The 131,167-nt window shown below is 36.3% G+C and overlaps 4 protein-coding genes across 7 annotated transcripts; 3 read left to right on the top strand and 1 right to left on the bottom strand.

Moving 5' to 3' along the window:
* The first annotated feature begins 11,438 nt into the window (after nucleotides 1-11,438).
* Nucleotides 11,439-26,141, top strand: LOC120338976 (two pore channel protein 2-like). Its single transcript, XM_039407001.2, has 13 exons — nucleotides 11,439-11,984; nucleotides 12,375-12,590; nucleotides 15,748-15,919; nucleotides 16,593-16,753; nucleotides 17,355-17,469; nucleotides 18,633-18,763; nucleotides 19,737-19,930; nucleotides 21,702-21,887; nucleotides 22,477-22,618; nucleotides 22,939-23,195; nucleotides 23,383-23,492; nucleotides 24,003-24,181; nucleotides 24,330-26,141. Exons 1-13 carry the CDS (start codon nucleotides 11,545-11,547, stop codon nucleotides 24,481-24,483), a joined length of 2,457 nt encoding a protein of 818 aa, XP_039262935.2. The 5' UTR covers nucleotides 11,439-11,544; the 3' UTR covers nucleotides 24,484-26,141.
* A 13,765-nt stretch (nucleotides 26,142-39,906) lies between these two features.
* Nucleotides 39,907-44,462, top strand: LOC120338735 (mediator of RNA polymerase II transcription subunit 25-like). The gene has a single exon (XM_039406664.2). It carries the CDS (start codon nucleotides 40,009-40,011, stop codon nucleotides 43,120-43,122), a length of 3,114 nt encoding a protein of 1,037 aa, XP_039262598.2. The 5' UTR covers nucleotides 39,907-40,008; the 3' UTR covers nucleotides 43,123-44,462.
* Nucleotides 44,463-46,594: 2,132 nt separating this feature from the next.
* LOC120338736 (protein SPMIP1-like) lies at nucleotides 46,595-51,077 on the top strand. The gene is made up of 3 exons (XM_039406665.2): nucleotides 46,595-46,614; nucleotides 47,930-48,290; nucleotides 49,640-51,077. Exons 2-3 carry the CDS (start codon nucleotides 47,975-47,977, stop codon nucleotides 49,885-49,887), a joined length of 564 nt encoding a protein of 187 aa, XP_039262599.1. The 5' UTR covers nucleotides 46,595-46,614; nucleotides 47,930-47,974; the 3' UTR covers nucleotides 49,888-51,077.
* A 1,553-nt stretch (nucleotides 51,078-52,630) lies between these two features.
* Nucleotides 52,631-103,801, bottom strand: LOC120339380 (uncharacterized). Of its 4 annotated transcripts, none has more exons than XM_039407488.2 (52): nucleotides 103,724-103,801; nucleotides 103,282-103,414; nucleotides 102,747-102,937; nucleotides 101,141-101,256; nucleotides 100,570-100,688; nucleotides 99,977-100,065; nucleotides 99,671-99,849; nucleotides 99,000-99,135; nucleotides 98,343-98,497; nucleotides 97,160-97,394; nucleotides 96,171-96,363; nucleotides 95,901-96,059; nucleotides 95,314-95,493; nucleotides 90,452-90,594; nucleotides 89,739-89,907; nucleotides 88,431-88,813; nucleotides 87,784-87,875; nucleotides 87,332-87,535; nucleotides 86,241-86,440; nucleotides 85,046-85,165; nucleotides 84,007-84,163; nucleotides 82,894-83,025; nucleotides 80,981-81,122; nucleotides 79,871-80,008; nucleotides 77,828-77,975; nucleotides 77,172-77,370; nucleotides 76,561-76,751; nucleotides 75,772-75,951; nucleotides 75,142-75,388; nucleotides 74,255-74,414; nucleotides 73,591-73,719; nucleotides 72,171-72,252; nucleotides 71,647-71,760; nucleotides 70,694-70,867; nucleotides 69,658-69,801; nucleotides 69,094-69,270; nucleotides 68,283-68,445; nucleotides 67,486-67,661; nucleotides 66,523-66,743; nucleotides 65,724-65,884; nucleotides 64,890-65,023; nucleotides 63,488-63,677; nucleotides 62,872-63,008; nucleotides 61,871-61,979; nucleotides 61,277-61,414; nucleotides 60,260-60,330; nucleotides 59,755-59,940; nucleotides 58,897-59,001; nucleotides 57,656-57,814; nucleotides 56,774-56,970; nucleotides 56,096-56,210; nucleotides 52,631-53,812 (listed from the first exon to the last, which is right to left on the bottom strand). In XM_039407488.2, the coding sequence occupies exons 2-52, from the start codon at nucleotides 103,411-103,413 to the stop codon at nucleotides 53,555-53,557; spliced, it is 8,229 nt and encodes a 2,742-aa protein (XP_039263422.2). In that variant the 5' UTR covers nucleotide 103,414; nucleotides 103,724-103,801; the 3' UTR covers nucleotides 52,631-53,554. The 4 variants fall into 4 exon arrangements, with proteins under 4 accessions (XP_039263422.2, XP_039263421.2, XP_039263423.2 ...); XM_078115992.1 differs by lacking the exon at nucleotides 103,724-103,801 and adding an exon at nucleotides 55,043-55,097 and having other exon boundaries at nucleotides 53,681-53,812; nucleotides 103,282-103,506; XM_039407487.2 differs by lacking the exon at nucleotides 103,724-103,801 and having other exon boundaries at nucleotides 103,282-103,506.
* Nucleotides 103,802-131,167: the final 27,366 nt, after the last annotated feature.

The following is a 131,167-nucleotide window of genomic DNA, read 5'->3' as shown; positions in this document are numbered from 1 at the left end:
TGATTATCCATTAAGTTAAATTGCCGAATATTATTGTGTTAACATTATATAAGGTTTGAAACGCGAACTTTTCCCGGGTTGTGAGGATGTATATAATTAATCTAAAGTATATTCAATCAATTTTATTGTGATCGAATAAATTTTACATCAGATTTTGTCGAACGGTTTTATCTAAAAATCATCAGAGTGGCAGCATTTCGATTGAGCGGAGTCACTGTTAAGTACATCTAAATATTTGCCGAATTCGCAAAATACGGATCAAAACATAATTTAATCGGGCAGTTTACCACACGTTTTTATTTTTATGACGGCGGGTTGCAAGGGTATATAAGAGTGGTGAGGATTTTATTTTGTCGACGCAACCGCAGGTTAAATTGAAGACAATTAAATTAATAATTAGCTCGATTCAGAGCTATAATCAGGAATTCCATCGATCTGGAACCTAAAAAAAGGACGACTGGAAAAATGTCTGCATTGTGAGCAGAAATAGCTGGCTTTCCTATAGCATCCAGGTTAATGTCAAAATTACAGACGTCACAGTGTGCGAAGCACTCACCCTTCAAGCTTCGTTTAACCGTAAATATGGTCAAACACATAAGCGAAGACAAAGGCAAGATTTTTCATTCAAAATTTGTCATAACTGTGGACGTAAGCATGCCAATACTCGAGAAGTATGTCCTGCATTTAACAAACAATGCAGAGGTTGTGGAAAGATGAATCACTTTAAGAATGTATGCCGAAGTAGGCCTGCAAAACCGCAGCACCAATTTCATCGAAAATTTCGCAAACCTGTAAATAAAGACACAGAATGTCAAACACAAGAAAAGCAAAATCATGAAACGACAGATTTCGAAACATATATATGAAGTTGGCTCACTTGATGACAATACACAAGCAGTGTCAAAATTTTATGCCAAGTTACTAGTTCATGGAAAAGAGCTGAATTTGAAAGTAGATACAGAATCGTGTTGCAATGTTATGCCTCACCACTTATTCGAACGCATTTGCAACGAATGGATTGACAAACGAAATCCAGCAAAACTTGTCATCTATAGTGGAAACAATATTGATACATTAGGATTAGGCCACACTTTGATTAATTGCAATCATAATGGATTGGCATACAAATTGCAATTTCACATTATTGATCGAGAAGCGAAACCTCTCGTTGGTTGTGAAGATAGCATCAGGATAGGACTGATAAAAATGCATGATGTGCACGAGGTGAATTCAGAAAAGAGGATCACAAATACGTACCACTTGATGACAGAAGACTACATTAAACGTGAGTTCAATGATCCATTTGATGGGGAACTAGGAAAGTTACCAATTGAGTACAAAATCAAGCTCGATAAAACCGTTCGTCCTGTTGTTCGACCTCCGAGACGCATACCAGTTGCTCTCCAGTCGAAAGTTAAAAGTGAACTCGACAAAATGACCAAAATGGATGTTATCAGACCAATAACAAAGCCTACGGAATGGGTTTCTTCTATGTTGACTGTCAAAAAGAAAAATTCTGACGATATTCGAATTTTCATTGACCCAAGGATCTCAACCAAGCGATAAAGCGACAACATTATTATGAGAACAATAGAAGAAATAGCTGCACGCATACCAAATGCAAAATTTTTACAGTTCTAGACGCATCTAGTGGTTACTGGCAAATTCCCTTGCATGAAGATTCTTCATACCTGACCACGTTCAATAGTCCATATGGCCGCTACAGGTTTACGCGCATGCCATTTGGAATTGTTTCAGCCGCAGAAGTGTTCCAAAACACATTGTATCAATTGTTCAGTGATTAGTCATGTTATATCATTGTTGATAATATACTAATTTGTGGTCAAGATGTCGAAGAACATGATATAGATTTACATTAAGTTTTACAAAGAGCTCGCGAAATCAATTTGAAGTTGAAGCTGAAAATATGCAAGTTTAAAACAACAGAAATTTTATACATCGGTCATCTACTTAGTACTTACCAAGGATGGTTTAAAACCTGATCCTGAAAAAGTTCGTGCAGTAAAAGATATGCCAGAGCCTGATGGACCAAAAGCTCTTCAACATTTCATAAGCATGGTAATATAGGGAGAAAGATGGTGTTGAAGTTGTTGATGTGTCTTAGGGATAAAGACTATCACCCTATATATTTAAGTTCGATTCCCGCGTTATTGTTTTGACACGCGTTATGGAATGTGACTCCAATCTGGATTTCTTCAGACGATAATAAGCACACAGTGTTGATGCTAATCGTTGTTGTATATTATAGGAAGATGCACAATCCAAAACAGATAAAATAGAAACACACCTAACTCTTAACACAGTAAATCAGGAGTAAACCAAAACATATCACACTTAACGCAGTAAAACAGAAGTGAATCTAAACACAATATTATGCAGCCCTCTCGGCAAGCCATACGTCATCAAATTGGTCGATACAAGAAAGGCAGTACATGTAATCAGTAATCAGTGTTGCTACAATAAAATGACCTATTGTGGGAAATGGAACACACTATTAAAATGAAAGGGTTAAATACATTATAATTCATAGTTACACAATGCACATTCGCTACAGTAACATATTTGGGAAAACCCAAACTCACTCAGTTGTCTTAACCTTCACGCACGAGAAATGCTGCATAAAGATATTTTGTGGTCATGGGACACACTACAGAAACAAGCATACAATTAGATAAATACCAATAGTCACGGGACATTTGCAGAGTATATTATAAATATATTAAACTAAAAGCAATGCCCATAAATAACTGTAAAAAGAACAGAACGAAAGTTAGGAGCAATAGTAATATTCATGTACGCCCCTCCAAGTCTTTGCCTTAAAATTTAAATGAAGCTGCAAAGACTGATGAAAGTCAATGTCACTGGCGAATTGCTGTTTTCACCATTTATGGGGGCGTAGTTTTCTACGAGTTTTTCCAATATTTGTGGATTGGTTCAGTTCACTAAGTCCAGGGCGATTGTGTGGCATTATCGCTCTTAATGCCCTTGGGGTTCTGTTCATCTTCTTGGGTGTTGATTTTCGATGCATCATATTATCGAGTGAAGGCTCTAGAATAGGTTTAGTCATATGAGAACCAGGTGGACATTAAACATCGGATGGAGGTCTTTTAGGAACTGTTGGTTGTGCCAAAGTAGGAGGAGACACAACAGGTTGAGGAAGACTGTGGAAATTCTTCATCAATGGTGGTGCTGGTGTCGTTGGTCCGCATGTCATTTTCAGAACATCACGTATGATGAGGGGTTGATACTTTCTCAGAAACTTGCAATTTCTGAGAGTCACTCGTCCAGAGCCACCAACTCTGATAACATATTGGTCAAACTGGCACACTTCAATTACCACACCTGTTTTGTCCCATTTTAGGGAATGGAGTCCAGTTTGGTTTTGTATTCGGACATGATCACCTATGGTTAGTAGGTGTAATTGTCGTGTGTGTTCTGACAAACGCTCGACAGTAAGCATGTGGCGGTTTCTTAAAGCTTCTTCTCTGGCCGTTGAAGTTTCTTGCCATGTCTTATGGGGTATGTATATGCCAGGGTGTATCGGAATGAAGTCTCGTATGGGTCGGCCAAATATACACATAGCTGGGGAGAAACGTGTGTTTCTGTCAGGTGTGTTGCGGTATTGAAGCATAGACATCTGAAAGCAGTCAGTGTCCAATGATCCTTCTATATCAGTGTTGCCTGTGATCAGTCGTTTGACTGTCTTTACAGCTAGTTATCTCTGCGCGTGAGTTGCTATGTGGAAATGCATTGAAAGAAATCCTTTGTCGTACACCCCAGTTACGTAGAACTGTGGTGGTTTCTGAAGCAGTGAACTCAGGACCACCGGCTTAAGAAAGTTCATCGCTTATGCCGTATGTCACAAATGTTCTTCTAAATGAGGATATTAGGCCTTTCGCACCTCCTTGTGCTCTTTCGACAATGGGACAATTGCTGTATCGATCGATTGCTACCAGGTAATGGTTGCCCTTAAAGGTGAAAAAGTCTGCAGCAATACACTGAAAAGGGTACATTGGTTGTAAAGGTAGTGTCGGAGGGGCACTTGGCTGAGAGGGTGCCATTTGATTGCATGATGAGCAACGTGCACGAGTATTCATTACAGCAGCGAGTCCAGGCCAGAAAAATGGGGATTCTGCTCGAGCACACATAGTAGATGTCCCTTGGTTTGCTGAATGGAGTGATCGCAGTGTTCTTTCCCTCAAGCTTGGTAGATTGATGATCCGGTCGTTGTACGGACATACACCGTCAAATTCAGTGAGGCAATCTCCTGGTGGTAAGGCCTAATCTCAGCGATACGATCTGACGGACGCCCTGGAAATCCCTCTTGAATGGCATCAATGAGTTGACGCACAGTGGGATCACTGGCAGTTGCCATTCTAACATTGTCGCAAGTGATCGATTTGATGATTTCCGTTGGGGTTGAGGACTGGGTGCAGATGTGAGAACACTCTGGCTCGATTGTGCGAATCGATGCGAGTGCGGTGCTGTTATCGATGTCATCTGGAAGTTCAAGAGTGCTTGGGTCACTTACAGGATGGCGAGAAACAGAATCTGCAGCTGAGTTCCGTATTCCCGGGAGGTGCACAGCCTAAAATCTGTAGTCTGGGATTCGGTATGTCATCCAAACATCTATCACCTAAAATGACGAGTAACCAATGATCAACAGCGACAATGAGATTTGTGCATCCCAGGACGGAGTGCCGAGCTCTATTTAAAGCATCAACCACTGCAAGTGCCTCTCCTTCTACAGGCCAATAGCGTAACTCAGCACCTGATGTTAACCGAATGGCAACAAGAGTAACCTTCCATACCGTATTGCAGCAAGTTTGGCTGACAGGCAATCACAGTGTTTTTGCAGTAGCCAGAAGCCCATACCATCTTTACACCAATCAGTGACAAGGCAGGTTGTCCTCGTCTTGTCAAGTATTTCTACGCCCTTTCGGATTTCATCGACATCGATTTTAACTTTTGATTCTTCAAAAAGTGAATCAAGTTCATCAGTCCACTTGAACGGTGTGTCTGGTTTCAGTAGGTTGCAAAACGGTTGCACGTGTTTGGCAGATGCAAACGCAACCTGGTTGACCAACCCGAACCAGCTACGCATGCCGGTGATGTTCAGAGGGGTAGGAAAATCTGCTATGGCCTCAAGGGTTCTGTTGCAAGGACGAACCGTGTAGGGAGCAATTTCAAAGCCAGCGAAATCCACTGTTGGTGATGCAAATTTGAATTTGTTTGGATTTTGAACGATGCCATTGTGACCACATTTGTCAAGCCATTCTACTGATTGAAAAAAATGCTTCCTCAATTGAATCTGACCAAATCAGAGTGTCGTCAACATATTTCGTTTTCTTTGGTATGTCTGATACGATTTCATCAAACCTGCGACTGTATCCATTACCTGAAGCTATGTAGCCTTGAGGTGCAACACAGTATCGGTATCGACCCCTGGGGGTGATGAAAGTTGTGTAGTGTCGATTATCCGGATGGAGAGGTACTGCGTGGTAACCATTCCATGCATAAAAAACTGATTTTTGTGTGTTGGGTGGGCACGTGCCTGGTGAAAAGGTGCTTGAGTATGATGCGTTTCTCGGAGACAGTGTTTGTTCAATTTTTGAAGGTCAAAGAATTCAATTACGAATGTAGAACAACATTCGACGCAAACCCCTGGGGTTCAATGAAGCCGTTCCAGGGGTTTGACGAAAGTCCTCTGAAAGATTTGTAATATCGCGAAACCTTCTTATTATCCAGCCTACTAATAATGTAAAATTAGCTATAGTTCACCTCAGCTATTCAAACTCACATGTTTAAAATCTCATAATACTGTGTGTAGCTTTAGTGAACTTTTAACTGACTGTTACACCTTAGATTCGATTCCAGTTACAATTCACCGAAAACACATATCGTCACAGATGCCGTACGCCTTGGTGTAGACTGCTTTCTATTATTGCGCCATTTTGGTCTCTTTGCATGCTTATGGGCACAAAATGTCTTAGAACTTAAGCTGTAATAGCGTATAATTTTGGGCTAAATATTTGCGTGGCTGGGCCCATATTCACAGTCTACCAATAAAAATGTAACTCAAGTCAATGATAGGAACTAAGTGCACACAAATATAAAAGTGATAAATTTGTGGCAAAGAATAATTTATTGCACAGCTTTGCTTAAAATGTCTATGATATCTCTATCTTTGTAAAACGATAGACGATAGCCTTTACCCGCATTCCAATGCAGTTTGAATATTAAGAAACAATTGAATTGAGCTACTGACGTTTTTGAGGCGACACGGCATCTTTCGGATTTTGAAAGTTTTTTTCTGTTAAAATTTTTTATTTTATCAGTTTTTCGTCATTTCACCCACTAGACAACGAAAAGCATCTGCTTCCGCCAACATCATTGTGACAAAACAATTGGTATTTTTAGCTATTGTATCAGAGGACTGCATGCCGTTCAGTATCTGAGCATATAATCAGGTCGCTAGATTTTACAAAATTTATTTTTCTTTAAATTTGAGTCGCCTAAAAAGGTTGATCTAATGTTTTAAAGTAGGCTACACCACAATGATCCTTTCTATAACTTGCGCACAGTTAGCTTACCCTCATATAGTTCTCATTACGCTTTAGTTCTAACCGTTCATTACGATGGGATTCGACGGGGTCTTGTAAAATAGCGCAGGGGTTAGACAGGCTCGCAAGAGTTAAGAGCCACTGATCTAGTCTAGACTATATGGTTTTGGAAGATACTGTATACTGCGTGAACATTTCCCCAGACACGTCACAAACTGTAAAAATACCTGTTTCTGATGTATGTCCAACAGAAAGCTTCCATATGCAGGATCGAGCTAAGCTTGTCTGAGTATTTCTGCTATGTTCAATTTTATCTATTGCCCAATATAATGGATTTTTTCCTTCCTGTGATATTTTAAATGATTTTTCTGTTGTACATATTTTCGGTAATTTAACGATACCCCTGGGTTGTTGTAGAGATATGAACTCATTTTTGAGTTAAAATTGTCCGAAGCCTGTTAACGCTCGAAGAAAATCGTAGTAATATAAGTCTTTACATTATTTGAAAATCATTACTACGACATCTAATGGCAATTCCTTACGTCCGGGTTACAGATTTAATAACGTTTTTCATGGATTCACTTATACTATTTTTCACGGATCCACTTGAGAAAACAGCAAATTTTCCTGTTACCAAATTGCAAGCTTGGCCTTTGACTTCCGGTTGATCGTATGTGATCAAGTTTTTCGATGATTTCATTTTCACTTTCGGATTCAATAAGTTGTAGAACATCATCTTTCTTTACTCGTACATCATCTGCTGTCCTGATGTGAAGCCCATACTTTTATATCTCTGACAATGTGAGTTGTGCAGAAAATATTCTTTATTCTGGGTAAATGTGATTTCAAACTTTTTGTGAGGCCCTTTTCTCGATGTCAAACTAGTGGGATTGAACTTGTGTTTGATAGAGCAATAACCGAAAAAATATTTCGTAGAAAATTCAGATGAGTCTTTTGAAATTTTCATTCATGAATGAGAAAAGCTATAGGACAAATAGTATCAATAATAGAAATCCCCTAGTTGGAAGGTTGTATCATATGCTATAAGATGTGGTGAGCATGTTCGCTTTGTTAACAAACTGACAAGCATTTTGGTCAAATCTAAAATATCAGACGAGGCAAGATGAACATACAAGTCTGGATATACTGTTAACTGGCGGACGTAGTTCGTTGTATGTGTAGCATATTGTCGTAGACTGATTAATTCGTCCATCGTCAGTTTTCTTATTCTAGATTCCCGGTATTGAATGATTTTGCATTGTTTCCTATTACGTGGTCTACCAGTGGCCATTCTCTCCTGGCCTCTCCCACTCGATTCGGCTTGAAGAGTTTCATAATTTTTTTTAGCTTTAATGTTATGCTGCTCGTTCTGCCGAATGTTTGCCGTTATTGCTTTGGAGATAGGCAAGTAACTTCAAGTGAGGCAACGTACATTGCCGTGTCGCGTATCAACGTGTAAAGTACTACTTCCGATATTCTATAATGTATGAAATATATATATCAGTATTCGTTTTGCGAACCTGACTCAAGCAGCTATAAATCTCTCTATCAAAATCCTTAATTGTAAATTTTCCTTTTTGTTGTCGGATCCTTCAGTTTATAAAATATATCGCCGTGTAGCCTATATGTTCACATTTTTCAATATAAACCGATACTGGTGGCATACAAAATCGTTTTTACATTCTTTGTTTGGAGCTTAAAAAAAATCCATATCCACCTTTCAGTCTCATTTTCGGATTTTGCATTCATTTTCTCATTGCTTATTTCATTTTCTCATTATTGCAAATGATGTGTTTATGAATCAAATTCATTTTACCATTCTATGTTGTTCACTTTCTGTTACGTAGGGTCTATTGTTGCGTAACAGAAGAGCTGCAATTTCGTAGACTGCACTTTATTCATTTGCTGAACCATAGATTCTTGTCTCTGGCTGAACCGAGATTATCGAACATGGGTGATGTTTTAGCATTTTAAAGAAAAACCAGGCAGGGATAAGAAATAAAAGTTAACCTTTGCCTTTATTCATTAGGCCTACATGTTTATAAAACTCAAAAGGCATAAAGTACACATTAACGACGACAAATATATATTTTTTTTTTGAGGCAGCATAATTTTGTGTAGGTGCGCCGTGAGTTTCCCTGATAATTTAGCGTCGCACAATCCGCTGCCTTATGCTAAATTTGATCAATAAGAGCGAGTAACAATTCCGGATAAGAACCATGCCGTCGGTTGCCAGACATCGTAATTCATCATTTAGGCCTGAATAAACAAACATTGAGCCACGGCTGGACTTGTTATGCAGCAAAAAGCATTCACACCCATTAACCTGAGTAAACATGTGCTTGTTTTTGTTATTGAGTAGGCCTACTAAAAGTTGAGAATTAGCTGTGTCAATAAAATATTAAAAATGCATATTTCGAACTGTTTAGCATTACGTGAACAAGGGCCGCGAAAAATTTTAATTTATGAAAAGGGGCCGCGATCTCAAAAGTTTGGGAAGCCCTGGACTAGAGGACTTATTATAAGGGGAGGGCTTATATTAGAATCATTTTAAAAATCCAGGCTAGGTCTTATTTTCGGGAAAACACGGTATGTTCAATTGATCTCATTTTGGTTTTCATGTCTGCGTTTCCATTTTCCCTTTAACGAGTCTCGATGAAAAATTTCAGACATTCGAAATCGGAAAAATCACATTTTGATACATTATTCTGCCAAACCTTCAATTTCATTTTAAAAGACTCAAACTTGCTACTAGCTCCAAAAATATCACCTCTCCTCTCGATAATTTTAACTGATTTGTGATTTCAAATATTGCTGTTACATAAGACAATTTTGCAAGTCAAAAAATATCTTGAAAACTAGCAGCCATCCAAAGTTTTTCTTGGGTTAGAAGCATATCGTGTGATAGTGTGTACCATACAGCATTCGGTACGGTACACCCCTGGTTTATCCTATCGACGTGGTACACCCTCCAAACTTTTTGGTACACCCTGGGGTGTACTATACACCCGGTTGACGAGCACTGCTCTATATTAAACCCGACGCATCGTGTTAGTTCTGCAAGTGTCACTGTTAAGGATTTTCAGTATCTATCCACACAAATTACTGTAGTGTAGATACATTTCTCATTTAGTTCTAATATCCGTTTTATCATACTTGAGCCAAATATGAAACTGATTGGTATCGCCATATTATTGTATAAAACGTACATTCTGCTTAGAAATTTACGCGCTCTTGTCGACAGCTCTCTTCCACATCACCAGTAAAAAAAAATCGGCGTTACAGAAGTGTGTGTACCAATATCGAGGTAACTACTGTAACTTTGTTCGCCTACTTTACATCAATGTGTGTAAAGGGACTGAAGCCTGTGGGCAGGGGGCTTATTCACTTGGCTGACACAAACAGTCCCCGAACTCGTAATAGAACTAAAATAAGATACGGTAATTGAAATAAAATTATAGCCTAACCCTGACCTGGTACACACACTACGGAAGTACCAAAAAATCTCCCGTATTTCGCAATCGCAATATAATATTACGGAGTATAAAAGCGAGAACTTTTGTTGTGACGCGGTATTATCGAAATGAATCCCATTTCTTGATGCGCAGTTCTTACCACTTCATGGCAGCTCCTGCCACGATTGTACCGACTCTTGTCATGGTTTTATCGCGCTATTATCGCCTTTACCGGTATATTCACAAAGTCATGTACAATATTTTAGTTTATCGTGCGGAATTATATCTACTTAAATCTAACCCCAAATACATCAAAACTGTATTCACAAGAAAAGCGTTCCAACTTACCCAATATTTATTACCATCAGGGGCAGCCCTGCTATTACAATCACAGCCGACATGCCGTGGTAACGGCAGCAAAATTGGTGGTATTCGATTTGTAGCGGCTAAGCGGCCATGGTTTTGCGGCAGCTCTAGACGCCACAAAATACTTGAAACTGCACTTGCGTTTCTTCGATGTGACGCAAAGTGACTATAAAGACTTTATACTTATAGTCACTTTGGCTGTGACGTTAACTCTTTTATGACAAGTAAAACAAGTTTCTCTTACCGGTACCACTCTTTTGCAGCTGATAAATTTGCGAACATTTTAGCTAAATACGACAAGCACAGTTTGGAGTTAGTCAAAATTTTGATGATTGCTAAAAGTACCGTACCGTAGGTATAACTATAGCAGTACTGCAGTAGGGCAATTTTATAGGAAAACAAAAGCGATATTCTTGTGTGCATGCATACAGTTTGCGGTAGTGCAGTTTCGATGGCTTTTAAATTTTGCGAAACAAATTTCTGAATTTATATCTTAATTGATTCAAGAATCTTGCTGCACACTAACATAAATATATTTCTGTATAAGTATAAGTTTATTTCGACTCCATAATCAGCAATAGACGATAAAAAAATAGATAAAAGTAAAAGTAACTGATTATAGAATCGGGAAAGCGAACAAAACCTAGAGTACGGTAAGGTTTGAAACGTACAGATGTTAGATGGAAAGGTATTGATAAAAGAAGTAGTACGTGTTCGCTCACCCAAAAGTAAAAAAAAACTAATTAAGGCACGCACGCACACACACACACACACAATCATCGAGACATGATACTGTCGGAAGCGAAAAAAGCGAGACTTGAAAGTAAAAAGGAAGGAAAATATACAAACAAATAAAAAAAATGAATAAATTCTTTTGCCACACCAAATTAATAATTTTATGAGTAACGTTACGTCTGACCAATGTCAGACTTCTTCGAACATACATAGGCCTAGTTCATCAGCAGTTGCATGCATATTTAAACAATCAGTGTACTGGTGTAAAAGTATGGGAGTTACGCATGTTAAATAATCAATAAGCGATTGTATTCTAGGTTTTAACTTATTTAAGCCAAAGATGGTTTTCAATTTCATAATGCTGTAATGTAAAGAAACGTGTTGTTTTACTGCAAAATTGTTTAATGAAGTTGAACACAATGTCGACATCTGCCAAAATTGTAAATGGTAGAACTTCATCAAGTATGCCATTACTAAGTGCAGAAGAATCAAATGTTGACAATCAGAATCTCGAAGGATCTTCTAGTGTGAGTGGAAGCTCATTGAATAGTGATAATAATTCAGCTGGAGAAGATGCTTCCAGAAGTAGTCAAAGAACTGAAACTGAAAACAATGAAAAAGATCTTTCAATTTTACAAGGAGTTGTTTTACTTGAAGATGCAATTTATTATCGGAGTATTCATCACAGGATGGACGCCTTTTCGATTCGTTTGTATCGCTGGTACCATTCGTCTCCGGTGAAATGGTCAATTTATGCTGTTATATTTTTTCTTCTTTTTCTTGCATTTTTGGAAGAACCCTCTTCACTAGTTTGGTCAACTGATCCTCGACAGCAACTCACAAGGTGATAATTTTATGATGTCAAAAAGATATATATATAATTGTATATAGGCTACTATCAACATTTATACCTATAGATCTGTAGATCGACTTAATAATGTATCCTGAATCGAAAATTGTATATACAGATATTTGTTAATCAAAATAACACAACTTTTAATAACAAAGAATTCAAGTTGTTAGAACGTTCATATTTGCCACCACAAATTTTGCCTTGAATGCTGTTAACCCATAAAATTAATTTTTATTCATTTTATGCCCTAATCAGTTTTTTTATTTCTATGAGCGGATAATTCAACATCAAATGAATAATCACCGGCTAAAAAGTTGACATTTAATGCAATAAATTTTCGCTAAGACTTACTTTTGCTTATGTATTTTATATGTTTCATAGATACACATTTCCTGCTGGATTATTGGAAGGAGTTGAGTTTGCTTGTTTGTTAATGTTGCTGACATCAACGATTATACAATCTTATCTTGCTGCAGATATGCAAAACAAACGAGACTTCCCAAAGAAGCAGCCATGGTTAACAGGGAGTTTCATTGTGGTGTTTTTGGCGCTTACAGATATCATTATATCACTGGCTCTCGGAAATAATGTTTATAGGTAAGCAAAAATGCTTTACCGTGAATCGAATATTTGTATACATTTAAGATACTCTATTTCCCACTACATTTTAATTGTTTTAAATAGTTGGAATTAAAGTCCCACTATTCAACAGATGACAGTTTTATATTGGAACTTATAATAACTTCCTTCATTGCATTGCCCTTAGTGCAATGGAAAAATTTAGGTCATAAATTCAGTTTTTCGAATGCTATCATTTTGGTAATGATATAAAGTTCAGCCTTCAACAAAAAAGAAATAATATTCTTGATTTCATGAATATTATGATTTTGTTTGAAATGTGTATTAAAAATACTGATATTGAAATCCGATATATGTGCATAGAGTTGAAATAATTATGAGCTTTTATGTACTTATTCAATTAAGAAGCAAGAGCTGATGTTCAATTTCTTTGTTGTGTCCTTCTGTCTAATATAGCTGTGGTATAATATCAACTACGTGACTTACCGGTATTGTATTTGTTAGCAAACACAGCCTGTCATTTATTTACAATGTACAATCAGTGATTTAGATTCACAGTGGGCCTACATACAGATTATGCTTGATAAAAGTTTAATGTTTGTTAGCAGGGATGGCCATTTCCGAATACTAAACTATTCCGAATACATTCTAAAATAATGTTTTCGAATCTGGAATTCCGAATACATTCTAAAATCAAAAATAACACATTTTTGTTTTAGTTGATTAAAACCCAGTAAATTAGGAAATCAATTAGGCTTCAATAGAAATATCAGAATGAAGCCACAGACCAACAGTATATGTACACAAAGTTATTGATAGTTTATAGCAATTAATAAAAAATAATAGCAACTTGTGACACAGTCAGTTTATTAAATTTATTCACTTTGTACAAATGACCATATGAAAAGATAGCCAAGGAGTTGTCTGACGCTTTCTATCATTGGTACCATGATATTACGATAATAGTCGAGTCTCTTGACAAAAATACTACTTGTATTCAGATAATTGCCTTTAAAAATTCCAATATTTAAGCCTAGAGTATTCTACTACCTACCAGTATATTTGTATATAAATTTATGTGAACCATATTGTTATTATGTGTAACATATTGTTGTGTTTGGAGTTAGAAATAAATTAGTAGAGAATAGATGACCACCACTGCCAGCGCGCAGCCAGGATTTTCGAAATCGGAAATTCTCATTGCCGCCTGTAACACCCACCGCGATTCCGCGCTCGTTGAAAGGGCCGTCTTGTCAGCGTATAATGATCATTCTGTTACGTAAAATATTCAATCCATGACAAATACAAGATTCTAAAATATCTTTCGCGGTTGCTTCTTCTTAGTCAAAAAAAAAACATTTCTATTCGGTCCACGGCAATCTGTGACCTAAAATTACAAGAAAACTGCTTGATGTATTTAATTTTGATATGTATTTTTGCAATCTTGCCAACTCGTTATCGCCGTTAGAAAAATCTCAAATAATTATATAAAATCCTGTTAAGTGTAGAGAATAATTAATTTCATACAATGAATATACATATAAAGTTTAGCAGTAAATTAAAAGAACATATTCATCGCCGCGATTATGCCACCTGTTAAAAGAGTCGACTTTTACAACAAATAATATAACAACGAATATATATTTTTCTGTTGTGCAAAGTGATGAATTCGTGACCGACACGGGCATATTTAAAATATCTTTCTCTTATTAATTTAATTGTCTTCAATTTAACCTGCGGTTGCGTCGACAAAATAAAATCCTCACCACTCTTATATACCATTGCAATCCGCGGCCATAAAAATAAAAACGTGAGGTAAACTGTCCGATTAAATATTGTTTTTATCCGTATTTTGCGAATTCGGCAAATATTTAGATGTACTTGTTAACAGTGACTCCGCTCGATCGAAATGCTCAGAGTAAAATTTATTTCATCACAATAAAATTGATTGAATATACTTTAGATTAATTATATTATATACATCCTCACACCCAGGGAAAAAGTCGCGTTTCAAATCTTGTATCGTGTTAACCCGAAAATATTCGACGGCATATTAAAGTAATGGATAATCAGGCAAATCCCGCCCTCAATTAGTGACGATATGTTTCTAAACGCCGACCAAACATAACGTGTGCACACGAAATTTTGCGATTTTCACTGCCTGGAAAAGCGTTCTTTAAATTTTCGCGGGCCTCAATAAAACTTATGTTGTTTACGGTTTTATTTTCAGTATTTTAAATTGCCGCTTTTCAATCAAAAAGTTGCGTTGTCTTTAGAAACTCGCCGCCGATGAACGTATTTACCAGATTCACAATTCCGTGCGCGTACAAAAATAAAATAAATGTTATGGTTATCGTGGAACAAATTTGTGGAAAATTTTCGTTTTAGAGAAAATAACACAATCGTAAAGGCGTTTGCGGGCCTAAATAACAAGTTACGCTGATGAGTCATGAAAACAATCACAAGTTTCTATCGAGAATGTTTTCATTCAACGGAAACGTCTTGAAAGCGGCGTCGAAAATGTGTGACGTCACACAAATATCCGGTATTCTTATGAACGTGAATTCCGATATTCGAATGACGAGATATTCGAATACATTCGAATACTTTATTCGAATTGGCCATCCCTGTTTGTTAGTTCATGTTGTAATGATTGAACTTTGTGTCAAGTTTGCATCGGTTTATCCTTATTTTTTTCGCAACTGCCTCACTAATGATTCATTGCTCCATCCAGAAAACGTTTTGACATTCAGTTCTTAATAAATGATGAATAACATTGTCAAACCTTTCTTCACACACTTATGCAAAAATGAAATTTTTTTTTTCACTTGTAATGAATGTGGCCAAGACATCACTAAGAAAAATACTGCCCGCGAATTAATATGATTATTAGTGTTTGACAACAGATTTGTTCAAGTACCAAAACTTTTTTTGCCATGAGAAACAATGGTAATTTGTTATAATTTTAATTCTTTCTTATCCATTCCAAAATACCCAAAATATTAACAAAACGTGTACCTAAACAACAATAATTATTTTCAATGTGTTCATATACTTAATGGAATATAGAAATGCTAAAATGGAAACATAAATAAAATTCATGTAAATAAATATATTTATGTAAATATCTTTGCATAGTTGAAAAAAGTAACACCGAAATATTTTTTCTGTTTAGATGGAGATTTCGACGACTTTTACGTCCATATTTCTTGGCAGGAAGTTCAACAATGTTAAAAAAAACACTGAAATGCATACGAAACACATTGCCTGAAATAGCATCTGTTTTAACTTTGTTACTTTTACATGTTTACTTTTTTATGATGCTGGGAATGTTGTGCTTCCCAAGGGTGAGTATAATAGTAATCCATTTATTTCATCTGATTTTGATAATAAATCTTGGCAAAAGCATTTTTTCCATTAGAATAATACCAAATTCTGCGGGTTGTCTTATTTTGAATTGTTGGTGATTCTAAATTAGGCCCTCCAGAAGTGTGTGACTGTGTACCAATATGGATATAACTATTTCTGTTCGCCTACTTTACATCAAGTTGTGTAAAGGGACTGAAACCCATGGGCAAGGGGTGTATTCAGTTGGCTAACACAGACAATTCCCGAACTCCTAATAGAACTAAAATAAGGAAAATCGGAATAAAATTATGCCCTGACCCTAACCTGGTAAACACACTACAAGAGTACCCCAAATTACATACAATGAGAACTTAGTCGTAGTCATGAATGGCCAAAACCGAATAATTTAGTATTCCAAATATATTCTGGAATGGAAATGTTCCACAAGTGAAATTCTACAAGACTATTGTCTATCATAGAATAAAAAATGCTCAAAAAAGAAATCTTTAAATCAAAATTCTAAATTATTCCTAAAATTAATAATTGACTAAATTGAATATATAACCAATATCAAATGTATTCGAATATTTAATTCGTTTGGGACATTCCTGGTTTCACCTCATATTTATTTCACCACTAAGTTATTCAAACCTCTTGCATGTTATTCAACAGGGGGGTCACAGAAGTGTTGGGAATGAGACACACAGTGAATTAAACAATACAGAATGGAGGGAGTATTTTAGATCGATCGATACTGCATTCATGTCATTACTTGTGTTGTTAACAACAGCCAACAACCCAGATGTTATGATGCCGTCTTATTCAGATAACAGGTGGGTATGTATGATGTTATAACAAAAGTATTCTTACATCTCCCATATCGATTTGATTTTATAAGTACTGGTAATAAATATGGATTTCAGTTTTTATTCTTGTGGATTTCAAGGATGTTTGCCCTATATTGTATGTCATATTTTATGTAGGTATGGTTGGTGTTTTTATTCTTGTGGATTTCAAGGATGTTTGCCCTATATTGTATGTCATATTTTATGTAGGTATGGTTGGTGGTCATATTGAATAAATAGTAAAAATAAAAACATATAGGCTACTGTATTATGTTTGCAAATTGCAATGTATAAGAGCCTAATGTCAGTATGTGTAACCTAAGGTTGCCAAATTGGACATTGAAACAATAGTAAATAATTTTCCAAATTATTTTTAATCATTATTCTGAAGAGTTTGAATGTCTTGGAGGAAATAGTGTTTTTTTGTGTCATTTTCAATTTGATTTCCTCAGGTGTATATTTGGTAAAAATACAAGCCATCAAATTATGTTGAAAATTGATTTGTTATTCTGCAATTAATTCTGTGTTGATCACCGGTAACGCAACACTACTCTCAAATATTTAACATGAATAAATTTTTTATTTGCAGGCTTTATGCAATTTATTTTATTGTGTTCTCTCTTATTGGAACATATCTCATTTTCAATCTTCTTACTGCCGTTGTTTATAACCAATTCCGAGGGTATTTTCAGAACTCGATGCAGGTAAAGAACCTTAACCTTCTTTTGTTTTTTGTGACTGAATATTTTCCAGTAAATTTATCATAAATTTCCATGTCAGTATTTTGTGGTCACTAGTAGTAAGTAATATTAGGTACTTTTTTCTTCATTGTTAGATAAGATAAGTTTATTTTGACTTCATATCAGCATACAAGGTGATAAAATGATTGATAAAAAGAAATAAAAACTGATTATGAAATGAGGAGAGTAAACAAAACCTTGGATAAGGTTTAATAAAAATTACAGAATATAAGATGGAAGGTTTTGCCAAAAAGAAATGGTACTTGTTTACTTACCTATAATTATTGAATCAATTCACATGCACGTACATAACCACATGGCTGTAATGAAGTTAGAAAAAAAGAGAGAAGCTTTAGATAAATTTTATAGTAAATAAAACAAAAAAATAAGTAAAAAAGAAATTAGAATAAAAAAAATGGGAATTGTAATAAAAAATAAGAACTGTTTGTCACACCATTTTAATAATTTTATGAAATTTCCCAAATTGAATACAGATTTTGTAAATAAGATTGATCAGTATTTAATATACGGTAAATACAAAAAAAAAAGGTTCTGCGAAGCTGATTATAGTTGGAGTCAAATGCGAAATTACCTGAGAACTGCGTTCATGAATGAAGCAGTACTCATTTTGCTTGCACTATAATCCAATTTCTTACTCATGTGAGTGATTGATGATGCATCTGTGTTTTTTATGTGCCTTCCTGTGTTTCCTGGTTTTTGGTATTTTATAGTATTGAAAGCTCACAGGATATTATGTCTGAGCTTTTAACTGACGTTGACTTCTTTCTTGTTCCTGTTTAGGAACTTCACATTTTCATATGAAAATTTTTCGAAATTTTGTCATTTGCGCTTTTTTATTGAAACCTCCAACTTCTGTTAATGTAGGAAAACTAGGAAATGAATCGCCCTCCTTTTTCTTACGCTGGAAAAATTTATTTTAAAATTTTATTAATAGTATGTTTAGGACTAATTGTGTTTGAATAAATTGGTTTGATAGTCTGTGCCCTATAGAAGTCGCCATCAATCTATCTTTTCAATGTATTTGAATATTAGATTTATATTGGACATCCTTGTTAGAGAACTTGTTAAAAAGTTGACATTGAAATTTGAATATATTTATTTTTTAGTCAAGTCACTCAAGGCGGTGTGTTGCATTTTCTGCTGCTTATGTGGTGTTATCAGACAGTGAACTTCATGGAACAACAGACTCGGCAGAAGACGACGAACCTTCTACATTGATGGATCATGATAACATGAGGTAGGATTTTTTTTTTTCAATTTTTCGTGAATTCTGGAAATTGGGATTTTGAAGAAACTGTGACTGTTTTATACTTCTGTAGTACCAGGTTATGGTTAGGCCATGTTTTTTTTCCGATTTTCCTTTTTTTAGTTCTATTACAAGTTCGGGGACTGTCTGTGTTAGCCAAGTGCATATGTCCCCTGCACATAGGTTTCAGTCTGTTTACACAACTCTATGTAAAATAGGCGAACAAAATTAGTTATATCCATATTGGTCACATACTTCTGGAGCGTCATTTGTTTTTAATTGACCTATTCAAAATAAATATCAAATGACTTTAAATGTGGGTGGTGATATTATGATTAATGGCATTTATTAATGATTCACCACTGAAACGCAGTAGGTATTTTGCATTTTGAAAGTACAAAAAATTTATTCAAATTAGTTAGCTAGATTTATCTCTGGTATTTAAAAAATGTCGATTGTGATCGATAATGCTTAAAACTCACTTTTAAAATACCAGAATACACGTCCACCGATAACTTAGGTACATGCAGTTAAATGTCGGTCAAATATATTTCATTCATATTTAATAATTGTTTACATATTTTTTCTATAATTGTTCATGTTGTGGTTGTTTTTTATTTGACTTTTCCATAACATAAAATTTATTTGTGACCAATTTTCCTTTTTCCTTCGAATTTGTTTTAAACAAAGCAGCTAGCTATTGATTGATGCATTCTATCACTTGTTTTTTGATCTAATGATCATAATTTTCATTTTTTCAGTCATTTATACTTTTTGGAAATCTTAAAACCTATGTCATTTGGAACAGATGCCAAAGAGAACATAGGCTTTATGCATAACCTGCTAGATTACTGAAAGTTTGAGTTCCATCATAAAAAAACATGAGTACTATTCATTTTTGTAAGAGTAATTAAAAAAATTATGTTTTTTGTTTGCTCTAATAGAATAGTTCTTTGTTTTCCAGCACTGTAAGTATGACAAAGTTGAAGAAAGTTCTATCTCAAGTTTCAATGCGACCTGAACAACGCACAGCAGTTCATCACAATATATTGAATCTGGGTTCTGATTTAGAGAGAATTAATAAGGTTGATTTTCATCAAGTGTTCAGCAATATTGATTCTCTTGTAACTTCTGAAGTTTTACGAGTTGCATCAATGGGTAAATATAGTTTACGTTATTAAACTATATCGCCAAGGTTTGATATTTGGCTACTCCCGTAGTGTGTGTTCCAAGTTTGTTTAAATGTGTTCAAATCAATATATGTGAATCACTACTTTAATAATATTGAAATTTGCTAGATTATATGGATGACTTTGCGGTTTGATTATTCTCGAATTAAAATTTTCTTGCAACAAAATCATTATTGATACTTGTAGCGCGATGGCCTAGTGCAGGGGTCGGCAGCCTTTTGTCGCTCGCGGGCCAAAATTACGGGTTGCAAGTCTTGGCGTGTCGCACATATTTTTAAAAAGGTAATCCGATGGCCGATGAATCACAATTTATTCACACCAATCAGACTTGAAACTTGAAATTTTAAGCAGCGTGCGAAGACTGCGACAACTTGTGAACTCAAAAAAATTTACACTTTTTGTTGCATCAGGTTCATTGAACGAGTAATTGTGAATTATATGCTTGTTAGGTTATGATATAATTTAACCTACACATGTCTCACAATAAATTCTGTTACGTAAAGAATATAATCGTCACAATAGCCGTGCTGTTACTATAATTCAGTGAAGCGTCGTGAGCCGGATTATTTTACTCCGCGGGCCATAGGTTGCCGACCTCTAGCCTAGTGGCTAATGCAATCCCACGCCCACCATCTGCAATGCTTCAGGTAGGCAATTATGGCCTGGGCTTTTATCAAATTTAATCTTTAAAAATTTCTCCATTAGGGATGGGCAATATAGAATAATTTACTATTCTAGAATAGTTGAATCGAATCTAGAATACCGAATCCTATTCTATTTTCATACTTATTCAAATAGTAGGAATTTCCACATTGCTAGATTTTGATGTTGAAAATTGTAAATGTATTACTATAAATGTATTATTTATTTGGAAGTGTCCTGACCATTGGATTTCATTTGATACTAAACAGGCATTTTCCAAGACAATAAAATTTAAGAATATTACAATATTTTTTGCCTTCAATCGTTCCAAATGTATGTAATCTCTAAATACTGATATCCTAAATTATGACACGCTTTAAATACAAAACGTACGGTACGTTAAATACAAAGAAAGAAACGAAACGGCGTTAAATCATTTATTTATTAATGTTAGTCTGCCGAGTGTACTAAAACATACCCGCTGAGAATTAATTAGATGCAGGACCAGCGTGTGGCCACTGCAACTTATGCGGCGTTGTAAAATATTAAATTTAACCACTATCAATTGAAATCAACTTTTCATACTGTGCGAGAAAGACTCGTAAAACCAAGTTTCCTTAAACGATTTCGTACTTAGTTATTAGGTAATAACATCTAAAGAAGAATTCATTTCCTATGATTATTGTAAATATCATTATCTACCCAGACTTGGCCCTACTCAAACTCAATAAGCCACTATCTTTGCCAGATGCGGCAACTTTTTTAAAATTTATGTGCACTTAAATACTACAGACACTCGATCAAACGAGCGTCTATCTTGAACGATAAAAACCAACCAAAAATATGTAATCTTTTGAGAGTGAAAATTTTTTTTTTTGGGGCTTATTCAACAGTAGGTCCAGTCATTGCCATTGTTTTGAAATTACTTTTTGACGTAGGTCCAGTCATTGCCATTGCTTTGAAATTACTTATTGACAACTGATACCTTGCAATTTTTTATTGAATTTTGTAGCTCATTGTTCAGGCTTGATCTCTAACTATTTTTATTTCAAAATTCTACTTTGTTTGAATTCATTTTTCAAATAATTTTTCAACAGAAATGTCAGATAGAACATGTCGGAAAAGAGTTCAAGTTCTTGTTCTACATCCTGCATTCAATATTATTGGCAACATAATGGTCTTGTTAAATGCAATTCTGGTCACTGTCGAAATTGCAATTCATTATGAAATAGCCTTTCGAGAAGTTTTCAGTCGACTCAATGTAGTAAATTATATTTTTGCAGGTAATAATCTTTTCTGACCAATTCAGGAAGCATGAGTGGGAGGTTGGATATTTGTTTTTATATGGAATATTCAAGCTAGTAACCCATTCATATTTATTGTCACAATGGCGTAGTTTTTGGGAAGGGACGTCATTAGGCATTTTATAAAATCGGGAAATATTGCTGTGGTCATTGCTTGCTATATATAATTATAAAATGTAAATCATTGTCTCGGCGTTTGGCGCATCATGCTAAGCTTTAGGATGCTTGACATTTCACCTCTGATTACTGTGTGTGGGTTCGCTGGTTTGAATCCTGTGGGGATGATTATTTGCATGAGAATTTCTGGACAAATGATTGTTCACATAACCGCTGGTCGGTTATGTCTTCCTCCACCATCGAGACCATGCATCTGAAACGAATAATTGACTAACGCAAACTGATCCCATATCTGACATGGAATGGTAACTGGATGAGAGGCCGTAGTACGCCATATGATTAAGCTGTCTTATCATCTTTTCTCTCCCCGGAATAATTATGAAAATCCTATCCTATTGGTATTATGGTTATTTATGTGTTTTTTGATAACGGCTGAAATATTTCTTTACAGCATTTTATTTAGTTGAACAAACTTTGAAAGTAATTGCTCTTGGAAAAAGATATTTTTTGACTTTAAGTGATGTTTATGATGGAATGATCACAGTGGCTTTAATCATTGTTGAAACAATACAACTCGCAAGATATGGAGGAAAGTAAGTTGTACAATCATATATTTATGGTTTATAACGCAATAGCAGGAAAGAACACAGCACATTTGCTTTGTTACATCAATAATCAACATTATATATGTTGATCTTATTCCAGTATATCAAATGTTTATATCAAATTTTATACTAAAATTAATTAAATGGCTCAAAATAATTTTCAATTATCACATTTTATGTTTTTTCTATTTTGTGATAGTAACTCACTGGATTTGTAAATAACTATAGTCATAGCCTGCCCTATTTCCCACAACTTGATGCAGTAGAGAATTATGACAACAGATAGTTATTTTTTTTTCATTTTGCAGGCCCGATGCAATAATAGTTACTGGAATATCGTTATGGGATTTAGCAAGAATTATCAACATCTTGGTTATATTGAGGTTACTAAGAATCATTCCAAACTTCAAACCAATGGCTGTTGTTACAACAACTCTGCTTGAAATCATGAGAAATCTTTCCTCATTCGCTGGAGTTCTAGCAATCATTTATTATATATTTGCAATCATTGGAATGATATTTTTTGAAGGAAAAACTGATCCGCTGACACCACCTGCTGTTAACAGTGAGTTACTTCTTTTTTTAGTGAATATTCATGTAATTTATAACTGAAGAGGATTTTCTCATAAATCTCATTGCTCTGAATTTTTGTTCTGCTATTTCTTTTTTCTATTAAATACTTTGAAATATTTTGGCTTGTTGATAAGTTTGAAAAATAAGCATATTTAATGGCTGACAAATATATATTTCAGATTCAAATTCAACATTTCCTCATCTTGCCCAACCTGATCATTTCAAATGTGGAACGTTTGAACAGCTCCAATATTGGGCTAACAATTTTAATGACTTTGCCTCTTCATTGGTGAGTGAAATATTTTTTTATAGGACTTTAATAACAATTGTTACCAGAGCGGCAGATGTTGGTATAAATTTGTCAATTTCTGCATTTCATCTATTGTACCATAGTTCCATTGGAAATGCACCAAGTGGAGTAAAGAGAATATTATGATGTTGTAATCAACATATCCCCTTGTCCCGAACGAATGAGTAGGGGAGCTCCATATCACTTTTTCCAGGTGCGATTAGGTTCATGGAATCTAGTAGCCCCACAACACCAAAATGCTAGCAAACATCACTCGACTGTATGGCGCATCATGCTAAGCGTTAGGAATACGCTTGCCACCGCAATTCTAATTTCCCTGCGTGGGTTCGAATCCCAAGCAGGATGGTTATGTGCGAGAGGATGGCTGGACTCCTCGCAGTAGGGTGGTTCACGTAACCGCTGGTTTTCTATTATTTAAACTGTACATTTTGAAAATTTTTATGTTTATTGTGGTTGAAAAAAGTGAGTTTATGCTTAAATCATTTTCAGGTTGTTTTATGGGATGTTATGGTTGTCAATAACTGGGGTGTCTTTTTGGATATGTATACTCGTCGTGTCGGAGAATGGTCACAATTATATTTCATTATATGGTGGATTGTATCTGTTGTCATATCAGTCAATCTATTCATCGCTCTGATTTTGGATCATTTTATAGCGAAATGGGACAGGTAAGCAGCATACAACTTTTTTTTAAATAACGTTGGATAATATTAGAAAAACAAATCTTCAACATAACCATAGAGATAGTTAAGATATAAATATTTAATACGCAATATTACAGACATTTTTATTTATCTGTACTTCATCCATAATTAGGGTACATGAAGCTCATCACCTACAACGTCTTGGGAGACGGGGCACAGTGCAAGCTCTGTTCCTTTCAAGTATGCATGATCCTTCACCATCAGAAATAAACAAAGAACTATTGAAGCACCCATATTTAAGATGGCACGTTTCATCACCATCATGATAAAAATATGGCTGTTGTCACTAAACTGATTGCACTTGATAAGATAAAATCTCTTGTTGCTTATATGTATAGACTAAAAGCTTTTATTCATTTTGTCACTGTTACTTGTATTTTTATCACTCCATTTTAGATTTTATTGGGGAAAGTTTCATCTTTTTTGTGTGATTTTATTTACCTTCTTCGATATATAAAATCATTTTAGTCCATTTTTATCTATTAGTTAAAATCCTACTGTAAGCTCGAAACAGATCATGATAGTAGTAATTTCTTGAATTACATTGAAGATTGTTTGTAAAAAATTTCTGAATATTCGCTTGGGAGAAATATAATTATAAACAATTATATTTTCAGTGGTGTGGGAAACCACCAACCAAGTCAAACTTTTCATCTCAAGAGGCTTTCAATTTAAGTTATGCTATTTTAATTTCAATTTTAATAATCGAACTTTTGATGTGTGTTTCACCAAGTTTTCTCCATTACTAAACCGACTTTTTATGAAAAAGTATTATCTACTTTTTATCCTTTCTTCTGAACACTGCATTATTATTTCTTGCCACTGAAGTTTTGTAACACTTTGTCATATTTGTCAATGGTTTTGTTTGTAGGAATTTAAAATTGGTATTCAAGTTTTCATTAGAGTTTACTACATAAAATAATAGATTTTATTGGAAATACTTTTGACCAGTTTTGTTTTGTATATCTTTTTTCCTTTCTGAATTTAGCTTGTGATATGCTAACAAAAGCTTCCAGCATATGAAGTTTGAACTCAACAGCATAATTTGCCATTGTACATTTTGTTCTACATTGTCCATTTTCACTTTTATAATCAGGTGTTGACAAATCGCTAGTTCTACCTCTGGCCAAATATTGGTTTATTCACAAAAACCACAGTCACCGATGATAATTTTTCTAAATTGAACTGATCTCTATATAATTTTTTTTTGTTTTAATTTTATTTGCATATTAATTTAGCTTTGCCACTTGTCATGGAAATACTGTTATTTCTTTCAATTGTTCTTTTTTTGAGTGTGCCCCAAACAATTATCTCATACCATATATCAATAAGGCAAGAGTTATTCTGGTCAATACTGTTAACAAACTAGCTGTTTTGAATTTAACAAAAACTATGATTTTTGGAAATATCATCATGATTTGCTGTTGCTGCGTAACACAATACCATTGACGATTTTTCTGCAATAAATTTGCTTTGTAACTTCGCGGAGCAGCTTTATAAAAATGTGTTTCTTGACAATGTACTTGGTCTTATTTTTTTAGTCAATTATTGCATAACCACAAATTAATTAATGTATTGGCTGGTGCATTTACACTCCTAGTATGTCATTATTCACACCCCACTTTTTATCGGTTTCGCTATTTATGGCGACAATGACTACAGGAAGAAGTAATTTATTTCTATGTAATTGTGTTCTGTGTTTGCAGGTATATCAACATTTTGAGTTTTATGAAAACTTTATTGTAATATGACAAGATTTTACATCGTTTCATTCAGAACATATATTTGAAAAGTTATGAATAGAAGGTAATAGTTCAACTTCGTTGGTTTATCTTTTTATAATTTGTATGATTTTATTAGTTTTTATTGTCCTCTGAAACTGACATTTTGTTGTATGATAATTAAAGAGACTCAGAAATGGTGATCTCATTTTTATTCAAATTATAGTTGTTATGGTTATTAAAGCTCGTAAAGACTACTTTAATATGTTTTCCATGTTTACAATATTGGACGTGATTTCCACTGCATCCGAATCTATTTCGGTGGTAAATTCGCCACAAAACATGCTACCCACACCCTTTTCGTGAAACTTGGAAGCAGAAACCCGGTCTAGTATAGCACCACAAGTACTTCCAGTGGGCATAGCATAACGAAATATGTTTTTTCTAACCCCCACCTGACTATGCCATCCAAAAATTACGTCACCACGACGTCACCATCACGTCATAGGTCTTGCCAAAGTATAATTACGATCGCCCGAAATGCATCTGCGCCGCCGATAACGAACTCGCTAACGCCGACGATCTCTCTCCTATCGTGATTGTTGTGACGAGAAAACGAGAGAAATAGCTTGCTCGATTTCGGGTGATCGGGCTGCGCGTTTTTGACGACCATCCGCATACTTTGGTGGGCCTTATTACGCCACTGTGAATTTTTCGGTGACGTAGTCAGGTAGGGGTTAGGATTGACATATGCAAAAATTGTTGACCCAGGGCAACTTGAAGTGCATGTGGTACCAAACGATACCAGACCCGAGAAACAAACTAAAATTACAACACGATTGACAAAATTTATCATTTTGCATTTATCGGCAATGCCCCGGTTGTTTTTTCGGTATAATAAAAAATATTCGAAAAATACCTCAATATCGGTTGCACAGACTGTTTACACTAGCCATATTATCCCGACATGGTTCATTTTTCGCTCGCAAAGCCTTCGCCGAACGTCGACGGGGCGACGCCGATTTTGCCCCGGTTGCTCACTGTATATCGTATTCTCTCTTTTATCTTCCACTCGCCGCGTTTGTCTCGTTTGTTTTCTGTTTCTTTTACTAAATCATCGGGGCTAGCCCCGAAATTATGACGACACAATGCCGACGTTTCTTACAACAACGTGTTGACATATTCACGCATTCCTTCTCGTTCGTTTGTTGCTTAGAAAAGGCTGATGCCCAGACTCTTACAAAAATACTTAATCCTGAATACCTCAACCAAATTTTTCTTGAGTCAACCAATACTGACACTGAAGAATTCATCAACATAGACAGTGTTTTCATGTACAATAGCTCAAATCAGTATATTTGCTCCAGTGATGTCAATGACCTTAAATTCAATGATAGTCTAAAACTAAGTGGCTTCATGACTCTTTTAATCAATATCCGATCTTTAGCCTCCTTCAAAAACTACACAAAATTTGAAGCACTAGTAAATTCACTGAATTGTAAGCCACATGTAATTGCTATAAATGAAACATGGATTGTATCTGATACAAATGGCCACTTCAATGCATTGGATGGATATGTTTTCATCTCTAATAGTAGATCTCATCACCGAGGTGGTGGTGTTGGTCTGTACATTCGAAATGACCTGAAATACATTGTCCGTAAGGATCTCACTATCATGTGTGAGAAGGTTTTTGAATCCATATTTATTGACATATCATTAGAAAATAAAACAATAACCTGCGGTACTATATATAGATCACCACTAACTGATTAATTGAACAATGCTAACTTTAGACATCTTTTGTCCCAAGTTCTCTCAAAGATGAACAGGTCGAATTATAATTATATATTGGGTGATTTCAACTATAATCTTATTGATGAGTCCAATATGAATACCAGCCTATTTGTTGATATTATGCACAGTCTGGCCTATTATTCTCTGATAAACTGTCCCACCAGGATAACTTCAAGTTCTGCTACCTGTATAGACCACATCTGGACAAACGTATATGATAAAAAAATTAACAGTGCTGTTTTAGCAGAATGTATTTCTGATCATTTGCCAATTGTGCAATGCTCTCTCCCAGAAAAACAAATCCAAAACAGAATTGAAACACTTCGTCGCCAATTACTTCGTCCAACCATCCTTTTAAGTAAGCTCTATCACTATGGAATTAGAGGCGTCCCATTCAATTGGATCAGGAGCTACCTGCAAGACAGGAAACAAATTGTGCAATATGACAATTCATTCTCTACAAATATTTGTGTCATGAAGCACGGAGTTCCTCGGGGATCTTTACTTGGTCCATTATTTTTTCTACTTTCTAGCTTACATTAATGATATGTCCAGGTGTCTGAAATCCTCTGAGTCAATCATGTTTGCTGATGACACTGACTTGATTCTTCATGGGGAAAACCTTGAAGATCTGTTCACAGTTGCAAACTACGAACTAGCCAACATTCATAGCTGGATGTTAGTTAATAAATTATCTCTTAATGCTAACAAGACTAAATTTGTATTATTCCATCCAAGCAAGCATAAAAGTGTGAGTTGTACAAAACCACTGCTGCTCAATGGCAATGAAATTGAAAGAGTGAAAGAAATAAAATTTCTAGGAGTTATCTTCGATGAAAATCTGTCATGGAAATCACACACATTGCATGTTATTGGTAAAACAAAAAGAAACTTGGCAGTTGCTGCCAAAGTATCCCAGTGTGTTAATCAATCAGCTTTACTAGCAATGTTTCAATCATTACTACTCAGCCATATCCGATATTGTTGCTCAGTCTGGCTCCATGGTAATAAAACACTTATTTCAAAATTGCAAAGTATTCGTAATAATTTTTCAAGAATTCTTTTTAAGAAAGGTAAACGTGAAAGTGTAAACCATTTCTATAAAAAGCTAAATATACTCAAAGTTGAAGATATAATGAAATTTGTAGTATTATCATTAGTCCATGATTTCCATAACAATTCTTTGCCAAACTGCTTCGACGACATACTAACTAGAATGACTTCCAATCGAAGAAGTAGTTCCAACCTGTTCATACCTTTTATGAGTACATCTGTGAGCCAGCATGCCCTATGTTATACTGGGCCCAAGCTGTGGAATTCTATCCCCTTGAATTTGAAGACATTGAAATCCAAAAAATCTTTTCAGAAAAAAGTCAAGTCCTACTTGGTATCAAAATATTAAAATTTATTATTAGAATCACTGCTATATATTTTTCGTATGTAATTAGCTACAACTTCAAAAGAAAGACCATGACATAAATTGGGACACTCAGCACTTGCACATACTTATTGTTTTCATGAGAATGTTGAGCAGCCATAACATTGTTATTGTCTCTGAGATTGCTAATTTATTTTTGAACAAGCAGTTGAGCTCACTTCATCTGTTTTGCATTCTAGTTGGCCATTTATTTTGTTCTGTAGCATAAGACTTTCTTTGATATGGCTGTTCACATTCTGATATCTGCATGTGCTAGTTTCCTTTTCCTTCAATGTTGGGTTTCTGATATTCCACATGCGTGAACTTTGTTTTCTATTTGGGTGGTGTGATTACTTGTGAGGGTTGTAGACAGTAGAATTAAACTCATGTACCTAATATTGTAATTAGGTGACCAGTCGAGGTATATTTGGATTCTCCCCTATTGTTTCTGAGATTACTAATTAATTTTGAACAAGCAGTTGAGCTCTCTTCATCTGTTTTGCACTCTAGTTGGCCATTTATTTTGTTCTATAGCATAGGATTTTCCTTAATATGGCTGTTCACATTCTGATATCTGCATGCGCATGTTTCCTTTTTTTTCAATGTCGGGTTTCTGATATTCTGTTTGGGTGGTGTACGTGATTCTTTGTGAGGGTTGTAGACGGTATAATTTAACACCTGTACCTAATACTGTAATTGGGTGACCAGTCGAGGTATATTTGGATTCTCCCCTACATTTTAACTTGCTGTAGTACTATTTGCAATCATTGAATATTGTACTCGCAGATATATTTTTCGTTTTTCAGGAGTCATGATGATCAATTTAAATGCTATTTATGTCAACATGAAAGGTGTTTACATCAACAAAACTTGCAGACTAATGAATCATCCGTGATGAATTTGAACTGGCCGCAGGGATCAACAACCTCAATTAAAGTTACTTGCCTATAATCCATGACCCTAGAAACCTTATTTGAACCTTAAACACCATATATATTCCCTTAACCAATTTTCCTACCTCTGTATCATACCGCCCTAATTAATTTTAATTATGATTACCGGTACTGTTATTGATTAATAGTATTTAAAATAATTTGGACGTTATTTGGCTTGTTGTGTGCTTCTATTTGATGAGTGAAGCAGATCTAGCCCACCTCTTCATACATCCAACTTGGCAATTCTGATTGGGCAATTTGGCATTAGGTGACTCCAATTATAATCAGCTTGACGATATCTTTTGAGGAATACTTTTCTATCCACAATACATTACTCTTGTTGACTAATTCGGTATCCAATTTGGCAATCCTCATAAAATTATTAATTTGGTGTGGCAAAAGAATTTATTCATTTTTTTTATTTGTTTGTATATTTTCCTTCCTTTTTTACTTTCAAGGTTCGCTTTTTTCGCCTCCGACAGTATCATGTCTCGATGATTGTGTGTGTGTGTGTGTGCGTGCGTGCCTTAATTAGTTTTTTTTTTACTTTTGGGTGAGCGAACACGTACTACTTCTTTTATCAATACCTTTCCATCTAAAATCTGTACGTTTCAAACCTTACTCTAGGTTTTGTTCGCTTTCCCGATTCTATAACCAGTTACTTTTACTTTTATCTATTTTTTTATCGTCTATTGCTGATTATGGAGTCGAAATAAACTTATACTTGAAGAGTTGATAGTTTCCTCGCCTTCGTTTTTGTCGCTTGTTTCGCTATTTGAATCAGTTAGAGACCTTTAGTCCATTTGCTTTCGATTTTCCACATTCCTTTTGAGCTCCTCACTTCTTTCCGGCTTCGCATTTCCGTTTTCGCAGCATGACGCTGGAACAAAAATTAAAGGTACAACGTCTTGGGCCTTATCAACCAAAAAATTGTTCACTGGAACAATCCCATGATGGAGGAAAGCGTCGGCGTACATTCTGCGCAGAAACTTGGTTTAAAAAACACGAATGGTTGTGTTACAGCGAGGACAAAAATGCACTTTTTTGTTTTTATTGCCTACTTTTTGCTACCGCCCGTGACTCACGTTGGTGTAAATTTGGTTTTAGAGATCTTAAACATCTTTTCGAGCGTGCCAGGGATCATCAATCTTCTATGGAGCATCTGGACAATGCAGTAAAATACCGAACATTCGGAAATGTTAATATTGCAGCACAGTTGGATGAAGGACGCGCGGTTTCTATTCGTCGGCACAACCAAAACGTCGAGAAAAACCGCCATGTTCTCGGTTGATTGATAGATGTTTTGAAGTTAATTGGTTGTCACGAGCTGTCCCTCCGTGGGCACAATGAAGGGGCTGGCTCTTCTAATAGAGGGGTATTTTTGGATATGGTGGAATACACCGCATCCCTAGATACAGTATTGAGAGATCATCTTGATGCCGCAACTGTTTCGAAAGGGACATCTAAGGATATCCAAAATGATTTGCTCGACTCAATGTATAAAATTTATTTACAACATTTGGCTCTGGAAATTGAGAATTGCCAGTTCCTTTCGATTCAGTCTGACGAGACAACTGACATCACGTGCGTTTGCGAAATGTTTCGGGGTTTTCTTAATTTCGCCACTGGTAAAAAAAAACTATCTATTAAAACAGCGTTTCCCAAACATTTTTGGCCACGGAACACTTACGCTTTTTATCTCGCCTCGTCGAACACCAAAAATGAAAGGGTAAAATTGATAAAGAAAAATGATGTTATGCAGCGGTCCCAAAAGGTGCGCTACTACCGTATTAGTGCGCCGCGGCGAGTTGCCAAATGCGCCGCGAAAACTAACAAAATTGGGGTCTCATGTAGTTTCATACCTAACATACTTCTAGTGGGCGTAACATGACAATTTTTCACATATCAATCCTAACCCCCACCTGACTACACCATCAAAAAATTACGCCATTACGACGTCACAGTGACGTAATAGAGCCCTTCAAACTATACGAACTGCCATCCAAGACGCGCAAACGAGCACCCTTAATCGAACAGTTAGTTTTCTCGTCGCAACGATTCCAATAGGAGAGAGACCGATAACGTCAGTCAGTTCTTTATCGTCGGCGCCAGATTCAGATTCAGATAATTTATTGATAAAGCGCCAATGCCATTTCGGTCGATTGTGCGTATATTTGGCAAGCTCATGACGTGATTGTGATGTCGTAGTGATTTAATTTTTGGATGGCGTAATCAGATGGGGGTTAGGATTGACATATCAAAAAACTGTTATGCTACGTCGACTAAAAGTACGTTAGGTACGAAACTACACGAGACCCCAAAATTGTATTCAACATACCTAAAATATGATGATAAAAGAAGTCTGACCTTGGTCAGACGAAACGTTACAGAAACATAATTGTATTAGTGTGCAGCAAGACTCTTGAATCATTTAGGATTGTTATCTCTACTCTTGCTACAGCATCCTTGCAATATATGCTTACGGATCCATCGGCACAAAAGCATAGAAGAAGGATAAGTAGTTAGTCTCGCAGAAACCAAATAATCAGCGAATATTTTGCTGTGTATCCGAATCAATAAATTCATTTTACCTTTCTTTGTCGTTTCTTTCTTTACATTCTATTACGTAGTGTTTGCCTCTAATGTTACCTAACAATGGAGTTAGAAGTACTTGGTGCAATTTTGCGAGCTGGAGTTTGTTTATCTGCTGAATCGAGTTTAGCGAACATGAGTGATTTTTTCAACATTTCCAAGTAAAACCAGGCAGAGCTTGAGAAAGAAGAGAACTGACCCTTTGCCTTTGTCCGATTTAGGCCGACCGTGACGCGATATCGAACGGGCCAGTTGTGCGATAACTTCACAATCCCGAGATAGCTATGGCGACCAATTTAGTCGTAATTTTGGTCTCTTTCCCACGGAACACTTGGAAGATGCTCGCGGAACACAGTTTGGGAAACGCTGTATTAAAACATGCGGAGGTATCGTCGTAAAATGGCCTATTTTTCCCGCAAAGTTGCTGGTTTGAATGTAGGAATCCCAATGAATTTTTCTGTAAAAGCATGTTTGGTAGTAGCCTGCCACAAGGAAAATAAGTAAAAACAGACTGTACTACATTATAGGAAGATTGTGACAAAAAGAAAGAACGACACAGTCAAGTCTGTCAATGTATCGCCCGTAAAAATTGAAGACGAATGAGTATGTATCCGGCGATACCATGAATATGCCATCAATCAATAAACATGTGCCTAAACAAGGCTTCAGTGCGAATATCTATGTTCTGATACTCGGCTATTATTCATTCTGCTCCGTAATACAATACCCGTAAATTATGCTTAGAAGCTGTACAACCCCTTACTTCAACACTGCCAGATTCCTGCCGCCAGTTTACCATCTCGAGTGATAAGTTCTCGATCAACCGGGCTTGTTATGAATTAGTTGGCTGGTCAGCAAAGGCGTGCTTGGCGTTGAGCGCTTATCTCAGTCCACAGGGATGGTTTCAAATCGATTTGACCGATTTTATCAAATTGGGCCCCGCAACTTAAAGGGACCCCGCGCTAGTGGGGGTCTTTTTCTGTGTTATGAGGTACAAAATACTACTGAAAATGCAAAATAAAAAGTGCAATAATATTTCTCATAATATTAATTTGTTATTCATGGGAAATTCAGTAAATCATCGTTATGTCACCATTAGCAATTAAATTCTTCTGTTCTGCTTTATTCAAGAAATTCAGATTAATAATTTTGTACTGTTTTCTAAAAAAGATAAATATAATATAAAAAGGGCGCAAGTGTTTAGGTGCTAACCAGATAAGATCATTGGCGAAGGCAAAGAAAGCTAAAAATGAAAAGCAAAGAGGTTCTATCAATAAATTCCTTGTAACCCCATCTTTAAAGCGCTCAAGGATTGAAAATGAAAAAAATAACAATTCAGAAAATAATATAACCATGGATCCAAAAACAGTTGATCAATACAATTAGGACAAGAATAACAAATTGGAAAAGAATGACACAACTTTGAAAAAAAATGAAGACGATCTCAATTCATCACATCACGACATTCCCAAGACAGAAAGCATAATCATAACCGGATAAAGCCCAGACATCATACAATACAAACCTTAAATTTGTTTTATAGCAAGTATTAAATGACCATTTTTATTTGGTTTGTATGTATTTTTTTTATGAAATATAAACACCCATGAATTTTACTATTAAGATGATTGTATCGACACATAATTTTATTCTAGGATATAATTTACATATTCCTGCCTCCCGTCCGATCACCAGACCGCGTAGGGCATGGGATTAGTTAGCCAGATATCTGTTTCAGTTGCGTGGACTTGATGGTGGAGGAAGCCATAACCGACCAGCAGTCACGTGAACCACCCTATCAGTTCAATGTGAGCTATTTTCTTCCTAATACGAAAAGAAACAACAAAAAGTTTTACTGTTAAAAATGTTTGTCCAAATTATTACCTTTTCCCGCGAGTTTTTCTGAAAGCAATTGTACTCAAAATCCCTCCAACTTCAAGACAAATCGCTAGCAGCTATGTGACATTTATGGAGAAGCAACTGTTTCCCGTTTAATTAAAAATAACTAATTAAAATTAAACTGTGAAATCAACTCGATGAACAACGGAACACCATGGATTTAATGAAAATGCATAAGATTGATGATGCTGTTGTTAATGTATATATATACTTATTGGACACGTAGTGGACATAACGATCGTTTCAATATTATGTTGTTGTTGTTCTTGTTTTTGTTGTCCTTGTTGTTGTTCTTTGACACGTTTTTAAAAAGTCGCTTTTCTCTTCGAATACTGGACCAATTGCTTTGAAATTTTCAGTGGTTGAAGATAAAATTTTTCTCCAGAAGGCTATTACTTTTTTTTTCGCTATGACGTCATCAAAATTATTGCCATTGGGTGGCGCTACGTGTCCATATATTTGAGCATAGCTCTCTTGTTACTTATCTATTTTAATCGTTAAGTATGTTGATAGGTATTTGTCTGTCTGTCTGGCTGTTAGATGCACGCGATATCTCACGAAGACGTGGTTGAATCTGCTCCAAATTTTGCATGTGCATTCATCATATCTCGGACCAGAAGCTTATTAATTTTGGATTAATTATTCGTATAATTAGCAAGTTATTAATTAATTAGTGATGGGATACGCGGTGTCACTATAGAGTCATGAATTGAAACCGCAGTTTCGATCGATAAGTCTTCGGTCTCCGACCGATATTCTCGTCTTATTAAATATTTAATTATTGAAAATTCCACTTTGTTGGAACCATAAAAAAAAAACATACTCCAACGAAATATTGAAACCATACGAAATTGTTTGCAATCGTAGCCAATATTAAGTTCTGCGAGATTGTCAAATAAGAATTTCAGTTGAAGAGATTTTAGCATTCGAACGGTTAGGTATTAACCACGTTATAATGCTAACTATGTCGAAAAGCGCTCAAAAGTAACAGAAGTCCGGAGACAGGGAAGAAACATACATCCAAGGCGACGAAAACAAGAAGTATCGAATCGCACTTTCCAAAAAAGGAGTTCAACAGATACATACGGTGCTGTTTAGCAAGAAAAGTAAAATATGAATTACGTTGATGAGCGCACGATATTGCAACACAGCCAAAATGTTTTTTTTTCACATAACTTGCGAAGTCCCTCTAGCTAGTCTAGTAACCAAAAATGGTGTCATCATGAAACGTCAAGTGTTCTGAAAACCAATTATATTCATTTCGATTTCCTTATAATACTCGCTCAGGATTCATACCTGAAATGGTGATAGCACCTTGGCACCTACGTACATTTGCATCCGTTAACTGCACCCAGGACACTTGCACCTGAATACTTTTGTAGCCTACTCACCGACATTTGCACCCTTAAATTTCCACCTATTAGTTTTAGCACTTGCATATAGATTGCGCCCGTGGACATTTGCACTCACGAACATTTGCATTCATGGACGTATGCACGTACGGACATTTGTTCCCAGGTAGGCCTAAATTTTCATGAAAGGACATTTTTACCTAGGTACATTTGTACCCACGCTCATTTGTATCATGTACATTTACATACACATTTGCATCCATGGACGTTTGCACGTACGGACATTTGCTCCCAGGTAGGCCTACATTTCCATGAAAGGACATTTTTACCTACGTACATTTGTACCCAAGCTCATTTGTATCATGTACATCTTTACTCGCGAATATTTGCACCTGCAGTCATGTTAGCTCGCGAATAACCATGTTAGACAAACATCAATTACGAACTATAAATATATATTCGAAATGAAGACGGATTACAAATTTTGAGCATCCTGTATTCTCGGTGAGGGTCGTTACTCGCTACGTTTTAACAGTTATTGCGAGTTATAATCCTATCACACCCTTGTCGAATTTACCGGGCCAATGAAAACTGGTCGTAGTCTCGTCAGTGGTAAACCAATTGTAAAAGACAAGAGAAACGTGCTTCGAAAAAGAACAATAAATAAGAGAAAAACAGAGAGGGAGAAAATGACCTCGAGTTTATTTATATAGATTTATACAGAACAAGTTGTTTACCTCACTTTCCAACTCTTTGTGTTGTTGCCTCATAATGGTGTCTATTACCGATGCGAGTTGTTTTCCTCCAGTTTCAAGGGTTTGCTCGTTCTGAGTTAATGTATGGAAATCCAAACAATCATATTCGAGTTCTCTTTTTCTTTCAGCTCAAAGACACATGGAATTTAAACGAACTATAAAAACATATCAGTATTTTGACTCCATACCTATTCAGCAATCAGCATAACCATTGACATGTTTCATGTCATTGGCATAAGAGACGATAAAACTTTTGATAAAAGCAAAGAAATAAAAACTGATAACCAGCTCATTTAATTTTTTTTTTAAACATATTAAGGAGAACTCTGCGGCAGCCGGTACTGTTTGGTATATGTCACACACAACGTTTGTCTGAAGTTCCATTTTTGCTAGAAACACAACCTTGGCAGTTGGAACCACCATCAAATTTAAATCGGATCGTTTTATTGACTCCTACGTAACTAACATAGTAAGCCAAGTTAAATTTCACCATTCCGTTGTTTCATTGCGACGTCGTTTCCAGTACCCTGTAGGGGATTTCCTAGGTACGGTAGATGACGTTTTGAGGCAGTGTGGCTTAATTCTGGTATGTTGTTTCCGAACTGATGTGTTCCGCAATAATCGTCAAACCGCAGAGAGTATTAGAATCGTAGTCAGGGCTACATAGAGGATACTATTTGATAAATAATATTGATAATGTAGACTACTGTTGGTGATTCTTTTTGATATTATTTTATTCCCCTAATCTAATTATACTATACTTAAACTGTTGCCAGTATGCAGTAGTATTTAATACCGGTAATTGATGTAATCTGGATTACAATTTGATAATATTTTGGCATGTCTTTGATGAATGAAAAGGTTTAGCCCACCTCTTCATGCACACAACTTTGGTTGGGCAATTTGGTATTTGACTCCAATTATAATAATCTTGGCGAAATCTTTTTTTTTGTCCTTTATTATAATAGTCTAAATACTGTTCATTCTCGTTTGAGAATTTTCATAAAATTATTAAATGGCGTGGCAAACAATTTTTATTATTTTTGGTTGCCATACAAATTTATCTGAAGCTTCTCTTTTTTACGAATTTTATTAATGCCCCATGGTTGTGTGTATGTGTGTGCGAGTGTGAATGATTTGATTCAATAGTTTTAGGTGAGTGAACAAGTACCACTTCTTTTTGGCAATACCTTCCATCCTATATTCTGTACGTTTTAAACCTTGTGCAAGGTTTTGTTTACTCTCCTGATTCAGTGATTTCATAATCAGATTTTAATAGTTTGTTTTTATCAATCATTTTATCGCCTTTCTGCTGTTTATGGAGTTGAAATAAACTTATCTAATCTTGTATTTTTCATTAAAAAAAAGAAAAATAATATGATATGTAAGCTACTTCAATTTGACTAAACAAAGGTACCGGTACAGTACAGACAGACGATACGGTAACACTAACTACCTAACGAATAGACGACTACAATAATCTGACAACAGAATCTTACAGATACATTTTAATAATTGATACACTTCAGTTGTTAGGGTACGATACGTAAATTCAGGTCTGGGAGAGCTGTTTTTATAAAATGAAAACGTGTTATTGATAAGTAACTTAAATGTTCATTGGTTCCATATTTCTGTATTTTGTATAGGCCTATCTGTATATTCGAAAACTAGTGATTTTGTACCTAGTAAAACATCCCCCAAATATAAGCCCTAAGTTGGTGGTATTTTTCTAAAGAAAATTGAAATAGGACCCTGTTATATTCGGGGAAACAAGTTACGGTATAATAATTTTAAATTCTGAAATGAAAAGTTAGATGCGACAAATTTAATGTGAAATTTATATTTGAAATTGAATGTTAAGAAAAAGTATTATCTAAAATGGTAGAATATATGGATTGACGGATTATAAAATACAAACACACAAATGTAAAAACTAATTTGATGGTTAGGACCTAGAGCTGATAAAATTTCTGGTATTTCCATTTATTACAGTATTATGGTACTGGTATGCTTGGCTCCAATTACAGCTCCTGTTCTTCAGCCCCAGCGGAAATACAAACAAATGGCCAGATGCTAACAAAGAATAGCCCTGGCATTATAGGTCATACAAGTTCCTCAACACCAAACTAAAATTGATCCAGTATCAATTGTAATTCTGAGAGAGCCCCTTTCTAAATCACACGATTTAATTCTATTAATTTATACTGATCGTACTTTATAGAAATTTTTTTTCTATCCATTTTGAATTGATTTTACACAATTTTGTATTGCGAAAGGTGCCGTATTAGTATACATGTCCACTGAGCAGAACATCGGGCACTTGTATGTTTTCCAGGCACTTTGTGGACTATTTTTAATTCTGAATATAGAAAAAGTAGAATACTTTAAAGTAGGGCTGTCCAAAATCGAATAATTTTTCGATTTGAATCGAATATTTTTGCCTAATGGAACCGAATAATCGAATATCATTGCGCAATCCTAAATCCGTCTCTAACATACAATAAACGCCTGCCCTTCGATGTTGTGGAAACGTATGTGCAGTTACATCTTACTTACAGCTGGTATTTTGTAATACAATGTTTTCAGATTTATGAAAGGAGATCACACGCTTGTATGAACTGATCAAAAAAATTGGAGGACTCCAAAATTTGGGTCTCGAAAATTGTTGAGTGTTAAGAGTAATAATTGCACTATTCAAAAATTGCAATCTCAATTCTAATGGATTCAGTTGTAATAGGACATGTAAGGCCTGTAGATGCTATTTTAATCCTATTCACTAGTCTTATGTTTTTTTTGTGTAATTTTCAGCAAAATAATAACAAACATTAATATAGATAAAACTGTTGCTCAAATTCAAAATTGCATTTACCAAATTCAAAGCTAGTTTGATGACAATATTATTCTGTTATTTGATGACTATAATATTGTTAGTGTACAACAGCCATCGAAATTCAAGAGCGCAATTATTTGTCTTGGTATATAGATGGATAATACAGTATTGCCATCATAAGAAATTACAAATTCCATTGAAAGAAGTTCTTGCCATCATAAGGATCCCAAAACACCTGTTTCAGCTTTGAGTTACCTGTACTGTACCATGTTCCTATGATAACTAACTCCACAGCTTCAAATCGATTCTATTTATGGAACTATCGTTTTCTAAATTGTATTTCACTTACAAACTGAGAGAGGTGCTAATTTATTAGACTTTCAATCTATTTGTTATAACATTATGCAATACTTACCTCAATTTCACAGCTTGATTATAATTGAATTATATTCTGAATATTTCTCGATTGCTTGAAACATCACATCCTTTAAACATGGTTGCATCGAAAGATCCAACAGTTGTTGATTTTATTGTTGTGGTTGAGGCAACAGCCAATATGCTATCACATTGGGAAAAGATAAAGAAGTCTTATATAGGGCCAGCAATTGAATATTTTAACGGAAGACAGCCATCCCCATTAGATTATGTTGGTAACCACGGCAACAGTCAGTTCGGCTATGTTCTCTTCAGTTCTGCAGACTGTGCCCCTGATTTAGTAACAAGATGCTCAAATGTCACCCAAAGCCCTTGGGAGTTTTCCCACAGTTTGAACTCCATTTCATTTTCTGGTGGAGGATGTGAACGATCTAGCCTTGTGTCTGAAGGTCTTGGGAGGACCCTACAGCTGTTTGATGAACTTGCCCAAAGGCGTCACCATGAACGTTCCATGCAAGTATGTTTTTTGGTTTGCAATTCTCCACCTTATGATATTCCATGCAGTGAAGCTTATATGTACAATGGTCACACTGCTGGCAAGCTAGCAGAAATAATGGGTACTAAAGGTATTCATCTCTCAGTGATATCTCCGCAACAAATTAGGTCTCTCAAGGACTTATTCATTTCTGCTAATCGAAATGAACTTCCATCTATGAATTATGCTCAAGATCCAAGACATCTTGTTCTTATCAGCGGATTTCAACTTCCTACAGAGCGTGATCCTGTGAAACTCAATATCAAAGATGAGCAAAATCATTCAAAAAATGCATCGAAAAATAACACATTGAATTCAATTTCTGCCACAAGTTCTTCCTCTATTCCAAGTCCATCTCAACATCAAACTGCATCATCTACCACAGTTACTCACAACACACAACTAACTTCTATTGCATCATCTCCCGGTTCACTTTTCTCTACTTCAGTACCACAATCTCAGCCTGGACAGCTAATCAATACAGGTGCAGCATCCACAAATACAAATCAGAACTCATTACCTTCAGGGCAGTCTGTAATGAGAACACAGATAGCACAGGATTTAAATTCAACTTCTCTTGGAAAGCTGCAAACAAGTTTGCCAAGCTTCTCTGTAAGCCAAAATCTTCAACCTCAACCGCAGCAGTCTAACATGAGTATGAATTTTACCAATTCCAAGAACTCAAATATATTACAGTCTGGCAATGACTCTCCTTATTCCAGATCATCTCTTGGTCAGGCATCTAACAACAGCGTCATGTCTCATGGATCTGGCAATGTGGGAACCACAAATCTTAAGGACATGCTGCAACCAAATGCACATTCGTCACATACGCAGATACCTATTTCCAATGTTACTTCGTTCCCACAACCCTCAGATAGTAGTGTCAACATGGTTACAAACAGCATGGGAGGAATAACGGCCACTATTCCTGAAAATTCTGATGGAATGTACAACCAACAAACTCAACAGCAGAATGTATCCATGCAAGACCAGCAACAACAGCAACGATTAGGAAATCAACAAATAACTCAACGCATAGGTGATACATTCTCTTCTGTACCTTCAAACATGCAGCAGGCGCAGCCGTACAGTACTCCTAATGCATTAAATTCCGGAATGCAAAGTAATCAACAAATTTTGTCAAACAATATTAATACATTTACTTCATCATCAAATTCTTTCCCACCAAACCGTGGCATTCGACAGAGTTTCAATTCATCTATGCCCTCTCAGCAATCAGGATCGATTCAAGGAAATGTCACTACTATGCATCAGATGAATAATCCAATTCAACAACAAGCTGGAAACATGGGCATTGGTGGTTCAGCACAACAACCAACCCACCTTTTAAATCATGGGCAAGAGCTACCATCAACATATCTTAACACTGGGAATGTTCCAAAACCTGCTACAAGACAGCCAACAGACAACATGAGGATAACATGGGATGGCATTTTAGAATGGACCGAAAAAAGAAAAATAGCACAAGGAATTCAAGGAACTGCAAGAACTAACCACACTCTCCAATGCAAGGTATTGTTGCGCTCAACTCAATCAGATGAATCATTGAATGCAAACCTGTGGCCAACCAAACTGAACATGCAACTTATTCCTCAAATTGTATTCACTTCAATGAAAAATCAAATGAAGAATAATATTTCTGTCAGTTTGCGAATGTCCCCACTTGACCAAATGCAACAACTGGCAAATATTATGAAAAATAAGTGGATGGGATTAATCCAGATACCTTCTCCGAGTCAAAATTCTGCAGAAAATAAAGTTATGCTAGTAATATATTCACAAAAAACTTCTCAATTTTTCGGGGTTCTTCCACTTGATCCCCATAATTTTATACAAACAATCAGATCTGTAATAGCTCGACATAATCCTAGCCAACCAACGCAGTCTCGGCCAAACAATCCTGGTGCACAACAGTTACTTCAAGGCAATGTGGATCAGGGTGGAGGAATGTCAGGCTTGAGCTCATTTCAACCGCAGGGCAATACTCATTCAATGGCACCAAACCAGTTCAATGTGCCTAATTCAAATCCCAACATGAGACCGACTATGAATACTATGCAACAGCAGTCTATGACAAGAAGCGTAATGAATACTGGCATGTCTCAAGTGAGAGGAGGTATGCAAATGCAATCTTCTCAGCCCCAGAGAACAATGAATTTTGGACCTGGTCAGAGGATGCAAAACACGGGTCAGATATCCAATCAGCAAGCGATGATGATAAATCAACAGCAAACACAACAACAACAACAACAGATTACACAGAACAGCATAAATCAGCCACATATGCAACAATCTGCAAATCAGCAGTTTATGTACCAGAATAATATTAATCCACAAAGAAATTTAGTTCAGAAGCAAATAGACCAAAATAATGACCCTATGAGGCAGCAAATAAGAATGAGATTTCAACAGCAGCAGAATCAAGTACGCCAGGTGGGTCAAATGTCAGGTCCTGGATCTCATGAACAATTGAGGACGCTTCTTCAAAGCGGTAACAACATGGGGCAGAATATTCAGCGTCCAAGAATGCAAAACATGAATACAGGAATGCGTCAGACACCACAAAACATGGCTTCTGGATTTGTTCAGAATCAGCAAGTGCGGCATCCTGGCATGCAGGGGGCACGTATGATGACAATGCAACAGCAACAGCAGAGGTTTAATATGCAGTAACATTGCGAAAATGGCTGACTGTAGAGATTTGTTGCGAAAAATAAATTTACCATCTGGACAAACTATTATACACTCAACCAAACTGTGAATTATTCATTTGCTTGACTCAAATGACTTTATGTAAATATTGATTCAAAAATGATCCCCTTTATTCATATATTTAGGGGATTTCTTTTTTTGTTACAATATGTCGCGCAATTTGATTCAGTAAGTCTCAATGATAATAGTTCCTCTTTTATTTGATTTTTAAGCAGGTAGTGTGTTCCAATATAGGTACTCCTGTAGTATGTGTACCAGGTTAGGCCTTAATTTCATGCTGATTTTTTCTTATCTTAGTTCTATTAAGAGTTCGGGGACTGTCTGTGTTAGCCAAGTGCCTATTCCCCTCTACACAACTTGATATAAATAGGCAAACAAAATTTAGTCATCTCCATATTGGTACACATACTTCTAGAGCTTTTTATTTACGCTTAGGTTACTCCTTCGATTACCCCAATGAGATCAGCTCAATATGTTAATGAGATACTGCCAAAAAGAGTTACTGCTCTGTTTTTGTATTTTTTCCTTGAAATTGTTTTGTGAATCATGTTCTTTTCTTAGAAAAACTCAATTGATTTACTTCTCCATCTTACTATTCTTATTTATAAAATCCATCGGTAGCAACCACAGCCAATTTGAATCATTCCCATATTTTGAACAATATTGGTCAAATTAGGGCCTACAACTTCGCTCTGTTAAATGCCATTTAAAAGCTGGGTTGGTGTTTTTTTGCTAATATATTAATATTAATCTGTCCATGTTCCGCTATTTGAGATTTTAAATTTATGTCGGAATCTAGTTAAAAAAAAAATACGGTCAACATGAAGTTTTTAAGGCGTTACTAGTTTGAAATGGAGATATTGAGTTCAATCAAATGATATCGCCTTTCCCAAAAAAATATTTTGAGTGTGAACAGTTTTTGTTTTAACATGTCACACTCAGTTTGATGATGGGGGACACTGGCCTGATCACTTGTTTTCAACTGCTGTTTTGTTGTATATACTAATCTTATTTCTATTTACGTTTTTATTCTTTTATGATATTTAATTAGGGTATATTTTATGACCCAGTTTCAACCTTTCCTTCAAACAAGCTTTTCAGCAATCAGCCACCGTCACATAGAGCCGCTACTACGCTTTTCGGGACAGTAGAATTTTTAGTTGCGAACTACCTGTTCAGTGAGTTATTAAATTGTGTAATTTTTCAAGCATTTTTCTTGAAACATAATTTTGCAGTAGACTGCTAAACTCGTGTAGATTCATGTGTGAATATACATATAATATATAATTCTCTTGAAAGCAGTAATTTATTTATAACAGCAAGTTTGTCCGTTTCATCACGGTTGAGCAGCTCTCAGAATCATTGAGTAAAATTTCTGCTTTATGTCTGGTTCTCATTATGCGCAGCGTAATCAACGGTATCATCATATACCCAGAAGTCGACTAATCAGATTGGCAAGAGAAATGATTTTTTTTTAACAGCACAAGGAGTTATTTAATTACCGTAGTTACTTTGGTAATCTTTTTCCAGTAAATGTAAACTAGACCGCCAAAATTATCTCTATCGCTTGCAGATTGATTTAAGGTGATTGAGAAAATTTAAATGATATCCATGGATTAACAGTAAATTTGTTCGCAGGGATATAAACGATATTTCGTTAGCACGCATTTTCCCCTCTTTGCAATCACATACTATTGGCAGATAAAATAGGAGTTACGATATTACAGATTCATAAAAATTTACTACATTTTGTATGCAAGATTCAACAAGTTGCAATGTGATTTTAAAAATCATTACAACACATTCATAGGTTTGCTGCACTTCTGCAAAATGAGTATTTCAAAAACATGATAAAGAAATTATTCAATTATGGTTGATTATTGAATGTCGTGACAAAAACCGCTGGTCTTGAAAATGTGATCTTTCGAACATTAAAATTCATAATTCAGATGCAATTGAAGTATTATTAATCAAAATAGATCGCGGTTTGCGTTGTTTTGTCCTTATTTATGTTGCATAAAGCCTGAATTGCAATACGTTTGACCATCTCTGGTTTCGTGTTTGTATCGACATACATCCAACTATATCTACATCACGTATGTTTATACGGTTCGATATTTATATAATGTGTTTACTAACTCTTTAAATATCCGTGGCACACAAAACATGAAAATTTTTTACTCATAAAGAGTGCGATAGTCGAACGAGAACAAATGGTTGATAGTTACCGATATTACAACTGTTTTCTTACATTAATGTAAACGAGAGCGTCTTCGGAGCACCTCACATTATTGTAAAAGTTGCCCGGCCGCACGGGTAATACGTGGTCTTCAGACGCACCGCTGATCACGCACTTCGGTTTTGCTCGCCCTTCCACGTTACGCCCTTATTGCTTGTCACATGTATTCTCACTTATTTACAACCTAATTCATTTTTGTTACAATTCAATATGTTTCTCCCATTGCCAAAATCATTCAATAGTGTTATTGCCGATACTGGCGAGAGAAATGGAAGTGACAAACAAACTGTATTTCATTACAACGATATTTGTCATAATTTGATGACAAAGATCATAGATCATTTACCATGTCGAAACGCTTATTCGACTTCTCAGGCCGCAGAAACTATCTGAAAAGATAATTTCTGACGCCGGAATGCGGATATTTGTTAAAACGATGGTTGCCATTCTTGATTTCACTTTTCTAATGTGGCTGTTTTATTTTCGTATTAAATAGTGATTGATTGATTGAATAAAAACGCACAAAGTCATTGCGTAAATCCTGAATGCTATTTTAAGTTCAAATTATGATTAAATGAGTCGTCAATAATGAAAATTCTACTAGTCGAATAATATTTCCTTAGTACAATTGAGAAAAATTTCGCACAATAATTCTGCTTAGTCTGACCAGAGACAATGCATAACAATATAAAATCTACGGTCTGACCAACGACTAATATACCTGGTATTACTCAAACTGTAAGCGTGGACAGTTGTTACTCAAACTGTAAGCGTGGACGGTAAATTGATATAACCGTAAATATATACTACTACGGTATAACCTATCATTTGTGAGAATATCCATATTTGAATAACAAAATCTTATAATCTCGGGATTTTTAGGAAATAATTGCGGGATCGGGGTTGAAAAAAAACAGTCCAAATCCCGGGATTTCGGGATCGGGATTTCCCGGGGTCCCAATCATACTGGTAACCGGACAAGAGGCGGTGGTTCGCCACGTTATTAAGCCGTTTTATCGGCTTTCCTTTTCACGGGATAAACGGGTAAATCCTATTAATCACTCATGCATGTAGCTGAGTTTCTTATAGCGATTTCGTATCATAGCAACAACATTGAAGCTAAATTTTCCATGGAGTCAGCTACTGGTTATTACATCGTTTTTTCGTTGGTAGCTGTATTGGAAAAGTACTTGACACGATTTACTCGACATTGGGTTAGTACTACTAGGCCTATAGCTAGTACTAGTACTACTACTATTCGCACTATTCGCACACTATTATACTTTTCTGGTCACTGGGTTAGAGAATCATGTGAACTGCATTGCAAAATTGTACTGCATTATTTAAATGTGTATTTTTCTAGAACTTTGCAAAGATGGCGAACTGTGCTAAGCGTTAGGAATACATTTGCCACCGAACCTCTGTTCGTCATATGATTAGGCAATCGTATAGACTTTCCTCTCCCCTTCCTTCTTCAACATTAAAAACGTCCTACCATATAATATTGCAGACATTGCTAGCCAAATAAAGTGTATAATATGGTTGCACTTTGGTAGCGGTATAATAAGGCCTTAGAGCAGTGGTCCCCAAACTTTTTGTTTGTGTGGCGCAAAAATTATCAGGGAAAAAACTCATAGCACACTCACACAGAAAAAGAATTGCTGCCTTTAAATAAAACTCAATTTTGTGGGCGTTAATGTGTACTTTATGCGTTTTAATGTTTGAAAACATTAAGGCCTGAAGAATAAAGGCAACTTTTAACTCTTCTACTTCATTTCTGCCTGATTTTCCTTTGAAATACCAAAAAATTACTCATGTTTGCTAAACTCGGTTCAACAGATAAATAAACTGCAGCTCGCGAAATTGCAGCGCAAGGTAACAATAGAGGCAACTGTGTAACAGAGAGTAGACAACATAGAAAAGTCATGAATTTATTGATTCATATGCACAGCAATGAAAAAAACAATGAAAATTTATAATACATACAATATACAAAATATTCAATTATATATTAGTTATGTTTAACACAATTTTGTAAACCGCTGCCTTGGAGCACCGAGTTTGATGAAAATAATAACAGACAAGTGGGATGGAGCTGGTCACCTAGGTGGAATATAAAAGTATTCTTTTCATTTTCAACTAAAACAAAACAGCAAAATTTGGGGTAGAATATTGGGTTCTACTGTACTGAGGAAATTTTAGAAATGAATTAATAGCCTCCTAGCGGTTTTTTCCATCCCTAAGTACGGAAATTCAAAATCGAATAGTATAATTTCAGAGAAAAATAATTTTTCCCAACAATCATCAACAATCATCCTCAAGACAGTACCAAGAATTCAGAAAAATAATCCTCATGTACAATTCATATCCAAAAACTGGTCTATGAAAGACCTTATTCAAAGGAATAAATGAGGTTTTGATCACTTTTCAGAATTTCATGAATTCTGTGTTATGGATCATTTTCACTTTATAAGACAATTTATTTTGCTGTCATTTTATTGAATATTATGTTGTTTTTCTTACATATAGATCTGATATATATTTTATTTTGTACCTTGGCTGTTAAAAAGCAAGATGGGTCGCGAATTAAACATGGATACCCAACGTCAAAACTTCTGGAAAGAAGCTATCAAAAAAGAAGCCTATGTCAGATTGGCTTGGCATGAAAAATATAGTGCAGAATTTGGTAGAGATAGCACAGAGGAAAAGAAACTCCACAGGACAAAGAAACTCACAGAAATGGTACCAAAACCACCCACAAGAAGTCTCACGTTGCCTGTTATTTCGTATCCCAAAAAGAAACCAACGCTTGCTGCCATAAACATGGTCACAGCCAGGAACAGTCAAGATCCAAATGCTCTTCTCGTTGAAATGCGCTCAGTTACGCCAGGTAAGTCTCATATTCTTAATTTTTTGTTGTGCTTCTCTCCATTTGATACTTTGCAAAGTTTCAATTCTATCATCGTCAAATAATGCCACTAATAAAGCATCAGGGATAAGGAGTACTTTTGTTGTAAATTGAAGCATTCTCATTAGAAGTTTAAGAACAAATGTTTTGATTCACTAATTCTAATTTTAATTTTTTCAAAAATGTTCACTGTATATTTGTGTGAGGCATATGTAGTGGCATTGTACAAAATTATTATTTTGAAAGGGTATTTTACATTGGTAAAACAAATTCCATGTTTTTGTCATGTTCATAAAATATGCAGGATATAATTTATCACACCTTGTATAAAATATCTGTGGCATTATCATGTTGTAAATTGAAATGTTTCTTTTATACTTTTAAAAATCTCTTCACCGCAAATCATAAAATGCAGCAATATGATCTCACCTATTTTATTTAAAGTAAACAGAAATCTAAGTTCGACACTTCATTCCATTGGTAAAACAAACATTTGTTCAGTCTGTTTAATGTCATTCTTGTGTCTGCTTTATTGATTTATCATGGCATTTATATGAAATTCAAACAATACAGAAAGATAGTGTTTAATGAACATCTGAGATACATTAGGTAGTAAAAATTCTTTTGAATGAGGACAGTTAAACTCATATTTCTCAGTGTTTCTCTAAGTGCCTGGTATATTCTTTGTTGATCCATGCATTGAGCTGTTGCTTATGACTTGGTGACAAAATGATCAATGTCATTTATGACTACTGCACATTCAACCTTGGCTTGTAACCATTTACAACCATTTTTCATCCAATAGTATGGAAAAATTATTTCTAGGTAATACCTTGAACACTTGTTGTCTACTGTGATTGTTTTAGAGGTAATGTAGCAACAAACATGCTCATGCTTTGAATGTGCACATGCATTTCCTTGTTTCAGAACATTCATCCGATTTTCTTTGGTGCAAAAGTTATGAAAACACTATCCTTTACTTTACAGAACTGTAGATTATGACAGAAATATATATTGTTCTATGCATTTATTTCAGATGATGATGGAGCATGTAAATTCTAAATATTATTAACTACATTCAGGGGTTTCTTCTTTTCTAAAAGTATTTATTTTGTGTGATCATCGTAATATAAGTTTTAGATAAATCTATGTCTATGTGCAGCTGGTTCGGCAATCTGAGCCATATGCTGTGCTACTAGAAATGTTCATCAGCGTATGAATAGTCCAATATATTGGAGCATAGTTCTATGAGGTGTCAAACATTTCAATTATTGCCTATAAAAAAAAAAAAACTATTTTATACTATTTGGAAAATACTTTTATATACACAGGAGTTCGAAATCTTCTTTATCACGGTTTCACGAAAGAGGGCAGAGGTCGATATCAATATCTACAAACCAGGAAGTTGAAGAAACCAGAAGACAAGTACGAATACCCTTTGACGACATCTTGGGAATATGGATGGCGACTAGATGACGTTCAGAAAGAATTTCATGCACCTCAATTTGGTCGATCTCGGATCGTCCGCGACACATTTTTTCGAAGAACAGGAATTTTATACGATCCTATCACCGCATGATAATGTACTGTTCATATTTTGCTTTTTCTTTAGGAACATCAACAATGAAAAACTATTTTGCTTATACTTGTCCGCCAGTTACGTATCCAACGCATGTTTCGCTTAATATAGCAATTGTAATTTCAGTTGAAGCAGATGCTAAACATTGCACAGCCAATTTATATAATTTTCGTTGTCCAAACTTCGCGATATTCCTAAATTTTTCAATTTGCAGAATTCAGTGACCTACTTCAACTAAAGTGCAATTGTCGCCGTTTTGCATATTATATCAGGCCCTTTTTCGGTTGGTGTAAGTATTTTGTAATACTAGACAATTCATTCAGAATTTTTTACTAGTATATTCAAGTAGATGTAGAAAAATAATTGTATTCTTCTTGCGTGAAATCCTGATTAACTCTGCCATATCATCTTCAAGTTAGTTCAATTTTACTGCATGATGCATATTGTTGTAAAACACTTGCTATACCGCCATTATGAGATTAATTTTCCTTGTCGAATCAAGTCGCCTAACTTTTAACTGCCTGCTTTTATACCCCTGTTTATAGGTTGCAAAACATTGGAGGATCCATCTTATTGATGTCATGTACAAATCGACGTAGTCTGTTTGGTACACTGCAAAATGTATATGCCTATTCAGTTTTATTTCATTTACCCAATCGTAACCAGTTATAAGAGGTTATAATTCAAAAAATGGCCATTGGAGATGTAATTAACATATAAATACAATCCTGATACAATTAAATTGACGTTTTGTCTTTTAAGCATAACTATTACAATCCCTCCCCTTTGTGTTAGGCTTTTGTATGGAAGACAATTAAAACCGTGTATTACAAGCGTAACCATAATCAGGTCACCCGTTGCCCTTCCAATTGTTTTTGTAAAATAAAACTCGACCCAATTCGCCCAGTGCCGGAAAACTTGTTCGGTTCTTAGGTGCAGGATGAAACATGGAACTCGTTGACGCCTTAAAAAGGAATGATAGGTTCTTTCTCAATTGCTGCAACACAATCTTTGCATTCTTTACCGCACTGTGTTTATGTTTGTTTGTCACGCCATATTATGCTAATTTCTCTTTAGTGCCACACTAACACGCCATATTAAATTTATTAATGAAGCGCTTCCTTAGTTAAAGTATCTGCACTTACCGGTACCGATTTGAAAGAATGTAATGAAAATTATAATTTTGCAAATGTGTTTTCTTTATAGAAGTGTGTTTTGCGGGGTAAAAGAGATTATAAACTAGCGAAAATAATCAGGAACAGTTAAGCATCAGAATTTCAAAATCTTTCATAACTCGACTCTGACTTTTGATGTTGTGGAACTTTGGCAATGTAACCGTGTAGATAAGTTTGTACACATTTTCAGGCGATTTTACACCTGATCATGGACTTTTACGGTATAAAAATTGTGCTTCATTCAAAAGTCCCCGGGAAAATCTTCATAACTTTCGATTATTCTCGACTTTCTGCATCTCTGACATACCATACTAACTATGATTGCATACGTGCATAACATTGCATACGTGCGAAACCAAATGTGGTTTGAAGAGAGAATATTTTAAGCAGTAAATAATTCAAGACTTATTCAGCTTTCGCACTAAGACTAGGTGGTCATACGCCGCATTCTTTATATAGCTTTGTTGTTACAATTGTAACTGCGGTATAATTTACACGGGTGCAGTTACGTCGCAGTGCCATAATGTATGTGCTTTTGGTAAAAAAACACAGCCCGAATGAGATATTTTTATAAAAACGATCGTTTTTTATTTGATGAAAGAAAAATTGCCATTTATTCATTTCAAAAATTCCTGTGGGCTATATGGAATTCGTTTTTTACTTTAAATTTCTATGTGATGGTGTAAACAAAATTAAAGAAATTCGCACCGTGTCGTGTTTCCGTGACCGTATTTGAGCGATCCCGTCAGACTACCGGTGCTGTAAAAGATTTGGTGCTCTTTCGTTTTGGTTTCCGTGTCCATATATTTGAGCCTTGTTCTCTTGTATATTAGTTTTAAGCTAAAATTATTTAAGTTTCAAATTCATTCTATTAGCAGCAAAATGGCTAGACAGCGAAAATACGACAAAGACTATCTAAGTTAAGCTTAACTTCGATTGAAGAAAATGGCATGATTAAGCCTTAACTACTAAATAAAGTAGTTTCAATATACTCAGGAACTTTAATCGGTAACAATGTGTTTTTATATTTATAAATTCATTGCGGGGCTCCTTGTATAATAGTCAACCTCTTCACGGGATCCACAACACTGAAAGTTTGGGATAGCGATTGTTGTGTCACAATGGCAAGGCGCTTTTTGTTGTTCGGTTGCGCGGTGAAAAAAAGCGAAAAACTGATAATGCACAAATTGTAACTTCGGAAATCCGTAATATGATATGTAGCCTCAGAAACGTTGTGAGCTCAAGTCATTCGTTTCTCAAATTGCATTGAAATGCGGATAAAAGCGTTTTTCATAAATGGAGATATCATATAACTCAACTGCCATAGTGTTCTTCTATTGTATTTTCGGTTTGAAAATTGTGGGGGTCCGCGGTCACTTGGGAAAAGCACAAGCGGTCTGTAGACACATAACAATTGGGAACCACTGTCTTAAGCCGTCCTATGGCTACTTCTATTCAAGCCGTAAACATGAAGTCTTGCTTTGAATATCACTGATTTCTCAAAATCAGCGCTAATATTTAAATACCTGTATTCTAAAATACTCATACCAGCACACCATATCTTGATTGCAAATATATATTTTATCAAGTGCAAAGTGTGCGATCAATCATACCTTAGCTTTGAAGATAACGCCTCAAAAATGTGTAACTTCTAATATTGCAGTTTGGAACATCAGTATTAAAATAGATATATTGATTACATTCTGAGGAATATGTAGTGTAAGAAATATGTAATTAATGCAGTGTATCACGCTATCATATTTGGACGAGCATACACAAAAAATCCGCTACATTAGGTGAAAAGTCTACGAAAAGTTTTTAAAAAAAAATTAGCAGACAAACATTTCAGAAAATATTGTTTTAACAACGGGAAGTTTTATCAGACAGAAGAAAAACGGTTTCAGAAATTGAACATAAACCCAAAAATGAAAAAGTTTTTTAGCTCTTTAATTATAATTAATTTTCAGAGAGAATTGAAAAAAATATATTTATATGACTGTATAATCATAAGTTTCAAAAATATAAGGAATTCTTATAGATGTATATAAATCGAAAATACTTTCAAGCACCAAAAATATAAGGTAGAGAAATGATTACCATAATTATGCAAATCGTGATTGTTTAGTGTTCTACTAGCAAATGTATTACTTTCAACAAGATTAGCGTGAAAACATACTTAAGTTAAAGTAGATTTAAGCTCACACTCTCACAATATTTCATATCATGAATAAAAATTAAGAAACATGGTCAAAACATTTGTCAAAAACAGTGGTGGATTATACCTACAGTGAGTACTATCATGAGGAAACAGCGATTAAATTACCAATATTCAAAATATACTGCAGTGAAACATAACAACTAATACAATTTATAATTTTCAAAAATACTTCTGAGACATACAAATAGTATGAGAAAAAAAGTGCTTCTTGTTGTTTGACATACCTGCTGATGAAAAAGGTACTAAAATTGAATAAAAATTACAAAAACTCTATCTAAGAATCTTCATCTGCATTTTCTAATGTACGAGATTCTTCTTCCAGCTTCTGTTTCTTTTTAATGCTCATTCTTTGTTTCATTTTCTTTTCTTTTTCTTCTTTTGTCATTCTTACAGACCTTGGAGAAGCAGAATGATCTGAGGAAACCTGATTTGCATCATCTTGAGAAAGGAGACCGACATCTGCTTTGTTGTCATTTTCATCATCAGTTTTCTTTGTTTCCAAGGTATCTTGACTCGCTATCATTGTTTTTTCCTAGAAGGAAATTGTAAAGATTGTCTTAATTATATAAAGATTGAAACAAAACTCCAACCAATAGTTAGTTATAGTCACATTATATCCAAGTCTATCATCACAGAAGTAATGTAACATGCTATAAAAAAGTTTTTCACAGAATTGAAGAAAAACAACATATTACGTATCGAAATCAAGAACTGATCTTACTGGAAGTTTCTAAGGTCCCAGAGGACAAAATTTTCAAGAATAGAAGTGGAAAATTTAGTTCTTTGGAAAACCCATAGAGATCATAGAGACATACACATTCAGTGCATCAACAAAATAAATCACAACTCAGACTCACTATAGATGAGTTTGAAGGTTCATTTCCATAATAGATAATTATGTGAAAAAAAGATTACTAAAATCTGCGCTGTTGTAGAGTAAATCATGTAATAGCTAGCTGGCTATGGCTTCCCCCACTCTCCAACTAGGTGTGTAAGAACTCAATAGATTAAGACAGACCCAACCTTTATTAATAATTAGACAAGAGAACATAGTTTGCCATAAAATCTGGTTGCAATTCCACCTTTTCTCTGTTCAAAAATCATATATTACCAATGATTGACTAAGGCTGGGCATTTTCGAATACCTGATGGTTTCAGAATCGAATCGAATATTTTTTTCGAATCGAATCTCGAATACTTGGAGGATATAAAATTAAATATGTACATTTCTTATTGTATTAGGTCCTCCAGACACATAAATTACCGTACTGAGAACATAAAATACAACACTCAGGCAGATTGCCGAGCGTTCGGACAAAATAAAAAACACGTTTTCGTCAATAACTCACTACAAAAAAGAGTCATATGTCAGAATTGTGTTGAAAAAATATGGCTTAGATGAGAAAAAGTATGAAGGAAATGCCACAAAGTTGTTTTCAATTTGAAGTAAGGTTACGTGAAAACTGGTAAATGTGAAAACTGATTTTGTATTTTAAGAAAAAGTAAATAATCTACTACTGATGTTACATATATATTCAAAGTACAAACGATTGTCAGATGAAAAAAATGGAAAAGGGAATATAGCTTTGAAAACTAACAAATGCTAAAAATGTGGAAAAATGAATCTTTGTTAGAATTGCAAGTAGAAGTAAGAAATTGTGTATTTGCTAAATAGTCAAAAAGACATGAAGAAGAGTTTAGTTGGAATATATGAGCTAACTAGAGTGCTAAACAAATATCTATGAAACGCAGTGATTCTTACAAAACGAATCTCCATATTCATCTTCTTCCTCTAGAACTGAACTTAAATCTTTTGCCTAAGAAAAATTTATATTTTGCAGCATTGTAATATATCAGTGACCTGTCTTGAATGCGAGTCCATCGACATATTTCTCATCAAATTGAAATTTTTTATGCAATGCAAGGCCTAATGTTTTCAAATATTATTATCAGTATTAGCAAATTTTTTTTTAACAAGCCATTTTTGCATGTTACTGTTTTTCTGTGTGTAATTCTGATTTAAAATCAATAATATACTTAGGCTTACCATATATTTAAAACAAAAACCCGGGACAGTGCGGATCTGACAAACCTTGGTCCGATTCCTAGGCTTAGTAATATTCAAATCATTGAAAAACGTGCACTTTCTTTTGGGCATTTTAAAAATTTAACGGCACTACAGCTAACTTGATGTATTAAACATAAAATAATTATGACATAATAATATAGTAGTTCTCACTCTCACTGAACTAGTGAAATGAGTCGCAAATCCGTGATGAATGGACTGCTTCCATTAACAAAAAAATAAATTTGTATTGATAATGAATAAATAAAAAATTTATGACTGCCATACTACATGACCGGTACATTTGAGTCTACCGGGCGGGACAGCATGTCAAACCGGGACAGTCCCGGCCAAACCGTGTCGTATGGTGAGCCTAGATATACCGTACTCCACTCTTCAAGCCATACATTTCTAATTGGCAAAAAGTGTGAAACAAAAATGTTATAAAAATTTCAAAGCAACAATACAGCCTTATTGATTACAGTGGAAAAGTGGAAATACATATGCATGAAATCTGTAGGTGTTTAATATTATTATCTAATAATTATTTTACTTAATAGCTATAGCACATCACTAAACTCAGATCCGAATAATAACTCAATACATGATATTACTTTGGTATATAATACTCTGGAACTTATTACATGATAGATTAATTGCTAAGAAAAGATCATGTTTTTGTGTACGTACATTTTAATAATTGCAGAAAAATTTGAATGCTTCTAACCCAAAAAAATAAAAATAATAAACCTTTTCAGCTAGAAATTTCTTCTGTAGATTTTCAGCAGCGAGTGCCATTTTTTCATCTTTTGACATTCCTTCCGATACTTCAGGATTCACAAGCTTATCAAAATCTCGAACTTTTCTGAAAAAGACGATATTACGCATTTTTAACATTTCATAATAAGTCTCTCCTAAAAGCAATGTAATTTTTACCTAAACATGGTAAACCTCCAAATATCACAATATACAGAAGAAAATCAAACAACAGGAACCAACTAAACTAGCAGAACAAATCTGTTGATTTCAATTTCTCATATCAATAATTCTAAAAACTATTCAGGGCACAGGATGACATATTCAATGCAAGGCATGCTAAACCAGGGGTGGGCAACGTTTTCAGACCAGGGGCCAACCTGGACTGGCGGGCCATGTAAGTGTGACATAAAAAGTTACATTTTATGAACAATATTTAGAATGTTACAAAAGCTGAAGTGGATAAATAAGCCTCGTGCCAAAACTAAATTTAATTGCAATCTCAACAAATTGTTTGAGCTAATTAGCTATAACAAAAAATTTGGTTTTGGCCAAAACCTCCATTTTGTCGCTATAATTCAGTGGAGCCTTGCAGGTCGTATCTGGTCCGCGGGCCATAGGTTGCCATCCTCTGAAATAGACTATTGGAGAAAATTGTATTGCTATACTTACTGATCTCCTTTTTCTTTCATGGTTTTAGTTTTTCCAGTTCTAATATTATGCATTCTATCTTGCAACATAGTCTTCTGTCTTTCCAATTCACGATCTTTCTTTTCAAGAACAATTGTTTTCTCTCGTTCAAAATTAGCAAATATTTTATCAACCCTGTCTCGTTTCTTTGCAGTTTTGTCACGAAGCTTCTCTTGGACCTTTTATAAAAAATATATATGTTGATATATAAGATTTAAGAATGGAACCAGACAGAGAATTTGCCAGAAGCAAAGCCATGTTAGCTACTGATAAGTAAAGGATACCTGGCGCTCCAGAAGTGTGTGTACCAATATGGAGGTAACTAATTTTGTTTGCCTACTTTACATCAGGTTGTGTAAAGGGACTGAAGCCTATGGGCATTGTGTATATTCAATTGGCTAACACAGACAGTCCCCGAACTCATAACAGAACTAAAATAAGGACATCAGGATAAAATTATGGCTTAACCCTAACTGTTGGTACACACACTACTGGAGTACAGGATACCCAACCTTGAACAAAGAGCAAATGGCGACCACCAAAAAGCTAACAGCTACACCAATATATATTAAACCCTAATGGTGCACCAGCAAAATCAGATTGACGATTGGGGAAGTTCATGTGAATACAAATGAGGTTTTGACTCAAAGTATCGCAGATTCAATAACAAAAAAATCTTATGCCATTCCTGGAGAAGAAATATGAGAAATACGAAAGAAAAATACCTAAATTCAAAAAGTTAGAATTCTAGAGTTTAGAACTCATATATACCATTCTTAACATATATATGCTTCTATGTATGTGTTTGCAGCTATACTATTCCATTTTGGTATGTTGTATGCCCTACACAAGATAAAGTTTAACCTTTTGCCGAGCTCTTTCTTTGTCAGAAGCAAGTTTAGCAGACATTTTATCACTGATTTCTTTCATTTCTTGTAACATTTTTTCTTTTTCTTCATTTGAGATTTGGACATCGACAACTGTCTTCTCTCGCACTAACCCCATTGGTGGAGCCATCTTCGACTGAAAGTTGAACAGAAATATGAAGGTTTTTTTTTGTAAAAATAGAGTTTTGTGGATATGTATTGTCTATGACTATGTTTCTTCATCCTGCTGATTTTCCCTTCATATAAATCAGTTTTGTAACGAAAAAATAAAAAACTAATATTAAACACAAGAAGTTGCATGCTAGTATTTCTATTCCGGTAGAAAAACAAAACTTCAAGATGTTTCTGTAATCTTAAATCTGTGATGTGGTAATCTTTATTTAATACAATACTTGTTAAATTTATCATTAAAATAATGGAAGATAACTCGTAATTCATATGCATAATTGACTTAGATTGATGAAAAATTACTTGATGATGCCTTTAGACTTTTCCCAAGTATTTATTCATTGAAATGTTTATATACCCGATAAAGTAGGACTCAAGACTACACTAAGAGTACCAATATTGTAGGGATATGAAAACATATTTTGTACACCTTTCCCCACTGATACATAACAATTTTTTCAAAAGATGGGAATCTCTTCGAGTTCGGCATTACACACCCAAATTATTACACCCAGAGTGATGTGAGGGACATGGTATTTGAACCAGAGATGTCTAATCTGTAATGCAAATACAGTTAGGGCTATGCTCTAACCGCTGTGCCATTGCATAATTTCTTTCATTGCTGACACCACATCTGCCAGCAAAAGATGCATTCCACTTGGTGGTGTGGTGCATCATGCAAAGCGTGATAAGCTTGCCACTGCATCTCTGATTAGCCTGTGTAGGTTCGCAGGTTCGAATCCTGTGCGGGATCAATAATGTGCGAGGATTGCTGGATTCCCTGCTGCCGTAGGATGGTTCATGTAACCGCTGGTCGGTTACGACATCCTCCACTATCAAGTCCATGCAACTGAAAACGAATAACTGGCTCACTGATCCCATGCTCGACATGGACTGGTAACCGGACGAAAGGTCGTGGTTCGCCACATGATTAAGCCCTCTTATCAACTTTCCACTCTCCTAGAATGAATATGTAAATCCTATCCTATATATGAAATAAAATAGACTGTCGTAATGCTCCATCTCCATATTGAATTCGAATTTTCTTACCTTCGGTTTATCTTGATCTTGCTTGGCTGCTTCTTCTTCTTCAAGCTTTCTTGCAGCTTCCAGTTCCTTTCTTCTTTTTCTTCTTGCTTCAAGACGTTGTTCCATCTAAGTTCAGAAAGCAAACAACATCTAATGTCGTATACATAATATTTAGATGTATTTTTGGGTCTATACTAATATAAAGCGAATAACACTAAAAAAGTGTGTCATAAAGTTCCGTTAAGGCACTTGACTTTTCCTCGAAATTTGAATTTGTGCAAAGTGCTTTCAATCTGGCAATAAGTTCAATTATCTTGATGTTCATCAATAGAAAACAGATTTTTCGTTTCCTGTAGAAGTTGGGAAACAATGGAAGATCACAAAAAGTTTCATGTTGATAGGTTATCTCGAAATATACATTCAAATCAATCAATGCATGAGTAACAAGTATGCAATGTGGACTACTTGAGTGAAAAGGTGGGCACTCCAGAAGTATGTGTACCGATATGGATGTAACTAATTTTGTTCGCCTACTTTACATCAAGTTTTGTGAAGGGAACAAAACCTATGGGCAGGCGGTATATTCACTTGGCTAACACAGACAGTCCAGGAACTCGTAATAAAACTAAAATAAGGAAAATCGAATAAAATCATGGCCTAACCCTAACCTGGTACACACACTACGGGAGTACCTAAATGTTGATATATGATAAAATTTTCCTTGTGGTAACTTTATATTCATTAAATCAAATTTCTTCCTAATGCGTCATGATTATTATGATAGAAAAGTAAATGCGTTTAGGTTCAAGAAGTTTGATATAATAGAATAAAAATGTGACATCCTTGCATCAACTTCCAAATGCATTCAATTAATCTTACAAGACTTTTCTGCTTTGATTTTGCTTCTGCTTGATGTTGTTCTTGATCATGTAATCTTCGCTCTGCTAAGAAAACCATGGCAGCAGCAGCATGGGCTTCATATTCCATTTCATCTCTCTGTTCTCTCCTTGCAGCAAGTTTTTCTTTAAGTCTTTGTCGTTGACGATCAAGATCAGAGGAAAGAGCCTATAATAAAAAATAAACTGTTATAAATTTTCTTTTGAAAGTCAAGAGAGACTGAGACTGAGGATAGAATTTTAAAATTCAATAAGACAGTTTGATCATATCATTGACCATGGCTTTTTGTCCAGTTTGTAATGCTGCAAGTTAGGTATAGTTAACTACTAACAGTTCCATATTTATGGGCTTAGATCTGACACAGGCAAACTACGGCCTGCGGGTCAAATCTGATTGGGCTCATTGGGTAATTCAATCTGACCCACTGAGCACCACCCCAAACCTCTGATTTAAAGCATTAAAGAAGTAATATCAAAAAAGAACATACTTGCTTCTTGGCATTATGTTGTTGCTGAAGTTGAGCAAGAGCCGACTCCATATCAATGTCTTCTCCAAGTTCTAAATGATAGAGATGAACAATTAATAAAACTTTTTACTTGATCTAGAGAAAAAAGCATAGCAACGTATATCCTCAGCATTTTAGACTCTTGTCCTTCTCTAAAGCAAAACTATTTCTTGACATATGAATAGGATAGGATAGGATTCACATATTTATCCTGAGGGAGAGAAAAGTCGATAAAACGACTTTCGTCTGGTTACTAGTCCATCTCGGGTATGGAATTAGTTAGCCAGTTATTATTTTGGGAGCATGGACTTGATGGTGGAGGAAGGAGGAGGCGAGGAGTCGAGCAATCCTCTCACACACAACTATCCCCGCATGGAATTCGAACCTGCGAAGCCACGCATGGTAATCAGAGGTGCGGTGGCGAGCGTATTCCCAATGCTTAGCACGATGCGCCATGTGTGTTATGTTTTGTCTCAATTCAGGGCAATTTATTCACAATTAGAAAGTTTCAATTAAAATATAATTCATTGATAAGACAAGAATTTATTGGTATATTCCTAATTGTCGTTAAAAGAATTTTGATACATTTTTTGCGCTCATTCCATTATTTCTTACCCAACAATTCGCAGTAGGGAGTACGGTCCTTTGGGCAATGTGTGAAAATATTTATCAAAAACATCTTACTATTGATAGATGGACTTGAAATAGGTGGACTCCAGAGGTATGTGTACCAATATGGAGGTAACTAAGTTTGTTCGCCTACTTTATATCAACTTGTGTAAAGGGGGAAAGTCTATGGGCAGGGGGTATATTTACTTGGCCAACACAAACAGTCCGGAACTCTTAATAGAACTAAAATAAGGGTAATCAAAATAAAATCATGGCCTAACCTGGTACACATACTACGGGAGTACCGAAATATGTTTACAATTTACATCCTGGACATGAATTCATTACTCGATGAGGAATATTAAAACTGAATCTCAAAAACAATATTACTTTTCTTTTTCTCCAATTTTTTCTTCTGTTCTTCCAATTCTTCATCCAAATTAACCATTTGTTTTTCAGTATCTTCAACAGCTCTCTGATCAGAACCCATGCTCATTGATGATGCTTGCCTTTCCACCGGCTCTATCACTGATAACAGAAGATAAATGATAGATAAAAAGTAGATAAGAGAAAAGAAATAACTGATTTCAATGAATGTGGCATTTTCATATATTTATTGACCTTGCAAGTAATAATACATCATTTGAAAAAAAAATTCTATCAAAATTGCAATAATTAAATTTTTTTTTAAAATATAATATTTATCTGTATGATTGATTTAAGGGCGCTCTAGAAGTGTATGTACCAATACGAGGGTAACTAATTTTGTTTGCCCAGTTTATATCAAGATGTGTAAAGAGACTGAAACCTATGGGCAGGGGGTATATTCACTCGGCTAACACAGACAGTCCCAGAACTCGTAATAGAACCAAAACAGGAAAAATAGGAATAAAATTATGGCCTACCATTTACTGATGGAATAAATATATCAAGTGATGACAATAAGGTAATATAAACAATGCATGAAGTCGTGAACTAACTTACTTTGTCCAGGAGGCAAGATACCCATAACAACTTTGTTGAGATTATCATTCCATGACTCTATTCTTGATTTTCTTTGTCCATATGTAATCATATCTAAAACTTCATCACTCTGAAAAAAAGATGAGTAATTCTAATAAGAGAATGATACTACCAAAAACTATTCTGTATATACATATATCTACATGAAGAAAAAAAAAAATTTATTTTTTATTAATTTGCCCTTAACGAATACAAGATTGGCGGTGTGGCGCAACTCAACAGATCATTTCCATGGTAATTGTTGTAAGATGTTATGTTATACAAATTTATATGACAATCAGTCCAAAGTATGTATGAACTTTTATTTGACGGTAGTTTGCTCAAAATAAGGTTGGTAGTCCTTAACTAAAAGTAGAGATAGTACAGTTAAAAGATTTGGAATCGGCCATGGGTGCCCTAAGAGTACAACAAGTGGAGTAAATTCGATAAAGTGAGAGTGCTTGGGAGAAAAATTTTTAGCCAAGTTTTAATTGCAGTTGGTAAAAATATTAACGTCACTATAATCAAAAAGTGAAAACCAAAAAAAAAATGAAAATAGGCATGTATTGTCTTGCAGTAACTGTGTTAGGGATATTCGACTAAATGGAATGATTTGGAGTTGTCATCAGCTCACATCCAGTAAGACTAACTCAACTTTGAACTCAGACTCTACTCAAATGATCCATGACACGAATAAACTTGTAACTAAGGGTTTAGAAATTCTTACTCTACACGAGACAGTAGGGGTATTCATGAGTCAGGTGAGAAGGAGGTACTATATAGTTGTTTGCTTCAAACCACCATACTTTGAATAATAGATCGAATTTAGATGCTTGATTTGCTAAAATCTGCATGATGTATATAGCCAATTTCGGATTCCTAACTAGCATAAGATGCCCATGTTAAATGGTGGTCAGAACTATGAGAATGGAACTTTTCAGAAGCTAAAAATTTCCATAAAAACACTGCAAACAAAATTGCACCTTGTCAGTAATGAGAGTGTGAACTGCTTCCACAGCACTAGCCTGAGAAGTTTGTATATCAGCCAACCATTTAACGCTCATTTCATTCTTGACCGAAGTGAAGTCTTGATTTGGATCTGATTTTGCCCGACGATCAACTGATAAGATAAATAACAATTATGAAAATAAAATTTAGAATTTGCTTAAAATATTTTATTCAATTTTGTGTCAAGTATATTTGATATGTCGGAAAATTATTTTCAAAAAGTTGTTCTGATGCAAATGGCATGATTGAAACACAAAATACAAAAAAATTTATTTCATTCTGTAATAAAATAAATAAAATTTTATGAGTATTGAAAAGGGATTACTCAAACATAAAATGCATACAACTCTTATAATAAGTGAACCCCAAACTGCATAACCAAAAGCTACTTTCTCCTGTGTAAGTTGCACATTCGTTCATACATAAATGCCAAGTTATATTCTAAGATACGCCTGTAACACTGATATCAATGTAAAGATATTTGCTAATAACAGATCCTATCATTTATATTAAAGTACCTACCCATATGTAGTTATTCGAGCCCAACAGTGTGAAATTATTTTGTTATCAAAAATATAATAAAAATATCACCTTCCAAATTCAAGATCAAATATCTCTTAAAATTTTTGTTTTGTTCCACAATGGATTTTGCCAGAGAATCTCTTCTTTTAGACTTCCTTGTTTCATCTTCATCTTCTTTTCCTTGCAGTAAATCAACAAACCTTTTTTCTCTCCATTCTTTTCTCTCATTTATAATCTTCTCTTTTTCAGCTTTTATTTGCTGGAAGACAACATTGAGCATGAGAATAACCGCCTAACTGTCCTCATCCTCTTGTCACCAGAAATCAACAAGGCCCGCCTTGCCGAAACTAACCCATGCTAACACAGGACCACTAGGCTGAACTCCATTGATACCTCAGGTTACGATGTGACTGGGTCGGAGATAGGACATTGTTGCCAACGATTGAAATTCAAGAATTTGGATGGATTAGTTGGATGGAGTTTACCAGATGATTTAGAGTGGCTTATTACTTATCGATTTCAATCGGTAAGTATGTTGATAGATATTTGTCTGTCTGTCTGTTTGTTTGTTTGTCTGTTAGATGCACGCGATATCTCACGAAAGCGAGATTGAATCTGCTCCAGATTTTGCATGTGCATTCATCATATCTCATACCAGAAGCCTATTGATTTTGGGCCAATTATGTCGTATAATTAGGGAGTTATCAATTAATTAGTGATGGGACACAAGGTGTCACTATGGAGTAAAAGTGCTGTTTTGGGGATCCCCTAACTCTGATCGATAAGTCTTCGGTCTCTGATCGATATTCTCATTTCCAATGTTAATCATGTTTCTGCACTCGTTGTTTTTTATGACTTCATACTTTAAACCAGGGGTATGCAACCTGCGACCCGCGGGCCAAATGCGGCCCACATGAAAAAATAGTGCGGCCCACGAAAAAGTGCCAACATTGAATAGTGTGCGGCCTGTGAAACGAGTTTTTAATTTAGTTTAATCTCGTATGTGCCAGTAATTCCAATTCCGTTGCGTTGCAAAGACTATACCTGAGTCCAATTCATTTTCCATACCAATGGCGTTACAATGCTGTAACAACTAGCTTATGCAAAACGAACAGCGCATGTCATAAGATTAATACCAATAATCAAAATTTTTAGGCCTGCAACTACTAGAAAGGGTATGTTAAATAAAGGTGCGGCCTGCGGTTTCACCCAGTCATTTCTATGTGGCCTTCCCGTATTTAAGGTTGCACACCCCTGCTTCAAACCCAAAATGTCGTTTTTTGCTTTTCAAATTAGGAAAAATGTTCAGAGGTATGATTAAGAGGATGAGTGCCCTGCATACGCAGATCAAATTAACTGAGCAGTCCGCAGTTGCAAATAAGTTCCAAACTGATTTGTATTTTCGAAATGACCCTATTCTTGTCTGTCAAAACATTAACAGTGCCTAAGCAAATACCAAAACATTTCTTACCTCATCGGACATGGTAGACGCTTGCATTCTCATACTGGAATCCATATCCGTGGATAAAAGCAATAAAAGAAAATTTTCTCTTTCATTCAATTGTTTCAAATCCATTTCTTGGACAAGCCTTTCAGGAGCTGATACTGAAAATAGAATACATGCTATGAGATGTTTTCACATTTTTTCTACAAACAAGGCCCTAGACAAGAAGTTTCCCGAATGAAGATAGGGAATGTAAAATGCCAAGTTTTGTCCATAATCTATAATATTGAAGTTGAATTTCAGTCATTATTAAGTTCAGTCATTCATAGTAAATGCAAAATTTATGTTCAAATATTTCAATATGATGAATAGTTATGTTTTAGCATAGTTTTCACAAATTTTAAAACATATATTTATTGCATTATTATACTATTCCTTCATACTACCTTTTATCAGTATAAAAAATTTTTTGAATAAAATATTTTTCAAAATGACACACTCATACATCCATTGTCAGGCATATATACAGGATTACAAAATAGCATCACCCATAAATTTCTTAATTAGAAAGAAAATTTATTTAACACTTGAACTTCTGTTTATTTATTATTGTTCCCAAAAGTTCCAGTAATCTAGGATGCTTTGCACCATAGTTATGTTTTCTATAGAATATGTTCTCAAATGATCAGGGTTCTGTTATTCAAGGTCACATTGTACATACACACACCCTCAAAAATACACATACTAACCCAAACACATACTTAAGCTTAGTGATAAATCAATGACAATAATTTCAAAATTGATTGTATTGGGTCATTTTTTATATATTGCCTGTATTAATATTTGATATAAAATTCTCACCTGATTCATTCTTCTCATGATCTTGTAAAACTTTGAGTTGTTGAGTAATTGATTCAACATCGAACAATTTTTTGGCAGCTTCTCTCTCTTCTTTTTGTGCCTTTCTGGCTGCAATTCTTTCTTTCGCAAGTGCTAACTGACGAGCTCTGTTTTCCGCAAGACTGAAACGATGAAAAATTACATGATGATAATATTGACTTACCATAAGGATGAATGTTGGGAAAGGGATCATTCACTGTTCCAATTACATTATGAAAAATTTATTCGCATGGGATACTCCTCAAAAAATGGGTGTAAACAAGCACTGAAAATGGAGAGCTTCATTTGGAGACTCTTTCTTAACTTGAATACTGATTGTATTCATACTTGGGCCATCTTTAATGAAATAGACGTATAGATTGAAGTTAAACCATTTCTTCAACTCTAAAACAATAGAAGATATGCATCCAGTCAAGTTGGTTACGGTACACTCAAATTCATTGATTTGTCGATACTCCCGTAGTGTGTGTACTAGGTTACGGTTAGGCCATAATTTTGTTCCGATTTTCCTTATTTTAGTTCTATTACAAGTTTAGTGACAGTCTGTTTTAGCCATGTGAATATAGCCCCTGCCCATAGGTTTCAGTCCCTTTACACAACTTGATGTAAAATGGGCGAACAAAATTAGTTACCTCCATATTGGTATGCACACTTCTGGAGCACCAATTCGTCACTTATACTTTACTAAGATAACTGACAATAAACACGAGAAAAACAACATCAATCAGGCAGAATTGAATTTATAATATCATAAGCCTACTTTGCTGCCAATAATTCTTCACTCTTCTTAGCTTGATTGAATATAATAGCCGCCGCATTGAATTTATCTTCTCGAGCAATTTGCTTTTGTTCTCTTTTTAATCGAGCGAGTTCAAGTTGTCTTCTTCTTTCTATATCAACAGCTTCATCCTGTTTACGAAGACTCGCAAGAATCATATCTCTCTCTTCATCCAAGTTGTGTTCCAAAAGCAGTAGCACATTCTAAAATAACCCAAAGTATAAAATTTTAGAAAACATTCATGTTTAAATATTGTTTTCTTTTCAATAGTTCTTATTTATGACCATGGTATGAACCAATCAATATACGGCGTCATTTGAAAATCAATCCCGCATACTGTCCAATAGAGCCCAAATTTAAATAATGGGTCAAGGCCGAGCATCATTTTTCAAAATTAGTTCAAAATCTTTAGTGAGAAATTTCGATTGACACATCATAGACAGATTGATAGGATGTTCTTTGTAATGGGTATACATGATTTTACCTTCAAGCATCCTTCTAATCCTGACATGGGCGAACTAGGGCCCACGGGCCATAGCCGGCCCGTTGGGTAATTTTTTCTGGCCTGCCTGAGGCTGCCACAACCAAACTAAAACCAAATTTCGATGTTTTAGCTAAATATAGCTCAAGAAATTTGTTGAGATTGCAATTAAATTTAGTTTTCATTTTCCAACGAAGCTCATTGTTTTCCACTTTTGTAACAGTGTACATATTGCTCATAAGATGTAAATTTTTACCCTCACACTTACATAGCTCGTCAGTCCAGATGGGCAAAAGTTTTGGCCCCTGGTTGAAAAACCTTGCCCACCCCTGTTCTAAACCGATAGAAATATGTTATTAAGCATTCCAAGCACCAGCAAAAGGATTCAATTACTGCTTGCACCATAACCAATGATTCACTACTCTGACATAAACACTAAATATAAAAAACAATCTATTCCAGACCTTTCTTTTTTTCTTTTCTTCTTCATCAATTTTCTGTATCTCAGAATCAAGAGTCGTATCGTCAACGGCTAAACCAGCAGCAAGTCGTTGTTCTTTCAATTGTCTCCTCTTTTCTAATTTCTTCTCAAGTTCTTCTTTCTGAGAGAGTTTTACTTCACCCAGTAATCGTGCAAGATCTATGATAAAAATGTTCAGGTCAAAAAAGATTTCATATTAATTTTACAAGCAAGTACGGTAAATAGATCAAAATTTGTAAATTTTAATCTATTCGAAACTATGGCCTCCCGACCAGGTAAAAGGTCAAGTTTATTATGTGATATTTCATAAGTTTGAAGTGATATTATAAGGGATAAGTTTGAATACTTTTGGGAAAAACAGCAACCAAACAGTAATTGTTTAAACCAGGGGTGTGCAAACTGCGGCCGGCGGGTCAAATGCGGCCCACAGGGAAAAATTATGCGGCCCGGGATGAAGTGCCAATTTTAAATTTTGTGTGGCCCACGAAACGATATTTTAGTTTAGTTTAATCTGGTACGTGCAAATAATTCCAACGCCTTTGCGTTACGAATCCTATACCTGAGTCCAATTATTATCTATGCCTATGACGTTACAATGCCCCAAATTTGAGTGCCTGCAACCACTAAAAAGCCTGGGTTAAATAAAGGTGCGGCCCGCGGTCTCACCCAGTTATTTGTATCTGGCCCTCTCGTATTAAAGGTTGCACACGACTGATTTAAACCATCTCGAGAGAAAAAAGTCTAGCAACCTCTTGCATTGAAAGTCGTGATGGCACTGACCTTCATCAGACTTGATCATAGATGAAATAAGTGCTGCCGCTTCATTCATTTTTCCTTCTTGTCTGAGTTTTCTTTCTTTCATCTTAATTTCAAATACTTTTCTTTGTCTTTCTATCTCAGATAAATCATTCCATTCTTTTTCGCCAAATTGTCTCAGTAAAGCCTGTCAATGGAAAATTAAAGCTATTATTAGACTGAGTCCCTGAGAACATTAAAAAACATGATGAAATCATCCTGATACTGACATTGGATCTTATGCTGTATTGAATACCAATCATAAAATCCCCTTTCATGAATGTTTAACATGAATCAAATATTCGAATACATTTAAAACTGGTTACATCCGATCGATAAAGTAAATTTTACATTTTAAGGAAAATTGTAAAATTTCATTTGACATTGACCGCCACACTGGTCAGACAAAAAAAATGTAGTTTTACATTTTGTAATTAAACAAAAATCTAATACGGTAATATTCAAAACAGTTGAACATGACATAATAAGAACATAATCATTATTTCACAATATGAAATATCATTTCAGAACTTAAAAGTGACAGAAAATCAATCCATGGTTACTATTGTTTTAGATTAATGGAAGAAATGTAAAATCGAATTTTTTTAGGAGAAATGCACCAAACTCAAAAAAATCATCAAATACTCTAGTATACTCTAAGTATTTGGCGGTAAAAAACTAACTGCTCGACTATATTTCAATCATGTGACAAAATAAAATCGTAATTTTCACACAGTGTATAACTGTACCTTCTGCAATTTCAATCTATGTAATCATAAGATATCACTCAACAAACCTCAGCATATAATTTGTCTTTCATTGCATCATATTTGTCCTCAAGAGCTTTGAGGACCTCATCTTCTTGTGAGGATACTTCAGGTTTTCTCAGTAAACTCTCAGCAACATTATCCAACCATCTCTCGGATCTTGCTTTCCATTGAACTTTAGCAATCATTCGCAGTGTTGCTGGTGTCTGGTACGCAAGGAAAGTTGGAACAATCAAATTCAAATGCAAGAGAGAAAAGACTAATGCTTAACTAATGAACCTTACCAAATTCGGCCCGTTGGGTAGACCAATCTGGCCCGCCTGATGCTACCACAACCCAACTAAATGCCAAATTTTGATGTTTCAACTAAAAATAGCTTGAGGAATTTGTTAAGATTGTGATTAAATTTAGTTTTGGAACGGGGCTCATAGTTTTCCACTTTTGCTCATGTAACACTGTAAATATTGTTCAAAATGTAACTTTTTACGTCCCACTTACATGACCCGCCAGTCTAGGTCGGCAAAATTTTTGTGCCCTGGTCCAAAAACCTTCCAGCAAATAAGCTAACTATATCAAAAGGAATATAATGTTACCTTCTTAGGCAAATCATCTATCAGATGACTGCTTTCTAACATTTGTTGGTTTTGAAGTTTTCCTAATATTTCTTCCTGAGCTGATTCTTCAGACATGGTTTCATTGGTTTTTATTAGAAGCTCAAGATCCAATGCAGTTGCTTCCTATAAAGTAGAAAAGTCACAAACATTAAATGTTGCTTGTGCAATGTGCATATTAGTTTAATCTATCAAACCGATTTAATAAAAACTTTATTTCATGATCAATCAGTTTCATTCACATATAATATTATTCGTTGTCATCAAGTTTGCAACAGATGAGAAACCTAGAGGGTTGTTAATCCCTTTCCCGAAGCAGCAAATGGCTTTGCCAAGCCATTATTTGCCAAGAATTATAGTAACAAAATGGCTGTTTTGATGATTATATTCTTTATGTAACCAAATTTATTGTGAAACACGTGTATATTAAATTATATATTATAACTTAACAATTCAGTGAACAGCTACTCGTTTAATGAGCCTGTAATTTAATCATAATTAGACAAATATTAACAAAACACAAAAAAGTTGATGCCAAGTGCAAAAGGTCTTCTTGAAGGAAATCTCTATCCAAATCTGACAAACCATGCAAAAAAATTCACATCGATGTTTGGAAGTACACATGCATGCAAACAATTATTTTTGAAGATGAACATTACAAAGAACAATCTGTGAACTCGAATTAGTGATTCCCATTTAGGAAAGGTTTTAATCTTAGCTTCATCCAGTGTGCCGCCGATGTCGAAAATGTATCAAGCGTGATGAAACAAATGTGTCACATCGAATGTCATTTGTTCCTTTCTTTTCTTCAAGTAAGACAACTAAGTCAGCCATCCTTTCGGTTTTTATTTTTCTAAAAGTATGTGCGGCCTGCCAAGACTTGCAACCCCTAATTTTGGCCTGTGTGCGACAAAAGGTTGTCGACCCCTGGTCTATTTCGTTTAATGAGTTTGAATTTGGAAATGCAGTAATGTATGAAAAACTGAAATGATAACATTCTACATTGTAAAGTACTTACAATTAAAATAGACATTTGTTCTGATGCATTTTCTTTAAGATTATCAGGATCATCATTTCTCCACTGTCTCCTTATTTCTCTCAATTCATCAATTCTCTTCTGTATAGAAATTTCATCCATCGATGCAGCTTTTTTTCGAACGTCCATTTGAGGAGAAGCGTCTTTTGTCAGAAGCTGAAGATTTCAGAAAATATTGTGGAACACAAAAAACATAAATAGAAAAATAAAGGATATTACATAACTCTTAAAATCACTGTTTCCATCAAAAGATCAAATTCAAAAAATGTTTCGCAACCTTAGTTCACTCTCAATGAACAAACATCATACCATAAAATAATTTTCCAATAATTTTACAAAATTAGGAATAGTGACTTCTCAGCGAGAAATTTTTTTCATCAGCACACTCCACAAGCCTCTTATGTACTAGTGAAGTCATGAAAACACCAAAAAATATTTTATATATAGTGAAGTACATAGGCCTACTTATTTGATCGAGACTTAGTGAATCTGGTAATGGCAAATAATACAAGAGATTTTGCGATATATAGGTCAGCCCAGCGATTCCCAACAACTTCCTTCCGATGAATTCCCCATTTCCGATTTTGAATCTCTTTATTCCCCCTCACTATGCACAAAAACTGTTTCTATTTCTTGTCAAATCTATAAAGAAAGATCCTTAGCCAGTGTTATGCACAAGTCACACCCTGGATTTTATGTAGTTTGAATAGTTTATAATGTGTACATAAAAACTTATTACAGTCATTAATACTCAATAAGTGAACAATATTTGTGAAACTACACCGAATACGAAGTAATATTTCCTTCCAAGAAACAAATATTTCCTCTGGGGGGAAATGCTAGGTTAGTTTAATAAGTTGAGTTTTTTGAACTCAATGAACTTGTTCAGAGTCCTTCAGTGTTGCTCAATCTGTATTGAAATTAACAATGCTTACTTGCATCAAAACAACTCTTTCTTGATTATGCTTTGATTCCATTTCACGAATTATTACATCAATGAGAGTATTAATGTCATCATCATCTGGTAGCTTGAGCGGAAAAATTTTGTCCTTGAAAAAATATATAAATTATTTGAGATAGTATGACGAAGCGAGTTATAAAAACTGCAACTCTGATTACCCTGCGTGGGTTCACAGGTTTGAATCCCATGCGGAAATAGTTGAGTGCGAGAAAATTGCTGGACTCCTCGCCGCCATATGGTGGTTCACGTAACCACTGGTCGATTACGGCTTCCTCCACCTTCACGTCCATGCTCCTAAAAACAAACGACTGGCTAACTAATTCCATACCCGACACCAACTGGTAACCAGACGCGAGGCCGCGATTCGCCATATTATTAAGCTGTCACCTTTCCTATCCCCCAGGATAAAAATGTAAATCCTATCCTAAAATCCATATTGTTGGATGGAAACATTATAACGGTATGTGATTGTCTTCATTTACTAAGTCCAGTATTCACCTCTTCCATTTTTCTACCTTTCCTGAGTGCTTCTAATCGCTTCCGAGCAAGTTCTAACTGTCTTTGTCTTTCTGTTTCCAACCTATGATTTGGAAAAAAACAAAATTAAGATCATATATCAATTAAAATCTTGCGTTAAACAACTAAATTATGTAATGCATGTGTAACATGATGGTGGCATACTATATATATAGATCAGGGATGGCGGGTGGGCAAGGTTTATAGACCAGAGACCAAAATTTTGCCCACCTACACTGGCGGGCCATGTAAGTGTGGCATAAAAGGTGACAATTTAGCAACAATATTTACAGTGTTACAAAAGCAAAAGTGAAAAACAATGAGCCATGTGCCAAAACTAAATTTAATCGCAATCTCAACAAATTCTGTGAACTATTTTTCAGCTAAAACATCAAAATTTAGTTTTAGTTTGGTTCTGGCAGCATCAGTCGGGCCAGGTTGAATTACACGACGAGAGGGATTTGGCCTGCGGGCCGTAGTTTGCCCATGTGAGATAAGGATGTTACAGTACCATGAATGATGACTGGTGGAATTAATATCAAATACGTTTATTTAAGATAGGCTTTTCACCCCATTGGGTGATGACCTTGAACACTCACTGAGTCGATGATGCAGGTTAAAAATCTCGGAGCCCCTAAGGGTATAGTGAATTGAATAGACAATGCAGAACAGAATAAAATATTTTTCCCAAAACTAGTAGCTTTGTATGTCGTAGTCAGTGGCAGCTTACACAAAGACTAATTTGGAGTGAAGTTGTGAAATACCTAGTGCCTGTGTGGCCTAATGACTTGACTATGTTGGCAATAGAGGTTAAAAATCTTGGGTTTAAACCATGGCCACCACCTCACCCAGGCTGAGGTAAATTGTGTAGACCAGGGGTGCGCAAGGAAAAGTTGTGCGACCCGTGAAGAAGTGCCAAATTTGAATGATGTGCGGCCCGCGGATTGAGTTCAATAAAATCTGGTATGTGCGAGTGATTCCAATCCCTTTGTGCTGCAAAGCCTATACCAGAGTTCAATTTATTATCTATGCCGTTGATGTTACAATTACCTAACAGCTAGCTTGTGTGTGAAGCAAACAACACGTGCCATAGGATCAATAACCAAAATTTTTGTGCCTGCAACTACTAGAAATACTATGTCGAAACCTAGTTATTTTGTATCTGGCCCTCCTGTATTTAAGGTTGTATAGCCATGATGTAGGCAGGTATCTTCGTAAGTAGTTAGTAGATGCTTGTACGAAGCATAGGAGTGAAGTTAAAAAAACGGCTCACAGAAAAAATTAGGAAAGCAAGTCCAAATTTCTTCCAAAACATAGATGTTCAAAAATATCAGTGGCTATTTTGCTATTGTCTTGTTGGAGCCAGGCGCAAACACGCACAGACCTCATAATAAAAACTTACTGATCATCTGATAGTTTTGATAAAGCCAGAACATGAGCGACCGCATCAAGATCATTTTCTCTTTTCATCATTCTTTGTTGAAGACGTAATTTTGCAAGTTCAAGTTGACGTCTTCTTTCTTGATCAAACCTTAATAATCAGTAAATTCCAATTACAACTGCAAACTTATACACAGAGGCGGGAAAATTGATTGGTGAGAATTATCAAATACCTCTATCAAGACATATTAAACAATAAAAATAGTTTTAGTGTAAAGAAATACCAAATCAACTAAAACAACAGCTTAATTTGGGTGGGCCATTACTTTTCTGAGTGGGCCAGGTACAGGTGATAGCCTTGGTACTGGGTCGTAGGATTAAAAATCAATTTGAAAAACTATAAATAAAAAGAGTTTATTTACAACAGCTAGGCTCACGTTCATATAATAAAAAGAAGTACAATGTAACAATCGGGTTCATTATGATGTTATTTTTATTGATATTTTCATCAAAAATTTATATCTATAAAAATTATAGTTGTAATTTTAGCAGTAGGCCGGATGAAACACTTCAGTGGGCGGATCCGGCCCACAGGCCGTAATTTGCCCATCCCAAAAAGATGTTTATTCTTGGAAATTCTCAATGATGCAGTCGTTTAAACTACAAAATAACAACTGATAAATTACTTTTCATCACTCTCTGCTAATTGTTTAAGTAATTCGGCTTTCTGAGCGTCCAAGTCATATTGTAACAATGCCAGTATGTTTTTTCTCCTCTTCTTGAGTGCCTCCTCATCTCTCTCTTTTTCCTCTTCCATGAGTCTTCGAGCCTCCTCCTCAGACATGCCTATAATAATATCATGTTAAAGTTTATTTTTAAATAAAGGCAAAAATTAAATTTTTTTTATGACATAACTGAAGGGTCAACATATGGCTTACTCAAGTAGAGGCGCTCCAGAAGTATGTGTACCAATATGGAGGTAACTAATTTTGTTCGCCTACTTTACATCAAGTTGTGTAAAGGGACTGAAACCTATGGGCAGAGGGTATATTCTCTTGGCTAACACAGACAGTCCACAAACTTGTAACAGAACTAAAGTAGGGAAAATCGGTATAAAATTCTGGCCTATCCTGGTACACACATTATGGGAGTATCCAAAATGGTAATTAGCTACTTTTATACATAACCCACACTGTCTTCTCTGTTGAAATACCATCATAATCAAAACAACTACAATACATTATATATTGATACCTCGGTAGTCGAACACAATTCGTTCAGGATTGGTTTTCGACACGAGATGTGAGGTTTGGATGACGTCATTTCACTCGAAGGTGCGCTAGAATGTTGGAGCATCAAATTTCCATTCGAGTACCATAGTATTTTTGACTAGAATTTTTTGATCGACTGCCGAATTGTTTCGAGTATCGAGACGTTTGGCTACAGATGTATCACTGTATATCATTTAAGTCTTTGATTTGCTATACAAATACTTTTCAAAGACGAGCGAAATATTTTACATATGATAATAATTTTAGAGCGAAACTAAATCTTCGCTTTCCATTTTTCATACCGTTAGCAATTCGTTCTTTCATTCTCTCCATTCTTTCTTCTTCCAGTTTTTTCCTTTCTTCATCTTCATTTCTCAATCCGAACATTGCAAGAAGTGAGTCAAGATTGTTTTTACCAGTTTCACCAAGTAATTCTAATGCTTCATCTGTTTTTCCTTCTGACATTAATTTCTTTATTTTCTCTGTTGTTTCCGCTATTAAATGATCTTGCTCCATTTTTGACATTGAGTTCCATTTCTTTTCTCCTTTCTGGTAAAAGATCAAACAATGTCTCAGTGATTAGATCAGGGTTCGTAAGCTTTTAAATTTAAAGTGCCAGTTTATGTGTAACACAAAATGACGCTCTAGAAGTATGTGTACCAATATGAAGGTAACTAATTTTGTTCGTCTATTCTACATCAAGTTGTGTAAAGGGACTGAAACCTATGGGCAGGGGGAAATTCACTTGGCTAACACAGGCAGTCCCCAAACTCATAATAAAACTAAAATAAGGGAAATCAAAATAAAATAATGGCCTAACTTCCAAATTCAAATGAGTTTCCGTAGATAGCATTTTGCTGGAACTATTGTCACAATGCCAATGCTTTATAACTTTATACTAAATACAAGAAGAATTTGAAAAAAAAAGGAACCTTTTCTATCAATGCTTTTTCAACCAACGCAGCTAATATTGCATCAAATTTTCCCTCCAATGCTTCATCCAATACATCTTCTTCAGCTTGCAAGAAGAAAGTTGCAGGAATGTTGTTTGATATTCCTTGTTTTGCCCAAAGCAAATTCTTTTCTTGCATTTCAATCAGTTCTTTATCATCCTGTGAATAAAGTTAATAAATCGCTAATTGACAAATGACAATTTATTTCATATTCTTTAAGTACATAAATAATTTGGTGTTTATACAAAACAGCAGATTTTTAAGATGTTTTCTTGATCCTAGACCCCAAAAAAATTCTCTTCACTGTTGCAAAATTTTAGATGCTTATTTTGCGAGTGTTTTGGAGAGTTGCAACTTATAAACTGATTTAAGTGGTCAAAACCAATATTTTTATTAAAATATACAACCATGTGTTTATACAGGTACTGATAGCTCATTTTAGCCTAGTCTATCGCAGCTTTCCCGGAACTAATTTTTGATCATTGCAACTAAACTAAAGCTCATTGGTAGATAAAATAATAATTATAATACTTAATTCTCAACTAATTTCTGTAAACACAAATGAAAACTGACAAATAACACGCAAAACCGCGAAAATGAGGCAATGTATACAACCATGCTTGAACATCAGTCTGAGCGAATGCAAAAATTACAATTGTTACGTCATCGTCATCATTTTGCTAATTGGTCATTGTTACGGAAAAATCAAGGAAATCGATCCCTGGAGAAACATCCATTAACTTCGTACATAAACAGTAAATAGTTTACCATTGTTGCCATATCTTCAGATAATTTTCTACTTTTCCTATCTTGTATTTCCTGCAATATTGCCAGTGTTTTAACGTCAAGTATTTCTTTATTAATGATCGTATCAGGTTGAATCATTAATTCATGAACAATCATTCCTTGTTTGAAAAAACTTGCTTCCGTCAATGGCATCTTGTATTCGTGAATGTTGACTGAAAAAGAATATCAACATAAAATTAAGAAATATTCATGGTAAAAATTTATGAGCTACCGGTATTAATAAAGTATACATTTAATATTCATTATAGGTATAGTAATTGCTTGCAAATGGTAATTTTCAACAGGAAAATTTGTCATTTTCGGTTGCACAAAACATTCTTCGTTTTGAATGAAACTGTAAAAAATAGAAAATCAGAATATTTGTTCATTTTTTATATGAACTAGGTACAGGATAACCATACTTGACATAATCAATATAAATTGGTATTCATGTCTGAATGCAGATAGAAATAAATACCAGCCATTTCAAATGATTTTTATTGAACATACTATCATATTTGGGCAAAGAATAATCTGAATTGTCGAGTTTTCAATGTAATTCAGGAACCGATTATTTGCCAGAACATACGAACCTTGATTAGGCAATTTGACATCAATTTCATGTAGTCTATCTGATAATTCAGAACTACTTCGAGCATTTGCAAGTTTAATTGGATCATTCTCCTTGATTCCAGTTTGATCTGGTTTTAACTCCTTTTGGCAAGTCAGGATATGAACAAGCCAAGCTCTTTCTGCTTCATACAAAAGTTCGAGCTTACGGAGGACTGCATCCTGTAATAGTAACAAAGTATTTGTATAGCCACATTAAAGAAATTGTTTGAGGCATTTTCACACCTTTACCTTAGGCCTAAAATTGAGACTAGGCAATGGGCAGACAATCACCCGAAAACAAGCAAGCTACTTCTCTCGGTTCTTGTCGTAACGATCCGAAATGAGAGAGATTGCTAGTGTTAGTGAGTACGTTATCATTGGCGAATATGCCATTTCGGGCGAACATAACTATACTTTGAAAGCTCTTTGACGTAATTGTGAGGTTGTAATGACGGAGACTTTGGATAAAGAAGCCAGGTTGGGGTCAGGAATAATATATGCAAAATTGGTTGTGCTACACAAATAGAAGTACTTACGTAGTTTAGTGAACATGCACCCAAATGTGTATGTCCAATCTGTAAGTGATTCTATTAGACTGGCTTTGAGAATGATAAACAAAATTATAAATGAATCTCACCATCATCTCAGTTTTACTTCCTTCTCTGATAATTTTTTCATCTTCTTCAGAAATAGTTGGCATTACAAAATTCTTTCCTTTTCTTGCTTTTAAAGCTGCAAGACGTTGTTTCGCTAGTTCTTCTTGTCGTTTCTTATCGCTTGCCAGTCTGTGACAAAACAAAATTAAAAAATGTTAGGAATACAGAAGACGATCAAAAATTGAGACAAACTTCAAAATAAATGAAACATTTTTGCCCTTAAGTAATCATTTACACATAAATATCAAAAATATTAAATCCAAGAAAAGAAAATTAGAAAACAATTTTGTGTGATGAACCCTTGAAATATAATACAAATTATTTGTAGTGGTAACCACATAAGTCCACAACTAAATATACCGGTAAATGTTGAGTCACAGTTTCAAATTTGATTGTTCCTGTCTATCCACTGGAGTATCCCGTTTTAAAAATTGACACTAACTGGCTGTTCTCATACTTAACCAAAACTAAAACTTTGAAGAGAAACTTGACGTTCAACATACATAAATATACAAACCATCTTATCAGTTCTCTGTCATTCATTTAATATAACATTCTGCCCTATGACTGATATATTGACTTATTTCCTACTCACAAACAAGATGAAAACAAAGTCTATCGCAATGATCGTTCTTAATCCTTTTTATTCCAATGAAAAAAATAATGGATTATGGAAGGCGAAGGTCAGCCGAAATATCTACTTCCAGATATCCACAATATACACAAAATATAACTTTCAAACCACATTTTGGATGGATATATAAATGCTACATTTTTTTCCATTAAGTCCTTCAATACATCTTTATAAATAGAGAGATTAGTGGCAAGTCGAGTGATATTCTTTACAACCCATCATTACCTGATGTCCATTAATAATAAATTAGGCAAGATAATCATGCAAAAAACAGAGTAAATGGTTCATCCACATAAATTATCTCAAGATGAAATTCTCCTAAGAATATAAGCTGAAACGGTGAAGATATAAGTAACAAAAATTACTTCCAATTTGTAAGAATGGATTATTGGCAGGTCTTCGTTTGGTTTCAGTATATTTCCAACAATAATAAATAACGTCGTCAAAACGTAGCAATTCATGATCACATAAAAATAAACACACATAACAAGTTACCAAACCAGGAACAGCAAACCTTTTTTACCTTTTTGAATGGTTCACACATTATTAGTATTTTTGTTCCTAGAAAAAGAATGTGGGCCATCAATGTCTGCATCAATGAGAAATTTGCTAATGCATCTTTTCTGCCAATTTTTTAATTATGGGTTGATATTGAATAATTTAAAGCTTAAGCTTAAAATTTTTTTACACTGGAATGTTAGTTGTTTGACAATAATTTGTGACATAAGGATAAATGGAGCCAAGCAGTGCTAGCAAAGCAATGTTGCAGGCTAGTATTTCCAATCCCTATACAGAAAATCTTCACCAGGGCCTTTTGTTGAAGTGTATCAGCCAACGCGCATCTCGCTTAGATTCATGATCAGATATGAAATAAATTGTGTCCAGATATCAGGTTTAGGTCGCGCAATAAATTATCATAATGCTCTTTGTTGACGTCACAACAAAAGTATGAAAAACAAGCGGATTTAGTCGAAGTCAAAATAATTTACATTTTTAGTCGTCCTTGTAATAATAATATCTCTTTATATTAGCCCAATGCTGCTTATTTGCCTTTCATTGTTGCCGATTGGTATAAACATTCGTCTGCTTCATTTAGTTCGCTGAGTATTAGCTTAATTGAATGTACTGCATATCGTCTTCCATACTTTTATGACTGGACAAATCGGTTAAATTCAATCTGAGTAAAACTATCACAATTACGGGGTCATTACGTTAGCGATTTTGCCATAATTACGGAATTGATTTTGGTCGATTACGTGCAAGCATAACCAGGGCATGATATATATTTTTGATGTGAACATATCTAATGACGATCATGAGACATGGGTCAGTGGTTTTTAATTAACCCCTGCACCCCTAATTGAAATATTAACATTAGTATAATTCTCACCTTTTTTCCATTTCTGCATTCCTTTCAGCCAACCCAAGCACCAGAGCAGCTGCTCCAAATTTTTCTTCTCTTTCTGCTCTCAACAACTCTCGACGTAAACGTGCCAGCTCCATCTGCCTCTCTTTTTCACTCATATACCTAAAGACAAGGAAAATGTAAATTGAACACTGGCCAAAACATAAAAAATAAACTAGCATCCAAATCTACCTGGATATAAATTCAATCAGAAAGAAGAAACACCATTTTTGGAAGTTTTAAAATATTTTTCAATCATAAACATAAAAAATAAGCTAGCATGAAATCTACCAGGATATAAATTGAATCAGAAAAACTAAACATCATTTTTAAGAGTTTTAAATCATTTTTATTTCTTGAATTATTATTATTTTAAAATGTGATGCTAACATTTCAATAAGGCCAAAGAGCTTACTTCTGAATATAGTAGACAGTAGTCATTTAATTTGTACCCAATTCAAGAGTCCTGCTACACCATAACACAAATGTATTTCTGTAACCGGCGGTCTGACCAAAATCAGACTTCCTCTGTCTGATTTTGGTCAGACGAAACGTTACAGAAATACATTTGTGTTAGTGTGACTGTGCAGCAGGACTCTTGAATTGCATAGTAGGGTATTTTTATTCCTGCTACAGCAACCTTGCATTATACGCATACACGTCCATTAGCGCAAAGGCATTGGGAAAGGATTGGGAGTTAATCTTGCGCAACCTCCACTGATAGTTACATTAAATTAGTACTAGCGTAACTATGTCAAATCAATTACATGCAAGAAAACAAGGGACGAATCCCTGCTCAGTCAGACCAATCTTCAACTCTACCAAGGGTAGTAATATTAACATGTGTGAATGCAAAATAGTAATAGGAAATAACCCATGCTAATTTATTTGAATCTAATTTCTGATACAAATAGTTATTGAGTTTTGTTGAATGAACTTGATGATTGAAGAAACAGTAACAGATTAGCGATTATGTGAACCACCATACGACGGTGACAAATCCAGCAATCGTCTCACACATAATTATCCCTCACATAATTTGACACTAGTTAAAGTTTCCTAAATACCAACAGATATATCCATCAATAATCTAACCTTTGATCTTGTCCAGCCAACATTCTCAGCAATGCTTGTTTTTCATCATCATATCTTGAAGCGAGATCTTTCAATGGATCGCCACTATCACCTTCTTCTAATGAAGCTGCATCATCTTCTTCTGTTATTGCTCCTAAGTCACCTTTCAACAAAATAAAATTTGAAGATTTTTTGTCATATCATAAGTTATTTATAAAGTGTTCGCTCTCACTATATTTCTGAACAAACACACATATGCAGAGAAATACGGTGTCTCGAAAATGTTGTGTCCAACTTGCCCATGTGTCTCACTTGACCAATGTGTCTCACTTGACCAATGTGTCTCATTTGACACGTGGGACATGTGTCTCACTTGACCAATGTGTCTCACTTGACCAATGTGTCTCATTTGACACGTGGGACAAGTGGACACAATATAACATTTTGAGACACCCTAAAGAAATATTGAAGTAGGATTGGAGTAAATTTTTTTATTCAGTCGATCAGATTTTTCTGAACCTATAATATGTTTTTAGAAGTGCCGAGCTGGCTATTAATATGTACAGGTCCAAACTAGATATCTTCATATTTTAATTTGAGTCAAAAGATATGTGAACTGGAATGTATTAACCTAATCCTCCCGGTTTGACGCATGCGCGAAATTTCAGACGTTTTGCAATGCTGTGTGTATACCATGAGGTCTGGAATGTTTGTTATGGTCTTGCTTGAAAGGAAATCTTATTCCCCACACAACGATATGAGAATGAACCTTATATGACATTTAGAAGTGATAAAATTTCGCTTACATATCACGCGTGTACTTCTCGCTGCGATATAAAAACGTCGCACAACAAGAAAATGATTCCATAAACCTTTGCGTTGCGCGCTAACCAATAACAAAAGCTAGTATGATAAGGTCTTATTTTGAAGGTCATTTTATATGCTACATAACATAGGAGAGTGGACATCTCACAACGTCAGGAAGTTATAAAAATATCGAGTCGTTTGATCGCAGCTGCCTCACCGAAAAAAAGTTAGTCGTTTTATCTCGCAAATTCTCCTTGTCTGACGATTATAAGCTTTTATGATTCATAATAAATGTTTTATTATGACTCACAAAAGCTTTCAACGCGATAAAGCACAAACAAACAACCGATCGATCTATCAAGCTTAGCCTGGCCTGATTCGATGTGGTGACTTCTCAAACGGAAAATTTCCAAAACGCTTGAACAACGCGCGCTATGGAAAAGCGTTTAGTATCATATGAAAGAGAAAACCAATGTGCAGTCAACTGTATAGTCACATTTCAGCTTTACAATAGCTATAGACGTCCAACAGCTGATAGAATGAGAGAGTGTAAATATTTTTGTTATTTTTTGACGTTACGAGAGACCTCTTGAAAGAGGTGTTTTAGTTTACGGTCCTCCAGTGACATCTAGCGTATAGTACTCTAAAATACCTTTCCAATGGTATATAATTATTGTATATTGGGTAAATTTTGGGGGTCGTATGACATTAATAAAAATGTATTCAAAATTGGGCTCGATTGGGCGTCTGAAACAGGTTAATCAGAAGAAAAAAAAATCAAATTTGGAAAAATGTCTATACTGAAGTGTATTATTAAACCTCTAAATATTTTATTAAGGTGTATTAATTGCCCATATAAATATTTGAACGCTGAAAATGAAAGAATGAAAAAAAAACCAAGAAGTACACTGTTTATAGCAGGGGTCTTAAACTCGCAGCGGCCCGGGGGCCAATTGCGGCCTGCAGGATGATAGTTTGTGGCCCCCGCCTTCGTATGAAAGTTGAATGTTAGTGTGGCCCACAAGTCACTTAGCCCAGTTCCGGGCTGGGCCGGTATATTAAAGGATGTGAGCAATTTAATGTTGTGGCCAGGACTAATCATTTAATGTGACAGAAAACAAACTAACCTCGTTTTCTATTGGCTAATCTCTCCTTCATTTTTCTATCATATTCCTCTCTACTCATTCCCAACATTGCTTTAATTCTCTCATCATCAGCAAAAGCTTCTCCAAGTAATTTAGCAAGTTCATCATATCTGCCTGGAATAAAGAAATTGTTGTAAATCAGTTTTACTCAAGTTTGAAAAAAAGAACGGACAGGCCAGGTATAAAAATTCATATATATTTTGTGGAAATGCGATATTATGTGTTATCAAATGGAAAATTTCAAGCTCCTGACTAAGTCAAATGATAATAGTTCATCAAGTTAAATTTTCCAGAGGCTCAGACTGAGATGTGAAGAAATCCATAATCGTCCAGCACTTCTATAAATCAACAGATATATGAACTTACAAACCCACACTGCGTAATCAATGTGCAAGATAAAGTAATAGATATGATTGCTTAATAGTGCAGAAATTATAAGCTAAGAAATAAATACAGGTTTATCGTTACGGCAGGTATAGTAATTGCAAGGGTGCTCCAGAAGTGTGTGTGCCAATATAATAGGAACTACTTTTGTTCGCCTAATTTACATTAAGTTGTATAAAAAGACTGAAATCCATGGGCAGGGGGTATATTCACTTAGCTAACACAGACAGTCCCCGAACTCGTAATAGAACTAAACTGAGGAAAATCGAAATAAAATTATGGCCTAACCCCAATTTGGTATCCACTTGACATCCAACCACCAGAGTAAAACCTTGCAAAAATGAATCCCACATTGCTATAGTTTATTAGATTCCTGGCTGTAAGAGTCAAGGAGGCTTAGGAGTTGAAAGTTAAATTTTAACATGGTTTCTCTGGTGTTTCGTTGGTACTCCGCTGAGCGAATAATCCAAAATCTCAGTTAAATCTCACTCACCAAAATCTCACTCTCAAAATACATCAGTTAAAATGTAAGTTAGATTCAAAATTATCGCTAACAGACGCCACAACTAATACTCAAATTCACTGTACTGGTTAGGAAAAAATTTAGTCGAACAAGAGCGGGTATAGGTACACTTGAAAATGGCATAACAACAAAATTAAAGAACAAAAAGTTTGTCTAATAGCACTAATTCCACAATATTGAAGATGTACCTTCTTTTCTTAATCTTCTCTCTTCCATTTTAAGTTTGAACAATCTTTCTTGTCGTTCTCTCTCACTCAGTTCACCCCATGCTTTGTCACCAAGTTGTTTCATGAGTGCTTCTGCAAGCAATTTGTCTCTCAAAGAATCATACTTATCTTCCAGGGCCTATAAAATTGAAATTACAAGTTAGATTAATAATCAAAATCCATTTTTAAGTGGTTTGATTAAAATACACCAAACTAAAATTCTTCTTAGCATTATGTAATTTGAAACGATTTATTATACTTAATGAATGAAACAATAACACAACAACAATTACAAGCTCGCGCTATTGATTTGGTTTCTGTGGGAATAACTACTTATACTTCTTCTATGCTTTATTACTGGTGGATTCGAATTTGTATGTACAAGAATGCTATCAAGATTGAAGATAACTTTCTTAAGTGATTCAATAGTCTTGCTCCACACTAACACAAATATATTTCTGTAATGTTTAAGATAACTGTGACAAAATTTTAAAGGTGTCATGAATTTGCAACAGAATTGAGAGGAAACCAAAATCATGAAGTTTGTATAATAATAAAAATTGAAATAAAATTTACATGAAACATCAAAATGGTTGCAAATAATTAGAATGCCATGACATTATGTATCAAAGATAAAGTGTAATCTTAGCAATGAGTGAAAAGAAAGCTATCGAAATCTAACGATAAATAAAATGCGCTCCAGAAGTGTGCGTACCATTATAGAGGTAACTAATTTTGTTTGCCTACTTTACATCAAGTTGTGTAAAGGGACAGAAGCCCATGGGCAGGGCGTATATTCACTTAGCTAACACACACAGTCCCAAAACTCGTAATAGAACTAAAATAAGGACAATCAGACTATCATGAATCAACAGATACTGAATAAAACGCACAATAACAATGATAGATTAACTCAAAGTCAGCAAGACTCATTAATTCATTATTACTTATCATAATTCCAACATGAAAAACCCCATTCCAAATCTTCACGCTATTTAAAATAAAATTCCTATAATAATACCTGCAGTAAAGCATCGTCATCGAACTGTCCTTCATATCTACATAGAACATTGAATATATTGAAACAATTTTTGCTTTCAGCCATTGTCAGGTCTTTAATCTTGCCGGCAGATTCTGGCTCCTAGAAATACATCGAAGAATAATAATTTATAACTGAAACGAAACATTTCATATGATTAATTGAAGTAATAAATAAACAAAAAGTCATTACAGCTAAGCTGTTCCTACGCAGGTGAGCTACTATGTCGGTGGTTCCCAAACTTTTTACTATTGTTAACCCTGTATCGAATTCCCAAAGTTTGATTACCCTAACAAAAAATAAAATTAATGTGGCGGAATTTGTCACATTAAATATTAAAACCAATCCAACTTATGTTTTGCAAAGTCGATTTGTGACTTGAATCCTCATGATGGCACAATTAAATAATAGTCATGATTCATGAAGTCAAAACTTGATTTTTATTAACAATGATACTATCCCCTATTCCAACTTTTAATCCAACTTTAAGAGGGATGGTCTTTAAAAAAAGCCGGGACAAGGATTACAAGAAAATTTCAATAAGGCAGTGAAATTCCTAATTATCCCTAAAAATTACATAGAAGTACAGGGGTGCAAATATAACATTTTTTATATGCAGCCCATATGCACCACGTCACCCAGTATAGAAATAAATTGGTTGAGCAACAATGAGTCAAAAAAAATTTGATCTTTCCAATATATATCAGCTCCTTATGTATCAGAGATTCAGAGCTTAGTGGAAACAGCTTTTCAAAATGTAAATGTTCAACATTCCAGACATAGTAATGTGGCTAGTACAGGGGTGAGCAAGGTTTTTGGACCACCGAACACCTAGATTGGCAGGCCATGTAAGTGTGAGTGACATAACATGTTACATTTTATGAACCATATTTACAGTGTGACAAAAGAAAAAGCGGAAAACAGTAACCATATGACAAAACTAAATATAATCGCAATCTCAACAAATTTCTTGAGCTATTTTTTAGCTAAAAGCCTAAAACATCAAAATTTGGTTTTAGTTTGGTTGTGGCAGCATCAGGCGGGCCAGATTGAATCACCCAATGGGCCGGTTTGGCTCACGTGTCGTAGTTTGCCCATGTCACGGCTGGTAGCTGGTTACCTTTAACCAAAAATCTCCATTCTTAATTACTTCAGCAAATCAAAGTCAACAACTTACATCTAAAGCCTTTTGGAACCATCTGAAACCATCTTTGTCATGTTCTTCCTGTAAATCAGCCATTATTGATACATGAACATCTGAATTGGTGATGGTGATCTCCGAATCCTCACCACTTAGATTTTTAAGGTTTTGCATCCTGGAAACATATTTGATGGCTGCTGCTTCCTCAAGTAAAGCTTGAAGATCATCTTGCCAATCTGTGATAAAGCACAAATCATAATCAATCAATGATCATCAGAATTCAAACTAATCATATCAAACAGAATGTTATTCTGCAAGCAGTCATATCGTAAAGACTGTTTGGTGCAAAGTACCAAATAAATCTAATATACTATGATATTAAATTTTACTTATTAATTGTGGCTCTGGTACATATATGTTATCGTTCATGATTTTGAGTACACAGAAAATGGGGCAATCCGAATTGCATCAAATTTCAACCAAAACCAAACAATGAAAGTTTTTTTTTTCCAAAAAAAAAAATGATCCCAATGATTCAGAAATGACTTCCAAACCCAGTCTTATATATAAATCTTCATACAGTGTATAAATGTACTCTCTGGTATACTTTCTCCCCTTTGAAAAGCAGAGTGAATATTCTGAGGAATCAGCTCGGTGCTATGCGCTAGGAATACACTCGCCATCACACAACTTGATTACCATGTGTGGGTTCGCAGGGCCGTATTCTGTGTGGATAATTATGTGCAAAAGGATCGCTGAACTCCTCGCCGCTGAATAGTGGTTTACATAACCACTGGTTATGTAAGACTTCCTCCACCATCTGCAACAAATAACTGGCATATCCAACATGGACAGGTAACTGGACAGGAGGCAGTGATTCACCGTAATTATTATGAAGCTGTCTTATTGGCTTTGCTCTCCTCTGGGATAAATATGGATATTTAAGTAAAAAAAATCTAACTAGAAGTCTCATCTTAATGGTGAATTTAGGAAACCGATAAGACAGCTTAAATATAAAACATACCAAAGTCTTTCTCAAACATAACAATTCACATTATACAATGATACAAAAAATACTATTAAACATACTAGAATTTCTGCATTTGCATATGTCTACTAACACCTACCAGGTGATTGAATATCCAATGCCATTCTCTTCGAATTAATTTCAGCGAGTCTTGTAGTTCGTTCATCTTCGGACATCGACACAGCGGCTTCTCTCAATTCCTCAGCAGAATCATCAGTAATAAGTTCATACAACTTCCTCCAATCACCAGCATGACACATAAGAACTCGTCGAAGAGATGATTGAGCAGGTGAAGATGATGAAGCTGAAATTTAATATAAACGATATAATTTTTAATGAACACGTCAAAATTTTTCAAAACACCACAATTTTTTTTTTAATTTAAGTTTTGAAATGTACGGTAGTTAGTGTTTTATGTTAATTTCGACTTTTTTAAAAAAAATCATTTTTTATGTCAACTTTTACGATATCATTTGCTGCAAATTAAATTTTATTTAAATATAATATAAGAGAAAAATGTTCAAAAATTCTACAAGAATTTTAAAAACTTACACATGCTCTGGAGAGACTTGGTATTGAGTGATGTTGACACCAACAACCTTTCTTGAGCGAGTTGAACATATCGAGAGTTGTCTTGTCGAAGCCTGGTGTAAATTTTATTAGGGTTTATCGAATCTCTATTATAACTGGAAATCTGATAGTCGGGTACTCCCGTAGTGTGTGTACCAGGTTAGGGTTAGGCCATAATTTTATTCTAATTTTCCTCATTTAAGTTCTATTACGAGTTCAGGGACTGTCTGTTTTAGCCAAGTGAATATACCACATGCCCATAGGTTCCAGTCCCTTTACACAACTTGATGTGAAGTAGGCAAACAAAATTATTTACCTCCATATAAATAGTTTGGTACAGACTCTTTTGGAGCTCCCATTGTTGTTATTAAAACATTTCTGAGAGTTTATTAAGCAGATAATTTAACAATGCAGAAAGAGGCATAAACTCATTTACCCAGTGTTTATTGTGAATTAATTGAATTTAAAATCAATGTTTACGTTTAATGCAATTATTAAAGCTACCAAAATGACTGTTATATATTTGCACTTTGTATAACTATCTGTCATATGGATCTTGTCATCCCTTTGTTACTATTAGTAAATAATATTTCTTTGTCCATTACAATAAAAATGGAATTTCTACTTACTTGATTTTGCCTTGTCCAATTTTAGTTCTTTCGCACAATCCCAAACCGATTGCAGCATGACGAAATTCATCATCAAGATTAAATCTCATCATTTCCCACTGTTGCCATGCTGCTTCTGCTGCCAATAGAAATGTCTTATCATTTGGTGGTGCTTCTCGAAGATTCTCCAAGATCATGTCAACTTCATCTTCATATCTAAGATGAAGTTCAGAAACAAGGTTTCCTCTTGGTTTAGAATCATCAGAGATGTTTCCAAGATCCGGTGGTTCATCCACAACTTTTCTTTTCCTGCCAGAATTCTTAATTTCATCCAAATAATGCTCTGCTTCATGTCTAAATCTTGATGGATCAGGACCAACAATCTCTTGTAAAGAATACTTTATCTGAAAACAGGACATGGAGTGTAAGATCCTCTTAAAATTGAAACAGTCAAAAAGGATCAGTTATATCAAAAAGAATTTCACGTGTGTCACACAAACACAAACCCATTGGGGTGAAAACCTGAGATTTGAAAAGAGTTTGCCAAATCTGACTGAAAAATCAAACTTTGCATGTGAGATATAAGTTCCACCTTTTGAAATATTAAGACTTATAGGATACAATATACAGGGTGGTCGCTCGAAAATATAAAAAAAATTGAAGGTCAGATGAGATCACGAATAAAATGCGTGCTTACTCATTTCTTCTTCGATACGTTTTTTTTTTCATCTAGGTTCTAGGTTGTTTTAGGTTGATATCTTTTAGGTTCTATTTGATTTCTATTTTGACACCGAAATCATGAAAGAAGGCAGGAAACAACCTCGTAAAGTTATTCTTTGTAAAAATAAATTGCTGTTTGACAAATTTTCTGTTTTTCTAGCGACCACTCTGTATATTCAATTTGACTAGCTAAATTATTAAGAATCTGTTTATAAAATAATGGAAATAAATTTTGTGTAATCAAACTTAAGCTTTGTGTCAAATTATGGTCAATGAGGTACAATTTCATCCATTTTCATTGCTTTTCAAGCATGTGCACCAAGATGGCGGACACCGGAACGTTGTATGTGTACCAGGTTAAAATTAGGCCATAATTTTCTTTCAATTTTCCTTATTTTAGTTCTGTTACAAATTCGGTGACTAGCCAAGTGACTCCTGTAGTATTTGTACCTAAAACCCTTACCTGGTACACATACAACGTTCCGGTGTCCGGCATCTTGGTGCACATACTTCTGGAATACCTCAAAAAGTTTATATTCACAAATCACTTTAATAAACTATATTTTTCATTACCGTTGTCAAACTCGAAAGAAAAAATTAAAAGTGAACCTGAAAAGTGTCTTTGCAGAGTTTTGCTAATTTAGCGTGATTTCCAGCAAGTCTGTGTTTCTCTTCTCCGATTCGTAGTTTCTCAAATAATTGTTGTCCATCATCGTCGTTTGCAATATTTTTCTTTTTAATAAACCCATCAAATAATTTTGCACGAAGTTTGTCATACCTATGGAAGATAATGGCAAATCGTTCCGGAATAGTAAAAGCATCAGATATGATATGGTTCTCATATTTATTTCGGGGGAGAAATGACGATGAGATGACTAGGTATATCATGTGGCAAACAACAGCTTCTCATCCAATTTGCAATTATACGTTGAATACGGAAATAAATATCAGTCAATTTTATTACTTTTTGTTTCAGATTTGTGCAATTAGATGGTTACATGAGTAGCTTGACCAATGGCATATTTCTGTCTAGCATCTATAATTCATTGGCCATCACAACAAAAACATCGATGTCAACCAGAGCACAAGATTTGGTACATGTTATAAGGAGAATCGATATTGGTATGACGTAAATGGCCGGTAGCTCTCGCGTGTTCGAACGTGGAATAATTTTTTTAATAATAATTTACTTAATTTTCTATGGGAGGTGTCAATTGTGGCTCAAATCCGTGGGTTAATTTTTACCATTTTTCCAAATTGATTTGGATAATGATGTAATGTACAATAGTACATTAAAAAATATATTATTGTTCATTACATACTTGGCAAGGATGAGATCAACAAGTTCTTTTTCTTCAGCAGACATTTTGATAGCACCAAGAACAAGGTTGGATATATTTTCCAAACTTTCATCTCTGATCGATCTGTAAATTTCTTTACGAAGATGATAAATATCTGAACCATCCTAAGTAAATAGAAAAATATACAGTAAATAAATAAGAATTTTAATTTGTCATAGTGTTCATAAATTCTAAAATGTGCGGCATTTCCTGGTGTTTAATTAAAATGAGGTTGGGTCTGCATTTCCAACAAAAAATAAACTCGCCAGCCGCTAAGCCAAGTTCTCCAACTTGAATCTAGATACCCCAACAATATTCTATGCCAACAATATGAATGAAGCCTTGTTGGGAGGAAAGGCACGAAAAAAACAATATCATAAACATTTACATGTGGCACATATCTGAACAGAGATAAATTTTGGCTATGTACAGCCTAGAAGGCAGCAACGCGTTTATTCCAGCCAATCCCGCGCCTAACTATCTAACTATCAGTCCTGCATTTCGCGAACGGAAGTGAAATCAAAATTTGATAAGATATTGTTTACTTTTAAATTAGAGATTAGACGCAATTCAGTAAATTTCTTGAAAACAATTGGTCAAATTAATGGGGAGTGATATTGATCGTGGTCAAGGTGGCGATTCAATCGTTTCGCTTAGATCCAACCAAAGTCAGATATCAAACAAGTTTCGGTAATGCGCTTTGTTACGATACACAATAAATTGTCGCAAGTCAGAAAAAAAACGAGTTCATTTATTAGGAAAACGTCCCGATTATAATTAATTTTCGATTCGATGAGGCTTGTGATTTACTATTAAACCTCCGGAAACATAGTTACGTAAAAAATCAGCTGTATTTTAGATGTAATTGCACCTGTGTTATCACAGGATCGAAGTGGGAGTTTTCATTGTACAACGAAGACAGATTTAGGATTGCGCAATAGTATTCTATTATTTGGTTGGGTGCGAAAAAAATATTAAATTTTGGCCAGCCATATTGTATACGCCTCATTTTTATATATTTCTTCACCCGAATTTTTAATACTATTAAATAATAGTTGGTTTGCGTATTTTTTTGAAAGTGACAAACTGCAAAACGACAGGTTCATAAATAACAACGTTGAACGAGTTGTTCACATATTACATTTTCTTATTTTATATAAATAATTACGGTAAAGCGCAGTCTCCGAAAAATGAATAAATTCTTCGTTGAAATTACTTACGGTAAAAACAAAATGTAACTGCGACGCCTGAAATTGTGAAACTTCAATTCACGAAAAAGCCACGACGAACGTCACAATAGATAAATATTATTGTCGTCAGAAGCGACCGAATAACAGTCGTCATAGCCCGATTAATAAATTGTTGGAAAAGTAAATATTTGACGGCTTCTATTACGACGATTGAGGCGAGAGGCATCTGGTATGAGCCAAACATCATTTTTGTACCTATCAGAATTGCTCATAGGTGAGTATCTCTGTTCCATGCTCGTTCAAAACAAGTATCCGTAGATAAGTTTAAGCAAAATACAAAGTTAATGGAATTTGAAAAAGATGCGATTTAAATCGCTAGATGTGCCAATATTCTGTAATTTTTTACGTGTAAAATTTGTCGTTATCATGAATTTGAGGCACAATAAATTTAAATTGTTTGAAATTGATACTAATTATAAGAATGAATTCTAAAATAATAAAATATTTCGGTGCGGACATCGGTGGTACAAACACGGCGATCCAATAATATATATCAGTGCCTTGCAAGGGCCAGAGATGCTTCGTCTGTACTAAAACATTAAAAATATTATGGATTGTATTGAAATGAATAGAAGGCGGTATGTTTCATGTATGATTCATGCTTGATATAATATTGATAATTTGATGTTATAAAACAGACAGAATCTGAATCTTATAATTTAAATCTACAATTCTCGAATTCCAAAATTATAATAAAACTACCGTAAGAAACACAAAGCTAATTCAAACACAATCTAGACATTTGACCTATCATACAAACATATCATCGTTATGGAAGTGTTGTCAGAACTCAAAACACACCAAGTATGTTGCAATCAAATACAGATCAAGTCATAAAATGATAATAAAAAATGTTACAAAAATCTTAATCAGAAGAGTTTTAGACGAATCCTCGCAATAAATCACCTCAAATCGAAATCGTGCACATATTGAGTTGAATGAATTACTCTGTTGGAGCTGCAGGCTCGGGGAGGGAACCCTGCAGGACGGGGCCAAAAATTTTGCCAACCTAGACTGGCTGACCATGTAAGTGTGACTTAAAAAGTTACATTTCATGAACAATATTTACAGTGTTACAAAAGAAAAAGAGGAAAACAATAAGCCTCGTGCCAAAACTAAATCGCAATCTCAACAATTTCCTCGAGCCATATTATAGCTAAAACATCAAACTTTGGTTAAGTTTGGTTGTGACAGCATCAGGCGGGCAATATTGAATCACCCAACGGGCCGGATTTGGCCCGCGGGCGGTAGCGTGGGCCATAGTTTGCCCATGCCAGAAATAGATTCATATATCTGTCAGAATAATTTTCTTAATATATGACAAAAATATCATTAAATTTACCTAATTTCATAAAGTAAAAGATTGAAAGGAGTTGTAATAGTGAAAAACAAAACAACAAGTGTTCTGATGTGTGCAGTACTAACCAGAAAATGTACCAAACCTTAGGAAGAGAATTCTATGCTCAAAAATTAGTTAAAACCGTAACAAACAACACAGACTCTCAAAAGACTTCACGAACTATCAAACACAAGATTATTTACTTGATCGTCTTCACTTGTCTTCAGCACAGGAGTCGAATCCTTCTGTGACTGATTAAAATATTCTCAATCTTATTTTTTTTAATAATATTTCCAAGACATCTCATTACGTGCACATAGAAACACTGTAACTGTGTTCACCGCTGTGGGGGTGAATGAACAACCCACGACCTCACCCAGGGTGTAGAAAAAACGAGTTGTAAATTAGAATATCGAAACATATTTGTAGCTGTTTTTCCAAAGTCTTGATCCTAGCAGGCGCGCAGCCATGTTTTTTGAACGAGGGGGTTCAAAGTTAAAAACGAAAATTCCCTGCGACGGCTTCTGAAACAGTCGCCGCGAATACGAGTTTACTACACTAGTTGAAAATAGCTTTCGGCAAATAACGTTTTTTTTGTTGTTGTGTAATATAATCAATCCATGGCGATGGCCATATTCTTTTAATCGTGTTTAACGAAACTCGCCGTGTCTACTATGATAAAATGAAAGCATTAATAATCTAAAATAAAGCGGCAATCTGCGCCAATAAAAAATAAATAAAAAAACTTCCCCGATTCTAATTAGATTTGATAAGTATATATTTGCGATTTTGGGATTTCGTCAAAGTTAAGTTGTTCTTGAAACACTGACTACCACTTAATGAATATTTGTAAGAATCCCAAGGTCGGCAATAAAATCCAAATGAGTACAATTTATTTTAGTAGGATAAATGATTTATTGAACAACCTTTTATATCATCATCATAACCCGGCGAAAAATCGAGTGCGACCCGGCTGTAATAAGGACAATTGAATGGCTAAACTTCGGTGAATATATTGTAAACTTACCGACCGATTACAAACAAATTTAGGCGATTAACGTACAAAATAGCGTTTTCAATCTGTTGCGTCTGCTTCCTAAAACAGTATTTATGATGTTTTTCATTATATGTTAGGTATTTTATGACACTCCCATATTTGCAGTCGGAAATTTGAGTTGCGAATTCAATGCTTTGTAGCCCTTCGTCACAGATGATTGCAAGAAATTTTTCACACTGAACGCACAATTCCGGCGGAGGAAATACACTAAACTCGTGAGCTAGGGAGAATTAATTCACGGAAATATAGTTCACCAACATAAGGCCGATGTTCACGACCTAAATTGTCAATCAGCTGTGCAATTTCTCTCTGGATGCGCTACAGCTTTAGAGAAGGGGTTTTCAACCTTTTTTCTGTCAAGTACCCCCGAGTCACAAAACAACCAACGCGAACCCCCGTAATCAGACATCAAAAAAAGTTGTGGTATATTGACTAAGAATTTTTTGCATCAACAATTTATTGACCATATGTAACTAAATTAAATCTTTGCGTTGATATTATTGCCCTTGTCGTCTGCTTAACAAATGATTTATTAAAATCTTTCCCAAGTTTCAATAAGCATAATCACTTTCTACAATGCTCGCAGGCGCTGTCTTTCAATTTGAGAATTCAATTTGCCTGCAAAGTTGCGAATTTTACATTGTTGGGTCACAGTCACAACAACGCAAGATTAGTGAAAATTTATGTTGCAATTGGCACGCATTTTCCTCTGGTAGGTAATAAAAAGTATAGCCCATTAAAAACAGCAACACACAGAAAATTGACTGTCTTCCAAGTACCCCTAGAAATCTTCTCGTGAACCCCCGGGAACCCCAGGTTGAGAACCCCTGCTTTAGAGTGATGACGCGAAATATTTATAAGCTTTAAACCAAAGTGACTGTTTATAGTCCCTTTGCTTTAAACCCACTAGTTGACACAATTTGGCAAAACAGTATAATAAAATGTACATTTCATACCTAGATTAATAACTGCGACGACGTAATGTAATTGTATACCAAGTTATGAAACATGTTTTGATATGCGCATTGTTTCTTGTATACTTTATGACTGTGATTGACTTACTATTGGGCTAAGATTAAATTTTACAATTATTTATCCAATAAAAACAATAATGATAACGATAATAAATTAATAGTAACAATATTTATGATTTATTTATGAGGATTCCGTAATAAAAATATTTAACAATACAACTCACCATTTTTTTCATTGCTGCAAAGATGTTTTCACCCTCGATATCCTGAAGTACTTGCAATCTTGCAAGAATAATGGATAAACAATTGGTATTACTAGAACTGCTGACACTGCGTCTAATATTCTCCAAATATAATGCAGATGCCGATGTAAGAACATCAAAATGTGCATTCCTCTGTTGTTCCTAGAATAATCAAAAAGACAGTCAGGTGGCTTTGTAAGCCATAATAGAAATACTTTCGATCGATTAAGTTCGTTTCCTATCATGGAATAAGATTTAGCTATCTCGACCTATTATTGAAACTTACTTGCTTTGAGATATCAATACTATTTCTTTTTGCATGTCTCAGAATGTTTTCGTTTCAAATTTTAGAACCTATGAGTCAAAATTTCAATTAAAGATAACGGAGAGTCAAGCAATTTACTAACACATAATTATGCCTGAGAGATTCGATCGTCTGAAACTTCAAAAGGAAGCCGTGATGGAAAGCGTACTCACCAACCACTGAGCTTGTTTGTAAAATAACATATTGAATTCGGATTCGCACATTTAAACTTTAAAAACATATGCATAATATTTGAAAAAATTACTTTTTCAATTGCAGATCCCTTGTTAGCAAATGATGATTTCAGATGATCATGTTGTTTAGTAAGATCATGACGCATAGATTGAAGTTCCTTCTGGGAGATATTTTTCAAAGTCCCCATTTTTGTTTGAATTCCATTTCCCAACAGAAAGTGAACCATAAGCTTTAATAAATACCAAAACTTATTATTAATGAAATTTTCATGAAATCATGCAACAGTGAAACAGTTTATGATAGCAAAAAATTGAACAAAATAATTATGAAATGTGCACACCATTCTTTCTGCAACATGCTTTTGTACAAGAAGTCTTGTGACTTCCAACCAAGAGTCCACAAGTCCCAAATTTTTGCTGTGAGATACATCAGGTTTTGCAGGAGAAGGTATGTTTTGTCCTAAACTGTGTTTGTTTCCTTCTTCAAGTTGAAATACAGACAGTTTCTCTTGACGAGAACGGTCAGGGTTGTACCTAGAAAATGTATTTATTATTCATTATTAATTGCTGAAAAAAATGAGACATATACTGTAATCAAAAATTTCTGGGTGCTCCAGAAGTGTGTGTACCAATATGGAGGTAACTAATTTTGTTTGGCTGCTTTACATCAAGTTGTGACATGGGACTGATTACTATGAGCAGGGGGTATATTCACTTGGCTAACACAGACAGTCCCCTAACTCGCAATAGAACTAAAATAGGGAAAATCTGAATAAAATGAGGGCCTAACCCTTCCCTGGTACACACACTATGGAAGTACCAATTTCTGAGCATTATGGAATAGATGAAATATTTTTAAAACTAGTAACATATCCAGAGCATTGGATCATAACTAAACTTTCATTCTTCATCACAAATGCTGTCAGGTATAAGTAAATAGAATAGATCAACTTAGATCTATAAAATAAAATTTGAAACAGCCTTTCATTGCCTTCATAGGTGGAAAAAATATTGTACTCCCGTAGCGTGTGTACCAGGTTAGGCCATAAGTTTATTCCGATTTTCCTTATTTTAGTTCTATTACAAGTTCGAGAACTGTCTCTGTTAGCCAAGTGAATATACCCCTCCCCCCAACTTGATATAAAATAGGCGAATAAATTAGTTACCTCCATATTCGTACACAAATGGCGACTGACCAGAAAATTCAATAATCTCTTTATAATTGACCAATTTAAAATATTTGTATTCGAAGACAAATATTTGAAAATTAAAATGTATAGGGAGAGGTCATTCTTAGTCTTTCCATTCTAAGAACTCAAAACAATATTACCTTTCAAAATCAGCAATCTGCTTTCTTTCTGTCAGGCAAGCTGACATGGCTGCATTTTCAAAGGATTCGTTTTGTTCAATTCTTAAACATTGACGATGAAGGGATGCATAAACTGACAATCTCTCGGCATCAACTGACACTGGTGGAATATTGCGAAGACTTCGAAGTAAATATTCCTTTTCTTCTTCTTGTCTTCTCGCAAAGTAAATGAGAAGTTCTCCACTAGTAGTAGATCCTGAAAAAGATACAGGATTATTTTTTTTGCAATTCATAAAATTACAATCATATGTAACTATAAAAATGTGAACATTTTATATTAAAGGGGAAGAAAAGGATTGCTGAAACTAATCTTTGGGAAACTGGGTTTTCAAAATAATGTTGTTTTTTAAATTTAACGCAGGCCGGAAGATTCACGTTTTATTTATCTATTTCCCTGTCGTTAGTTGAAATTATTGTTGTAAACTATTGTGACACAGACTCAACTTGGGGGTTCAATGACTTGAATTGGCACTCCATAAGTATGTGTACTAATATGGAATGGAGGTAATTAATTTTGTTCGCCTACTTTACACCAAATTGTATAAAGGGGCAGAAGCCTATGGGCAGGGGTATTCACTTGGTTAACACAAACAGTCACCAAACCCGTAATTAGGGCTGGGCATTAGTTGGAGTTTGCGGAACATAGTTAATTAACTTGTGCGAATTAACAAGTTTTAGCGTATTAGTCATTGAATTTGGGGGTATCTACTTTCCTGTTTCACCGTTTTATATAAAATGTTTTAATTTTGGTAGGGTATAATTGGATTGTATAATTCTATTTCTATGATGCAATTCAAAATGACTTCGAATATTTCAATGCAAAATGATAAAAAGATGAAAAAAATGATAAATACCAATATTTCCAAACGAGTAAAGAAAATAGCAGAATAAGGCAGATGGCTGTAGGCACACAACAAGTTTACAATTGATCTTCATATTTATAAGACTATCTATTCTATACTAACAGAAAATTACAAAACCAAGTTACATTTGGGATAATCGCCAAGATCATGAGATCAATCTAGATCAGCAATGACAAACCTCGCCTAGGCAGAACGGCCTCCATGATCATTGAGTACAGCTAATATAAAAAAAAACATGTTTACAGCAAACCAAAAAAGATAGCATAATTGCCAGCTCATACCTCTCATTTCATTCATTATTTCTCTCTCATATATTTTATTGATATCCTTTGTTGATTTTCCTTGAGCTCGGAGGGACTTAAAACGTTGTTCTGCTTTTTCCCATTTCGCTAAATAAGCGTCCGCCATCTCACCCATCACGCCAATAGCAGTGAACCTGAAAAGGAGAATATCACCTTATTAAAGTGCTACCTAGGAAGAATCATCTTGACCAGTATGCTCAGTGTTGGCTTAGATGCTATATCAGTGCCACAATACACACAACATGAATCACGAGGTATGTAGAAACTGATTGAAGTTTCAATTGAATATTAAACAATACTCATACTTTAAATCGGAATTGAACTATTGATTTATGGTATACTTCAATGAAAATTATATTATAGTATTTCCAAGATCTGCTGGTAGGCCGAACCACCATTGCTGAGAAATTGGGGGCATCATAAGCACAGTAGAAGAATGTGCAATAAAGAATGTAGCTGCAAAAATGAACCCTCTTACTACTATATTAGATTCATTGAAAACTTGATCAATTTTCAAACTATATTGAAAATGGATTCCCTTTTTCGTGCATTCTTGTAGCTAAGCTCTGAAGAAAAGTGGCAAAACTACTTTTGGATTTAACCCTGTTTAAATCAATCCAAATTTAATATTCTTACATGTACTGCAAACTAGATCCAGGTAGAGACAACATTTCATCCAAAGTCTTAGATTTTCGAGCCTTTTTCTCTCTTTTTCGAATATCGATCAAAATCTTGTCAATCATCTTTGAATTTATTTCAGTTCCATCTAAACCTTGAAAAAATTGAATGATTACCCTTTGTTGATTAGAAAAAAAGCACTCGATTAACATGAATATTTAAAAAAAATCAATCATCATTTGTTGAGTATTTTAATGTTTAAAAAAAGCATGGCAGCTACTATTGATCCCTAAGCTGGGAGCAGATAGATTTCTAAGACTTAAGTTGGAAGAAACTACTGATCAAGCCCAAAGAGCTATAGATTATTGGTGATTGGGGTATCAGTAAATAATGATTGTCACAATACTCGAAGAAGCTAAATCAGCATTTTCAGAGTAGAGTAGCTTTGGAGTTGTGAATTTGTTGGGGATTTGAAAGAATTCATAAAAAAGCTTTAAGAGAGATCAAGGATTCCCTGAATAAAGCCGGAACTATTTTTTCTTAAAAAGACTGATTTTATAAGAGTGAAATGACATAAAAAAACATGGCACTTTCACAAAAAATGTTCCCAAATTATAAAAAGTTTCTTCTAATTAATAGATGAAAAGGACAAGTCAGTTTCAACTTATCAACTGATTTGAATCAATTACCTGATTCTGCTTTAGCCATCTCAATCATAACCTTTTCCCGGAGCATATCATATTTGACATCCAAGGCAGTGAGTAAATCAGAAATAGTCAGGGTGTTTTTAGCATCCGATACAACAGATGGACGAGCCATATCTGTTCCATCATCATAAATAACAGCCTCAGCTCCACCAATTTTCCACCTATAGAATGAATTTTTCAGTAAAGTTTCAATAACAAATGAAAATTTGAAATAATGGCATGATTAATGAGGAATAAGATAGATAGTACATTTCTTCAACAATGTAACAATGTTTTATATTAACTCACCGATTGAGCAGTCTGTTAGATTCGTATCTTACATTCTCCTGATAATCATCACGATCTTGTTGTAATTGGGCAACATAATCATCATCATCCTAAAATAATACAGTAATTTGTGAGCAGGAGTATAATCAAAGATGGCTAAAATCAAATATTCTTCTGTTCTAACTACATTGTAATAAGTAGATCAATATTTTCAATATGAAATATACACTAAGTTCTAGATTACGCTGTTCATACTAAAAATGATAACTTTCAAATACAACTTTTCTAAAATATTCCTCAAAATGAAGAATTCGATCATTGAACAGATTTAATTTGAACATATTTAAATAGTCACTTTGTTTTGAACATTCTCCAAGTTGTCAAGTTATAAATTGGTGAATGGATTGTTTAGTTTAATGCGACAACACAATCTAAAAAACTTTTAATAAAGAAAACAATTGCTATCAGTTGGGATTGAATATTCAAATCAATAACTTCTGCTATCACAAAATTAAATTTAATCTTTAGTCTGTGCGATTCATTCTAAGATTCAAATAGATATTAAAATATCAAATATTTATATATTATAGATTATAAAATGATATGAGATTTGCCTCTAAAATTTCTTTGAATTCACTATATTTGTCATCCAATATGTCAGATTCTTTTTCAGATAATAACACAAATTCAGCTTCCAATGAATCTTCTTGGTTCGTAAGTTGTTGTCTTTGATCTGCCAACAAAATTCAAAATGATTTACAAATATATATATATATGGAGAGAAAAGAAGGTTACTTGCATGATAAAAAGGAGTGAAGAAGTAACAACAATTTTGTAAATTTGAAAAGTTTTTTTATTCTACTAGTGGTGACATTGCTAGTACGTTTCAAGTAAAGTAGAATTACAAGGCTTCAGCATTTCTCAATGTTGGTTTAGCATAAACAAAAATCCTATACCTCAGGTGGCAACCAAAATAGATGGCCAAATTTGGCTATTCTATCATTTTCAATACATTCTAAAACATTTAGAATATTATTATTATATTTATATATTAAATATCGAGTATATTTTCAATGGATTCATGTGCGACAAAGAACATATGGTGGTCAATCACTCATACTCACTCATCAATGAGATGAGTTTGAAACTGGAAATGTTGGAAAGTTATTGAGATTACAAACTCACCAGGAATAAAGTACATGTACTTCTGGAATTCTTGCCAGGAAATTGGCAAATTTGGTTCATGACGAGAATTTAGCCAATCATGCCACGCTTGAACAGAAAATTCTGGATTCACAGTTCTGAATATGGAAATTGATTTAAAAATAATTAAACTACATCAACTGTAGAACGACAATAAATATTTACAGAAAATAATAAGAAAAAGTTATTCTGTAGTACCAAACTTCTGAGAAAATCCTATAAAATTTTTGTGAATCTTTTAGAACAGGGTTCCCCAAACTTTTTGGGCCGCGGACCCCTGTTTGTGAATTTTAGTTTTGACGAACCCCCAACCCTATGCCTTATTAATTTCTGTGCATAACCAACTTGCCGCCTGGCAATGTATGTAGGTCGTTCCAAAAGGCAATAAAATTGTATTTGCCTTTCTGAAAGCAATGAATAGGATAGGATATGATTTACATATTTATCCCGGGGGAGAGGAAAGCCGATAAAACGGCTTATCCATATGGCGAACCACGGCCTATCGTCCGGTTACCATTCCATGTCGGGTATGGGATTAGTTAGTTACTTGTTTTTCGGAAGCATGAACTTGACGGTGGAGGAAGCCGTAACCGACCAGCGGTTACGTGAACCACCCTACGGCGGCGAGGAGTCCAGCAATCCTCTCGCACATAACCATCCAGCATGGGATTCGAACCTGCGAACCCCACGCAGAGAAATTAGAGGTGCAGTGGCGAGCGTATTCCTAACGTTTATCACGATGAGCCACACCGCCGCGCGTCGTCCGCAACGCTCAATCAAAAAGATGCAATGGTTTTTTGATTGAAATCAATCATTAAAGATCGATCAGACTCATTTTGTATCGATGGGGACCTTTTGTGCAGTCATCATGAACCCCCAAGATAATTCGTCAGAGAAGTGTCAACATTTGGCACCCAGATATAGGCATTTCCAGTTTAGTGCTCGCTTGGCACGAATTTATTGAGCCGTGTAATTTATACAGTTTGGGAAACCCTGTTCTAGAAGATAGGTACTCAAAGTGCTATTAGTTTACTTATAAAGATACTGACTTGGCTAATTTTGTAACTGTCAAAAGAAGAAATAACGGCATTAATAACATTTGACAACAATAAATATATCGGAGTCATTAATTAAAGTAATTTTAATTTACTCAGGAACATTAATTGATAAGTTACAATCTGTTTTTTTTGTTTTCATTTTTAAAAATTTATTGGGGGGCTACCTAAATGATAGTCAACCTCTTCAGGGGCCCAATAACACTAAAAGTTTGAGAACACCTGTTTTAGAATATGAAGAAATTGAAGCATTTTAGTAACAGTGAAATACCATCTATCAAAGCAAGGCACGAAGACAATATGTTTCGGAATTTATTATGATTTATGAAACATTTGTCATCATGGATTATCAGGCAATCCAGTTTTCAAATAAATTTAATAATAGTGAGAGAAGATGAATTTTTCATCACTTCTTACTCACTGGGGACCATAGCAATCCGAAGTAATATATTAGGAAATCTAAATGTCATTGTAAATAAAAAAAGAGGTAACTGGAAGTGAATTTCACAAAGCGAAATGTGTTGATGTCGTACCTGGCCAACAAAATACAACTCTTCACAGAAACAACTCGAGATCCATCTCTGTCCAAAGCAATAAAATCCCAGTATGTTGTCTCTTCCAAGTTACGAGCTTCTTCTAATTTTGATAAAACTTTTTCAAAACCCTTTTTAATGCAGGTTGAATCATCTCTATTTCCTCCATAATTGTGAAGGACGGACTTAATCTACAATTGAAACAAAAACGCCAGTAAATTTTTTTTCTGTACTTTGTTGATACTTTTTTTCCATTTTTATTTTTAACTTTCTATAAAGCTTAGACAACTTATTCATATAATAAAAGCATTCTTACATTCATCTTTTTACTTAATAAGCTATAACCACCATATCTCCTAGAATGTACAGATGTAAGAATTGAGCCATAAAGTCTCAGGCCTTTCCATAAGTAGTAGCTTTTAAAGTATCACTGACTACTTTTACAGGTGCTCTTCAGAAATAGGAAATAAAAATGGCTTGTACAAATATGAATCTGATTTAGAGTGAAGATATAGAATTGCTATAGAATACTTACTAGTAAATCATGTACCGGCTTGTAGAAAAGAGACTGATAAAAATTCTTAACTTCTTCAAGAGTTAAATACCCACGTTTTGACAAATCCAGAACATCAAACATTTCACCAAAATCATCCTGGCCAGGAGCCATTCTGCATGGTAAAAACTCAATCAAAATTTTCAAAAAATAAATTTTTTGAATTAAATTTTTTATAACTGTATCTGTCTATAAGAATTTAATATAGTCCTGGAAGTTATAGGTGAAAGTTTAAAGTAAAGCCTAACAACTAATTGCAGAATTGTGTATCCAACTCGCGTTTTTATAAATAATGTAATTTGAATGGTAACTCATTATAAACAGATTTGACTGATTTATAGTAGTGAAACAATACAATCCATAAAAGTATAATTTCTTCATTACAATAAAGACTAGTATATCTGAGTTCTGTGTATCTGCATACCCGCGCCCTTGTAGTAACTCAAATGTATAACGTTACATCGTTATCGTTAGACGCATCTTGCTCGGCGTCCCATTGCCATGACTGTAAATATATTACACGGTTCAATAAATTTGTGTGCCACGCGAGGGTCGGCGAAGCCCTGGGTGCCAAACGTTGACACTTCTCTGCAGAGGCGTAGCCAGCATATTTTGTGCCCGGGGCAAACTATAAAATTGGCGCCCCGACCTCCACGTTTAATCAAATTTTCTATTACATCGAAAATTTATCTTCAGAAATAAACAAATCATTGAAATACAACTATAGATTCGAAATAAAATACACAAATCATGGAAAGACAACAGTGGATTCGACAACAAAAAAGAAAAAATTATCTTCAAAAATATAATAATCAAGGAAAGACAACAATAGATCCGAAATAAAATGCACAAATCATGGAAAGACAACAATAGATTCGAAATAAATTTAATTGTAAAATAACCACACTACAAGAACCGACAGTACGATTCATTCAGAAGAAGGCTCATTAGCGACATCTGGTGTTTAAGATGCGCATCGACGAATTCAAAACATAAAATAATGCTGAGTCATACGACCCAGCACTGAAAAGGACTGAAGTAGCGTCCCAAGCAACTGGGTTGCCATTTGATAGCTATTATATGTGGAAAGTAGACGACGACGAGTTTCCGGCACAGTAAGGTGAAGTACCGGTATGCACTATATAAATTGCACATGAGAAGTTGGCAAAAAATGACATAGTAAAACATGAAACAGCCAGCAAAAGAGGTACGGCATTCAGCTGTCATAAAAAATAAATAATGGATACAGCTGTTCAGTAGAGGAACATGGATGGGTACAGGAAACTTACTTATAACGGAACAAGTTAGACTGCTAGCACCTATAAGCTTCAAGGTATAAAGTTTTCAATTTACATTTAAAAGAAATATAGTTACTTGTACGAATTGTTTCAGGAAGCAAATTCCAGGACAACACTAAAAGGCTGAAGGAAGAAACGGATGAAGTGGAGGGAAAACGGAAGTTGAAGTGTTCCCAAAGGTAAAAAATTAAAAAACACTAAAAGGCTGAACACTAAAAGGAAGAAGTGGATGAAATTTCTTCCGACGGGTAGTTAGGTGGCTGAAGTCACTAAAAAGCTGAACACTAAAAGGAGGAGGTGGATGAAATATTTTCCGACGAATAATGAGGTGGTTGAAGTCACTAAAAAGCTGAACACTAAAAGGAAGAAGTGGATGAAATTTCTTCCGACGAATAATATGGTGGTTGAAGTCACTAAAAAGCTGAACACTAAAAAGAAGAAGTGGATGAAATTTCTTCCGACGAATAATGAGGTGGTTGAAGTCACTAAAAAGCTGAACACTAAAAGGAAGAAGTGGATGAAATTTCTTCCGACGGGTAGTTAGGTGGCTGAAGTCACTAAAAAGCTGAACACTAAAAGGAAGAGGTGGATGAAATATTTTTTCGACGAATAATGAGGTGGTTGAAGTCACTAAAAAGCTGAACGGTAAAAGGAAGAAGTGGATGAAATTTCTTCCGACGAATAATGAGGTGGTTGAAGTCACTAATAAGCTGAACACTAAAAGGAAGAAATGGATGAAATTTCTTCCGAGGGATAATGAGGTGGCGGAGGTCACTGAAAAGCTGAACACTAACAGAAAGAAGTGGATGGAATTTCTTCCGACGGGTGGTGAGGTGGCTGAGGTCACTAAAAATCTAATCACTATAAGGAAGAAGTACGTTAGGGTTAGATGATATTTTGTCCTATCAATTTTGAGGTGGTTGAAGTCACTAAAATACCGAACATTGGGAGAGTTAAATAGCCAAAACATATCCCGACGGAAGTGAGATTGGATGAAGACCCTGAAAGCGGACTGATGAGTAGGCATGCCCCTTTTAGATTTATGAATTGAATCGATTCAAATCGCAATTTTTTTCGAATCTGATTTACGCGATTCGAAAGAAAGAGAGCCGTTTAGCGAAGAAAAACAAACACTCCAAATAACACCAATTGCCAGACGGGAATGTAAATGAATTTTTCGTTATTTACTTTTATTGATCTGCCTTCATTCATTTTCATGTTCAGCGCAACACACCCTGATCATCACTCGAGATGCTGACGTGCTGTGTGGGTAATTAATTTCCTTCAATCTGTCAGTTGAGTGACTGACCTAAGTTTCTATCACACGCAAATTTAAATGGATCGTATACCCGAAAGTTCATTGCAATTTTGTTAAAAATATGCAACAGCACATCTTCTCTGCGACTAAGTTATGGTACGCCTTGACATGATTTGATAAACGATCAGATACCGACTTCTAGAAAACATTTAATTTTGATTGAAATTTAATTTAAACTTCGTTGAAATTGAAATATTGGTACTACTGAAGTATGCGCACCAAGATGTCGCACAACCTGATCCCTAACCTCGTACACCAGTGATTTTCAACCTTTTTTGTATCGCGGAACACTTTTTTTATTCTAAAATTGTGACGGAACACCAAATGAGATTTTTGGAAATAAACTATATTATGCAATTAACTGACATCGATCATTTCGGAAAAAAATAAATTAACGAGATTTAATATTAGCTTGTCAACTTCAGCTGGAAAAGACGTTACACATATTCCGATTCAGAGCTACCGATGAGCTAGGAACAGAAATGGTATTTTAATGTAATATCTGGGCCTGTTTCGATGAGTTTCAATTTTTTATTCTGGCTGGAATTTAATTGAGAGAGACAAACACGCAGCTCTTTCTCGACGACTCTCAATTTTTCGTGTTTTTATACTCTTATGGCGGCCAAGAAAAGGGTGGGCAAAATCGAATATTTTTTTCGAATCAAATAATTCGAATATTCTTAACAAATACCGAATAGTCCAATACCGAATATTTTTTATACGCAACAGGGTCCAGAACGTCGGAGGTAGATTTGGAAATTAATAGAAACATTGAAAATCGGCAACAAAGCGATTTTTACTGGTTAATTTCGTCATATGCGCTGATATTTTGTCCCCCTGAACGTTTTTAAATTCCCGCCATTTGTTCTTTTGCGCAACTATTAATTCCCGTGGGTCGGCGGAGATCGAAGTTTCATATTATTGATATAACTATGAGTTCACATCAGCGACAGATTTTAATGACATTAAGGAGTGATTTCAGAGCCAAATTAATTGTATTCTGATATTTATCTTTTGCGCCGACTCTGATCTAACTTATCGCCGTTTGCAAATTAAATGTCCCAGTTTTAAGCAAATTATATTATCATTATCGTCAACGGGATGCACACATTTATTATTAAGACGACAATTGACTTTCTTAGGCTCAGTGTTATTTTCGAAATAAATCAATTTGATACTGTGATTAGATAAATCTGTGAAGCTGTGATTGCGTGAATAAAGAATGTTGATTTAAAATCTGAAATAAAGGCATTTCTACGTTGTCGTTTGGCAGCACTCTTGAACGATATTTTACATACGCGACCTGATACCAAAAAAATTGTAAACAATTTTGTGCCCAAGTGCTTTTCGTACCTAGTAGAAGGGAAGACGCTAATTATAATTAATCACCTCAAGTCACCATTTATTTTACAACAAATCAATACCCCGACCAATATCATAGCTAATATCGTTACCGGGAAATTCATAATTTTATTTACGGAATTTGCAAATTCAACACTCCAAAAAAAACGTCTTTGTAACTCTTAATTTCCGAAAATGATTTTCTATTCGGGTCATGCATGCGGAGGCTAATAACATCTTTAAAATCTGGTAACTTTATTTTAGATATCTTATTTGGGTTGACGTTTCTACATTTACGGACTAGTGTCGACACGCTTTTTGCATAATAACAGTGGAAGCCGAGGGTGAATTCTCGCGTAATCCAAGCGATCGATTTACCGGCGTGAATTCCGTGCCCAAGCAAAGCGGTACAGATTATGTGGTATTGTACATACGAATAGTAAAATGGCATTCGAATACTTTAATATTGTATTCGCTATTCGAATATTTTGCACAGCCCTAGACCGGCCATGCTTAAAAACTCATTTCGCAAAGATAGGTAGTGGAAAATGATAGCAAGATTGGAAGCGGTTGTGAACCGCGCTTTGTGAAATTTATATAAATCCATCGGACGGTTAAATATCAGTTATGACGTCATAATACTGCAAAAAAGCAATTTTCTGCGGAACACCCGGAGGTCTCTCGCGGAACACCGGTGTTCCGCGGAACACCGGTTGAAAATCAATGATCTATAGCAGTGGCCGGCAACCTTTTTTCAGTAACGGACCGGTAAAGCCTGACCAAAATTTTGGCGGACCACCTTTATACAAACGAACTAATCTAATGTAATAAATAATATGCGTTAGAAAATGTATGTTGACAATACATTCAAAAACGAAGGTGATACTATTCACGTAACGTATTTCTTACGTTAAACCCACTTCGATCTTTCGTTTTTGTAATTGCCATTTTAAAACCCAACCTCACATGAAGATAACAATGGCATTGTACGTTTTCATGTCACCTTTCTGCGGACCGGTAGTGACCTTTCCGCAGACCGGCGATGGGCCGCGGCCCGGTGGTTGCCGACTACTGATCTATAGTATATGAAGGAATTTGCATACAATAAACAATGGAATAACTGTTATCTACAACATGACTATATTACCATGCATTTCATGTTTGCAGATTACTGCGATATATTTTTATATACCATGAGTTACGTTATCAGAATTAAATTAATACGGCAAGCATTTAAAATAGTGCTATCGGTCATAGATTTGAACATTTTGCGCAACACAAAATCATCCTAGTAAAAGTCCATACTTTTAAATACCAACCATTATCCAAATTATTTGCCAAAAAGCGGGATAAAGTATAAATTATATATCTGACTTGCGACAATTTTTTCGTGAGTACGTAAATACGAATGGATTTTTTTTATATTCGGGCACTTCAATGTCCGCATATATATCTTTTATTATTTTATAAATACGAAAATATGTATCAAGAATTAATTATAATCGGGCAGTTTACCACACATTTTAAGTCCATGGATCGCCGTTGTATTTTGTAAATACGAAAATAGGAATCAAAAATTAATAATAATTGCCGTGATATTTGCCGTGATTAATAATAGATTGCCGTGATATTGTGCCCGAATATAATTTATTTTTGATTCCGTACTTCATTCCTTGAACTTAATATCTGTTTTTATAAATTTTGCAAGCAGTTCACGCACGAAGACTTTGAATAATGATGTATTAGTCAAATCGAAGTCCTGTTAGACCACTGGTTCTCAACCAATGGGCCATGGGCCACTGGTAAGCCTCAGAGGCATTTTGAGGTGGGCCACAAACATATTATAAATTACAAGGTTTGTTGATCTAGAACAGCTAGATATGAAAATATATATATATTAATTTGTTTGCACATTACATCAGAATTAAAAAGAATATAACGAGAATGGCATGGCCTTCAATTCGCCAGGCTCGAACTGAGCATAACATATAAAAAATTAACAAAAAACGAATCCACGAGGACATTGTCTCATAAATACGAACAGAACAAACATTAAATTACCCAATTCCTAATATATTAAATTTTCAAGTATTCCTCACTATCCATCGGAAGAAATTTCATCCACTTCTTCCTTTTAGTGTTCATCTTTTTAGTGACTTCAACCACCTCATTATTCGCCGGAAGAAATTTCATTCACTTCTTCCTTTTACTGTTCATCTTTTTAGTGACTTCAACCACCTCATTATTCGTCGGAAGAAACTTTATTCACTTCTTCCTTTTAGTGTACAGTTTTTAGTGACTTCAACCACCTCATTATTCGTCGGAATTTTTTTTATCCACTTCTCCCTTTTAGTGTTCAGCTTTTTAGTGACTTCAACCACCTCATTATTCGTCGGAAGAAATTTCATCCACTTCTTCCTTTTAGTGTTCAGCTTTTTAGTGACTTCAACCACCTCATTATTCGTCGGAAGAAATTTCATCCACTTCTTCCTTTTAGTGTTCAGCTTTTTAGTGACTTTAACCACCTCATTATTCGTCGGAAGAAATTTCATCCACTTCTTCCTTTTAGTGTTCAGCTTTTTAGTGACTTCAACCACCTCATTATTCGTCGGAAGAAATTTCATCCACTTCTTCCTTTTAGTGTTCAGCTTTTTAGTGACTTCAACCACATCATTATTCGTCGGAAGAAATTTCATCCACTTCTTCCTTTTAGTGTTCAGCTTTTTAGTGACTTCAACCACCTCATTATTCGTCGGAAAAAATTTCATCCACTTCTTCCTTTTAGTGTTCAGCTTTTTAGTGACTTCAACCACCTCATTATTCGTCGGAAGAAATTTCATCCACTTCTTCCTTTTAGTGTTCAGCTTTTTAGTGACTTCAACCACCTCATTATTCGTCGGAAAAAATTTCATCCACCTATTCTTTTTAGTGTTCAGCTTTTTAGTGACTTCAACCACCTCATTATTCGTCGGAAGAAATTTCATCCACTTCTTCCTTTTAGTGTTCAGCTTTTTAGTGACTTCAACCACCTCATTATTCGTCGGAAGAAATTTCATCCACTTCTTCCTTTTAGTGTTCAGCTTTTTAGTGACTTTAACCACCTCATTATTCGTCGGAAGAAATTTCATCCACTTCTTCCTTTTAGTGTTCAGCTTTTTAGTGACTTCAACCACCTCATTATTCGTCGGAAGAAATTTCATCCACTTCTTCCTTTTAGTGTTCAGCTTTTTAGTGACTTCAACCACATCATTATTCGTCGGAAGAAATTTCATCCACTTCTTCCTTTTAGTGTTCAGCTTTTTAGTGACTTTAACCACCTCATTATTCGTCGGAAAAAATTTCATCCACTTCTTCCTTTTAGTGTTCAGCTTTTTAGTGACTTCAACCACCTCATTATTCGTCGGAAGAAATTTCATCCACTTCTTCCTTTTAGTGTTAAGCTTTTTAGTGACTTTAACCACCTCATTATTCGTCGGAAGAAATTTCATCCACTTCTTCCTTTTAGTGTTCAGCTTTTTAGTGACTTCAACCACCTCATTATTCGTCGGAAGAAATTTCATCCACTTCTTCCTTTTAGTGTTCAGCTTTTTAGTGACTTCAACCACCTCATTATTCGTCGGAAAAAATTTCATCCACCTATTCTTTTTAGTGTTCAGCTTTTTAGTGACTTCAACCACCTCATTATTCGTCGGAAGAAATTTCATCCACTTCTTCCTTTTAGTGTTCAGCTTTTTAGTGACTTCAACCACCTCATTATTCGTCGGAAGAAATTTCATCCACTTCTTCCTTTTAGTGTTCAGCTTTTTAGTGACTTCAACCACCTCATTATTCGTCGGAAGAAATTTCATCCACTTCTTCCTTTTAGTGTTCAGCTTTTTAGTGACTTTAACCACCTCATTATTCGTCGGAAGAAATTTCATCCACTTCTTCCTTTTAGTGTTCAGCTTTTTAGTGACTTCAACCACATCATTATTCGTCGGAAGAAATTTCATCCACTTCTTCCTTTTAGTGTTCAGCTTTTTAGTGACTTCAACCACCTCATTATTCGTCGGAAAAAATTTCATCCACTTCTTCCTTTTAGTGTTCAGCTTTTTAGTGACTTCAACCACCTCATTATTCGTCGGAAGAAATTTCATCCACTTCTTCCTTTTAGTGTTCAGCTTTTTAGTGACTTCAACCACCTCATTATTCGTCGGAAAAAATTTCATCCACCTATTCTTTTTAGTGTTCAGCTTTTTAGTGACTTCAACCACCTCATTATTCGTCGGAAGAAATTTCATCCACTTCTTCCTTTTAGTGTTCAGCTTTTTAGTGACTTCAACCACCTCATTATTCGTCGGAAGAAATTTCATCCACTTCTTCCTTTAAGTGTTCAGCTTTTTAGTGACTTTAACCACCTCATTATTCGTCGGAAGAAATTTCATCCACTTCTTCCTTTTAGTGTTCAGCTTTTTAGTGACTTCAACCACCTCATTATTCGTCGGAAGAAATTTCATCCACTTCTTCCTTTTAGTGTTCAGCTTTTTAGTGACTTCAACCACATCATTATTCGTCGGAAGAAATTTCATCCACTTCTTCCTTTTAGTGTTCAGCTTTTTAGTGACTTCAACCACCTCATTATTCGTCGGAAAAAATTTCATCCTCTTCTTCCTTTTAGTGTTCAGCTTTTTAGTGACTTCAACCACCTCATTATTCGTCGGAAGAAATTTCATCCACTTCTTCCTTTTAGTGTTCAGCTTTTTAGTGACTTTAACCACCTCATTATTCGTCGGAAGAAATTTCATCCACTTCTTCCTTTTAGTGTTCAGCTTTTTAGTGACTTCAACCACCTCATTATTCGTCGGAAGAAATTTCATCCACTTCTTCCTTTTAGTGTTCAGCTTTTTAGTGACTTCAACCACCTCATTATTCGTCGGAAGAAATTTCATCCACTTCTTCCTTTTAGTGTTCAGCTTTTTAGTGACTTCAACCACCTCATTATTCGTCGGAAAAAATTTCATCCACTTCTTCCTTTTAGTGTTCAGCTTTTTAGTGACTTCAACCACCTCATTATTCGTCGGAAGAAATTTCATCCACTTCTTCCTTTTAGTGTTCAGCTTTTTAGTGACTTCAACCACCTCATTATTCGTCGGAAGAAATTTCATCCACTTCTTCCTTTTAGTGTTCAGCTTTTTAGTGACTTCAACCACCTCATTATTCGTCGGAAGAAATTTCATCCACTTCTTCTTTTTAGTGTTCAGCTTTTTAGTGACTTCAACCACCTCATTATTCGTCGGAAGAAATTTCATCCACTTCTTCCTTTTAGTGTTCAGCTTTTTAGTGACTTCAACCACCTCATTATTCGTCGGAAGAAATTTCATCCACTTCTTCCTTTTAGTGTTCAGCTTTTTAGTGACTTCAGCCACCTAACTACCCGTCGGAAGAAATTTTATCCACTTCTTCCTTTTAGTGTTCAGCCTTTTAGTGTTTTTTAATTTTTAACCTTTGGGAACACTTCAACTTCCGTTTTCCCTCCACTTCATCCGTTTCCTCCTTCAGCCTTTTAGTGTTGTCCCAAATTCCATAACTTTACTCCAATGAACTTGATTGAGCGTTGGGTTAGTTTGGTAGAAAAACGATTCAGAAAATATGAGCAACTGGACCTTGTTCCATATGAATGAACATCACTCTGCTTCATAAAATAATTAGTGAATGCAGGAGGGAGTTTTTTGTTGTGATGTTGGTGCATTATTTTTAGCACTTCGAATTTATGCATATCCACCATTTTAATTATGCGAATACTGTGGTAAATAGGAGTCAGATGAGTGCGATAACCGACATTGGAGATAGCGCGAATTGCTCGATTCTGCATAATTTCAATATTACGTAATAAATTTTTATCAGCCAAGCCCCATGCAACAATGCCATATTGAATGTGTGACTGAAATAAGGAGTGGTAGACCATACGTAATGTTGTGAGTGAAGCACAGGTGTCCTAAGGTGACCTCAACGAGGATGGTATCTTTGAACGACTTGTGCCTAAGTCAGGCGAGCGAGAGAGTGCAGCGTCGCGACAGAAGCGTCGCATCGGTGTCGAGAGCGGCAGAGCCAAAAAATGTTAAAGTACAAAGACGATGCTAATGAGCGAGCCGTTGTCTCGACTAATATGTAAGAGGCGCTCAATCGAGCGTCTGGCTTGAGCACTTTTTGGGCTAGCAGAACGGTCGCATTGTTATGTATACAAGCGATAAGTTTAAGCTTGACTGGGGCGGTACATCTGTCAAGGTGTAACGCAGGTGTCCTAAGGTGAACTCAGCGGGGATGGAAACCTCGGGTAGAGCAAAGAGCGCGCCAGGCTGCCTGAGGGGGCCGAGCGCAGCTGTCGCAGCTATTTGGTTGTCCTGCCAGTAGTGATATGCTTGTCTCAAAGAGTGAGTTTGACTGGGGCGGTACATTTGTCAAGGTGTAACGCAGGTGTCCTAAGATGAGCTCTTTTTAAATCAGCCTTGGTTTATTAAGTCTTGTAAGCGAAGTGGATAACTGTGGTAAATCTAACGCTAATACATGCATTTAGTTTGAGTTTGACTGGGGCGGTACACCTGTAAAGTTGTAACGCAGGTGTCCTAAGGTGAGCTCAGCGAGGATGGAAGCCATGCAATTGCAAGTACGAGTACTCTTAAAGCGAAACTGCAAATGACTCTTTAAATCAGCCTTGGTTTATTAAGTCTCGTAAGCGAAGTGGATAACTGTGGTAAATCTGGAGCTAATACATGCATTGAGTTTGACTAGGGCGGTACACCTGTCAAGTTGTAATGCAGGTGTCCTAAGGTGAGCTCAGCGAGGATGGAAACCTCGGGTAGAGCAAAGAAGCGCGCCAGGCTGCCTGCGGGGGCCCAGCGGAGCTGTCGCCGCGAAGTGGAGCGATACATGCATGATATTTAGTTTGACTTGGGCGGTACATCTGTCAAGGTGTAACGCAGGTGTCCTGAGGAGAGCTCAGCGAGGATGGAAACCTCGGGTAGAGCAAAAGAGCGCGCCAGGCTGCCTGAGGGGGCCGAGCGCAGCTGTCGCCGCGAAGTGGAGCGATACATGCATTGAGTTTGTTGGTACATCTGTCAAGGTGTAATGCAGGTGTCCTAAGGTGAGCTCAGCGAGGATGGAAACCTCGGATAGAACAAAGAGAAGCGCCACGCTGCCTGAGAGGGCCGAGCGCAGCTGTCGCCGCGAAGTGGAGCGATACATGCATTGAGTTTGAGTTTGACTGGGGCGGTACATATGTCAAGGTGTAATGCAGGTGTCCTAAGGTGAGCTCAGCAGGGACGGAAACCTCGCGTAGAGCAAAAGGGCAAAAGCTCACTTGATTTGGATTTTCAGTATAAATACAGACCGCGAAAGCGTGGCCTATCGATCCCTTTGAGTTTGCGTGTTTCAAGCAAGGGGTGTCAGAAAAGTTACCACAGGGATAACTGGCTTGTGGCAGCCAAGCTTTCATAGCGACGTTGCTTTTTGATCCTTCGATGTCGACTTGCGCCTAAGTCGAGGCGAGCAGCCTGCGCGAAGGCGAGGTGCTAAATCATTTGCAGACGACCTAGTTAAAGATCGGGGTGTCGTACCCACTAGAGCAGTTTCTCACTGCGATGTGTTGAAAATCATCCTCCAGATCTACGATTCGTCCTTTTGAGACTTGCTTTTTTTTCGACTCGCCCAACCGTGGTGTCGGACTTGTCTTTTTTTTCGCGCCAGACTTGTCCTATTTTTTTTTACCGAGCCGGGCGGGGCACGTCGGCGGCGTCATCGTGGTGTCGGACTTATCTTCACCACGCCGAGCGGGGCCGACGTGTCATTTCGCAATCCGAAAGGAGGGAGCGGCCGCCACCCATTGGCTAGCGCGCCGATTTGAAATCTTCCACGTGATTGGCCGTTACTCACTCATCCGCGACGAAGCCCACGTGTCATTTCGCAACACGACAAGAGGGCGTCGCCGCCCTCCATTGGCTCGCGCCCCGTTTCGAAATCTTCCACGTGAATTCCGCTCCCTCGCTTGGCTGGTTTTGCGCCGATTGCTGACACGCGATTGGCCGTTACTCACTCATCCGCGACGAAGCCCACGTGTCATTTCGCAACACGAAAAGGGGGCGTTGCCGCCGCCCATTGGATCGCACAATTTCGCAATACGACCAGGTACAAACTAACCAAACAAAAAAGTTCGAGAGACCGCACGTGCAACCACACTATCCTAACCCTAGGTGAGGACTGTAAGAGCGAAAGACAGAGTTAATTCGAATGAGCCGAGAGCGACGGGCGGTGCGGGGCAGTTGGGGCGGGATGGGGGGCACACTCTCTCGGTGGCGGGCGAAAGAGTGCTGCGTCGCCGGCATCGGCGTCGAGAGAGGCCATGCCGAAAAGAGTTAAGTGACGGCACGTGCAAGCATACTAACCAAACCCTAGGTAAGGCCTGTAAGAGCGAAAGACAGAGTTAACTCGAATTAGCCAAGAGCGGCGTGCGGTGCGGGGAAGTCGGGGCGGGATGGGGCGCACACTCCCTCGGCGGCGGGCAAAAGAGTGCAGCGTCGCCGTCATCGGCGTCGAGAGAGGCCGTGCCGAAAGAGTTAATGCATGTATTAGCTCTAGAGTAACCACAGTTATCCACTTCGCTTACGAGACCAAATAAACCAAGACTGATTTAATGAGTCATTCGCAGTTTCGCTTTACGAGAACTCGTACTTGCACCTGCATGGATTAATCTTTGAGACAAGCATATCACTACTGGCAGGATCAACCAGATAGTTGCGACAGCTGCGCTCGGCCCTTGCTGGGCCGCCCGGCGCGTGCTCGTCGCATTCGTTTAAGACCGAGGCGATCGCCTGCGGCCGTACTCGACTTCGACAGTCGCTGGCCGCGACGTCCACGCCCTCGCTAGGCAGTGCCAGGCGGAGCGCTTTGCGTTTCTACTTTGCTCTCCCTCTCTCGGGCTCGATTCATTCAGTTCCGCACAAACAAGAGCTCTGCCGGCCGCCTGCAGCGGTGCCTAAAACCCGGGCATAACAATTCGTCCGTTCTGCTAGGCCGACAAGCGCTCAAGCAAGACGCTCGATCGAGCGCCTCCTACATATTAGTCGAGATAACGGCTCGCTCATTAGCATCGCGTTTGTATTAAGTGATGTATTTCTATCCGATGAGGGTCAGAAGATGAGTCTTTTGTCGGGCGTTGATCCCACTGCTATAAGTGCTCCGTACGGAGCCTCAGGGCTCCGCGAGCTATTCGTTCACTTAAAAAACTGACTTGATTAATTTTGTATCTGTGAAGAAGCATTAACGTCACTAATAAAATTTGACGATGGTGGTGTCGAAATGTGGTAGTGATTCAAATATAACATTATCTATAACTAATGGCGCAGCAACCATGGTTTTCTAAAAGAGAGGGGGTTCAGAATAGAAAATTTCCGGGCAACACTCATCGCTCAATCCATGGCCGACCCGAGAATTTAAAATGTCATGTCATATCAATTCAATTGTGTTCATCGTTGCTCGCCTTTGAGTTAACTAATATACTACGGCAACCATGAAATACTTGTTAAACCGTCTAGTAGCAATGAATGGATTGAAATCGTATTTTTGAGTTGCTTTTTCAGCACTTAGGATTATCGCAATGTTTCGTTGTTTAGGGAGAGTTTGCAGTTATGAAGCCAATTATATTTGATACCTTCATATCAAATTCGGTCTATGCATAAATGTATCAGTGATTTCTAGATGCAGTGATGGGACAAATATCGGCCGACTCAGTAAAATGTCCAAACTTCCATTGAAGGGTATAGATCAGGGGTCGGCAAACTACGGCCCGCGACGCTTCACTGAATTATATTAACAAAACAGCTTTATTGACGAATATATTCTTTACGTGACAAAATTTGTTTTGAGAAACTAAATTATACTACAACCTAACAAGTATATGATTCACAATCACTCGTTTAATGAGCTTATAATTGATTATAATTAGAGAAATGGCAACAGAACGTAAAAAAGTTGATGCTGAGCGCAAATGGTTTAATAACGCTGAAAATATTCATATGATCAGTCTTCGCGCACTGCTTGAAATTTCTGGGTGAAAAAAGGTGATTCATTGGCCATTCCTTTGGTTTTTAACTTTCTAAAATACGTGCTACCCGCCAATGACTTGCAACTTTTAATTTTGGCCCGCAAACCACAAAAGTTTGCCGACCTCTGGTTTAGACTTTAGAGCCAGTGAAGTTATACAGTCATCCCAACTTAAATCCTCGACCCATTGCCCTATCTCCATCCACTTTCCTATTCTCGATCCTCTGCCCTGTCTCCCTCGCTTCCGCCAACTGCTCCACCTCCCTCAACCTTGCTATCCTCGACCCACCGCCCTATCTCCCTCAACCTTCCTATCCTCGACCAACTGTCCTATTTCCCCCAACCTTCCTATCCCCTTCAACCTCTTTATCCTCGACTCTTTGCCCTATCTCCCACAAATTTCCCACCCACGACCCACTGTCCGACCTCCCTCAACTTACTTATCTTCGACCCACGGCGCTATACCACTCAGCACCTTACCTAACGGCGCTACAATCACGACTCGATCGTCAAAATGAACTCTACCATCTTGCGACCAACTTCCATGTGTTATACTGGTCGAGTATGCCAATGAGATGATTCAATCGTACTTCGACCAAACATGATTGACGGCATTTGTAAATGTAGGCTGGAATCTCAATTGGTAGTCAATAACCATAATTAGTGGCTTAAAAATGTGCTACTAATTAAGCTACTGATGTTATCGGGTTTGAGGTGGCTTTTTTTAATATTTCGAAAGGCCATTCGATATCGACATACCCGAGTTCATTATCAGAAATTCATTCAATGTCGCCTGTATTTCCGTGCAAGGCAAAACGATGACGAAATAATCAAATATTTGCACGCTCAGTCATTTTCAACGAATGTTCTGCCATATTCTGTTGTATATACAAATTTCTTTTACGTGACTGAGAAGGCTGAAAAGTCAAAAATATAAGTCGCTTAGTGAGTGTAATCCCTTCCAAACTATTTTTAAGCCATGAAATGTTTTGTCGTAGCTAGCGTTGCCAACTGCCCTTTAATTCAGCGTATAGTCCCAATATTGAGCTTATCTTATCTGCAACTTAATGAAGTTGCAAAGGACGCAGTTAGTACGTAATCTTTGGCATCCCTTTTACTACAAAATGTTGAAGAAAAATACTTTATACGGACCAGAGCACTACTGCTTATCTCGGATCAGCATCATATTGTCACAAGAATCACGACATGGCCAATTACTACGGGCATAAAACGGCTTGTTAAAATTTAGAAAACTGTTATTCCAAACAAAAAACCATCTGTAGCCCAACTAGTAAAACATTTTTAAACTGTCAATTGAGGTTATTGTTTACTATTTGAGATTCCAGCCTGTGCTGCGAATGCTGTCAATCATGTTTTGTCGACGTACGATTGAATCATCTCATTGGCATACACGACCACTATAACCCATGGAAATTGGTCGCAAGATAGTAAAGTTCAGTGTGGCGATCGGGTCGTGAATAAAGCGCCATTAGGTCAGGTACCGAATAGTATAGCACCGTGGGTCAAAGATAGGTAAGTTGTGGCAGATAGGGCAGTGGGTCCGAGGATAGGTAGGTTGAGGGAGATAGGGCAGTAGATCGAGAAGAGAGATGTTGAGGGAGATAAAACGGTGTTTCGAGGATGCAAAAGTTGGGGAGATAGAGCAGTGGGTCGAGGGTAGGGAGATAGCGTAGTGGGTCGAGGATAGGAAGGCTGAGGGAGATAGCGCAGTGGGTCGAGGATAGTTTTAAGTGTCTTTAACGGAGTCCTGAGGCTCCGCACGGAGCACTTTGAGAACCCAAGGTCTACGTAGTAGGATATAACAATGCGAACAACTAAGTAACGAATGTTTTTCCCCGACTTTTGATCTCTTGAATTCTTCCTCGTTACACTCTACCATTGCAAAATTATTGGTACCTATTTCCAGAATGGTTTTGCGAGTTTAGGAATTACAATTACCAAAACACAACTAAAATCTAAAAAATAACACGCGAAAACCGACAAAACGAGGTAATATCACAACCACGAAAGACTATCTGAATGGCAAAAGTATCTGAGCGCTTCTGAAACGTTTATTGTTACTTCAATTTTGCACTTATGCTAATTGGCCAATGTTACGGCAGTAAAAAAGGAAGTGTATACTCGGGGAAACAATTATAATTATATTCAGAGATTTATAAAGTTGTTATACATAAATACGCTGCACAGACGCGATGCTCATATTTATGGAAAATTTAAATAGTTTCGCGACCCAGAGCGGAGGGCTTCGCGACCCAAATTTGGGTCGCTACCCCGTAGTTGCGGACCCCTGTTCTAGACAATCAGGACAAATGTTGAACAAACAGTACAAATATGAGACAGGAAAAGACGACTGTGATAGAAGCAGAAAACGTGTAAAATAGGAGGGTCAAGTGTGTAGCATTCTCTGTAGTATTATCCATTGTTGTAAATACACCTTGACGTGTATACTGTTCAATAAACTAAATAAGACTTGTCGCAATTGTCGTTTGTCTGCTATCATCTATTGTCTGCTGGGCGCGAGCGCATACATAACCGAACAACGAGGTGAAGAATAATTCGTGGAAGTTTAAAAGACAAGAGCCCGTGCTCCAATTAAAGAGCTGCGAAAGATCTCGTACGCCGCCTCAAGTTATATTTAGGACACCTATCCTAAACTAGCATGACAAGTGTTGTAAAAACATAACAACATGCATTTGTGATATAACCAAGAGATGTGTGGGACAAACAAAACAATTGTGGTACAAGCAGAAAAACTTTGGGACAATCATGAGAAATGTGAGACAAGACTGTGACAAACAGGACATGTTCTAGACCAGGGGTCCGCAACTGCTTTTTAGCGCGACCCAAAAAAAAATTTTCTAACTTCTCGCGACCCAAGCATATTGTAAACATTTAATTAGTTATCGATTTTAAGACTATTGTCGACACTAGCATTTTACTTGCACAAAATTATATGAAACTTATCACATAAAATTGTGAATAATAGCGTTTATTATGACCAATGCAAATTATAAGCTTTGTGTATAATACACAACATATCAAATCGAGGTTTAATTTGGGAGACGGCAACTAGAAGATATTTTTCTATCTCTAGCCTTGATCTGTAATTGTATTTCATGTATGAAAACGCTGATAGGCGGGAAAAATGTATTGGTTTTTTAATGAATTTTGGATGCTTTGCTGTAAGATACACGTGAAACCAATCTTTATACATTATTCGCTGTTATTCCTCTTATATGTATGGTTTAAGTGATGTATTTCTATCCGATGAGGGTGAGAAGATGAGTCTTTTGTCGGGCGTTGATCCCCACTGCTATAAGTGCTCCGTACGGAGCCTCAGGGCTCCGCGAGCTATTCGTTCACTTAAAAAACTGACTTGATTAATTTTGTATCTGTGAAGAAGCATTAACGTCACTAATAAAATTTGACGATGGTGGTGTCGAAATGTGGTAGTTAATTAAATATAACATTATCTATAACTAATGGCGCAGCAGCCATGGTTTTCTAAAAGAGAGGGGGTTCAGAATAGAAAATTTCCTGGCAACACTCATCGCTCAATCCATGGCCGACCCGAGAATTTAAAATGTCATGTCATATCAATTCAATTGTGTTTATCGTTGCTCGCCTTTGAGTTAACTAATATACTACGGCAACCATGAAATACTTGTTAAACCGTCTAGTAGCAATGAATGGATTGAAATCGTATTTTTGAGTTGCTTTTTCAGCACTTCAGCACAGCACAGGATTATCGCAATGTTTCGTTGTTAAGGGAGAGTTTGCAGTTATGAAGCCAATTATATTTGATACCTTCATATCGAATTCGGTCTATGCATAAATGTATCAGTGATTTCTGGATGTAGTGATGGGACAAATATCGGCCGACTCGGTAAAATGTCCAAATTTCCATTGAAGGGTATAGATCAGGGGTCGGCAAACTACACGCTTCAGTGAATTATATTAACAAAACAGCTTTATTGACGAATATATTTGTGATATAACCAAAAGATGTTTGGGACAAACAAAACAAGTGTGGTACAAGCAGGAAAAGTTTGGGACAATCATGAGAAATGTGAGACAAGACTGTGACAAACAGGACATGTTCTAGACCAGGGGTCCGCAACTACTTTTAGCGTGACCCAAAAAAAAAATTTCTAACTTCTCGCGACCCAAGCATTTGGTAACCATTTAATTAGTTATCGATTTTAAGACTATTGTCGACACTAGCATTTTACTTGCACAAAATTATATGAAACTTATCACATAAAATTGTGAATAATAGCGTTTATTATGACTAATGCAAATTATAAGCTTTGTGTATAATACACAACATATCAAATCGAGGTTTCATTTGGGAGACGGCAACTCGAAGATATTTTTCTATCTCTAGCCTTGATCTGTAATTGTATTTCATGTATGAAAACGCTGATAGGCGGGAAAAATGTATTGGTTTTTTAATGAATTTTGGATGCTTTGCTGTAAGATACACGTGAAACCAATCTTTATACATTATTCGCTGTTATTCCGCTTATATGTATGGTTTAAGTGATGTATTTCTATCCGATGAGGGTGAGAAGATGAGTCTTTTGTCGGGCGTTGATCCCCACTGCTATAAGTGCTCCGTACGGAGCCTCAGGGCTCCGCGAGCTATTCGTTCACTTAAAAAACTGACTTGATTAATTTTGTATCTGTGAAGAAGCATTAACGTCACTAATAAAATTTGACGATGGTGGTGTCGAAATGTGGTAGTGATTCAAATATAACATCATCTATAACTAATGGCGCAGCAGCCATGGTTTTCTAAAAGAGAGGGGGTTCAGAATAGAAAATTTCCGGGCAACACTCATCGCTCAATCCATGGCCGACCCGAGAATTTAAAATGTCATGTCATATCAATTCAATTGTGTTACCAAATGCTTGGGTCGCGAGAAGTTAGAAATTTTTTTTTTGGGTCACGCTAAAAGTAGTTGCGGACCCCTGGTCTAGAACATGTCCTGTTTGTCACAGTCTTGTCTCACATTTCTCATGATTGTCCCAAACTTTTCCTGCTTGTACCACACTTGTTTTTTTTGTCCCAAACATCTTTTGGTTATATCACAAATATATTCGTCAATAAAGCTGTTTTGTTAATATAATTCACTGAAGCGTGTAGTTTGCCGACCCCTGATCTATACCCTTCAATGGAAATTTGGACATTTTACCGAGTCGGCCGATATTTGTCCCATCACTACATCCAGAAATCACTGATACATTTATGCATAGACCGAATTCGATATGAAGGTATCAAATATAATTGGCTTCATAACTGCAAACTCTCCCTTAACAACGAAACATTGCGATAATCCTGTGCTGTGCTGAAGTGCTGAAAAAGCAACTCAAAAATACGATTTCAATCCATTCATTGCTACTAGACGGTTTAACAAGTATTTCATGGTTGCCGTAGTATATTAGTTAACTCAAAGGCGAGCAACGATAAACACAATTGAATTGATATGACATGACATTTTAAATTCTCGGGTCGGCCATGGATTGAGCGATGAGTGTTGCCAGGAAATTTTCTATTCTGAACCCCCTCTCTTTTAGAAAACCATGGCTGCTGCGCCATTAGTTATAGATAATGTTATATTTAATTAACTACCACATTTCGACACCACCATCGTCAAATTTTATTAGTGACGTTAATGCTTCTTCACAGATACAAAATTAATCAAGTCAGTTTTTTAAGTGAACGAATAGCTCGCGGAGCCCTGAGGCTCCGTACGGAGCACTTATAGCAGTGGGGATCAACGCCCGACAAAAGACTCATCTTCTCACCCTCATCGGATAGAAATACATCACTTAAACCATACATATAAGAGGAATAACAGCGAATAATGTATAAAGATTGGTTTCACGTGTATCTTACAGCAAAGCATCCAAAATTCATTAAAAAACCAATACATTTTTCCCGCCTATCAGCGTTTTCATACATGAAATACAATTACAGATCAAGGCTAGAGATAGAAAAATATCTTCGAGTTGCCGTCTCCCAAATTAAACCTCGATTTGATATGTTGTGTATTATACACAAAGCTTATAATTTGCATTGGTCATAATAAACGCTATTATTCACAATTTTATGTGATAAGTTTCATATAATTTTGTGCAAGTAAAATGCTAGTGTCGACAATAGTCTTAAAATCGATAACTAATTAAATGTTTACAATATGCTTGGGTCGCGAGAAGTTAGAAAATTTTTTTTTGGGTCGCGCTAAAAAGCAGTTGCGGACCCCTGGTCTAGAACATGTCCTGTTTGTCACAGTCTTGTCTCACATTTCTCATGATTGTCCCAAAGTTTTTCTGCTTGTACCACAATTGTTTTGTTTGTCCCACACATCTCTTGGTTATATCACAAATGCATGTTGTTATGTTTTTACAACACTTGTCATGCTAGTTTAGGATAGGTGTCCTAAATATAACTTGAGGCGGCGTACGAGATCTTTCGCAGCTCTTTAATTGGAGCACGGGCTCTTGTCTTTTAAACTTCCACGAATTATTCTTCACCTCGTTGTTCGGTTATGTATGCGCTCGCGCCCAGCAGACAATAGATGATAGCAGACAAACGACAATTGCGACAAGTCTTATTTAGTTTATTGAACAGTATACACGTCAAGGTGTATTTACAACAATGGATAATACTACAGAGAATGCTACACACTTGACCCTCCTATTTTACACGTTTTCTGCTTCTATCACAGTCGTCTTTTCCTGTCTCATATTTGTACTGTTTGTTCAACATTTGTCCTGATTGTCTAGAACAGGGGTCCGCAACTACGGGGTAGCGACCCAAATTTGGGTCGCGAAGCCCTCCGCTCTGGGTCGCGAAACTATTTAAATTTTCCATAAATATGAGCATCGCGTCTGTGCAGCGTATTTATGTATAACAACTTTATAAATCTCTGAATATAATTATAATTGTTTCCCCGAGTATACACTTCCTTTTTTACTGCCGTAACATTGGCCAATTAGCATAAGTGCAAAATTGAAGTAACAATAAACGTTTCAGAAGCGCTCAGATACTTTTGCCATTCAGATAGTCTTTCGTGGTTGTGATATTACCTCGTTTTGTCGGTTTTCGCGTGTTATTTTTTAGATTTTAGTTGTGTTTTGGTAATTGTAATTCCTAAACTCGCAAAACCATTCTGGAAATAAGTACCAATAATTTTGCAATGGTAGAGTGTAACGAGGAAGAATTCAAGAGATCAAAAGTCGGGGAAAAACATTCGTTACTTAGTTGTTCGCATTGTTATATCCTACTACGTAGACCTTGGGTTCTCAAAGTGCTCCGTGCGGAGCCTCAGGACTCCGTTAAAGACACTTAAAACTATCCTCGACCCACTGCGCTATCTCCCTCAGCCTTCCTATCCTCGACCCACTACGCTATCTCCCTACCCTCGACCCACTGCTCTATCTCCCCAACTTTTGCATCCTCGAAACACCGTTTTATCTCCCTCAACATCTCTCTTCTCGATCTACTGCCCTATCTCCCTCAACCTACCTATCCTCGGACCCACTGCCCTATCTGCCACAACTTACCTATCTTTGACCCACGGTGCTATACTATTCGGTACCTGACCTAATGGCGCTTTATTCACGACCCGATCGCCACACTGAACTTTACTATCTTGCGACCAATTTCCATGGGTTATAGTGGTCGTGTATGCCAATGAGATGATTCAATCGTACGTCGACAAAACATGATTGACAGCATTCGCAGCACAGGCTGGAATCTCAAATAGTAAACAATAACCTCAATTGACAGTTTAAAAATGTTTTACTAGTTGGGCTACAGATGGTTTTTTGTTTGGAATAACAGTTTTCTATATTTTAACAAGCCGTTTTATGCCCGTAGTAATTGGCCATGTCGTGATTCTTGTGACAATATGATGCTGATCCGAGATAAGCAGTAGTGCTCTGGTCCGTATAAAGTATTTTTCTTCAACATTTTGTAGTAAAAGGGATGCCAAAGATTACGTACTAACTGCGTCCTTTGCAACTTCATTAAGTTGCAGATAAGATAAGCTCAATATTGGGACTATACGCTGAATTAAAGGGCAGTTGGCAACGCTAGCTACGACAAAACATTTCATGGCTTAAAAATAGTTTGGAAGGGATTACACTCACTAAGCGACTTATATTTTTGACTTTTCAGCCTTCTCAGTCACGTAAAAGAAATTTGTATATACAACAGAATATGGCAGAACATTCGTTGAAAATGACTGAGCGTGCAAATATTTGATTATTTCGTCATCGTTTTGCCTTGCACGGAAATACAGGCGACATTGAATGAATTTCTGATAATGAACTCGGGTATGTCGATATCGAATGGCCTTTCGAAATATTAAAAAAAGCCACCTCAAACCCGATAACATCAGTAGCTTAATTAGTAGCACATTTTTAAGCCACTAATTATGGTTATTGACTACCAATTGAGATTCCAGCCTACATTTACAAATGCCGTCAATCATGTTTGGTCGAAGTACGATTGAATCATCTCATTGGCATACTCGACCAGTATAACACATGGAAGTTGGTCGCAAGATGGTAGAGTTCATTTTGACGATCGAGTCGTGATTGTAGCGCCGTTAGGTAAGGTGCTGAGTGGTATAGCGCCGTGGGTCGAAGATAAGTAAGTTGAGGGAGGTCGGACAGTGGGTCGTGGGTGGGAAATTTGTGGGAGATAGGGCAAAGAGTCGAGGATAAAGAGGTTGAAGGGGATAGGAAGGTTGGGGGAAATAGGACAGTTGGTCGAGGATAGGAAGGTTGAGGGAGATAGGGCGGTGGGTCGAGGATAGCAAGGTTGAGGGAGGTGGAGCAGTTGGCGGAAGCGAGGGAGACAGGGCAGAGGATCGAGAATAGGAAAGTGGATGGAGATAGGGCAATGGGTCGAGGATTTAAGTTGGGATGACTGTATAACTTCACTGGCTCTAAAGTCTAAACCAGAGGTCGGCAAACTTTTGTGGTTTGCGGGCCAAAATTAAAAGTTGCAAGTCATTGGCGGGTAGCACGTATTTTAGAAAGTTAAAAACCAAAGGAATGGCCAATGAATCACCTTTTTTCACCCAGAAATTTCAAGCAGTGCGCGAAGACTGATCATATGAATATTTTCAGCGTTATTAAACCATTTGCGCTCAGCATCAACTTTTTTACGTTCTGTTGCCATTTCTCTAATTATAATCAATTATAAGCTCATTAAACGAGTGATTGTGAATCATATACTTGTTAGGTTGTAGTATAATTTAGTTTCTCAAAACAAATTTTGTCACGTAAAGAATATATTCGTCAATAAAGCTGTTTTGTTAATATAATTCAGTGAAGCGTCGCGGGCCGTAGTTTGCCGACCCCTGATCTATACCCTTCAATGGAAGTTTGGACATTTTACTGAGTCGGCCGATATTTGTCCCATCACTGCATCTAGAAATCACTGATACATTTATGCATAGACCGAATTTGATATGAAGGTATCAAATATAATTGGCTTCATAACTGCAAACTCTCCCTCAACAACGAAACATTGCGATAATCCTAAGTGCTGAAAAAGCAACTCAAAAATACGATTTCAATCCATTCATTGCTACTAGACGGTTTAACAAGTATTTCATGGTTGCCGTAGTATATTAGTTAACTCAAAGGCGAGCAACGATGAACACAATTGAATTGATATGACATGACATTTTAAATTCTCGGGTCGGCCATGGATTGAGCGATGAGTGTTGCCCGGAAATTTTCTATTCTGAACCCCCTCTCTTTTAGAAAACCATGGTTGCTGCGCCATTAGTTATAGATAATGTTATATTTGAATCACTACCACATTTCGACACCACCATCGTCAAATTTTATTAGTGACGTTAATGCTTCTTCACAGATACAAAATTAATCAAGTCAGTTTTTTAAGTGAACGAATAGCTCGCGGAGCCCTGAGGCTCCGTACGGAGCACTTATAGCAGTGGGATCAACGCCCGACAAAAGACTCATCTTCTGACCCTCATCGGATAGAAATACATCACTTAATACATACGCGATGCTAATGAGCGAGCCGTTATCTCGACTAATATGTAGGAGGCGCTCGATCGAGCGTCTTGCTTGAGCGCTTGTCGGCCTAGCAGGACGGACGCATTGTTATGCCCGGGTTTTAGGCACCGCTGCAGGCGGCCGGCAGAGCTCTTGTTTGTGCGGAACTGAATGAATCGAGCCCGAGAGAGGGAGAGCAAAGTAGAAACGCAAAGCGCTCCGCCTGGCACTGCCTAGCGAGGGCGTGGACGTCGCGGCCAGCGACTGTCGAAGACGAGTACGGCCGCAGGCGATCGCCTCGGTCTTAAACGAATGCGACGAGCACGCGCCGGGCGGCCCAGCAAGGGCCGAGCGCAGCTGTCGCAACTATCTGGTTGATCCTGCCAGTAGTGATATGCTTGTCTCAAAGATTAATCCATGCAGGTGCAAGTACGAGTTCTCGTAAAGCGAAACTGCGAATGACTCATTAAATCAGTCTTGGTTTATTTGGTCTCGTAAGCGAAGTGGATAACTGTGGTTACTCTAGAGCTAATACATGCATTAACTCTTTCGGCACGGCCTCTCTCGACGCCGATGACGGCGACGCTGCACTCTTTTGCCCGCCGCCGAGGGAGTGTGCGCCCCATCCCGCCCCGACTTCCCCGCACCGCACGCCGCTCTTGGCTAATTCGAGTTAACTCTGTCTTTCGCTCTTACAGGCCTTACCTAGGGTTTGGTTAGTATGCTTGCACGTGCCGTCACTTAACTCTTTTCGGCATGGCCTCTCTCGACGCCGATGCCGGCGACGCAGCACTCTTTCGCCCGCCACCGAGAGAGTGTGCCCCCCATCCCGCCCCAACTGCCCCGCACCGCCCGTCGCTCTCGGCTCATTCGAATTAACTCTGTCTTTCGCTCTTACAGTCCTCACCTAGGGTTAGGATAGTGTGGTTGCACGTGCGGTCTCTCGAACTTTTTTGTTTGGTTAGTTTGTACCTGGTCGTATTGCGAAATTGTGCGATCCAATGGGCGGCGGCAACGCCCCCTTTTCGTGTTGCGAAATGACACGTGGGCTTCGTCGCGGATGAGTGAGTAACGGCCAATCACGTGTCAGCAATCGGCGCAAAACCAGCCAAGCGAGGGAGCGGAATTCACGTGGAAGATTTCGAAACGGGGCGCGAGCCAATGGAGGGCGGCGACGCCCTCTTGTCGTGTTGCGAAATGACACGTGGGCTTCGTCGCGGATGAGTGAGTAACGGCCAATCACGTGGAAGATTTCAAATCGGCGCGCTAGCCAATGGGTGGCGGCCGCTCCCTCCTTTCGGATTGCGAAATGACACGTCGGCCCCGCTCGGCGTGGTGAAGATAAGTCCGACACCACGATGACGCCGCCGACGTGCCCCGCCCGGCTCGGTAAAAAAAAATAGGACAAGTCTGGCGCGAAAAAAAAAGACAAGTCCGACACCACGGTTGGGCGAGTCGAAAAAAAAGCAAGTCTCAAAAGGACGAATCGTAGATCTGGAGGATGATTTTCAACACATCGCAGTGAGAAACTGCTCTAGTGGGTACGACACCCCGATCTTTAACTAGGTCGTCTGCAAATGATTTAGCACCTCGCCTTCGCGCAGGCTGCTCGCCTCGACTTAGGCGCAAGTCGACATCGAAGGATCAAAAAGCAACGTCGCTATGAAAGCTTGGCTGCCACAAGCCAGTTATCCCTGTGGTAACTTTTCTGACACCCCTTGCTTGAAACACGCAAACTCAAAGGGATCGATAGGCCACGCTTTCGCGGTCTGTATTTATACTGAAAATCCAAATCAAGTGAGCTTTTGCCCTTTTGCTCTACGCGAGGTTTCCGTCCCTGCTGAGCTCACCTTAGGACACCTGCATTACACCTTGACATATGTACCGCCCCAGTCAAACTCAAACTCAATGCATGTATCGCTCCACTTCGCGGCGACAGCTGCGCTCGGCCCTCTCAGGCAGCGTGGCGCTTCTCTTTGTTCTATCCGAGGTTTCCATCCTCGCTGAGCTCACCTTAGGACACCTGCATTACACCTTGACAGATGTACCAACAAACTCAATGCATGTATCGCTCCACTTCGCGGCGACAGCTGCGCTCGGCCCCCTCAGGCAGCCTGGCGCGCTCTTTTGCTCTACCCGAGGTTTCCATCCTCGCTGAGCTCTCCTCAGGACACCTGCGTTACACCTTGACAGATGTACCGCCCAAGTCAAACTAAATATCATGCATGTATCGCTCCACTTCGCGGCGAAAGCTCCGCTGGGCCCCCGCAGGCAGCCTGGCGCGCTTCTTTGCTCTACCCGAGGTTTCCATCCTCGCTGAGCTCACCTTAGGACACCTGCATTACAACTTGACAGGTGTACCGCCCTAGTCAAACTCAATGCATGTATTAGCTCCAGATTTACCACAGTTATCCACTTCGCTTACGAGACTTAATAAACCAAGGCTGATTTAAAGAGTCATTTGCAGTTTCGCTTTAAGAGTACTCGTACTTGCAATTGCATGGCTTCCATCCTCGCTGAGCTCACCTTAGGACACCTGCGTTACAACTTTACAGGTGTACCGCCCCAGTCAAACTCAAACTAAATGCATGTATTAGCGTTAGATTTACCACAGTTATCCACTTCGCTTACAAGACTTAATAAACCAAGGCTGATTTAAAAAGAGCTCATCTTAGGACACCTGCGTTACACCTTGACAAATGTACCGCCCCAGTCAAACTCACTCTTTGAGACAAGCATATCACTACTGGCAGGACAACCAAATAGCTGCGACAGCTGCGCTCGGCCCCCTCAGGCAGCCTGGCGCGCTCTTTGCTCTACCCGAGGTTTCCATCCCCGCTGAGTTCACCTTAGGACACCTGCGTTACACCTTGACAGATGTACCGCCCCAGTCAAGCTTAAACTTATCGCTTGTATACATAACAATGCGACCGTTCTGCTAGCCCAAAAAGTGCTCAAGCCAGACGCTCGATTGAGCGCCTCTTACATATTAGTCGAGACAACGGCTCGCTCATTAGCATCGTCTTTGTACTTTAACATTTTTTGGCTCTGCCGCTCTCGACACCGATGCGACGCTTCTGTCGCGACGCTGCACTCTCTCGCTCGCCTGACTTAGGCACAAGTCGTTCAAAGATACCATCCTCGTTGAGGTCACCTTAGGACACCTGCGTTACACCTTTACAGGTGTACCGCCCCAGTCGAACTCACACTCAATGCATGTATTAGCTCCAGATTTACCACAGTTATCCACTTCGCTTACGAGACTCGATAAACCAAGGCTGATTTAAAGAGCCATTTGCAGTTTCGCTTTAAGAATACTCGTACTTGCAATTGCATGGCTTCCATCCTCGCTGAGATCACCTTAGGACACCTGCGTTACAACTTGACAGGTGTACCGCCCCAGTCAAACTCAAACTCAATGCATGTATTAGCGCTAGATTTACCACAGTTATCCACTTCGCTTACGAGACTTAATAAACCAAGGCTGATTTAAAAAGAGCTCACCTTAGGACACCTGCGTTACACCGTGACAGATGTACCGCCCCAGTCAAACTCACTCTTTGAGACAAGCATATCACTACTGGCAAGACAACCAAATAGCTGCGACAGCTGCGCTCGGCCTCCTCAGGCAGCCTGGCGCGCTCCTTTGATCTACCCGAGGTTTTCATCCTCGCTGAGCTCATCTTAGGACACCTGCGTTACACCTTGACAGATGTACCGCCCCAGTCAAACTCACTCTTTGAGACAAGCATATCACTACTGGCAGGAA

This window comes from Styela clava, chromosome 9 (assembly GCF_964204865.1).
Source record: "Styela clava chromosome 9, kaStyClav1.hap1.2, whole genome shotgun sequence".
NCBI lineage: Eukaryota > Metazoa > Chordata > Ascidiacea > Stolidobranchia > Styelidae > Styela > Styela clava.
The sequence above is the reverse complement of the archived record's forward strand: the minus strand, read 5'-3'. Positions and strand labels throughout refer to the sequence as shown.

Coding starts and splice junctions, on each gene's coding strand:
- LOC120338976 (XM_039407001.2), top strand. CDS start 11,545: ATGAAGTTGAACACAATGTCGACATCTGCCAAAATTGTAAATGGTAGA. Junction 12,591..15,747: donor CTCGGAAATAATGTTTATAG/GTAAGCAAAAAT, acceptor TTTTCTGTTTAG/ATGGAGATTTCGACGACTTT. Junction 18,764..19,736: donor ATGGATCATGATAACATGAG/GTAGGATTTTTT, acceptor TTTGTTTTCCAG/CACTGTAAGTATGACAAAGT.
- LOC120338735 (XM_039406664.2), top strand. CDS start 40,009: ATGGTTGCATCGAAAGATCCAACAGTTGTTGATTTTATTGTTGTGGTT.
- LOC120338736 (XM_039406665.2), top strand. CDS start 47,975: ATGGGTCGCGAATTAAACATGGATACCCAACGTCAAAACTTCTGGAAA. Junction 48,291..49,639: donor AATGCGCTCAGTTACGCCAG/GTAAGTCTCATA, acceptor TTATATACACAG/GAGTTCGAAATCTTCTTTAT.
- LOC120339380 (XM_039407488.2), bottom strand. CDS start 103,413: ATGGCTCCTGGCCAGGATGATTTTGGTGAAATGTTTGATGTTCTGGAT. Junction 70,868..71,646: donor AAAGAGTTGTTTTGATGCAA/GTAAGCATTGTT, acceptor TGAAATCTTCAG/CTTCTGACAAAAGACGCTTC. Junction 61,415..61,870: donor TATCTTGCCTCCTGGACAAA/GTAAGTTAGTTC, acceptor TTCTGTTATCAG/TGATAGAGCCGGTGGAAAGG.